The 144,179-nt window shown below is 36.4% G+C and overlaps 2 protein-coding genes across 3 annotated transcripts; both read right to left on the bottom strand.

The window, feature by feature from the left end:
• Positions 1 to 66,703: 66,703 nt before the first annotated feature.
• On the bottom strand, positions 66,704 to 85,638 carry LOC149782668 (N-acetylglucosamine transporter UNC93A-like). 2 transcript variants are annotated; one of them, XM_089934159.1, is made up of 7 exons: positions 83,352 to 85,638; positions 81,726 to 81,880; positions 79,816 to 80,070; positions 77,635 to 77,770; positions 76,500 to 76,631; positions 74,079 to 74,170; positions 66,704 to 67,805 (listed from the first exon to the last, which is right to left on the bottom strand). In XM_089934159.1, the coding sequence occupies exons 1-7, from the start codon at positions 83,899 to 83,901 to the stop codon at positions 67,659 to 67,661; spliced, it is 1,467 nt and encodes a 488-aa protein (XP_089790285.1). In that variant the 5' UTR covers positions 83,902 to 85,638; the 3' UTR covers positions 66,704 to 67,658. The 2 variants fall into 2 exon arrangements, with proteins under 2 accessions (XP_089790285.1, XP_089790286.1); XM_089934160.1 differs by lacking the exon at positions 74,079 to 74,170 and having other exon boundaries at positions 83,352 to 84,686.
• Positions 85,639 to 97,451: 11,813 nt separating this feature from the next.
• On the bottom strand, positions 97,452 to 134,184 carry LOC149782667 (uncharacterized). The gene is made up of 17 exons (XM_089935164.1): positions 133,316 to 134,184; positions 131,855 to 132,430; positions 131,333 to 131,493; positions 130,141 to 130,454; positions 123,577 to 123,649; positions 115,171 to 115,306; positions 114,684 to 114,815; positions 114,079 to 114,271; positions 111,514 to 111,731; positions 110,157 to 110,308; positions 108,079 to 108,145; positions 107,159 to 107,205; positions 104,297 to 104,410; positions 103,784 to 103,906; positions 101,761 to 101,903; positions 101,076 to 101,213; positions 97,452 to 99,184 (listed from the first exon to the last, which is right to left on the bottom strand). Exons 1-17 carry the CDS (start codon positions 133,320 to 133,322, stop codon positions 99,139 to 99,141), a joined length of 2,640 nt encoding a protein of 879 aa, XP_089791290.1. The 5' UTR covers positions 133,323 to 134,184; the 3' UTR covers positions 97,452 to 99,138.
• Between the last annotated feature and the right edge of the window lie 9,995 nt (positions 134,185 to 144,179).

Raw genomic sequence — 144,179 nt, 5'->3', positions numbered from 1 at the left:
TTTGTCGTTGAGCATTTCCTTGATTATAGCTATTTATAGCATCATTACAATTATGCAAATTTTTGAACACGCAGCAAGATTTCAGGTCTTGGTAATGCTTTATATATAAATCTCACGCTTGTACTAGTGTATGTATGTCTCTGTCTCTGTTGTGTTTGACCCTCTACCATCATTGTCCCTAGACAGTCCCACCATGTTCAATTCCCCTTGACGCTATACAGACCTACCAAGTTCAATTTCCATATGTTAAATTCCCCTTGAGGCTAGAGTTTCCCAAGACTTTTTCCCATGTTCAATTTCCTTTGAGGCTAGAGTGGCCCAAGACTTTTTCCCATGTTAAATTCCCCTTGAGGCTAGGTTTGCCCACGATTTTTCCCCATGTTAAATTTCCACTGAGGCTAGGTTTGCCCAAGGGGTCCTGTAATGCTAATTCCCATTGAGGCTAGCGTGCCCCCATTCACTACTGTTGTCTACATTGTTATATAATATTTCGTACACTGGTATGTTGAAAAAGGATAAACATTACTCCTGATATAATTTATATTTCTCTGAGGTGATGCTAATTTTGAAAACAATTTTTTCATAGTGGCACCCTCCATCTTCAGATTTATTAATGCCAACATTGTGAAACACACACACACACACACAGATATATATATATATATATATATATATATATATATATATATATATATATATATATATATATATATATATATATATATATCATGTCACGTGTTTAGGCTCCAATAAACAGCGACACAAGAAAGAACGAAAACAACAAGCTTGAAAAAATTATCAACTTAATTTTATATCACATATAAATTAAATCAAATATACATAACACTTCCCCCATAAAGAAAAACAAAGATTAATATGATAAAGCTTTTTTTGTACCACAGACTGATTCTAAACGAGGTTAAAAAACCTCATATAAATTAAACACAGTGTTTATGAAATAATACATTTTTATACACGGGAAAGTGCATCTGTTATTGAATGACCCTTTCGCTTGATGTACATGATGTCAAGATCATATTCCTGTAACAACTAACTCTACCTTAGTAGTCTTTGAATTTTATTTTTCATCTTACCGATGAAAGTAAGAGGGTTTTGGTCACTAAATACAATACTTGAAGAAGGAGCTGAACTAAGGTAAACTTCAAAATGTTGTAATTATAATATCAAACCCAAATATTCCTTCTCGTTTGTTGAATACTTCCTTTGGTACTTATTTAATTTTGTTAGAAAATTAGCACACTGGATGATAACATTTTCTTCTTCTTGAATCAAAACTGCTCTTACCCCAACATCACTTTTATCAAAAACAATGATTGGCTGAAATGTGGAGCTGTAAGAACTGGCGCGCTTTTAAGCACGTCTTTTAACTTGTCAAAAGCCTCGTGACATTTTCAGTCCAAAGGAACTTGTTTTTCTTACTCAATAAATTTGTCAGGGTTTCGGCAATTATAGAAAAATTGGAACAAAATTTCCGATATTATCCAGCCATACCTAAAACTCGCATCAGTTGCTTTTTATTTACAAGCAAGGGAAATTCAGAGATAGCCTTGACCATAACAGCTATTGGTTTAACTTGTCCACGTTCCACAATATGTCCTAGAAAAGTTACACTATCACGGCACAACTCACATTTTGATATATTAATTGTTAAACATGCATCGGTGAGTCTATCAAAGAGTTTCCGAATTGTTGCTAAATGTTCTTTCCAGGTGTCATTGTAGATGATGACATCACCAATGTAAGCATCACAATTGTCTAGACCAGAGGTAATTCTATTCATGAGACGTTGAAACGTACTTGGTGACCCTTTCATCCCAAACGGTATTACTTTATATTGGTAAAGTCGATCAGGAGTCACGAATGCCGAAATTTCCTTTGCTCTTTCCGTTAGTGGAATTTGCGAGAATCCTCTCAGAGGTCAAATTTAGTGACATACTTGGCATTCCCGATCTTATCAATAGAGTCATCGATTCTTGGTAATGGGAATGAATCTGTTTTTTTTTTTGGTCACACTTTTCACCTTCCTATAATCAGTACACATACGAACACTTTTCTCTGGTTTTGTAACCAGTGTACATGGTGACCTCCAATCACTTTTTACTGGGATCTATAAAATAATACTCAAGCAAATACTGAATTTCTTGTTTCAAGTATTCCTGTTTGAGATGGTTCATCCTGTACGGGTGTTGTTTCACAGATTTGAAATTTCCGATCCCAACGTCATAGAAAATGTTGTTGATTAATGTAGAAGCATCTCGAAATAAGTGCTCATATTAAAATTATAATTATATATTCATTTATTCCTTGCTCTGGCAAATGTGAAAGTTTCTGGTCCAGATCTTTCATAGTGTCTGAATTCCGAAGATTTCTCACTCTATTATCAGTATAATCCGATGATATTCCTTCACTTGGATCTTCAGTGAGTGGGATAGGTACAACTCAGATAACTGCATCTTTAACCTGGCTATCTCTTTCAATATACTGGTACTCCTATAAATTTTTTTGATTCTCTGAGCAATAATGTTATAATTGAACTCCTTCATTTTATTGTTAACTTCGTAAGGGCCCTAATATCTAATCTGAAGAAAATTTTGAAGAATGATCAAGGCAGACAGAACACCAGTATTACCAAACTCAACAGTTATCTCCATTGTAGTTCTGACAAGCCACAATTTAACTTTTGACTTGAATTGTTAAATGCCAAATTCAAGCATAATAGGCTGGAAAGTTCCAGACCTAAAATTTGACCCTTGACCCGATTGGACAAATTTGGGAAGGCCAAATTGAATAAAACTTTATCAAAACTTATACTATTGTTTTAGCTTTTATTTTCCTCAAAATAACTGCCTCTGAAAATTTTGTTGATGCACATCTACTGGCCAACAGGCATTGGTTACCTGACTTGGTTTCAGGTAAGGGACCAACACTATCTACCATAATTCTACGAAATAGTTCGTCAAAAGCAGGAATAGGTTGTAGACGAGCCTTGAGTATTTTCTGATTGAGTTTTCCTACCATTTGACAAGACTGATAAGATCTACAATATTTATCTACATCACTTTTGATTTTTGGCCAATAGAAGTTAGTCAAGATCTTGTGATAAGTTTTATTTATCCCTAAATGACCTGCCAAAGGAATTGCATATGCCAGTCTAAGTATTTCCTGTCTGTAAGGTTATGGAACTAAAATTTTATAGTTCACTGACCATTCATCACCAGCAGGTACCTCGGGAGTTCTCCATTTTCTGATAAGAATTCCATGTTTAATGAAATAACAGACAGGAACGTCAGTAGCTTCAGCTTCACTAACGGCCCTTTGAAAAAAGCAGGAGATCTCATAATCTTTTTCCTGTTCAACGGCAAGTGATTGTCATTTGTCACCCTGATTAGAATAAAGAGAATGAGTCGAAAACAGAATCACTGTGATCAGTACCCTTTGATTGATCTAAACAAGGAGTGAAAGTGACCTCATCAAATGCCTGACCAATACATGTGCCAGCTAAAGGAATACTTTCCTTATCAACATAATTGTCGTGAGCTTTCTTTGCCATAGCTCTGGTAACTGCACAAGCTGGGAATAAATAAGGGAATTTTTTTGTCTCTAGTTAGGTCGTTGCTCAGTTATTAAATGAACACCATCAACGGGTTAAACCTACGCTGTGCCGACCGTCATGGGTCCTGAGACTAAATCTGATTAAATATTTACACAATGGAGAGGAACATTAACAAAGCATTAGTCTCTTTCTGAAACTGCATTCGTCTTACTTCCATCTCTCTTTCCATTTGTATCTTTTCGATCTGAAACTAAACCTGTCTTATCTCTAATTCCAACATTTTAGCTGTACATCCACTTTCAAACTTTCCAACTCCTGAGTAAAATTCAAAATTACTGTTGATGATATTTTAGGAAACGCTTGCCGATTTAACGACATATTTCAAAAACTAGGATAATTCAAATTTTAAAAAGCAAAGTTTCATGAAATATTCTGGCCAAATTCAAAATAACCCCTAAGACGAGCGCCCATTTCTTATGTTATGTGTTTAGGCTGGAATAAACAGCAACACGAGAAGAAGTGAAAACAACAAGCTTTGAAAAATTATTTAAAAAATTATTTATTTCCCTGGAAAAATACTGGCAAAATGAAGAAAAAAATAAGAACTTACGGTTTTAAGAATGAAATTAAAAATTAAAAAATGATCCAAGAATAATCCACGAATAAAATGTAAGAAGTCCTAGTATTAAAATGTTTTCATGAATTCAAGTTCGAATACCGACGAAGACTCCAAGATGGAAGGCGATGAGTATGATGTATCCTGTAATGTGTTGAAGTCTACAGTTCCTTGTAGAAACTCAAGAAATAACACTCCGGTTTTGGAAATCCCAATAAAAATTTCAAGAAATATCTTTGTTAAGGAATTCTGCTTAAGCACTTAAAATATTTCCATGGAAACGAATTATTCTTTTAGAAACCAAATAATTCGAACAAACATTAAAATGTGATTCCCAAAGTGACACAGCAAAAGAAACACCTTTACATCCCAATGTTTAGAAGTCCAACTCTGATATCTCTCTCTCTCTCTCTCTCTCTCTCTCTCTCTCTCTCTCTCTCTCTCTCTCATTCTCAGCAATGGTTTAAAACTTGAATATCTCGCAAAACAAATACCCGGATAAGGGTCACGTGATCATGTTTACATCACATACTCTCAGCATGGCCATGACAAGAACTAATCATTTTACTCAAAGAATAAAATAAAATAGTTGTTTACTTCAATAAAGCTATTTACGAACATTGGGTCACGTATTCAATACAGCCTCGATCTCACTCTTACTATTTCCACAATATAAATAAATATTTTAAAAAAACATGATTACGTGACTGATACTAATTTTGAATTACGGTCGGGAACTAGGTCAGCTTTAAGTGTTTACAAAATGAACAGTCAAGGGCAAATGTTTATATTTTGACATATAATGAAATTATATATAAAATACAATTTTCTTATTCATGAGATGTTTCGTGCACGTTTACATTCATGTTAAATTTCCAAATTTCCTTTATTTCCTACTGAGTATCTTTCGAACAAACAATTATGTTTGTATAAATTGTATTCTGAGTATGTTTATGTCATGATCTGGAGTATTTAGCACTGATTCATTGAGTGGAACTTTAAAAGAAAACTATTGAATCTAATTGACCATTTTCTGAACCAAATTCTCGAACTTTTCTAATGATGATCTTCTTCAAGCATGATTCAAATTGTTTTTAAAATCATTCAAAAACTTCCTATTAGCGGCGTAAAATCCATGCCCATTTGCACTGCAGTTATACGATTCTATGGACTTTCCGGTTATAGTTCATACGTTCAAATTATTTTCAATTTTTTTTAAGGCGTATTAAAAGGAGTCTGTATCACCTTGTTACATGGTTTGGTACTGAATCATCATTTATCATGCATTTTCTCAGTCCAGATTTATTTATTGGAAAACCTTTCTTATAAATTCAACTAGTATCTTTCTATGTGTAGGAAATGTAATGTTTGACATTTGAATTATACCTCAGTGTCTTGCTAAGCTTATTAGTTCTCCCAAGTCCGTCTATGATTGGAGGCATATCTCAGGTACAGTACTAGTTGTAAAGCTAAGTCGATTTCCAGATTGGACAGGTGTCCGGTATGAAAGGTGAAATGTAATAAACGTATAGGATGTATTGGTAGGTGAATGACGGTAATATTGCTGGAGAACATAATTAAGCTTGTACCGATATAGATTTAAGCAATCTCTACAACCACTACTATTACAAATACTACTACAGCTAGGAAGAGGACGTACACAACTCTACTACGACTACATGTGGGGACTACCACTAGCCGGGCATCTATATACTACCACTAGCCGGAGACTTATAATACCAATAGCCGGGGACCAAAATCCCACCACTAGGCGGAGACCTATATACTACCGCTAGTAGGAGACTATATAATACCACTAGCCGGAGACCTATATAATACTACTAGCCGGAGACCTATATAATACCACTAGCCGGGAATCTATAACCTAACACTAGCCGGATACCTATATAATACCACTAGTACTGTTACTACATGTTCATGCATTTGTTTATGCAATTTGTTATTGATTAAATCTTACGCAGAATGAAGAAAAACGGGTGAATAGAAACTTCCCTCAAGTCGAACACTTCTTCCGATTGTGTTGACACATGCATACGCTTTTGTGAAGGCATTGGCTTTATTTGTAATTTTCATGCAAGAGTTGGGAATACTTACTTTTATTTATTTACTGTGTTACGAATCTATGTTTTAAATTAAGTACCAGAAAGATGTGAAACTTACAAATTAAGTTAAATAAACAAACAATTTATTTCTCCGAGTTACAAAATGAAAATGTAAGATACGGAGTATTATGAATTAAATCCCAAATAATTAAAATGTCGTCTCACAAGTCCAAAAATATAGAATCTTCATAATGACTTCCAACAGTTTCGACTGTCCTGGTGTACCACCATGATGCAATCCATATTGTCTTTGAATGAGTTCACAATAAATACAAAGTATGTTAATCCAAAGTTAATGAACACTTAGTATTTGGCATGAATAATTTAAATAAATAATTAATCTCGAATTACATTTGAGCAACACTGTAAAATTTTAAAACAAATGAATTCCAGATACTGATCTAAGATAGGAACGAATTATTTGTTTATCAAGCTCCTATTTATGCACATTTTCACGTGACCTATATGATAATATAATTCCAAAGGGAAAAAATCTTTGTCTAACATAACAAGATTGACTTTGAAATCTTGTTACGTAAACACTTTATATTTATCTTAAAGTCCAACCTGCAATCATGTGCATAAGATAATTATACAATATATGTATCGATACATAGTTACCTATTAGTTTCTATTCTACACTAATTTCCTTGCGCCGGTACTTGAATGACTGAGCGTTCAGGGATCAAAAAGTAAACCATGGTTTTGTTGTGCTCTACTTTCTTCATTACAACCATCTGTCATGTTTAAATCATAAATGAATTTGCACTGATTTAATCAATGTAAATAAAAAATAGAAACTCAAAAAAGTATACAATCAACGTATCAACTTGCAAAGGTGATTGTGAATAGCCACTAAAGGCACAGAACTACATTTTGTAACGGACACATTCGGCAGGGCTATGAGGAGTTCATTCACGCGGTCTCTGTTGCCTGTAGTCAGTCTCAACTCTATTTACATACCAAAGAATCAAACGGAAAAAAAGTAAGAAAAGAATAAGATTGCTCGACCTGAATGACTCTTCGGATTGACCTACCCGTAGAATATTGATAAGGGGTCCCGAGTGACCGAGCGGTCTAAAGCGCTCACCGTCCCGGATCACTGCCATCTCACCTCTGTCTGCGAGGGTTCAAGTCTCATGCTCGGCTAACGTGGGTAAATAAGAAAGCTTCTCGTGGGTCGGTGGTTCTTCTGGGGTTTTCCTCCACCATTTATACTGGCCGCCATGTATAGCCTAGCTTGTGCTGAAAATGGCGTTAAACCCTACAACAACAACATAATATTGACAGGCAAACTAGTCCACTCAAAAATAAGGCAATACAACATAGTCATCGTGCTGGCACGATGTGGCAGAATTCTCACATAAATCATACAAAATGTATTACATCCATACACCTCTTTCGCATCTGAGCCAAGTTCTAAATAGCCATTAGAATGAAATGTCAAAACGGAACGTTATGTACGTCGATCTATGATATCGCATTTGGAATAGTACGTGTTCATCAATTACAATTAGTGCAGCAGTTGAGCAAAATCGTCAGAGAAATCCAGGTAAATAATTATATGTACATTTGCATGGGTGTTTCGTCCCAGTTATACACACGAATTTTACGTCCTGGTTTTTATCGCTATAGTTATGTTAGGTATTTCAACGTAACGTTTAAACAAAAACAAAATGCAATGTGAGCTGAGAGCTGACATGATTACTGTGGTGACAAGGAAATTGTCCTCGTAAAAACTGGCGGAGCATATGCATTCTTTGTTATGACCAGAAAGTTCTGGATCAATTTGCACCCTTTTCTTTCTTTTAAATCGTCATTTTTTTTCTAAAGTCGTATAAATTCATTACATTTATCAGTACCATAGCTAAATGATCCACATGAACGTTTCTTTTGTGGAAAAGGCCTGCAACTAAAGCCATTTAAGATTGCATCACCATCTGCCTCAGAATAACTATACTGATTCGCGGCCCATTGCCTAATGATGTTAATCTGCCTCATAAACAACTGGATACCAGACAATCCAGAAATTCCAGCGTCACGAATGGGCATGGTCTCAGTCAAAATCAGCTATCAAAACGTCAAGCATGGTATGTGTGTGACCCAGTTATTTCGTTCTCATGAGTAATAATAGTGTTTTTGTATAGGCTCATAATACAGAAAAATAATGAACGGGTCATCCTATGACATCACATAAATAGGGCATATCATTAGTTTGGAACGAACCGTTAATTAAGAGTAATGTCGCCGTCTCGTTGAGTTCTAAAGCCGAGTTTCATGGTAGATGTATTATCCACTACACGACACATGGTGCAAGGTACATGTTTTTGCACAAATTGAATACCACATACACCTGGCTAATATTAAAAAAGTCATACAAAATTAAAATACACGAGTGAGGTACGAAAATGTCCATAATTTTGGATAGGTTTATAATGCAAAATATAAGAATAGCATTCCTTGACCTGACAAGTCAACGGAAGGTCATAGAATATGAAATGTTTTATGCACCCCAATCCAAAAATTATACCTCTAATTTTCACGCTCGAATGTCATTTTTTTATACAGAAAGTGGTGATCGAAGTACACTTCAAAGTAGTGAAGGGGGATACATTACGTACAATGGAAATTAGCATTACAGACCCCCTTGGGAACATATACGTACAATGGAAATTTAACATGGCGAAAAATCGTGGGAACATATACGTACAAGGGGAATTAACATGGGAATAAATCGTGGGATACTATACGTACAAGGGGAATTAACATGGGAATAAATCGTGGGATACTATACGTACAAGGGGAATTTAACATGGGAATAAATCGTGGGTCACTTTACGTACAAGGGGAATTTAACATGGGATTTTTTTTTAAAATTTTAACAAAAAGGGGTAGGCAATTCAAAGGCTATCTCTTTTCGAGAAATATGGGGGCCCTGAAAAGGGCCTTTGGGTTTTTTCTTCTTCTTCTTTTAACTTCTTAACTTCTTCCACCATCCTCTTATTTTGTCCATCATTCCTTTCTTCTTTTTCTTTTCTGTTTCCGGCAACCAGTCCGGGTGGCCCATGGCCCGGAACTTCTCTTGGATTTTCATCCAGTTTGTGTTCAGTTTTTCTAATTCATCCCTTTTTTTTCTATTTTCTTCTTCTTTTCTTTCCTTTGACCACTTTTCTTTGATCTTCTTGACCTCTTCGGTCAGCACATTCCTCATTAGTTCTTCAGCTTTCTTAAGTTTTTCTAACCCCCACTTCGCGAAACACCAATCTGTCCATTCTACAATGTCTTCTAGAAAGCACCTTGCACTCGTCACATGATCTATCGCTTCTTTTAACTTACCCACTTTGACATAGGGTGGGTTAATTAAACCTCTGATTCTCTTCTCCTCATCCTCTATCATTTCTTTTACAATATTTACGGATAAGTGGAGGCTGGTTACTTGTCTTGAGACGAAGTCTTTTGTCACTGCATACCTCCATTCCTGTTCAACCCTTTCTACTACACTCAATCCATCTACCATCCAATACCAACTTCCCATAAGATCGTTGTATAAAGCTGAAGCTGATGGCATCTTCTTGTTTGCTTATTCCGTAGAATGGGTTCCAATGGCCAACACTGTTAGTTTTATACTCAAAGCGCGAACGTGAAGGAAAACATCCCCTAAAAACATAAAATTGATCTTACCTAGATCATGACCCAACAACGCGCGGACGTGAAGGAAAACATCCCCACTTTTCTCATTTCATATAATATAACCCAAACTATACTCTCCACTTACGCTAAGAAACAATAAATAAACCCATAATCTACTATTCACACTAACTTACTTTATTAGTTACAAACACAAACACAAACACACAAACACACAAACACATACACTTCCACTATTAATAAAGAGTTAGTGTTTATTTTCACACTACTCTACTTACACACATTGGCAAATTGATCATTATTTCTTTTCTAGAGTATTGGGTAGCCCTGAAAAGGGCTGTTTTGTTTGGAACTTCATGGACACCTGGTTAATGGTGGCACCTTCCAGGCCTGGCGCCACATACACATCTTATCCCCCAGTTACTTTTTACCTTTTGGGGGGAGAGAGCAGAGGCAGGATATGTCGCTTCAGAATCCCAATTTTCGCTCTCTGGGATTCTGAAATTTTTTCTTCTCTCCTTTTCCTCCTCCTCTTCTTTGTATCTTCTCTCCTCCTCTTTGTATCTTCTTTCCTCTTCTTCTTTATATCTTCTCTCCTCCTCTTCTTTGTTTCTTCTTTCCTCCTCTCTTATCCTTCCCTCCTCGACAATGGCTTCCGCGGCCAGTTCATTTAATATGCGCCTGGCATATTCCAGATGCACATGCAGTTCCAACAGTTTCTCCAGTCTCGTGTTCATTTTTGGTGTTGATCAATCAACAAGGGTAGCTGGACTGCCGAACGAGTTTCAATTTATACTGAAAGCGCGGACGTGAAGGAAAACATCCCCTAAAAACATAAAATTCATCTTACCTAGATCATGACCAAAAAAACAACAACGCGCGGACCTAAAAGAAACACTCACTCACTTTTTTATGCTACCCATCACTATTGTAAAATTTTTTATAAATCACTTCAATAGACTATCCACATAAGCAAAACAATCCAATCTAACTCCAAATATACACCTCAAAAACCCAAAAAACATTATTTTAATCTACTATCCTCACCAACTTACGTTAGCTCTTACAAACACAAACACACAAACACATACCCTCACATTTTTTTATAAAAGAGTTAGTGTTTATTTTCACACTACTCTACCTACTCACATTGGCAAATTAATAGTTATTTCTTTTCTAGAGTATTGGGTAGCCCTGAAAAGGGCTGTTTTTTTGTTTTGCTATGGCATTCTTTTTTAGTTTCTAAGAATGCGATGTCCTCTGAGGATAGACTTTCTGGCAATAGGTCTGCTTCTTCGGAAAGAGAAGAAGAACTCTTTGGTGTCGATACGGCAATCGACAAAGCCTCTGTCAGGTTCAGGTTGCTGCTGCTGCTGCTGTTGTTGTTGTTGTTGTTGCTGTTGCTGCTGTTTTTGAAGTCTGTACTTCTCTGTCCATTCTTCTTTTTCCCTGTTCACTTCTTTCTGAAGAGCTCTTCTATTAGGTCTTCAGTGATTTTTAACATTCTCACATTCTCTATTTCTTCTGGCTTCGGTATCAGACTGTGTCTGACCCTATGCAAATTCACGTAGGCTTCGTTGAGTTTAGCTAGTTTGGAGCACATCTTCTTAAGAGGATGAGTCGACAATGGATGGTTAGACTGGGAACAAACCGGTTCTTAAAGTCAAAGCGCGGACGTGAAGGAAAACATCCCCACACGGTTTTCGAGTCGCAACGTTTAGTGAGTGTCATGGGAGGGATAGTAAGAAATCAAAGAGCATCAATCCAACATTCTTATAGCTAAACAAAAGACAAAAGCACTTTTTCAAAACACAACATTTTTTATTCAAAAATCACTTAACACTAAACAACAACTCTAACATTTTTAACAATAATCCAACAATATAACATCAAACAATTTTTTCAAATCACAAACATTTTTATCTCAATGGACAATCTACTTTAAACAGGGCTGACAACGTTGTGAATGAAATTGTGATTTCCACTGTTGGAAATCATTAGGCCATTGATGGACACTACGTTTCCTAGCTTGAGACAAAAGATAAGCATAATGGTCACAAAACCATCGATCTACTTTCACATCGTTTCTAGCAGAAGAACGAGAATCGAAATGAGTCACTAAATGTTCTAAGGAATAGCCCAGGCTGCGATGATGCAGAAAATACACACAGTACTGTCCACACACCAAGGAATCTGTGCCTTGTAATTTCACATTATTGAATCGGGTGGTTTGAGCATTTCTTCTCATAAAGTCAATGATATCGTCTTCCAAAGGGGGCAATCCGTACGAATCGAAATATTCCACACATCCTTCTTGAGGAAAGTAGACGGCTACCCAGTGGGTTCCTGGGAGATGACTGTCGTCCGTGTTGATCACGTAAGCTTGATGGTCTTTAGGTTTGCGATGAGGGAGTTCATCTTTAGCACAGACGACAGGATTCCAAGAAGCCGTATACGAACTGTGGTTCAAAAGGTAATAAAGTTCCCAGGTATCCATTGTTTTGTGTTTTCTTCTTCACAGGTAATAATAAGTTGTCAATTCGATCCTGACTTTTTGCTTAAAAATGTCTGACGAATAAACGGTTATTCGTTCTGTTTCCTCACTCTGATTCAGGAGAGCTTCGATACGATGGATCTCTTGAGTGGTTAATGGTGGACAAGAATGTTCACGCAAGTCTTTATACCACTGGTGCAACACGTCTTTGTTCGAGATGAGACTCCAAGCTTCGTCCAGATACTCGTCCAATTTTTCTTCTTGACTTAACATCAGGCATTTATCGTGTTGAATTTGACTGGGATGATCGTTTTGACATCCATAGCAGTTTTTCTTGATCAATTCTGTTATTTTGTCGACCAAGTGTTTGGCAAAACAGGAGACTAAATGGGCTTCTTGTTCTGGCCATCTTGACTTCATCATGATCACTTCTTCTTCCACAGTCTCCTCACATTTCATGTCCAAAGTTTCTTCACTAGGTAAAGAGGGATAACAGTCTTCCATGGCTTCTAATAGTCTAGAATGACTTCTCTCAAACTGTTGATTTCTATCGTATTATCGAATTCTGCATACAGGAGGACGTTCACCGTCTCTGGTAGAGCACTCGAAAACTGAAGTTCCACACGAATCTGGCCAGATTTTATAGGGTGGAAATGTCCCTCATCGCTGCCTTGGTCTGGAGTGAAATCAAAAGCCCACAAAGCATAACCTCCTGCATAATCGTCGTACGTAATACCGTGACTGGTGTTGGTTCCTAACTGGCCGGTGGCTTCGTACAGGGACAAGTACGATCTCAAATAATTCTTTGCGGCACCAAAGTTAGGCTCGAAAGGTCGGGTACACAAGGTCTTGCCGTCGCGACTGACTTCGATCTTGGATACATTGTAATGTTGAAACTCAAAAGGATTTTGATCGTGAACTCCATTGAAGGCTGAATTCCTGACGATACCAATAATCAAACGTTTGGGTAACTGTCCTTGGAACAGATGATCTTCGATCATAGATCGCTGTCCAGTGGGAATGGTGAACGTTTTCACTTCTACACGTCGTATCGGGTACTTGGCGGTCGTTCTGCTTAACGTCTGACTGATGTCGTTACCTACTTTAGGTAACACTTCCACACGACGCACGTAAAGTCGGGCTTCTTGAATGATAGTTTTGTATTCATTGGCATGGGCCATCAAATGGAAAGCGGCACTGCTACGATTCAGTCTCAGACGGATATCCACCCCGTTCAGCAAATACTTTTCTTGTAACCACATGTCCAAATGCAAACGATCCATCAGTTCTAAACTTCGCCCTTGCAGAATTTTCTGTCGTCGAGCCATATATCCCGCATTGTGAGGATTGTCATCTTCTGGTGCAATAGCTAGGTCGGTAAACGTGGTTGTACCCGCTGTGTCAGGTTTCCATACCACGCAAGCATCCAGATGAGTGTTCTTGGCTTCTTTTCCGTACGTCAAGAGATTTTCCAGGTAGGCGCGATAAGGGTAAGTATCCATGCTGCTGCTGACCAGTTTGTTATTCAAGTACAAGTCCACTTCGCTGAACAAGGAATGCATGAAATTGTTGACAGGAGCTACTCTAGCAACGTCTGCAGGATTAATGTTGTCCGTTTTGCTCACTTTCACTTTCAAATACAGGTAACTGCTATTCAGATCGATGTAATCTTCGGGTTGTCCTTTGATTTCAAACTCGATGGGAGCTGATTCCGTCAAAGAGGAGACGGGATGAAATTCCACCCACTGAGATTCTTGCATCGTCATCATGGTAGGGGGCATGGCAAACAGATCCAGTTCCGTCTTGGAACAAGCGCAAGATTCTCGGTGCATCATTTTTTTCTGTGTCTCAATAATCGAAAACGTCTAAGTCTCGAACGGTTCTTCTTTTCTTGGCCTTTCTAGCTTGAAGTCTAGTGAAAGGGTGTTTTCTTCGTCGTCTCTTTCTGCCTTGTCCTTGCTGAATGCCTGACTCGGTAGCGTGCAGGGCATTTATAGGTGTGTCTCGTCGGCCTAAAATGTCTTTGCCCGTTTGCAGCAAGACATTTTTGCCTGCCCTCATGAAGGCTTCTTTAGGGTTTTGTTTGTCGATGATGACATTTTGGAGAAATTCTTTGCCTTGCGTCAGTGCCGCATCTTTCAAGGCGTGCAATCCGCGTGTCACCATCGGTTTCAACACCGGGGCCACCGAACGAAAGGCCGATTTTAACATATCTCCTAAACCGTGTCCTCGCTGTCGTGCAACCCCTCGGTACACTGGATACATGACTTACTTACGAGTCGTGAGAAAACCGTTTTCGAAAATGGAGTTTCACTGTGACTTTTCCTTTGGTGAATGGAATATTTTGTCCCAAATCTCCTTTTATAGTAATGTTGACCGTGTCCAAATACGACTTGCTGACCGGCAAATAGTGAGGATGGACAAATTCGCGGTGGACGTGGTAAGTGTTTCCACCTTCCTCGTCAGCGTTTGCGGCAGAATCCACTTTGAAAGGAATGACACGCAGTAACGGCACGGAGGTGTGTCCCACCACGTTGTATTCCACCACATCGGAATACACGAACATCAAATTCAATCCTTGGTTCAGTTCTACCGGGGTACGAAAATACTTGGCAAAAGAATTGTTGTCAGAAATGACTGATAATTCGGGTTTTGTTTTTTGTTCTCCTCTCTTCCTCAGCTCCATGTCACCGCCCAACATGTCAAACAATTCAGGACAAAATAAGAAAGACATGATTTTATCCCCCTCAGGAAATTTTATCAGGAAGCGACGAGCTGTTTTGTGGTACTCCAGGGTGACACTTTTTTGGGCAGCCACCAAAGCTTTCAGAAACACGCCATTAAACTTGGTGGCTATGGTGTTGACCAAATGTTGACCACTAAAATAATAACCTGGGGGAATGAACAAGTGATAGTCGGTCCACTTTGGATTTTCTTTGTTAGGGTTTTTCATGTTATATTTGCTATGGGTATCCATCCACTTTTGCACTTGATCGTCATGAACTTGAACCGTAAAATAATTTTGATTGGGAAGGACATTGAGGACTTGGGTCGGGTGAATCATTTCTACTAAAGCCACTTCCCAATGGGCTTCGTGATCTAAGGGGATGGCTTGAGGTAATTTGGCCGTGTAACAGCACAACGTGTTGTGGGGAAACACCTCCATGGAACTGTCACTGGGTAAGGTTAAGTAAAATTGGTTTTGGTGACTCATAATTCCAGAGTTCTGTGGCTGTCCTAGGGGATATTACTGGACGTCAGAGGCGTGTCTCCGCCCAAAATGGGGTTCTGGTTGTGGTTGTTGTTGTTGGAGTGGTGACTGGCACTGGCACTGGACACAACGTTCCCGTTCGAGGAGAATTTCAGGGAGGGATTGGGAAGCAGGTAACCGATACAACTGCTCAATAAAATGGTCCACAATTGTTTGTCTCCTTGTTGCAAACTCAAATTGGCGATGGCTGCCCCGATGACACAATACACCACGAAGATTTGGCAGAAAAAGACGATTTGCGTTTTAGGCACACGTTCTCCACACCACACCCACAAGGGTTGTTTTTGTAAATCTTGCACAGAAGAACTAGGGGAAGAAGGAGTGGTCGACGTAGCTGCGTCTGCTGAGTGAAAGGGCATGATAGTCACTTCTTCTTTTTATAGTCGATGACTTGCGAAGCGTCGATCCAAGAATCGAAACTGGGTGGATATCCTTTCCAACGTACTTTGACTTCTTTGACACGTCGTTTGCCCACTTTACGGGTTCTGCGTTCGAGAATGCTTTCGATGTCGTACACGTCGTCTTCTTTTTTGGTGACACGTTGTAATTCGGGTAAATAAAACGTTCCTTTGAGCACTTCTCCGTTCATGTCTTCCAATTTATAGACGATAGGATGACGGCCATGCACTCGTCCAGTGACGCGAAACAATTCGGTCGTCCAGTTAGGTAAGTAACCTTTGTCGAAAGTGCGTTTGGTTTTGCCAATGCGCACCCAATCTCCTACGGTCAACTCTCCACTTTTCTCGGGGACAGCCCTCGTCGGGGACGTACCAAACAGACGCTCAAACACCAGCACTTCGTTGTCGGGAGTCACGTCTTGCGGGGCACGTCCGATGCTTCGATGGTAAGATTGGTTGTACGCTTGCACCAGGTGCGGTAAGATGTCGATGTACTTCAGAGTGTGGTGATGCGTAAAATATTTCCACATGCGTTCTTTCAAAGTACGTTGAAAACGTTCCACGATGCTGGCTTTGGTTTCGGGATTCTCGGTGGTAAAAAAATGAATGTCACGTTTCTTTATTTCTTTTTGGAAAGCTTGGTTCAGAAATTCGGTGCCTTTGTCCGTTTGCCATCGAAGAGGGTGACGACCGCTTTGTTTCAACACCCGTTGCAGGGCTCGCACTAACTCGCTGCTCGATTTGGAAGTCAAGGGCACGACCCAGGCAAATTTGGAAAAGACGTCGATGACACAAAACAAATATTTGTAGCCACGATTGTAGCTGGCCAAATGAGAGACATCGGCTAAATCGGCTTGCCATTGATGATCGATGCCTTCCACTCGGGTGCGACTTCTGGCAAACTTGCGTCGAATGGGTTTGTGTAAAGTGTAGGTAGCTTGTTCTTGTAACCATCGTTGCACTTGAGGTAAACGGAGACTTTTCAGTCGAGTTTTGGCAGCACGATACAATTTTTGAACTCCTGCGTAACCTGCAGGATGCGAGGGATCGTAGTAAATGCTGGCTAAGACTTTTTCCATTTTTTTTGTGTTGGTTGGTGTGTTAATAAGGCACCCACTCTTGGAAGAGGCTACTCTTTTTCTCTTGGGGTATTTTCTTGGATTGCAATGCTTTGCGTGTGCGACCAGCAATAGGTGTCGAAGAGAAGGAGGATGTCTCAGCGGGGGATATCGGTTCTTGTTTCACTTCTGTCTTCACTTCTGTCTTCACTTTCTTTTTCTCTTGTGATGAAGAAGGGGTGGCCATCATCTTTTTAATCCATCCAATTCTGGAGGTAGGTGGTGTTGTTAACTTGCGTACTTTTTCTGGTGGAGTTTGAAACCCTTCCTCTTCTTCTCCTTTTTCTGTCTTGACCACTGGTACTGGTACTGGTACTGGTGATGGTGCTGGACTTTTCATCAAGGTCTTAAAATCTTTCAGAGTGGGTAGAGCTGTTTCGTCTAAAGCTTTCTGGTGAAAGAGTTGCAGTCGTTGCAAGAGTTGACCGTACTTTTGCGATTTTTCTGTTTCGGACAAATCTTGGCGATCCATCAAGGACTGCAATTCGTGTTGTAACTGGGACATCTCGCTCAAATTGGGATTGGGAGGTAAATGCGGGGTGCGTTGTTCTTGCCACCGATGGTATTCCATCCATCGTTTGTAAGGCACTAAAGCTAGTTTTCGTCCTTCCATGGGGTTGTCAGGGGTCGATTCTGAGATCTTGGGACTTTCGAGGGCCTTTTTATCTTGCTCCCACCAGTCCTCCCAACATGGTTCCCAAGACTCCTTTCAGTATGGGACCTAACAAGAGAGGCAAAATGCCTCCACGTTGGACCAACATCTTCTTTTTTTGACGAATGGGAATTTTCTTTTGAACCATTTGGCGAAGAACGTGACGATGTTTGCCTAAGCATTGTTTCTGGTGTTTGGACAAAGGGATCGTGCCTTTCAAAACGTTCAAACAACATTCGCACACGGTATCGATGACCTCTTTGGAGGCCGTTTGAATGAGGTTTTTCGTAGGGGTGGAGAAGCTTTGGACAGGACAGATAACAGGTCCCCATGTTTGGCTAAACGTGGTGGCAGTCCTTTCCTTTTCTTTCCTTGGGGTTTTCTGGAGGGTGACATTTTTGCTTGTGGGTTCCGGGACATTCACCGAACAGACACTAACGTCGATGACTTAACGCACACCCTTTTATCTTTTTTTCTGGGACTATCGCTTTGTCATAAAGGTGACAATGTTTTTCCCAAAATCGCCAAGGAATCCTCCCCTTTGTTGACGCCTCCTTTTCTTGGAACGACTGTGTCTTTTCTTAGGGTAACGTCGATGCTTGGCTAAGCGCTTTGTCGGATGACGCGTCTGCCTTTGTCTCTTTCTTTTGTGGCTTCTTGGAGGTGACATCTTTTTTACAAGTTCACTGATACCCCGACTTGGTCACAGGTCTTTTTATACTGGAACGCGTCGCCACTGATTGTCTTTACGTTTTATCAGTTTGAGGACAGGCATGACACGTCGTGCAGGGGTACGTAACGGACTAAATCGAGCCAGTTCTTGCTTGGACAAATCCAGTAAACTTTGTAACATGCCCGATCTTTCATGGACTTTGATTTTGGGAGAAGGTACTTTGTGAGCAGCAGCCACTGCTGCTAAATTGGAGGGTCCTGCCACTGGGGAAGTTCTTTTGGGGGTCATCAACGGAGAAGTTCTTGGTGTGATCAACGTCTCCAAGTACTCTTCAGTTCTGGGTGTCATCAACGGAGAAGTGGGTGAACGTGAGGATGCCGGAGACGCAGTCACTGCCGTGGCAGGTCGTGGTTTGCGAGTGTAAGGTTGCGTCCTGGCCGAAGTGCCTCTCTTGCGACTAGTTTTCTTCTTCTGTGGACTTTTCTTTTTCTGGGGACTTTTTCTCTGTTTCTTTTTCTTGGGGCTTCTTTTCTTTTTCCGGGGTGGTGTCTGGTAAGAGGAGGGTCCCGCCACTGGAGAAGTTCTTCTCTTTGGGGACCTGGTCTTTTTCTTTTTCTTCTTGGGGCTTCGTTGGACTTTTGTCTTAGGGATAACTTTGGGGGCATTAGGATCCCATCTTAAGAGTGAGCGAATGATGACACCTCCTAGAGTACCGCTCCCTCCAGGTTTCAAAATGATTTGTTTTTTGGTTTGAGTGTCGATGCGGGGATCGGCCAGTTGGACCAAAGCGACTTTGTTTCGATCGAAAAAGCGTTGGGTTTGATGAGGAATCTGAATGATTCCTTGGAGTAATTGACGTGCCGTCACCGTAAACCATCGTAAGACTTCTTTGAGACTAGCTTCTAAGACACGAGCTCGTGTTTGTGGATCTTTTTCTCGACTGATGCCATACAAGGCACGAATCAATTTGACGGGAAGATGCGACTGAAGGGACGTCATGTTCGCACTAAGTGTGAGACAGACGAAAAAGGGTCTGAGGTTTTTATAGATTTTTTGATGGGGAGTGAAATGAAGTCGAGGACGGAGACGTGTACAGGACAGGCCCTCCGTCTTGGCACCAGTGGTGAAACAAGTGGGTACGAAATCGCAAATCCTCGGGAGTGGTAGATTTCAAATCGACGAGTAAATAGGCGTGTGGCGTTTGAGTGGCATCGTCGTACGCCTGAGTCAGCCAAGGCGTTCCTAACTGTTTGGCTAAGACTTGCACTTGCGATTTATCTCGAGGGCTTTTAAACAAGACCACGTAATGTGCATTGAGACTGATGGTGCGATGGGCTTTACTTTGTTGAAACAAATTTTGGGTGATGTAAACGACACTGGCATTACGGTGATGCCCTTTGCGCGTGAACCACAATTTAATTTCTTCTTCGTCTTCTCCTAACATGTCGTCGAAAATGACCAAATGGGTTTGACGGGAGTCAGAGACGATGCCGTCGTCTTCTTTAGGAATGCCTTCCACAAACACGATGGAATCGCCTTGACTTTCTCGCAAGAGGCTGTACGCCGATTGCCACTCTTTCTAACACCACACGATCCGTTGAGGGGGTCGATCGATCAAATGATGTTTATGTTCGATCAAACGTTTGACGAATTCGGTTTTGCCTGAACCGCTAGGTCCAGCAATGAGCATGTTAAAGGGATGGCGAAGATACAAAGCCTCCCAACTGGCACGATCTAAGTGTTCGTCGATGACTTTGACAGTAGAGGAAGAGGGAGCAGAGACAGCAGAGGTAGCCATGGTGTGAGAAATGTCACTTGTGACACGAAAAACAAACAAGACAAGAGTTTATATACTTTTTCAGAACACGTTTATTGAATGTTTTTTTCAAACATGAATACGAAAGACAAAAATACATAAAAGCCAAAGGCTTAAGTACAAGGATAAAAGGCACATGATAACTATGAACGTGGAATAAACACAAGTGTCTGTACAACAACATGTTTTGGGTAATGTTCTAACCAGTTCTATAGTAGGGGGTAAGGTCACACAAGTGTCCTCCCGAAAGGGTCTTTCAGGCCTGTCCACGACAGTCCTGTCCTGGGTGACGGGTTCTTCTGGCACCGTCACTAACACGGGTTGAAAAGTAACTTTTTTCCTTGAACAACTCTCGTGCATACTGGGCCACTTCTTGGGTCCAAGCCTCAAAACCCCATTCTTTCCAGGCACGGACATCTGTCCAATGGGGATGTAAGTCACAAGCTACACACACATCGTCATACACGTCTTGGGTAGCTAAAAGTTGACGAATCTTTTTTTCCTGTTGAGGTCGAGAAGTATCCAGATGAAACCGCAAGGCTTTGAGCAAAAGGAGTTTTTCGTGACCATTTAAGGCCATGGAGGTGGTAAGTACTGATCGTAAAGAGTCCACAAAGAATCGGCTGGTAAACGAAATCCTAGAAAACAAGTCACTAAGACACACACCACTTGTCGTCCCAAATTGAATGGATACAGTTCTTGTAATAATCGATGGTAATGATCTACGGTTTGAATATGGTCATTGAGTTCCTTCCACGGAATCTGTTGGATGACATGTGACATAAGTCGTGGCATGGCAGCCTGTTTTTATAGTCTCTTTGTTTCGGAAACAAAACACGTACTTTCTAGCCAGAGATCTTCGTTCTCCAGTAGGGAATCTAAATCTTGCATACTGTAACCGAAACTTCAGAGTTCGTTTAGAAGTTTCCTCTTCCTCTAAGTAGATTCCACGTAAAATATGTTGATAATCCTTTACCTCGTCTTCCTCAATGTATTGCTGTAGGTGAATCTCGAAGTAACCAAAATCATGAACATTTCGATCATTCACTAACTCAAAGTGTTGAACAAGGTCTGACCACTGAAACAATTTCTGACGAATCAGTTCTCTTATACCCTTCAGGTACCAGTGGTTAAAGATCTGGTGACGTAACGGATGCAATTGTTCTTTACGTTTCACTTGTATTTTGACCAGCTCTCGGTATATCCTTTCTCTCAACTCCACAGGCAAAGCACGAATGTTCTCTAGCAAAGTATCCATGAATAGGTCATACTAAATCCTCTTTGGTCTGACACAAGAAATGTACTGTTTGCACAAACATGGTTTTAATTCATTGTCGAATCTAAATCGTTTCACCACTAATCTACACATTACAATTCGTTCAGAAGTTTCCTCTTTTACCAAGTTGACATTGCGTGAAAGATGTTGGTAATTCGTTAACTCTTCCTCTGGAATTCGATGCAGTACGTTTACAATGTAGTAGATAGAATCGTCAATACCAAACCATTCCTTTTTATAACCAGGAGGTCGTTGATCAATGTCTGTCCAATGGAACAGTTTCAACTCAATCAGTCCTTGTATAGCATTCAGGTACCAGTGGGTCAAACACCGGTGACGTAACGGATGCAATTGTTCTTTACGTTTCACTTGTATTTTAACTAGTTCTCGGTAAATGCGTTCTCTCAACTCCACAGGCAAAGCACAAATGTTCTCTTGTAAAGTATCCATGAACAGATTATTATGGTAAGAAGTTACTTCAATGTCTCGGTCCCACTAAGGGTAAGTAATGACAATTCGGTGACCATCGAGCATGTTCTACGTAGGCCGAATCTTGCGGTTCCCAGTGGTGAAGTGACACACCGCAACTGAAGCACTTGACTTTATCTCCTTCACCCAAGTAGAAAAATCCGGCTCTGGCTAATTCTTCGGGGGTCGGTCCTCCCAGATACTTTGGCCATTTTCCTTTGAACGATTGAAGACGATTTTCAAAGTCGCAGTATTCCGACAAACGCACAGGGAACGAATATTCGTCTTTCACAGGTTCGTTTCGATGAGGATTGAGTGACATAGGTAGGAGTTTGCTCAGGGCTGGATGACATCCGTAAGGGGGTAGACGTGAAGGTGAACATTCCCCTTTAAAACGAAACCCAGTAAAATGTCCAAGAGGACGAGCGGCATCACTTTCGCATCCCACAGGTTTGACACGCACAGCATCGCTTTCCATGATAGGGGTAGGGACACTAAAGTTCCCATGATGCTTTACGGCATCGCTCAGGTCACAACGTACAGCATCGTACACATCGCAAGGCTCACAATCGCACTCGTCTGCAAACTCAGTTACGCAATTACAATGGTAACCACATGGACAATCGCAGTTTCCTTCTGGACATTTTCCGTCGCAATGCCTGGGTCTTATCCATTCAGTATTAGTCACACTAGAGGAAGATACAACTTTTTTACAATCCCCAAACTGGAACGATGTCTCTTTCAAAGTATTCATCTTGTTCGCTCGGTCTTGGTAGTCCCAATGAACTATCGATCTTGCCTAGGGTTCCTTTTTATATACAGACCAATACCAACGTGACCGTACGGTAAGGTGAAATGATTGGGAAGTCGCACTCGCTTCTGGTACACGATTTGATAGACTTTTTCCAAGGGTCGACTGACGATGTGGTGAGTGGGTAAACGTACAATCTTGTTCGGTTGATAGGTGGTCACTTTAAAGTTTCCATCCTCTCCCGATTGCAAGGCTTCTTTCAATACCCCAAAGTTGACCACTCGACTGGTACGATAATTCAGAGTCAGTCCTTTCACTTTGCACGTCGTGTGCACTTCTCCTTGTGGGTCCCGGTATTCGTAGCCGTAATTTTTGGGACCACCACTGACGAAACTTAGAATCTTGTCGTCGGGATGCTCGTCTGTCCAGGCTCCTAAACGGTCTTCTTCGATATTAGGATGATGTTGAATCGGGTGATGGATGTAAATGCAACTGTCCGTGTCAAAGTACAGGACGCGTTCTTCTAACAGTTCTAAAGCTTCGTACAATTTTAAGCGAGCATGGGCTGTCACGTAAGCCGCAATGATGACATTTCCAAAAGGGTCGTCTTGTACAAAGTCCAGATCTTCTTCGTAATTGACCAAGATCAAATTCTCTCGAACGACGTCCACGTGTTTCATGTATTTGGTTTTGTCGTGAATCATCTGGAAGTAGCGGGAAGGTTCTGTCAAATATTCCGTCTTGGGTAAACACGGTCGTTGTGCCATTTTACCCCACAAGCAATTTAACATCACTTTGGCAAACGATCGCCTGCCTTCGTTTTTTTCGATGTGGTCTAAAGTGATGCCTTCTTGTTCGTAGTATTTCTCTTTGAATTTTATTTGGTCTTCGGGAGTGTGACACCAGGACGGATAGCCGCTGGCTTCTTGCTTCAGTTTCAAAAAGGCATCCACGTAGTCTGCGAAAATGCCTTTCTGAGTAGGGTCACCCTTGTGGTATTGTTGTGTCTTGGGAAAGTGGCAAATTTCGTACACTTCTAACAGTTGGTATCCCATGTCCAGAGCTTTGAACAATTCTACGCTGACCCAGGTTCCCGTCAAGGCACGTTCTTCCTGGCTGTCCTGACAAGGTTGGTCTTGGTTGCACGTTTCGGCACAAGTACGGCACAAGGGAAACATCAGTTTGCCTTGACAATGGTGAGGTAAGACGGGATGGTATAGGTTCGTGGGAGGCAAAACTTTACACTTGATCAAGCCTTCGTATTGTCGAATGTTTTTCAGGTCGATGTGTTCCGTGAACAATTGCGGGTGCCCTACAGGAAAGCGACAATGTTTGCACACGTAGGGATACAGCGAACACACGTCCAAGTATTTGATTTCTTCTCCTTTCTCTTCGTCGGCTTGGTACAGCAAACAGGTGGCATTGGTCCTTCCTCCGTACAAACTATCCCTCGGGTTCAGCGGGTCCATGAACTGGTAACTTTCCACGAGGCGTTTAAACTCGGGATCGGTTTTCATACGGTGATCGTACTCGTGTTCCCACATTTCCACCACTTGGTATCCTTCCTGTTCTAACTTTAGGCGCCGCTGACAAGTGTCCTGGTACAAGTCTTCCATGGTTCGTTGCAAAAACTGATTTTTAGTGCCACGGTCAGGGTAACAGACGGGACATCCGTGAAATAAGCAACCGTTAAACTCGTACACGATCTTGGGGTTTTCTAAGTCCCAGCCATCGACCGAATACGTTCCGATGGTCTTTTCGCCCCCTCCGTTGCGGGCATGTTGAATCCACTTGTCTTCCTTGTCGCACAAGTAATGTAACCAACGTAGGGCTTTGACCGAGTATTGACGTTTGACAAAGTGGGTCGTTTGAGGACTGATGACAGCCACGGTGTTTTGAGGCATGAATCGTTGTCGATACACTAAGGAACACGCTTTGGCAATGGTGCAAGCTTCTTTCAAAGGATCGACCCCTCCGTGTTCCATGAACAGTTCTCGAAATTTTCCACAGCAACGCCGTAAAATGTCCACGTCGGAACGACAATACTTTAGCATTTCTTCCTGAAAGTCGAAAGGGTCCGAGGCGTGAATCTGGTACCAAGCGTAGAAAGCTTCTCGTTGTTCGGTACGCATGTTGTCGGGGTCGTAATAGTGAGCCTCAGGCAAATGGGGTAGAACGGCATGTTGATTGGCTTCCGTATTGAAAAAGTGTGGAAAGTACCCTTTAGCCATTTCTGTCATTCCAAACGTTTTAGGCATTCGACTCAAAGGCATGGCCAAGTAACTCATCGAATCTTTAAACTGTACTTGTCCCACTTGCATGAAAATGATTTTGGCTCCGTTCAAAGTCACTTTAGGACGCTCGGTGCCTTGTTCCGTATAGTACCTCAAAAGAAACTGTCCATCGTATCCGGAAAAATTGTGAGCCATCACCGTGGCATGACGATGACAATCTCCGTAACGTTCGATGTCCTCTTGGCTCCACGTCTTGTCGACGGGGTCTAAGACCCATTGGGCAAAATCGGCTAACGTGTTTGGTCCCCGAAAGATTTTTTCACGTCCTCCAGGAATCTTGCTGCAGTGAGCGCAATGACTGAAGATAGGTTCTTGAATGCACTTCTCGCACGCTCGATGAGCCACGCAGAAATTAGGAATGTGAATGCCAGTCTCTTGCATGCATTCGAAATCGAAAAAGATGAAATTGCCTTTCTTCTTGTGACCGTCCTCTTTCTCTGTTTGGGGTTGGTATTTTTGCACGTAGCATTGGTGTTCCAAGTCCACGATGTGGTGACAAATGTGACATTTTTTCTTTCCTGAACATACGTGTGCCTTGGTATTATTGGTACGTATGACTTGTTCACACGTAGAGCACAATCTCAGGAGTTGACAAGCTCATTTTTTCTGTGAACCTTGCGTCTTCAAATGTTGTTGGTAACAGGTAGGGCTGACAAACATGCGCAGACAAGTTGAACAAGGCACTGGTTCTTCGCTCAGACAGGGTGAAGAGGCCAAACATCCTGTGCATTTCGATCCACAATGCTTGTGTTGCTCTCGATTGTTATAACCATGGTCACATTTCTCACAGTAATAACCGTATCCCAGGAATCCGGGGATACTGGTAATGGTATCAAAATGGTCATCGTGATGATAAACATGAATGTATTTTCCGTCCTTAAAATCTTGGCCTCGAAACAATAGAGGCCCGCGCATTTCTTGAGGGTGCACTTTCAAGGTGTATCGTGGAGCTAGGACATCTTGCAATTTTTGCATCTCAGGAATGCCACAGGGTGTGTCTTTGGACAGTCCGGCTTGTTGTAACAGGAGTTCTGCTTCGTTTCGTTGTTTGGCTCGGTCGGAACGTTGAATAGTGTTCCAGGTTCTTTTCCATTCTACCGTGTCGTTCTTGTTGGCATAGGTTCGTCCCACCACGATGGCACGGGCTAAACACATCTGGTCATGAGGGTTGTTAATTCGGACGAGACTCTTTTTGGTGTTGCGAAGGTCGTCCACCAATAACATCTTTTTGCGTCCAGTCCCTTGAGGAGGAGAGACGTGGGTCATGTCCAGTGTGGCTTTACCATCGGTGATGTCAAACTGATCATTAGATTGTTGTACGTGTTGAATCTTGTCCATGACTTTGGAAGCAGTCAATTCTGCAGGGGTGCTAAACTCGATCCAAACAGGGGATTTCAAACCGTCGTGTTGTATGGAAAGTCTCAAGCGATCGTCTTCTTTGGGTTGACATTGTCGCTTGAGTGCAGTGAGCAGAGAATCCCACACCTCAGTGATGAACACTTCTGCTTTCTCTAACGGCACTTCAGCCTTGAAATCTTTAAACTTCACTGTGTATTTGTAAGCCGTGGTTCTAAATTTTCTAGAGGAGCGCTTTTCCGTCTCTCGAATGGAATAGTACTTTTCAGGGTTGACTAAGGGTGGTGAACTTGGTTTAGAGGGTTCGGATTCTGGTTCACTCATGTCCTCTTCAAAATCACTGGCATGAATTTGTGCCAAGATTTCAGCCCTGGTACGAGGCGATAGATCACGTTTCTGCCTCTTACTTTCTTCTTCTTCTTTCTTCTCGAATGAATGGGATCGTTTCATCTTGAAAGCAAAAAGTCAAATGACTCAAGTTCAAACACCATGAGCTACTTTATAGTCATAGCAGACCAGCGTATATAAAAGGGTGTGTGTCTTGTCCTTTCACTATTCATTTCACTCTCAAGCCGAGCACAACGATGGAAGAGACTAACCAGATGGAACGTTTCGTCAGAGCTTTGCGAAGGGTCATTAGAAAATTCTCTTCAGACCAGCCTACGGACTACTCTCCTTCCTTTAGAGATAAAAGTCAAGATACTTGCTATATCTGTCAGAAGAAAGGGCATTGGTCTTCAGAGTGTCCAGACCGTCAAAAAAGAAAAAAAACAGGGGATAAAAAAGACAAAAGTCAAGATACCTGTTATTATTGTAAAGAAAAAGGACATTGGTCTCCAGATTGCCCAAAAAAGAAACAAGAGGAGTCAGAAGAAAAGAGGAATTCTTCAGAAGAAGAGAGGGATTCTTCAGAGGAAGAGAGGGATTCTTCTGAGGAAGAAAGAAGACAGGTGAAGAAAAAGAAACAGGAGAAAAAAAGAAGAAGGGAAGAAAGCGAGGAGGAAGAAGAGGAAAAGAGTGTGACGGTGAAGAAATTCAAAAAACAGAGAGACTAAACAAGGAGAAAAGAAGAAATCAATGAACTTTTCATTAAAGTGTTATGTTGTGAATTGTGAATTGGATTGTAACAATGGATAAAAGAATAAATTAATGATAAAAGGTAAGTGTCTTTGAGTTTTGATTTTAAAATAAGAACGTACACTCACGCACTCATACACAGACACGTACTATAAGGGTAAAATGGGTGGGTTTTTTATTGAGTTATTGGCAAATTGAAATTGCATTTCTTTTCGAGAAATGTGGGTGGCCCTGAAAAGGGCCTTTTTCTTCATGGTGAAGGGGTGAGTTTAAGCAATCAACTTTAACTGCCTTATGCCTTTGCCACCGCCAAGGCCTACTTCTGGACTGCGTAATGTTGATGATGATAATGATTGGGTTGAAATCACTAAGGGTGGTACGGTAGGCTTAGTCACAGGGTTGACGTGTTTAGCTCGGGAAGGTCGTATTCTCTTCGGTCGTGATAAAGAAGTCTGATACATTTGTTTCAGACTTCTTAACTCCGCTAAAATGTCTAACAGTACCGTGACCGTTTGATTCTCACCCTCTATTTTCTTTGCTGTAACTTCTTCTTGCTGTTGCTGCTGTTGTTTTTTTCTTACCTCTTCTTCTTGTTGCTGTTGCTGTAGGAGAAAAGCCTGTTCTGCTTCCTTTTGTCGTTGTATAAATTTCTCCAATTCTTCTTTCTGTCTCTGTCTAAAATTCTCCACTTGCGGTAATGAAGAAGGTAACGAAGGTTCCGGAACAAATTCTTGCGAGGAGAGAAAATCCACAAAATCCCAATTCACCTCTTCTGAAAGTAAGTCCGGGTTCCCTTGGGCAGTCTCCCCTGTTGGTGCAGCCCAATGGATCGTTTTCTGAGTTTCCGTCATGTTGAGTCACTGTCGCATAGATTGACTGCACACAAGCGCTAGCGAATCTATATAGACTACGTGACGTCACAGACTGCTCTCTTCGGATTGGATGCGGGCTGACTGAATTCTGTAACGCGTGTTCGGATTGGTGAATGAACTCAATCCGTTTCAATCCTTTCTGTCCCTATAAATAAGCGCAGTTCACTGCATTGATTCACCTATTCTCGGAGCCTCAACATGTGGACAGACGTTGAATCTTCAACCCTTGTGTCAACAATGATGTTCAGGACGGACATGCTCATGTATGTGCGATCCAAGTGGACCGTTGTCCACAAGACCAACAGCAGCCTGTGGATAAGAAGAGTCTATATAGAGAGACAAGGTTGCCTCAAGCGGACTCTGATGTATGGCCCTGCTGTAAGACGAAGTTTGAGGACAAGAAGATGTCGCAAATGCCCTTTATGTTAAGGGCATATTAACATAAACCAAAGGCCCTTTTCAGGGCCAGCCATATATCTCGAAAAGAGATAGCCTTTGAATTGCCTACCCCTTTTTTTAAAATTTAAAAAGAAAATCCCATGTTAAATTCCCCTTGTACGTAAAGTGACCCACGATTTATTCCCATGTTAAATTCCCCTTGTACGTATAGTATCCCACGATTTATTCCCATGTTAATTCCCCTTGTACGTATAGTATCCCACGATTTATTCCCATGTTAATTCCCCTTGTACGTATATGTTCCCACGATTTTTCGCCATGTTAAATTTCCAGTGTACGTATATGTTCCCAAGGGGGTCTGTAATGCTAATTTCCATTGTACGTAATGTATCCCCCTTCACTACTCTTCAAGCCCAATCCCTGGTTGATAATTTTGAAAAAGATTGTGTAATTAACACCTGGATGCGGTTTAAAATAGTTGTCATGCACGCATATTTTGAGATATTCTATTTGCATTGACCCACGTGACTACTGCTAATGGGGGCATGCTCTGCCACCAACTTGACTATTGGTACATCCTGGCTACGTACTGTGAAGTGACTAAGGGGTGTTTGTGTGTGTACATACCTCACATCAATTTCAAGAACAACACGAGCCTGAAACACCTAAGTCAAAAATATGTCCATATCTTTAATTATTGAACACAAATACTCAAATGTCACGTCATAGCCTTAAGTTAAGAAATTTACGAGCAAATTTAGGAACCTGTCCCCTACCACCACAATAAACTACAAGCAGTTAATATTAAATACTGACAGTAAATATTTCAAACTCAGCCTGGTATCTTTAAATTTTCAACGATATTGAACTTAATTATTCATCAATTTATTTGCACTGCCCTAAGACCTTTGATCTAAATGTAATGTACAAACTCATGGAAACGTTTTAACTGGTCAGACTGAGACAGACCCATCCACATGGTGAAGAAATTACACACCAAAATAATCGTAATATTTCGACGTTTTTGTTTTCAACTTTTATTTTGGCAGTAAATATTATAAAACGATACAGTCATGCAAAGTTTTGAAACATTCACACGCTTTTGGTGTTAATTGTTGAGTTTTGTTGCGTCTTCTGTGATTGCCCTTGATAAATGGATCGTAGGTCATGAAAACGCTGGACCCCTCCCTCCCACTGTCTCGACCAGGCAGCTAGCTACCCAACGGAATCTCGGTCCAGTCACCTACAACCCTCATCCCCTAGCTTTCCTAACTAAATCAGCCTTGCATGCTGACTGGAACGACCAACCAGAACCAGCCATGCCTTTGAACCCTCATTGCACATTTCCCCCCAATAATAGTTCCGGAAACAATCTGTGGAAAGTTAGTCAGGAATGTTTTCACCCTACCCCTTCACACGTTCGACCTAGAATGCTAGCTCCATGAGTCCCCCTCTCACTCACAGGCAGGTAGCCCATTTTGACAAAGTTGGACTTTGTCATTATTCGGCTAGCTGCTCCTACGTCTTGTATATGCCATTGAAAAAGATAGTGTGGGTCATGAAAACACTAAGTCTAGTATACTCCCTCTAAAGCATTACCTTTATCTTTCCTCTTTGACTTTGCTGACTAACTGTTGACACTTATTTTTTAATGTTGACACTTATTTTTAAATGTTGATACTTATTTTTAATGGATATGTTCATAATTTTCTTCCATGTAATTTTTTTTATATTTACGTATTCGGAACGTAAGTTTTAATAGTCATTGTATAGCTAATATTGTGCTGAGGTGGCGTTAAATACTGTACATTCATATATTTTACCCATTGTACTTTATTAGTTTGTTTGACATATTTTCTTTCTGGGGGAAAAAATCGATCTCTAGAGAATCAGTGTGTGTGTGTGTGTGTGTGTGTGTGTGTGATTACATTGTTTGTTTTGGGGTCTTTTTGTTGTTCATGAATTTGAAGACATATTGTGGACGTCCATTAATCATTGATGCTAGATTGGTTTCCTGCTTCAGCAATAACTACACTTTGGCTTTAAAAGAAAAAAATGATGCTTCATTACTGTGGCAAGGAACCAGATCTTCTCAACTACCAGATACTGGCGATCAAAGAACGAACAGTTGACGTTAAACCAATTACAAAAATACAAAAGAAAAACCCCAAAACCCACATGTTATACGAGATTTTATTATATATATATATATATATATATATATATATATATATATATATATATATATATATATGGTTTTGTGTAACAATAGCATTTATATTTATATCGTTTAGCAGTATAATGCAATATATTTCTTCCTGAAGATTTACAGAGTCGACAAAAGGTGCATTGTGACGTATCAGCAATATTAGTTCTCGGAGTTGATGCAATATATTAGCCCATATGTTTTCACACGCCCTTTCTAGAACTTTGATATTGATGTTTTCTCCAGCTAAAGAAATTATGCTGCAGTAAATAGATTTATTTTCAACCTATAATTAGAATTCGTGTAAGTGCAGATAAATACTATTAGATTTTGAAATATATCTAACCTACTGTCAAGCACCTGAGTGAACATAGTAGTAGTAGTAGCTGTAGTAGTAGTAGCACTACTACTACTACTGCTACTACTACTACTAATAAGTATAAGTATAAAAAGTATAAGTTGACGTAGTAGTAGTAGCAGTAATAGTTGATATTGGTGTTCTTAATATTACTATACTATTCTTTTTGAAGTTATTCACTTACATATGCAATAGGTTTAAGCTGTAAGATGGAGAATGGCTTGCTAACTATTCAGCTGGCATCAAGTAAGGACGTTATTTGTACTTCTACAAATGATGCAAATTTGAGGAAGTGTGTCTATTGTCAAGGCCAATTTTGTTTCAGCCCGGGCGCCAGGCGATGAAACATTCCACCCGTATTCCGATAATCTGCACGTGCGCTGCAGACGACAAAATGCCCATCATTCCGATAAGCACGTTCTGCGATCAGAAAGAGCGCGAAGTTTTTGCTCCGCTTGTCGTGGGAAAGCTTTGCAACTGCGGACCTATCTACCGTAGTCGTGTATGCAAGTATGCAGAAGGGAGTGCCTGCACAAATTATCTGTTATATTTGCAACCGGTATATGGTTCTTGTTTACCTTTTGACTAAATGTTTAATGAATGACTCAAAGAATTATCGAACCAACGGATGAAAAAGTGAGAGAATTCGTGAAAACTGAAATTGATGCAAAGAGAACGAACACCTAATTGATGTGCCCTTTCTAAGAAATAAAGGAATGAAGAAAGAAAGAAGAACGAAAAGACCTGTCCATCTATATCTGTCCTGATCTGTAGTAAAATATCTAATCTATTGACTAACTGCCTACATACAAAGCTCACTATTTGGATGTCAAGCTACAAAGTTCGATAGCAACTATCCTCCTCCACGTAATCCCCTCAGAGAAAAGGTAGCTGATGAATCAGCTTTTAATGATGCAACCTTGATATTTTGGATATAAAAAATGGATGTTAAGCCAGGGCTTTTGCAACTGCTTGAAGTCTCAGACATAATCTAGTACCCTTGGCCACCATATTATATTCAGCACAATGAGCCTGGAAACCAGACAAACTTAGAAACAGCAGCTTGCTCTCTCTGTCTCTCTCTGTCTCTCTCGATATAAGAGTGGAGTGGTATTTTCTCACAGTCTTGCCATGTCACTGACCACGGAAAATTAATTACACAAGTTACCTTAAAGGCAGGGTTAATTTGGGCGGGGGTCACAGTACAGATAATGGTGAGAAAGTAACTCATCACTATTTACTGGAGACTGATAACCCGCCACTGGTGTGGCCACTTGACTGACTAAACGCTGAGCTGCTATGTCGGTATTCAGAAACAAATTCATTCTTTATTGCCAAAAAATAAACGTCTGGGAGTAACTTCAGAATTAAACGATACATTTTTATTTATTGCAACAGGTAGTATTGGGAGGTAAGGTGTGTTAAGTAAAGTTAAGGTTAGTAACTAGTGACCTAAGTAAAAAATATGTTCAGAACAGCAATAAACTCTGGAATTATACTTTTCTTCATTTTTATTATACGTTAAAAACATCCATTACATAAAACTTGAAAGATCAACATCAAGACACACATTTGTCTTCATCATCGGAGAATCATTCAGTCTTTATTTTTCAATCATTTCTGTGATCTCGTAGTTCCTCACCGTAACAATAAATTTATACGATGGTCATTTTCCATTGATTTTATGTCATTTTTACACTTGCTTTTGAGATATTTTCATCTCTTACAGCATATACAAAATCTCGTGTCACCCTGCTGTTTTGACTTGGTGTCTTCATAATTATTAATATCTATGCGAAATGATCTTCGATATGTTCACGTCTCCAAAACCAGGAAATCATACCCTTTTGTAGCGTGTCGTACCTCTTCGTACCCTTCTCAACATTTCTATGATACTGGCTCAGATTCACACTGTTTTCTTACCGTGTCGTGTCATTTGTTTATGTACCGTCTTCCTATCATTTCCCAATGTTGCAAACGACGTTGAATGTACTGTACCATAGCTTTGGATATATTTGTATCAGACTCCAGAGTTACGTGTCTGCTCGCAACCTCAGTGTCTGCCGAGTCATATGAACTGAAATTATATATGATACGTTAAATGGTTTTTGCTTCTATACCATTGATTCGATATCACAAGACATGCACACAGAAGTAATACCGAACAACGCCGACAACTTTTGGAAAATTCAGAATTTTTAAAAAATGTTTTTATCTCTTACTACAGAACTGACATCTGGCCACCACAATTGGGTTATTCAAACTGACGTTACCATCTTGTACACAATTATCTACATTGCAACGCGCGATCACCTTGCGCAGTCATTTTGCTTCTCTAACAAACCGTTGTCAGCATCAGTCATCACGTATTTTCAAGATAAAAACTGATATAATCGTCAATAAGGATCATTTCTTTATCGAAATGATACATATATTATACTTGAAAGTAAGTACCCCTATAGCAAATACAAACATAAAGCTGAAGTTCCCTGGACTATTTTGAAAGACGAAATAGTGAAGTGGAACCGCAATAATGCATCTAACTATCACACTAAAATAGTTATTTCTGACAGAGAGACATCAATTGTGTGTTCATTGGTACTTTCAAGACTGGACTATTGTAACTCTATTCGGTCTGGTTCATCTCAATATCTACTCCAGAAACTTCAAAAAGTTCAAAACACTGCTGCTCGGATCATACTTAGAGTACCACGATCAGAGCACACCTGCCCGCTGCTCTGTACCCTACACTGGCTATCCATTCGATCCAGAATCAAACACAACATTTGTTCTCTGTGCTACATTTCACTGACGGACTCAGTCCAACATACATATCCGACCTCACCCATGTGTACACACCAGCAAGATACGTACGCTCCTCCTCTGACAATCGTATACTCATTATTCGCACTATGAAAACGAAGTCATATGGACAACGTTCTTTTGCATACCAGAGCCAGTAACGTGGAATGAATTGCCGACTTGTTGCTGTTGTTGTTGTTGTGGGGTTTAACGCCATTTTTCAGCACACGATAGGCTATACATGGCGGCCAGTATTAATGGTGGAGGAAGAACTCGGGGAAAACCCCAGAAAGAACCACCGACCCACGAAAAGCTACTGGCAAGCTTTCTCACATACCAACATTGGCCGAATCCGAGACTCGAACCCACGCAGACAGAGGTGAGATGGCAGTGATCCGTAACAGAGAGCGCTTTAGACCACTCGGCCACTCGGGGCCCCGAATTGCCCACTGAACTTAGACATAAAAACACAGTGATCCCATTAAAGAATGCTCTTAAAACTCACTTATTTCGACTGCAAGAACAAACTTAAAGACCTAATAATGTTTCCTACCTTAAATATTTTCAGCATGTTTTTTATGTTTCCTAATTTCATGGTGTTTGTTTTTCGTAATCATATCATGTATGTTTTTATGTTATAGCTGTTGTCTAATGTTGTAAAGCGCTTAGAGCTTCTAACGATTAGGCGCTATACAACGTCCTCATTACTATTATTATTATTATTATTATTGTGATTGGTTTTCTTAATTTATTTTGCTGGTTTTCTTAATTTATTTTGCTGGATGTTCCTAAGATTGTCATCTTGAACGAGTATTTCCGGACAATGATCTTCGGGACACAATTCAATTATGGAATTAAAATTTCATAGCATGTGTACTATGCCAGAACCTTTATGTACAAATACTTTTCCTGAAAGCAATAGTATGTGCTGAAGATAGATGACAAAGCAAATTTATTTAGTACTGTCAAATATTGTTTCATCTTCATTGTGTTGAAATGAAATTTGTTGTTCTTTAAATAGATGTGAGGCATGTACACCTCCCATAGTTACTTTACAGTATGTAGACAGTGCAATCCCAAGAGTCGGTTAGGAAAAAATAGTTAGCCAATCATTGCAGCAAACACGCGAGTTCATGGCAAGTAGAAAATCTACAAAATCTCTTGGAAGGCAATTATTTTTAATTTCATGAACCTATTTATTTAGTAAACAATGTTTTGCAGAAATACCACCTATGATAAAGACGTGTTTGAACTGTGAGCATCATTTGATGACAAATATGACCTTCGTACGTTAAAAATGCATTTATAATTTTTGGGTTAGCGTGCATACACGTCTTTTGCTATGAACTGCCATTGACTTCTCTGATCAAATGAATAATGTTCTGATGCTTTATTTTAATATAGCTATCCAAACACATAGATCTTTTTGACCTCACTTATGTATTTTTAATTATTTTTTTATACTATGCAGGTGAATGAGGCATTCAATTTGTGCATAAAACCGTCCCTTGTACACAAGGTGCCAGTTTGCGTGGCTAGGGAGCAAAATGGCGGATATGAAAGTGCACAAGTTTTGTGACGTCACGTGAAAACAACGGATACAACAAATGCTACTAAAAATTCAGCAACATGTTTCTTAAAATAAGAACGTACGGAATTAACTTTTAAAAAGTGGCGTGACAAAACTGTCTGTCGCGATAAACTGTTGCATACAGCTGTTTCTTGCACGATAGGGTCTGTAAATTCGCTGCCCTGAATTGTTCCGCGTCGAAGAGCCTGGCAGCATTTTTGGTTCGGACTGGAGTTCTGATAAGGCTGCTGAAATCTAATTGCCGCGGCCTGACATTGATAGTACTAGTAGAAAGGCGATAAAACACTGGACAGACTGTGTTTCGACATCTGCAAAACATGTCATATTCGACGATAAGTAATCACACAAAACAGTCTAGTTGCTCCAAGCGCTGATCTATGCTCTCTAATTTCCAGTTTTTCTTGTTTTATTGAGTTGTCTTTTTATTTGCGTTTGGCATGGTCTCTAGTACGCATTGTATCTATATCAGATATTTACTGTTTCAGTACAACAGCGTAGCTGTTTCACTAATTTCAACCAATAAAATCGCAATAGCTTTCAAAAGCAGACAGAACACGTCGTTTTCTCTTATGTTTGATTAATTGCTGTTTACGTTGATGAAGAATGCCATGAATTGAAAAATGAAACGCATCAAACAAGCTGAATTCTCTTTCTCAAAACGTTCCATATTTATTCACGGTGAATGTGTGCCCTCGTAAATATAACAATAATCCAACTGTAACATAAATCCTTAAAAGGAAAAACAAAACTAAGAACATTGATATCCAAAATAGGCCCTGTCCGTATTTTCGTCCTTAGCTAGGTTTGGATATAATTAGTCATTATTTTGCCCTGATACATCGAAGTCACTAGGACCGTACTGGAACATGCTGAGGACGTGGCACCATATATTTGGACAGGACCTAATCCTAGTTTCAAACAGCAGGCTTCATTAATTGTACAGATCACGTATTTTTCAGGGAACATTGATTTCCACAAATTATATTAATTGAAACAGTACTGATGGAACCTAATTTAGCATTCTAGTCTTTTATATCAAAACCTTATTCGATCCGGATATTTCCTAAATGGGAATTCGTCCAAAGACAATGTAGGCATAAAGAAAATAAACTTTTAAAATTTTAACGATTGCTAATACCTCATCTTGCCACATTTATAATAGGACACGGTATCATTCGTCTCTTGCCCGATATTTTAATTTTAATTTTTCAACTATTTTTTTCCTTCAGAAAAGAACTTTCCCAATAGACATACTTCAGACAGACGAATAAGATATTTAAGCGCTGTGTGAATGATGCTAACCCGCTATAATACATTTTCTCATTGAAAATTAAGTTACTAAATAACAAATAGCAAAAAGGCTTCTTCCCAAAAATCAATCACCGTAAAACAAAAATACAAAAACAATCATTGCATTAAGATATATCAAAATTATGCAAGAGATGCCAGTCTGCCGGCATACAACGCAGCCGTTTAAAAAGTTATTATAAGGACGTTTGTCTTGATTACTTGATGGAGGCCAAAGCAAAGTTTGGTTATTGGTCCGGTGAATAACTCAACACATTCGAAGACGATCCAGAAAGGAAATGAACCATTATCATTTAAATTCGCCAATTTATTAAGTTATCCAGTTGCAAGAGTCACTCACTCTGTAATTTAGCACATTTTCTCCATACAATATGACCAGATATGTCCTGACTTTATCCTAATAGGAAACAAAGTAAAAAGCATGATAACAATCTGTGAGAACATAAAACTAATTTGAAGAACACACACACACACACACGCACACACACACACACACAAAAGCATGCACGCACGCACACACACTTGATAAAGCTAATGCCATTCAATGATTTCAATTTGTTCTGGGATTTGTGTCGGAGATATGCTGTTCTGCTCTTATCGTGTTTATACGTTTTGAATATATTCCTTCTCCATGGATTGGTTTGTGGGGTTTACTGTCTTTTTTTAGTGTGTGTGTGTGTGTGTGTGTGTGTGTGTGAGAGAGAGAGAGAGAGAGAGAGAGAGAGAGAGAGAGAGAGAGCGAGAGAGGGGTATATTAGGGCATGAGGGGATTACACTAGACAAGGAGAAACCCCAGTGTTATTTTGTAGTACAGAAAATGTTACTGAGTGTACATTCGATTCATATCTATCATTCAATGTGTGGAGCAAACTCTGGTCTCGGCCTTTATTCGATTCATGTCTATCATTCAATGTGCGGAGTAAACTCTGGTCTCGGCCTTTGACTTTTCTTGACAGGCAGAACTAGTATCTTCCAAGCTCCTGATGGTGCACTTGACAAGCCTAGTTAACGAGGCCTTTGTCTTCATGGATGAAGAATTCGCGCAGTTGATCACCATGCAGAAATAAGACAGAACATTCGGCACACGTAGAAAGCAGTGATAATAATAACTACAACAGCAAAAAAATTTCAAAACCTCTAACGACAATGTGATAACAGCAGTGCCGGATTAAGGCCGTCCAGGGCCCTAAGTACTGAAAATACTATGGTGTCCCCCCTCTTACCATTCCTACAAGCCTACCCCCAATATTCAGAGCTAAAGAGGTGTGAAAATACCGATGTTGCCATCATTCCAAATCCAAATGCTCGTAAGTACAGATCTAAATGGTCATACATAATTCATTCAATTTTATCATCAGCAATTAGTTCTATTTGTTTATGGTGCTTAGTGTGCCAGATGGGTAATCCGGCACTGGATAACAGCACTGAAAAAAGGCTGTAATGTCTGTCGGCACCAGTATTTAAAACATTAATACACATGGAGAGTTTTGACCAATACTTCGAACTGAAACTAATGGCCTCTACCATGTATACTAGCTAGCCCAGTCATTTGTTGTTGTTGTTGTTGTGGGGTTTAACGCCATTTCTCAGCACACGATAGGCTATACATAACGGCCAGTAGTAATGGTGGAGGAAGAACCCGGGAAAACACCTGAAAGAACCACCAACCCACGAGAAGCTACTGGCTAACTTTCTCACATACCCATATAGGCTGAATCCGAGACTCGAACCGACTCAGACAGAGATGAGATGGCAGTGATCCGTAACGGAGAGCGCTTTAGACCACTCGGCCACTCGCACCACCCCCCACCACCCCACACACAGTTATTTATACAGATGAACCTGAGATTCTGATTTCTTTGTTTGGTTATTATAATTAGCTTTTTTACGAATCAGGGAATGACGATACAGGGATGAACAATAACGAAAGCATCATTACACTTAAAAGTGATGGTTGAATGTGTATCAAGTACGGTCAGATAGATTATATATGAGGTTAGTAAACCAATGATAAAATTAACAGATACGGAAACAATCGTCCATGTTGTACGTATCATTTAATTACAATTGCTTTTGGGAATCATGTATGTCACGTCACGTCACGTTAAGTCACGTCACGTCACGTCATATCACGTCACTGTTATTTTCGTACTTCATGCATAGGACAAAATAAAAAGAAGAAATAGGATGAGGAGGAGATAACACAATCTATAAAGACGATGCCAACACGAAAGAAGATTAAGAAGACAACAAAGACTAAGAAGAAGAAGAAATTAAGTTTACATAATTTATTCAGTGTTGAGAAACGTAGGAACAACTGACCGGTACACATAATAGTCAGTTTTCTGAGATACAGATATTTAGATATTAACTATTTCTAAGACTAAGAAGAAGAAAAAAAATTGCCATTCCAATGTAACACCTCGTAGAAACATGCCCATATCCTTTTAATGATGTGTCGTTTTAGTTTGTTGATAATACAGCTTAATAAGTGTGCGAAAATCCCTTTACATAAATGCCATCCTGTTATGCTGCACCATGGGAAACAAGATAAAGTGCCAATTATTGTATATTTAAACAAGATAAATGGACTATTATGATATATTTTGTACTAGGGAAATAGTTAATTTTAGATTGAAGATACTATTATCTCAATTATTTAAGAGAGGAGATAATTATTAATTCGATCAGTATTCGTGTTATTTAGAATCGCTGTGTAAGTTCGATGACAGTAAACACATTGTCTGCCAGTTTAATCATGCCTTTTGCATTCGGCTACAGATGGGAGTACAGAGAACTTGGAAATGTTGATGGGCACACGTACTTTTAGTTATTACTAGTTTAAATCGATCAATAAATTATGGTTTGCTTCCTGTCTTTTGTTATTTTTTCTCTTCTTCTTTTCCCATAATTAAACAAATCTGTAAAAAAATCTGTTTAACACTTTTCCATTTTAATTCCTCTCTTACTCTAGTTTATTAAGAAATCGTCATGGCCTGGGCCATTTTTAAAATACAGACTTGGGTCATTCAAAATTACAGCCTGGGCCATTTTTAAAATAAATCCTCGGGCCAATCAAAAATGCAGCCTGTGGACATTTGTAAAGTTCAGCCTGAGGCCAGTTTTAACATGCAGCATGGGTCCATTTTTAAAAACAGCATAGGGACGTTTATAAAATACCGTATGGGTTCGTTTTTAAAAATACAGCCTGGGGATATTTTTAAAATATAGCATTGGGACATTGCTAAAATACAGTCTGGGGACATTTTTTAAAAAAAACAACCTGGGGACATTTGTAAAATGCATATGTTAAGTTTTATGTTCAGTTTCTTGATATCAGTGTGAGGTTTACCAATTTTAACGAGGCCGGTGTGATAATTTTTCCTATTAACATAATTACAAAAATTTGTAAATTATATGACAATGTTATTTTGTTACGACAAAATTGAACTCAAATTATTTTATACGAATACTACCTGTTATAATTTGGAAGTAAGAAGGACAGCATTTGAATTTAACTTTCAACATGTACAATCCAATTAATGCAAATAAATTTAGTACATAATATCTTGAAGTTAATTATAATATTAATTACTATTTTGGGAGCAAAAAGTGCATGTTTACAAAAATTAAATGTGATGACACTTTAATATATCAAATAAAATACATTTTTATCCTTCAAAAATCTGTTTGGAGATTTCGAAGTTTTTATTAGAAAAGACGGATTTTGGTCACACCGCAAATGGAACGATGGAAAATAGTATTTAAGTCAAGCGTGATACCAGTAAAGATAACGATAAAAAGATATAGTTTACTTGTTTTTCAATCTCCATATACCAACAATACAGTAGAGATGTACATCTATACATTTCCTGAAGATTACTGATAAATTCTCTTTTATGAAACAATAACAATAACTACTTCTAAAACAGTAGTAGCAGCAGTAGTAGCAGTAGTAGTAGCAGTATTATTAGTAGTAGATATTTGAATGTATGATTTAATGTACGTATTTAAAGTAAGTATATATGATTGGAAACAGTTCTTAAAGTATGTATAATTTACTATTTTAACGTATTCAATAAAGTATATACATATTTTAATGTAAGACGGACATAGTTTGAGGTGTGTTGGATATGCAATGACATTATACACTTGGTCTACTTTTAATGCTTCAATGACTTTGCATACCTTTTGTATTTAGGTCAGTTCTTCGGACACTCGCTAATTAAAATTTGTTAAAGTACGCTTCTTCAGTACAATTACGCTATTCATGAAGGTCAGGTTGACTAACCACACTTCACTTTTCAGTTCTAATGTATAGCAACTGTTTTCTCTCCTTTACACGGTCACCTTTGTTTGTGCAATAATGAAATGTTGTATCTGCACGTATTTGTAACAGTTCTAAAGCCCTCTACCGTATGTAGGTCACTGTGCTATACTTATTATGCTTTAGTTACTCTACCACTCATAAATGAGACATATTTTGGATACTGTCGCCAGTGCAGCTATACAACTAGGTATATGCATGCATTATGAGGAGTGATCATCATATTTTGTAGGTCACAATGACATATATCTACCACACGGTTTGCCTTCATCAACCTGTCTGATTAGTATTTACATAAATATGTGCATTATAGTTGTCGTCTGGCAAATCCATTTTTGTCATCTTTTTTCCTTCTTTTTTAATGACACGATGTCCTTACTTACGAATTAGAAATATTATACAAATGTTTAAAGTTAATTATTACATGTATTTGATTGACAAGTAGTTGTAATCACAATCCCACTCAGCGCTAGACAATTTATCGTCATGTAGGACTTTACGAGTATCAAGGTATACAGGATTTCTTTTTCGAGAAAGTGGAATACACAAACATAAACATTTCTGTGACAAAGAGAGTGGTTACTTTAAGTTTCTTTTTCACGTATTCTGTGTAGAAATATCGATATTGTACCGTCAATATAAAATTTGTCACTCATAGTCTATACATATTTAAAGATTTATAAATAAAAGGCATAAAAGAAATGAGCCAGATAAATATATCGATTACCGTTCCACTTCACCAATATCATTCATCCCTAAAGAAACTTTGAGAGTAAGACAATTAAAAATAAATATCTAAACTTTCATCAATAAACCGAATGGATTGCTCCCCCCCCCCCCCTTTGCAAAACGAAGTAGTACTATGTTAGAGCAATCTTAAACGCTAAGCTCGCCTTGATATATTGCTAATTTCGCTGACACAACAAATTTATAAACGTTGTTATCGTGCTACTTGCCGCTTTATCAGTCGTAATTATCGTGGTGATGTTTTATTTCATCACCGAATTCTCGGTGCCATTAGATTCTCACCATCTCCAAAATATCTTAATAAATGCACTAACCCACAGCAGAGTAGCACAAAACAAATTCCAAAACCTATAAATTATGTAAAATAAAAAGAACATGTAAAATTGTGTTTCAGCTCTTGATGCAGGCTGTTAGTATGAAACATGGCAATACCACTTTTAAAAAGTTAACAACAATATCAATGTGGTTTCCGTCTAGCACTTATCCACGTGGTACGCGTAGGCGTACTTGGGCGTGTTGTCAAACTATTTCAGAGACATAGCTTTAATTAAATTAAGGAAAAGGTGGCACCATGTTGCTGGGATCAATTAGAATCAGCACCACTGGTGGAACTATTATTGCTGCCGCTAATACTACAAGCTTGACAACGGTGAAAATTACTACTACTGTCGTGCTACTTCTACCAAAAATCATTACTAATAATATACTCCGACCAACACAGTATTGCTGCAACTAGCCCGAAAACAGTTGCACAGCATGATAAGAAAATTAAGAAAGTAAAAATATATCAATTCAACTTAACACAAATTTGCCATCTTTCGAGCGAAAGAACGGGTATTGTACTTCCTACTGATATAACTGTGTCAAAACGACTGAAGTCAACATTTGCTTGTTTGAGCGCCAATACGAAAATAAAAAACTTTTAAAATCTATCTTTGCGCAGTGTATATATATATATATATATATATATATATATATATATATATATATATATATATATGCATGCATGCGTACGTGCACGTGCGTGTGTGCGTGCGTGCATGCATATATACATACATACATACATACATACATACATAGGCGTGTTTTATCGATCGTAACTTCAATTAAAAAATAACTTCGTGGTTTTTAAGGGACTATCATTACGAACTATTATATATGACTGTCATAATATAATTTATTTGAAAGGTAATTAAATATACTTAATTTTTCTCTGTTTCTTGTCATATGGACCTAATTTTAAAACGTGTATTTTGATCAATGGCATGCAGTGAGCATTGGCAGGATGTTCTACCATATTAACATGAACTTTTATCTAGTATACCATTGTCAGATTATGCATTACTGCATTAAAATAGTCAAAAGTCTCCAGTAATTATGTTTTTGTTTCCTTGAAAAGGTAAATACCTAATTAAAATTTGCATGCCAGTAAGACAAGGTCGAAAATAGTGTTTGGTTGAACGCGCATTAAATTTAGTGAACTTGTAAACAGGGCGTCACTGCATGTACATTGAAGACTTTAATTTTAAATAAAATGCATGGCTTGGTTTCGAATCCTAGACACCACTGCAATAAGCCTTATTAATAGTCATAAATACGACAAAGACATTTCAGAAATAATGCCTTAAAATAATTACAATACCGTACAATCTCATTGGTACTTAGCTTTGATGTAACCGACCTTAAAAAGGTACCTGTTTACGCATCTACGGTTATCGTGCTAATATTATAAAGTAAAAGGCAATTACACATCAGAGAACTACACCAGTGATGGATACTAATTCCGTACATGATAAAGAATGTAAGAATTTTTTTATATTAATTTAGTACCGCTATTATGCACGGTACTTTGGCATATTTCATTACGAAATGAGTTTATGGTTGCGAAATGTTTAAAAGTCACAGCTCATCAACTAAATATAATGGACCCAGATGTTAGTATTGTTCCAACATTAATAAAATTTGATACCTATTTCAGTAACATTAATACCAAAGAATCCCTTATAATCATCTTCGCAAGCCAAGATTCTGACAAGTTACCCTATCTGTAGATAGTGTAAGTTATCGGAACCTTGGCTAGCTAAGATGCATTATAATATTAAATGTATACAAATCTAATGATATTTTTTGATAACATGTAACAAGACTTATTTTGGCCAAACCCATTAACAACGAGTATCTAAACGCATGAACAAATAATGATATTTATTTGATAACATGTAACAAGACTTATTTTGGACAAACTTATTAACAACAAGTATCTAAACAAATAATGATCTGACGTAATAACTGTATTGATCAATCTTTTTAATCCCATGTCTCCACACACCTTAATGACGGCTTCCATCATTTACAGTTTTCTTTTAAATTAAATGATATTGTTAATTTGGAAATGGAACGACTGTCAAAAGAAACGTACTGGATTCACCGTTTATATACTATCGAATCTGACTAAAATCAGATCTCCACTGTAGAGGTCTGATTTGAATCAGACTAGATACTACCTACCTACCTATCTATATATCTGTCTATATACCTATCTACCTATCTATCTATCTGTATATATGTCTATCTGTCTGCCTGTCTGTCTGTCCGTCCGTCCGCCCGCTTATCTATTTTCTATATATCTATCTATCTATCTATCTATCTATCTATCTATCTATCTATCTATCTATCTATCTATCTGTCTGTCTGTCTGTCTGTCTGTCTGTCTGTCTGCCTATCTATCTATATATTTATATATTTATCTATCTGACTATATATCGATCTATATGTCTATATATCTATCTATCTAACTGTAATCCGATTGTCTTAATTGACAAGTGTACTGTATTTGGTCATTTCTATCGCTATTGTTTAGGGTCAGAGACACCACATTCTCAGTACCTGGTTTGGTTGGCTGAACCGTATTAAAATATGTATCCTACAATAGTTTGGGTATTTCTACTTCTCAACAGGAACATGCTAACACATCTGTGTTTTTTTCTTCTTTTATTAACAATATAAAATGTACAAACATGTATTCACAATAATATGTACATTCATTTTAAAGTATTTTGATTAAAATGAGAACTTGTTATCTGCCTACAACGTGTCTGTTGGTGGGTATAAATTCCTTTCACAAGAACGAAATGCATATACTATATACCCGTTTTATCTGTCAGATGACTGTCATTCTTTTACTGGAGTAACCCGCCGCATATAAGAAGCGGTCAAAAGGTCTCATGATTTAGAAAACGGTTAAAGAAAACAAACATTTCATATGTTCCACATCGGTTTGATTTTATATACAACCTACGCAAACTACAAAATCCCATTATCTGGTAAAACAAACTCCCTACGGAGCCGTTTCTGTAACTTCCACTTATCGCACTAAACCAGATAACCACTTTACTTGAAACAAACATGGCGGAATGACACTCATTCGGAAAGAATCTGTTTTATTTCTTGGATCAAAAGGAAGCGAGAGTGTACTTGTTTGTACAGAAAATTTATATTACCGTTCTTCTCTCAACGCACTTCGCTTCATCATCGTCTACTCAAAATTGAAAAAATAATTGTAATCATAAATGTTTCACATGCCAAATGTAAAGAGCTGGGTTATAACCCCACCAAAATATGTTCTGCATTTTATGTATGGAGAAATAGGAAAATTATATTACTATGTGACCGAAATCTGAAAACTATTCTAGCTTTTCAAGTTACGAGTATAGTCTAACAGTGGAATGCTGTTATAGAAGTTAATACTGTTACTAAAATAGTTATTAACAATATTTACAACATGATTTTTAAATATCCTATAGTTTTGTTGATATACGAATTCTTGAAAGTTTCTCGGTGTAGCATCTGTGTGCATTATTTCTACAAATGGCAATGATTGGTTGTCTTGTCTTCTATATAGTTTATACCAATGTAACTATGAAAACTTCTCTGTGCTGTCTGAAATATTACAGTTGCATCTGAGAGCCGTAGCTGTCATATTTAGGAAACAAAATGCTATTCGAACTTGATCAATGTTTATCGGCAACTTTTTATATAGATGAAATTATATTTTATTCTTTTCTTATAAAAAATTTACATTAGTCTATGGTATGATTTCAAATTCATGCCTGATATACCACTTAACATATCAGTTAATAACCAAAAATAGACAATATAACAATAAGTCGACTTTCATTTACTGACTCCTGTCTGTCGGTACCAACGGTTATATATGCGCATTGCTTGCTACATAGGGTTTCCCCGATGACTCTATGCTACAAGAAATTTCTTTAGCAAGAATCATTGTTAGTTAATTGAATTTTGTTTTTGTTTTAAACATTGCTTAACAAATGTATATACGAGATACCTAACCGTCTATAATTGTCTCTTTGGTATAATGAAATAAAATACATTTTGAACTATTGCATGAGAAAAATAAAATCAGATTTTCAAGCTTTCGGAGAGTCAAACCCAAGAACATCACGATTGGATTATTATTATTCTGCCGAAGAATCAATTATCTTATTCATTGCTCCAAAATCAATGTCTGTAACATATAGGTACCTAGCCGCCATTGTTTTTCTCCCTTTTTGTGAAGACGTGAATGCCATTTCGTTGAACCGAGTCTGTTTTGCGACCCTCCTCATTCCTTGCACACACATGGTGCCCATAGAAGGGTCTCCGAAAAAAATCGGTTATCAATTAACGCACACAGATGTCGGCTCAAATGTTAACAAATGCCTGTTAGGAGGTCTATACGCCAGTAACAATATTGGCCCTTTATCATAAAACGCAAACTTCACTAACATTAAGTTAAAGACAACGTTGTTCATCGTAAACAGATGTCTTTAGATTATCTTTTAAACAATAGACCAATAAATGTGTCTCGACGTTTCTGATTGGAGATTACGACCACCTCTCTCTTGTGTACTACGTAAAGCATTTCTCTTGTTTCACGTGCAAGAAAAAACACAGATACAATATTATCTAGCTAACACAAGGTAAATGGCCCCCTTGTGCAAAGAAAAAAACGATGCGATAAATGGCATTCTGTGGATAAAGTCTGCATTGTTGTTGTGGGTTTAACACTATTTTTCAGCACATGATAGTTTATAAAAAGCCAATATAAATGGTGGAGGAAGAACCCGGGAACATCCCGGCAAGATCCACTGATTGACGAGAAGCCACGAGCAAACTTTCTCATATACCCACGTTGGACGAGCTTGAGACTCGAACCCGCGCGGGGAGATGTGATAAAACAGTAATCGGTAAAGGAGTGCTTTAGATCTCTCGGCCACTAAAATTAATAAGAACTGAGAAAAGGGTAATAAGAACGAGAAACGTTTTGAATTTGTTTCTTGGTTTCAGTCAGTTGTGTACAAGTTATCCCTCGAAAATACATTTCTGCTCACGCGGTCGATGCAGGACACACGGTACTAATTGTATGGGGAAAAATAGGAATCAGACTGGATATGGGTGAACATAAAATAGAGCATATATGGGTTGGGCTGGCCAGGATTGGTTAATAATGTCAGTTATGTTTTATGGAAAAGAAATCTTTTGAAAGCTTATCCTAGTTGTAAGTGAAAATAATAATAATAGCGACATCGTTTTATTGATGGAATTTCAGTCCTTTAACAATTTTGAGTTCGGAACACTCATTATTAAAATTAGCACCTGATTCTTTGGTGCGGAACTGAAAGCACATGTTTCAAACACATGAAGGTACAGAAAATGCTGCGGCTCAAATCCTTTGTTCTACACAGAAGCTGACATCCAGGTTTAATCTATACTGATAAATATAGGTTTGATCATAAACACTCAAAAATTGTAAGTTATTGAATTTTAATGTCATGGCGTTTGCATAGGAATACTATAGGAACTGAATTAGTAAAATGAGTCCTATAGATCTAGCATGTATAATTATCATGTCTATATTATTGATCTTTGAGGGTGATTTCAATCCAGTTTGATCAGTCTGATACAAAATATTGAATATATTACCAAAGTTATTATTTCTGAGTTTCAATTGTCATCTCTCAAAAACAAATAAATAAATAAAACCTTCGTTGATATTTTCATACCCGTACAATTGCATCAGATGTGACTGTTCATTCCATAACGGGATCGGCTAAAAATTCGTATCTTAGTATGCTTCACACATTTTATTATATGCATTACGCGTTATTTATAATATACATACCGACACACACATACTCGCACACGCACTTGAAACTCAAACGCTATATTTTATCAAAATCACCCATGTTTTATCTAAAGAACTTGTCACCTGCTGTAACTTTAAATTCATTCCCCGATAATCAAAGAGGTTTTCCAATCGTCTGCATTCTTTCGTTTTCCATGAGAAATATCAATGGAGTTAGGTTTCTCCAAATTTAGAATATTCGAAAAATATGCAGTGACGGTAAAGCAATTCAATATCTAACCACCGGTTGGACTATATGGTTCAAGTGCAGATTAGAGTATAGTGTTGTGAATTTGAAATAATTTCACCGACTTTCTAAATATATGCTAAAATTGAGATTTCAAATAATTTTCTTACATGACTACTGATAAAATTGGAATATTTGTAGAATAAAAAAATAAAAAGATTCAAACTAAACAAAATTGGCCTGCGTTTATTCTTAAAAAATAACACTGAAATAAATTGTTGCATATTTATAGATTTTCCTCTTTTAAAAGTTAGATTCCTTCGGAGGATATTTTAGTATACTGTTAATATGTTTTTATTTCGTTTGGTCAGCTGAATGGTCAATGAATAAAACATTTATTTGTAAAACAAGCAATTAGGAAAATGTGAAAGTCTCACTTTTCATGAAGAAAATTAGTGACTTAGCTATTGATAATTTCAATCTACTTTTACCGGTTTTTGATTTTTTAACGTTTGAACTGGTAGTTACACTCGCTGTAATATCAGCACTAACAGCAAAACTATTAGTAGTACTAGCAGCTGCTGTAGTAGTAGCTGCAGTAGTAACAGTAGTAGTAGTAGTAGCAGCAGCAGTAGTGTTAGCAGCAGCGGTGGCAGTATGAGTTTAACCAGTAGCAGCAGCAACAACAGTAGTAGTAGTAGTTGTAATAGTAGTAGTAGTAATTCAGTATGTTGAAAAAATCGGTAGAAATCTAACCTTGAATCAGGGTTTCTTGTTAGAATTACTATCACTCCTCTTCGTGTTTGTATCTAATTACATAAGAAGTACAAAACTCCCACTTTGTCTGGCAAATGCATCTGCAAGAGTAGGCTAACAAGAAAGTTATTGTTGACAGTTACTGTTTCTTTAGATAAACCACATGTTGTCAACTATACCGTATTTACCCGAGCAAAATCTACAGCTAAATATACTACAGCTTTTATTCTACCACTTTATCACTATGTCCATAAATATGACCAGATCGTATTTGATACATATAATACGTACGACTTACGCTGAAATGTATGCACCTGTATACAGAATATTGTTTATATGAGTATATGTTTCCCAGTTTAGTCACACATAGTCATTCTTGTTAAATATGTATTAATAAGTGTGCGACGATACCTGATTATTTTTGTATGATCTTGTAGATTTTTTTCTTTTTTTAACATCGACAAATACAAAACGTGAGGACCACATGAGAGATTGGTCAGTTATGACAAACTGTGCCATCCTCGTTAAAGAAAGATTATTATTATTATTATTATTATTATTATTATTATTATTTACTATTATTATTATTATTATTATTATTATTATTAAATACAGTGTGGACCAGATCTGTAATCGCATAAGACATCAGCATGTCAGGGTTTTCATCTTGCTGTTCTTTTTTACTTCACAAGTACGAAATATATATATATATATATATATATATATATATATATATATATATATATATATATATATATATATATATATATATATATATATATATATATATATATATATATATGTATATATATATATATATGTATATATATATATATATGTATATATATATATATATATATATATATATATATATATATATATATATATATATATATATATATATATATATATAACGAAAAATATAAATAAATATATATATCTTTTCAAAAATTAATAGTGACTTAGACGCAGAGAATTAGTGCGACTTGGTTTTGCTAACCTTAAGAACAATGGGGTCAAATCTTATAGTTAGCTTGAGTGACTAAGTTCTTCAACTGATAATACTAACTGTTTGTGTTATTAGCCGCTGTTTATCGGGTCAATTTTGTAGCGATATTCATACATCCGAATCATCACTGAAATAAGATAATAAAAAAGAAAGAAAGAAAAGAAAGGAAAGGAAAGAAAAGAAAAGAATGACAAAAGACAGGCTGTCCACGATTGACTGATACTCTGACCGTCTCTCTGCAACAGACTGGTTGAAAAAAATTGCCGCACGTATATATATATTATCAGCATCACTGGAAGCAACGGTTGGACGGGCGCCATTTACTTAAGTTTACACGAACTGTGTTTATTTTACATGTAAACATCCAGTAGAACTGAGATAATAAAGCCTGCAAATAAACAGATGATTCAGTTTTTTGTAGCCCCTGTTTTCACATAAAATAACCTTTTCCGTATAGTGTGTACAGTGTTTCGATACTTTGTGTATAACGCTCTGGCACTTATTGTCAGTGATATGTTTAAATCCCATCTTGGCGTACATCTGGTCATGATTTGCGACAATGAAATGTTCTTGAACTAACCTGATCAGGCAAGGCTTGATACATGCGTCACAAACTGGAACCATGTTTATTTGTCCGGACCGGTATTACATTTAGCCGTACAGAGCGAAATCTTTAGTTCATATGAGACTTTACTGACGCATGGTTTTGACCAGAAATAAACACAGTTCACTGTAATTAACTTGATAGTATAAACCATAGTGCACCTGGTTGTGAACATTCAAACTTCGTAGTCAGCAACAGTGCACCTAAAAGTGAACTTCTAATGTATATTGTATTAACTTGATAGTATAAACCATAGTGCACCTGGTTGTGAACATTCAAACTTCGTAGTCAGCAACATTGCACCTAAAAGTGAACTTCTAATGTATATTGTATTAACTTGATAGTATAAACCATAGTACACCTGGTTGTGAACATTCAAACTTCGTAGTCAGCAACAGTGCACCTAAAAGTGAACTTCTAATGTATATTGTATTAACTTGATAGTATAAACCATAGTGCACCTGGTTGTGAACTTTCAGTTTACATTTATCAACACATGAATAGCTTGCCAACATGAAGTAATTCATTAGAACCCCTGGTCTAGTCTAATTATTTGATATATCTGATAGTGGCAACATTTAAATTACCAATTCAAATGCACTCTGTGTTCAAACTTTTATTTATTTGTGCAGTCATTGATCTTTCTTTTCTTTCACTGCCATTTTATTTGATCAATATGAAATAAATGCTAAACTGATTCGTTCGCTTGTTTCATATTGTCAGATATTGCTTTTTTTGTTTTCTTGCTAATTATTTCTTTATTCAATCATTAATAATTTTGATTCCTTCATTCCTTCGTTCGTACAAAACAAGTAGTAAAACTAACAGAGTTCAATTAAATATAGTGAGAAGTCTACTAAATGTGTGGTTGTTGAATTTATAATACAAAGAATATTTCAAGTTATTCTGAAACACAATAAAACTATCAGCGGTTGAGCCAGATATATTGGGGGTGGGGGTGGGGAGCATAAACAGTTAGGCAAGATGTTTGAGGTACTCCCCATAAGCTGGTACATTTTAAGACTTTTCAGGGCATAATTTTAACCATCTCTCTATCTGTAGAGGAAACTTGCTCTTGAAAACGCTTCGGTTGTTTTGCGCACATTGGGGGTGGGTACGTTGTGTACCCACTCCATCCTTCCCTGACCCAAATACATCAGAAAAATACGTGGATTAGTGCAAATCTATGTATATGCAATTTCTGATTATGTCCGCATACTCTTCCAGGTTGTAAGGTACATACCTGAATATGTATCAATACATTCTTAAAAGTTGGATATGACATAAATTAATGTGTTCTGCATTGGTCTTGGATATGAATAACGACATTCTTACAGCATTGATCTTGGATATGTCTAAATACATTCTTACAGCATTGGTCTTGGATATGAATAACTACATTCTTACAGCATTGGTCTTGGACATGAAAAGCTACATTCTTACAGCATTGGTCTTTGATATGAATAACTACATTCTTACAGCATTGGTCTTCGATATGAATAACTACATTCTTACAGAATTGGTCTTGGATATGTCTAAATACATTCTTACAGCATTGGTCTTGGATATGTCTAAATACATTCTTACAGCATAGGTCTTGGACACGAATAGCTATATTCTTAGAGCATTGTTATTCTTGGGTATGAATAACTACATTCTTACAGCATTGGTCTTGGATATGAATAACTACATTCTTATAGCATTGGTCTTGGACATGAATAACTACATTCTTACAGGATTGGTCTTGGATATGAATAACTACATTCTTACATCATTGGTCTTGGATATGTCTAAATACATTATTACAACATTGGTCTTGGATATGAATAACTACATTCTTACAGCATTGGTCTTGGACATGAAAAACTACATTCTTACAGCATTGTTATTCTTGGATGTGAATAACTACATTCTCACAGCATTGTTATTCTTGGATATGAATAACTACATTCTGACATCATTGGTCTTGGATATGAATAACTACATTCTTACAGGATTGGTCTTGGATATGAATAACTACATTCTTACATCATTGGTCATGGATATGTCTAAATACATTATTACAACATTGGTCTTGGATATGAATAACTACATTCTTACAGCATTGGTCTTGGACATGAAAAACTACATTCTTACAGCATTGTTATTCTTGGATGTGAATAACTACATTCTTGCAGCATTGGTCTTGGACATGAAAAACTACATTCTTACAGCATTGTTATTCTTGGATGTGAATAACTACATTCTTACAGCATTGGTCTTGGGCATGAATAACTACATTCTTACAGCATTGTTATTCTTGGATATGAATAACTTCATTCTTACAGCATTGGTCTTGGATATGAATAACTACATTCTGACGTCATTGGTCTTGGATATGTCTAAATACATTCTTACAGCATTGGTCTTGGACATGAATAACTACATTCTTACAGCATTGTTTTTCTTGGATATGAATAACTTCATTCTTACAGCATTGTTATTCTTGGATATGAATAACTTCATTCTTACAGCATCGGTCATGGATATAAATAACTACATTCTTACAACATTGGTCTTGGGTATGTCTAAATACATTCTTACAACATTGGTCTTGGATATGAATAACTACATTCTTACAGCATTGGTCTTGGACATGAATAACTACATTATTACAGCATTGGTTTTAGGTATGAATAACTACATTCTTACAACATTGGTCTTGGGTATGTCTAGATACATTCTTACAACATTGGTCTTGGATATGAATAACTACATTTTTACAGCATTGGTCTTGGGCATGAATAACTACATTCTTACAGCATTGGTCTTGGACATGAATAACTACAAGCTTACAACATTGGTCTTGGACATGAATAACTACATTCTTACAACATTGGTCTTGGGTATGTCTAGATATATTCTTACAGCATTGGTCTAGGATATGAATACCTACATTCTGACATAATTTGTCTTGGTTATGAATAACTACATTCTTACAGCATTGGTCTTGGATATGTCTAAATACATTCTTACAACATTGGTCTTGGACATGAATAACTACATTCTTACAACATTGGTCTTGGATATGTCTAAATACATTCTTACAACATTGGTCTTGGGTATGTCTAGATATATTCTTACAGCATTGGTCTAGGATATGAATACCTACATTCTGACATAATTTGTCTTGGATATGTCTAAATACATTCTTACAGCATTAGTCTTGGATATGAATAACTACATTCTTACAACATTGATCTTGGATATGTCTAAATACATTCTTACAACATTGGTCTTGGATATGAATGACTACATTCTTACAGCTTTGGTTCTATATATATCATATATGATGATGATCTTGCACAAGTTGAAAGCTTTACAAATTATAGATCATGATTGAAATTGCTAATTCTAATTTAACTATGGTAATTACAGAAACATTATACAGTACTATCCTTTTATTTCGGAACTAAGTCATTGAGAGAAAACTTAATAGTGGACATTGTACTGTTATCGAATTTCTTCAATGCAGGGGTGGGCAAACTACGGCCCGCGGGCCGCATGCGGCTTTCATGCGGCCCGTCAAGGGTTTTCATGCGGCCTAGGAACAAATCATCATCCGCACTGACTCTGTTTATGTTACTCTGTTTATCAAATAAATGTGCTTCTTTTGATTTAAGTTTAAGTTTTCAAATATTAACAACATATTAACAACTGAAAATTAATTAGATGTTATTTAGAAAAACCTTTTGTTTTTGCTATTTCAAATATTAATTATTTTACTTAATGAACTATGCGGCCCGCGACAAGGTGTAAATTTGTGTATGCGGCACTTGCACTGGAAAGTTTGCCCACCTCTGTTCCAGTGCATATAAGAAGCACGGAGTGACCTCACCCTTGATATTTCCCTGTTAATAGTGCGACCCGTTGCCAAAAGTCAACAAACGCAGTTACTTGTATACACGGAATGAAAAGAATGAAAGACTGAATCCATATGGCATATGGATATTGATAGATAATGAAAATACTTGTATGAACGGAATAAAAGACTGAATTCATTTGGTATATATATACACACACACACACATACACAGAGTATATTTATATATATAAATATTCACCGGCAGAACGGAAAGTGCTATCTCTGGATTCTAAAGGAGAATGCTTGATAATACAAGGCAGAGTTAACATTTAATCCAAATAATGCTATCATACAGATTAGATAATTTTTTATTCGTTCTCTATGGAGATTCGAACCTAGGTCGGTGGGTAAACGGCACCCATTACCTTGTGTGTGTGTATATATATATATATATATATATATATATATATATATATATATATATATATATATATATATATATATATATATATATATATATATTATAATAATGATTTTATATCAGGATTCATTTTTTTTCCCATTGTCAAAAAACATAGTGAAAGGTCAGGATAAGTAATCCACTGATGTCCAGAACGAACTATACAGATTATCTGCTGGCGTGAATGATACTCCATGCCAAAGATAAGTATTCCTGAATAATTTTTAGTTGTGATTCAAAAATGGAAAATAAAGCTGATGATCATGATTTTGCCTTGTGTTTGCAGACAATAAAATGTCTACAGCCAGGCAAATTGTAATTTAAAAATATTTTAAAAAGAAATCAAACAGTACAGTAGTGGTCATCACGTATATCAGCACGTTTGCATGCATGACCTTTTGACCCATCCCTCCTCACCACATGGGAGCCATTCAAGATCCGTTATCATTTACCCATCGTACTGAAACATAGTAACGAATCGTGATTGCTCTTTCTTAATCGGTGTAGACGGGAAGTTAGGGTCACAAGTTTACGTTGTCTGTTTATCATATTTCATTTTGTTATAACAACCTACCCTATATCACTGTCAAGCTTCTGTTCATCTTGTTCTTTATATGTACTACCTACCCGCCCCACCCCCAATGCCATCCCCGTACAACACACCCTTTTACAAAATTAGTAAGAGTAAATTTAATATATTTCAAAAGCTTTAGAGATGACAAGGTGGGCGGGGGGGGGGGTGGGTAAGAAAGGACTTGGGGAGGGATGGTATTCTGTACTTGCTAACAATGAAATAAAATATAACAGTATAAATTAATCAAAATAAAGTAAAATTAGCACATCTAAACAATTGAAAATGAGAGCTTATTGTCATTCAGCTATAGATAAAACCCTCATGAAAACGATTACAATGATTGTCATGTTCTCGTCACGCTATAGATACAACTGTCATCACAATGAGAACTAGACAGTATCGTGCTCTACTCGCGTTATAGATACAGCTGTCATCAAAAAGAGAACTAGATATTGTCATGTTCTCGTCACGCTAAAACTACATCTGTCATCAAGATGAAAACTAGACATTGTCATGTTCCCATCACGCTATATATAGAACTGTCAGCAAAATGAGAACCAGACATTGCAATGTTCTCATCACGCAATAGATTCATCGGTCATCAAAATGAGACCTGGACATTATCATATTCTTATGACGCTATAGATACAACTGGCATCAATATGGAACTATAGTCACTCTATAGATATAACTGTCATCAAAACAGCCAATCTAGATGCAACGACTGAAATAAGTGAAAGATAGATAATCTTCGTTTTAACACCTTTAAGGAACTTCTAGGTCTGGCAAACACTATGGCTTAATCTCTTTTACTTCACCTGTTGTAATAAGGGATTAACAATAGGGCAATGCCACACCAGTCCTTGGATTGCAATGGATCATGCAAACGCTGATTATGTAGTTCTCAATGATACTCTGTATGTGTGTGTGTGTGTGTGTGTGTGTGTGTGTGTGTGTGTGTGTGTGTGTTTGATTTAGATTTTAACATAGCTTTAACAAGTGTTCAGTCATATCACTACGATGTCTGCAGGGTAGCAGTTTATAGTGATGTCTAGCACTGGGGCATCATGCTGCAGACATGTAGCGTTCACATTATCTTGACACTAGGCCAGGCAGTCCTAACACTATCCCCTTGATGTTTAGCGCCCAGCGAGGTAGCTGTTAGTATCATTTTTATAAGTCTTTGGCATGACTCGGCCAGGGTTCGAACCTCCCGCACCCGAGACGGACGTTCAAACCACTAGGCAACCGGAGCGTTCCAATGATGCTATGACGTATTGGTTAATATCGTGTTCTTAAAGAGGCATATGATACCGATCAAATGATTCCGGTAGAGGGCGTGGGTCGGTTGAGAGACCACTACGTAACATCAGAATCTAAATTTAATTTCCTTATATGTCTTTCTTCTATTTTCTATTCTCAACCATTTTATTATTGCATTATCCGAAAACTTCAGCAATTGTGTGTGCATTAACTGAGATACAATGTGGTTTAATGGCTAAAATTGGTCTGCGTCACACTTGGGACCAAAATATATAAGACGCATGGTCCTTGGTCAAACAACCAAGGTGTCAGACCAAGGGAAATTTAACCAATGTTCTTAAAGGAGACAGATACAGTTCAAGTACGGATTTCATAAGAAATGCTTTTTTAAAAATTCTTCCTTTGTTTCTTTGCATGACCTAATCATAAGTATGGCTTGCGTAAAATGGTAAAAGTAATGCATATTAGAACAGAGAAGAAAACTACTAGGGCAAAGTTATATTTCTCCTTTTAGGTGCTTTAAAGTCAGCGTGGATATAATTTTCTTCTTTTGGGGCAGTAGCGCCAAGTAGATTGCCATACGTACGAAAACGTAAAAGCAAAAGAAATACACCCAAAGTTAAAAGATTGCTAATACAATCAACAATAACATGTTTACAAAGATAATATTAAGCTTTTTAGTATTCTCTACACAGGAGTGAACGATATTTTGAATCCGCCCCTGTTGTTTACAAACAAGCATAAAGTTAGCTATAACTTAGATTAATAACATTGATGTTATAAACTGCAAGGCACTTTCAGATGAAGTGCCTTGTACACACTTGTTCACTATTTTTGTTGACTATTACTGCAAAAAAGTTTTAAGCGTAGTGAAAGAGGGGTGCACGCTTGCGTCCATTTTAGTTCCATTGTACATCAAGTATTTCTTCGTAAGTTGCACATTTTCGTTTCGTGCTAACTGTTGGCTCAATGGTTTAGACAGATTTTGCAATAAAGGAATGGAAGTCGAAATGTTTTTTAATATTTAAATGGATATATATGTTGTGTCCTAACAGCAGTACCTCATTTGTTACATACCATCTCTTATCAAATTATTTGACAAAACCAGACTCATTATTATCTAAATGTTATTTACCTTCATTGGTGGATAAAATCTTTGCCATCTGATATCAGTTTATCATTGTTTCCGACGTTTCCATGAAAGGGGTTGAGAAAATAATGGTATAGGGGTCAGTAATCAAAGCCTCCCAGATACTTGCTATCTCTGGGACAAAAAGAAGATTCCGATCATTTTCCCTGTATAAGTATAATTTTTCAAAGTTCATTCTCAGCTTCAAGCACTCTTCTGTTTTCTGCATCAATGCTACTATTTTATTAGTTTAATGGAGCTGCTTATAACCACAAAACATAACCCTAAAATAAAACCGTTTTTGTTCTACACAGCCGCTTCAATATTATTAATAAAACAATGAACAAGAAATCTGAGCCAGTAATAACTATGTTAGGAATTTCTATGAAATTCCAAAATTATCTGGAACAGACAAGATCTAAGGGTTTCTGGAATGATACGCTAACATTTACATTATTTGGTTTCTGCATCCTTTGACCATGGACGTACGACGTAAACTGTGTAAGCCTGGTTACTATCAAGGCCCCAAACATCATATCAGTCCATCATACTGCTTTATACCACTTAGCGAAAATTCTGTCTACATTCACCTGGCTTCATCACATAAATCTTTGATGAGTCTTTATTCCAAAGTCGGGCCATTCTGTGTGTGTGTATGTGTGTGCGTGTGTTTGTGTGTGCGCGTGTGCGTGTGTGAAAGAGTGTGTGTGTGTGTTTGTTTATGATTTGATATTTAACGTAGCTTTAATTTTTTTCTCAGTCATATCGCTACGATATCTGCAGTGTGGCAGTTTATAATGATGTCTAGCACTGGGGAATCATGCAGCAGACATGTAACATGATATACCACCCAGTCACATTATCCTGACACCAGGCCGACCAGTCCTAACACTAACCTCTTAATGCTGAGCGCCCAGCGAGGCAGCTGTAAGTACCATTTTTATGTCTTTGGCGTGACTCAGTCGGGGTTCGAACCCGCTACCTCCCGCATCCGAGGCGGACGCTCTAACCACTACGCCACTGGAGTGGTGAGAGAGAGAGAGAGAGAGAGAGAGAGAGAGAGAGAGAGAGAGAGAGAGATTTTAACTATTGAAGCTGCTTAAATCAAGGACATTTCCTTGTCCATGGTGGCAATTTGTCTTCAAGGTTTCAGGTTATGTTGCTCAGGAACAATGGATCTCTAGTTCAGCTTCCAACTCACTTTCTTCTGGCAATAAAATGCATGAGAGAAATAACAAACACACTTCTATTCATATAACCAATTTATCAGTTATAAATAAAGGAATACATACAAAGATATGAAATATGGTCATATCTCTGATGTACAACAAGGCTTTCTCCATTATTTCCCCGCCAAGAGGCAACAAGAATCGATTTATTTAGCGAGCTATCCATTCTAGTACTGTCTAGATATGGCATACAGAGGTCCTATAACATCCGAATATTTCGCTTATCTCACTTTGCACAGGCCATCTGTCGTGGCTTCAAAGTCAGCATGCAAATGGGAATACTTGGCTTATAAAGATGACATTGTATTCCTCGTTATTGGATCACTATGACATTAGTCTATCATTTTAGTTATCAGATAAACATGCAACGTTATATTACCTACGTGCATCAAATGGCCATTGTGAATTACAATGCATCGCATTGACGAGGATTCAATATGGGTACTACTGTTTATGAAGACACTCTTTATTCCAACCAACTCGTATTTCTTATTTTTCAAGTTTGGTTGTTTATTTTACTTTAATATAAGTATAAAGTACAACTTGTACGTATGACTTGCAAAATATATCAATATACCAGATTTTGTTATATGTTAAAATATCGTGTACCTTAGGTTGTAAGTGGTGATGGTGTTATACCTTTTCCTTTTGACCAGGTAGATACAATGAGAACTTCTGATACAAATTCATGTCAGAATCAGTTTTCACTGAAGATGAGTAGATTTTCAAAAAGATCACATGTTAGATGACGTCAGATCAGCACCATCTTAATATAGATACCAACAAATCATTTCAGAATGTCTATTTATAAAACATCAGCCTGCTGTGAATATGCATTAAGGAAAAGTAGAAAATAAGATTACATCGCAATTATACATTACGAGAAGCCATTTGGTAAAACTTCCACGTCAATGTGATTTTCCATTCAGGTGAAGTAGCGATAGCAAGATGGCTGCTTTGTGTCTCCTATGTTGGGCACCGTTTACATTTAGAAGCAACTAGATGCCATCCGAAGTCTTGTAGTGAAAACATCATGTTGATACGATCATCCAGTCAGGAGGAGTATCGATAACAAGATTTTCAAGGTAGCAGCGATACCAAACACAAAATTGGCGCCATTTTGATTTATGACCAACTGGATGGGCAACATAAGAACTCGTTTGATAAAGATCCCACATCATTGTGACTTTCTGTTCAGAAGCAGTTGTTGTTGTTGTCATGGTGTTTAACGCCATTTTTCAGCACAAAATAGACTATACATGGCGGCCAGTAAGACTGGTTGAGGAAGAACCCGGGAAATGACAAGAAAGAACCACCGACCCACGGGAAGATACTGGCAAGCTTTCTCACGTACCTACATTGGCCGAGTCTTATACTCGAACCCATTCATACAGAGGCGAGATGGCAGTGATCAGTAACGTCGAAAGCTTTAGACAACTTGTCCACTCGGGACCCACTCAGGAGCAGTTCCCACAGCAATATTTTCAAGATGGCTGATTTGGCGACCATATTGGACATTATATCGGCACCATTTATATTTAAGACGAACCAGTCTGATTAAAATCAGATCTCCGCTGTCCTACGTAAAGGTCCTGTTCCGTTAACATTTGAACTAGGCAATGAAAATGCAGCTTTCAAAAACTAAACGTGAATCAAATCGTTCGGTACACATTCATGCTCTTCATCCACACTGCCCAGTATCCAAACGTGAAGATATAAGACTTCATCTGTTTGATTGATAAAAGTAGCGATTATGGTAACAATATAGGTTAAGAAAACATGACCCCTATGCAGTCGCTGTCATATCTTTGTGTATAACAGTGGAGATCTGATTTTATTCAGATTGAAAACTAACTATATATCAAACGAGGTATTTTAATGATAAATATTGCTGATATGACCATTTATTTAGAGATACGATTTGCAAAATGGCTGCCATGGTGGCCATATTGGGGGTTCGATACAAGATTGTCATCTAGCACCATATGGACCATAGAATTAATGTGTGTGTAAAGTTTATTGGAGAATTATTTACGGTAGTTTAGAATGAGTAGCGATAACAAATTTGTGCTCACGGATGGACTAAGGACGACGGACGACGGACGAAAGACCATCCCATAAGCTTTTATAATAGTCGACCTGAGGAGCTAATACAACTGTCACATATCATCAGCAGAAGACAAACGTTCATACAAACGTATTTTCTCTAAATGTCATATTTTGCAATCAGTTTAACATTCGTTCAAGTTTAGATTAGTTTTAATATTACAATCATTTTGACCGCTCCGATGGTCTAGTGGTTAGAGCGTCCGCCTTGGATGCGGGAGGTCGTGGGTTCGATTCCCGGCCGAGTCATACCAAAGAATTACAAAAATGGTACTAACAGCTGCCTCGCTTGGCGCTCAGCATTAAGAGTTAGTGTTAGGACTGGTCGGCTTGGTGTCAGGATACTGTGACTGAGTGGGACATCATGCTACATGTCTGCTGCATGATGCTCCAGTGCTAGACATCACTATAAACTGCCACACTGCAGACATCGTAGCGATATGACTGAACAATTGTTAAAGCTACGTTAAAAATCCAAATCACACACTCACACGATCATTTTGTAGTAAATGAACTGATGGTTACCTCAGTAAAAAGTTGGTCTATTTTTTAGGGGTACATTACGCTGTTATCAGCAAAAGCACATCTTGTATTTGGACTTTCGAAATTTAAAAACAGATTTGTTAAAAGTAGTTTGAGTTTAAAGTTGCGTATGCGACCAGTTTCCATTACATTACTGTCCTATATTTGTTTGGATAATTGTATTTACTTATTTTCTGGGCCGTATTAAGGTCATTGTGGACTCGAGTCACTTCTTTAACACAACGATCTGGATTTTGAGAACGATACCAACAGTTCAACATTCTCATGTTGACGTACTTCCGCGCAGCTCTTTACATTTTCTACATTGTTATTCACTATTGTAGAATTGATATGACCACACCCTATCCAATAATGCTGCTTTTTTATATCACGTATTTCAACAATGGCATGTTTGTGTTATTTGGATTTTTAACGTAGCTTTAATCATTTTTCAGTCATACTACAATGTCTGCAGTGTGGTAGTTTATAGTGATGTCTAACACTGAGGCATCATGCCGCAGACACGTATAATGATGCCCCACCATGTCACATTATCTTGACACTAGGCCGACTAGTCCTAACACTAACCTCTATAGCTGAGCACTTAGCGAGGCAGCTGCAAATATCATTTTTATGAGTCTTTGGTATGACATGGCCGGGGTTCGAACCCGCGAACTCTTGCATCCGAGGCGGACGCTATAAAAACTAGGCAACCGAAGCTGTCATCTATGATGGTAAAAGTAAGTCGTTAAAGAGGTGATTCACGTTCTTATACTCGGCATTCACATGGCGTCCAAACTGCTGTAAATAGAACTTATATGGAAGGAACAGTAGTAGCTTTCGTGTGTATCTTTATTAAACAACTTATCTAATATGTTTATGAGGATTTTACATGACGATAATTTAACATGATTTGTACAACATGTCTAACTTTTACTAGTCTTGGTCAGCAATATTTAGAAATTACTCAACGAGTTTATTAAATTTAATTGCAAATGAGTAGAAAGATAACATCAGATTTATCACATGAAATTACTCAGCGAGTTTATTAAATTTAATTGCAAATGAGTATAAAGATAACATTAGATTTATCACCTGAAATTACTCAACGAGTTTATTAAATTTAATTACAAATGAGTACAGAGATAACATTAGATTCATCACATGACACTACTGATTTCATCATTCAATAAAATCTGAAATTAATGCAGTGAATATAACTTGGAGATGCATTCAGATTTCTTGAATATTAGGCCCCAGCCTTCTAAGAAGTGACGCGTCGTATGAAGCGTCATAACACAACGTGATATTACGTGTGATAAATATATAAAGAGACCGGTTTATGAAGCGTCATATCAGTGGTACAAGTATGGTGTGAAGAAATATTGGTACGAGTCTGGTGTACAGAAATATTAGCACATGTTTGGTGTGACGAAATATTGGTGCAAGTATGGTGTGAAGAAATATTGGTACAAGTATGGTGTGAAGAAATATTAGTACAAGTCTAGTGTCAAGAAATATTAGTACATGTTTGGTGTAATGAAATACTAGTACAAGTATGGCGTGAAGAAATATTGGTACAAGTTTGGTGTAAAGATATATTAGTACAAGTATGGTGTGAAGGAACATTGCAGTTTTATATTTGATCGGGAACTTTATCAAAATGCTTTTTCTAAAAGCTTTTTTCCCCAGGTCCATAATTATACCGTCCAGTGGTCTCCAATTGTCAACCCGTTTGGTTCGATCATCTGGAAATATTAATTTGGTTTCACGTGATTTTTATGGCGCGAATCAATATGACCTATTTATCAAGTCGTCATGTTTGTCACAACTGTCTATAATGTTGCTACAATCTTCACAACCCTTTTTGTTGAGAAATCTACGTAATCCCATTTGCATGAAAAGTCATTTCCAAAAATGTCTCCCCTCCCACCGGAAAAAAATGGTTTTGCACCATCCACCCACCCCTACAACTATATTCCTGCGGAGGCCCAGATGGTCTCTTATTCCAGATCATCACATCATCGCATGATATAACACTTTCCATGTTTTATGCTAATTGGATAGCATCAAAATTATAGTCTTTCTAATCGGGTTTTACAATAGTAGTAGTAGTATTGGTGGTGGTGTAAAAGAAACGTGCAGTTAGAGGGGGCAAATAACGAAATAAGCTGTCCTGATTTATGTACATTAGTAAGCATTTAGTGTGTGATGTGTACTGGGTAGTTGGCGCTGGCAATCACGGACGAATTTTTTTATTGAGTTGGAGAGCTAGGTACAACTTATCCGTTCTTTCATGACTAGCCACCTGTTACTGGCGTGTTCTGACGGAGATAACTAGTACGTGTGTTAATTGATATAGATGCACTTGAGCTACTTTGGTTATGTATCAGGCAAAGCAGAATATGGGAAGGATTAATTAAACAAATCAGGCACGTAACACTCAGGTCATTTCACTGATTTATGTGAACCACCGAGATTTCAGTTGCTTATATCAGCTGGAGAGAGAGAGAGAAGAGAGAGAGAGAGAGAGAGAGAGAGAGAGAGAGAGAGAGAGAGAGAACCTATATGCAGCTTTGTAATTTAAAATATACATGCAATCTCACATTACCGTCAACTTGACCAAAGTTAGAGCATTGGACAGATACTACTGAACTATGTTGCCCAATAACTATCATCGGGATTCTCGGAAATGTCGCTTTTTCCGAAACTTGTAACCTGACTTTATAGGTAAGTACATAGGACAAAGAGGTAAATAACGATTGGCTGTGAAATATTTATATAAAAAAAGACAACGAGATAAATAGCGATTGGCTGTGAAATATTTATATAAAAAAAGTTGAGGTTTTAGCCAAAATTGATATGCTTGTCGCCCCTTCCATACCGGCACGGGCGTATTAACCATTAAGCAGACTAAGCACGTGCTTAGGGCACCAGGGCCAAAGTGGGCACCACAAAGTTGAGAAAAGGGTGAAAAGAAAAAAAACGAATGAAGATTTGTAAAAAACAATTGATAAAACTAGTGCAAATTGATCATAATGTTCTGTTTCTTGATCACGGTGCACCCTAGGGTTATCTTCCCAGGTGTACGTGGAAAGGAGGTGGTCACCAAGATTTGTCAGTGCTTAGGGCACCAGTGAGCCTTAATCCGCCCCTGCGTACCGGTGACATTTAACACATGTTCGCATAGTTTTAAAACTGAATGATCATGTAAATGCAAGACTTCGCGAGAGAGACTGTGCATTTTCTGCTTGAATTATCAACGTTGCTTTTCTTTTCTTTGATTATGATAGATCTCATGTTAAAAGTAAAAAAGACGTATTTCATCCATGTTAACAGTGATGGTGAAAGCAATGTTATTTCATCTACATCTCGTTAGTGACCTGAACGTTTAACTTATTGCCCTTACATATGTGAACACGCACGGAAACACGGTTTTATACAAATTAACCTGTTGAGGACGTATGTGGATTTAAAAAAACAAAAAACAAAAAAAACCCCAAACATATTTTCTTTATCTGTCGTTGACGATCAACCAATGTTCAAATAACGTGAAATAGGAGAAGTAGCTGTGACAAATCTTTAATTTTAAACACTGCCCAGCACTAGTCGAGGTTCATTTTCACAATAATGAGGAACACTTTGTAGCATGTTGAGTTGCGTCACTAAGATATTGGCACCTTAAGAGTGCAAAATACATTTCTCCCAATGTATTGTTCATTAACGGCGTTTATAAAAAAAAATATAATTTAACAGAATGTTACTATGTTCCTTCCATACAAATCATGCAAAAAGAATGAGACATAAAATTATATTTGACATTTTTGAGGCTACCTTTTTATTGTCTTTGCACGAAATGTACTTTGATGCCTTACTTGTGTCAAAATATAGTGACTTATTAGTAAAGCTTTTATGTACAAAGAACATAATTTACCATCCAAACTCTTAATGAAATGCATTTGAACTTCAGTTGTATGGAATTGTTTCCACTTCTATGTGCAGAAATCGAACATTTAAAATCTATTTATTAATCACCGTCAAAAGAATATCACATATTTCATTCTATCCCTACTCGACTTTTATTGTACAATGATGGTATTATTAGGATATATCGGAATTTCAGTAATGTAAGACCATTGCTCGATTATATAAGGGAACATACTCTTGCCAGATATATTTCTTTATCCACTTCCAGTTTTGTCCCTTGTTGCTCTTTGTGGAACAGATGATTTTGTTTTAAACATTGTTTTCTTCTCCATGATCATCACTATCAAGGTAAGACCAAAGCAGTGCCATTCTCGTTTGTTTTTATCTGGTTTCTATTGTTTGAGACAAAATATCTTCAGACGTAACCCAACTGCCTCCCAACCCGTTACAATAGTTTTCGCCAGAGACATGGAAGACGGACAGAAAAATAAATGCTTCTGTTACTGCTAATACAAAAATAAAGTCAGCAAGTTATATTGATCAACAGACACAGAGCGACAGACGTATTGACTGACTGCTGCTTTTTATATATCTCATTCCTATGCATTCGTAACCAATTGACTGATACACAAGAACAACTTTATCACTGTACAATACACATATCAGGTAAACACATCAAAAAGCCTACAAAAATATTGCATAATACGTTTATTATAAATTTCTTATGATCTAACGAAGCATATACATTTGCGGATAAATAATGCAATAAAATCATGATTGTTTTTCTCACAATTGATATAAGCGGCTCTCTGATATATTTATTGTCCATTCGTCATCTTCAGGTGCAAGTTTAAAATTACAGGGACAAGGAAGCACCATATATGAATGTATATCTTATGGAAAAATTATCAAGCTTCAAATTTCTGTTAGGTTTATTTTGAAATTAAGGGAATAACTCTGTCAACTATATATTAAAATTTTGCCAGCGACAAAGAACCTAAATCAGATAATTTTATTTTGCTTTTGTTTTAAAGAATGATGTCGTCCTCTTACATAAGAATACTAAATACCAAACTCGTGCACAGAGTAGCATCATGGTCAGATATATTATTAGAGACAAGTCTAGATAATAATCGGGTATGGGTAGGATGGGAGTGGTCATGACTTTTTCTTTCTGAAGTCCGATTTTCTACAACCCAAACTTTAATATGGACGCAGTGTTTCTCCTTGTTATTCTCCTTCACATAGCAGGATCCCACTTGCTGTGGGAAAAAGAATGATGCTTCATATCAATGGAGACAGATCTAGAAGATAACTTGAGTCTCTTGGTTCGTTTCTTTCCGATTTCCTCTTTTCTTCAACCCAAAAGGCAATACATTCGCAGTGTTCCCCTTTTCCTTTGTTCTTACATACCAGGGATAGCAATTGCTATAAAAACAAACTAATGCTACGATAACGTCAGATAAAGGTAAAATGTAACAATGGGGGTGGGGTGGGGGTGGGTGGGTCTAGAAAGACCAGCCAGCCAACTCGAGATGAATACACCAAGAAACCTTCCTCTTACGACTGCGTGTTTCGACGTACTGCTCTTATGTCTGATCGCCTGTTTGATATCTCCACTACAGCATACTGTACCATTCCAACCACTAGAAAGGCGAGGCAGATATAGATCTTGATGTCCGTGCATAGGAAACTGCTGTAACCAAACGACAAAATGAAACCTGCGGACTCGAAGATGCGGTAACTGGCGAACGCTGCCTCGGGTTTCTCCGTGAACAAGTACCCATAAAATGCTGGAATTTAAAGAGGAAATGTTTTGTCTTCGTTGTAATGATTTCTTATGTCACTCAATATACTGTATGGATTATTGTAATATAATGTCGTTAGTGAACGCAGTGGTTTGACAACATAATTATACTTTGTTATGCCCTGACTTCACAGTCGAGGAATACTGAAATCTTACTAGAAGTGGATATAATGTGAATCATTCATATAAAATACAGCTGATGTATTTATGAGACAGTATATATATGTTTAAGAACAACTTAAAAGTAATGCTTCAAAAACATTAGTCTGTTGTGCAGTTTTAGCACGACTTTCACCTGTCGAATATTTGCTTCGAAAAGACATACATTCACGATTATTTGAAGTTCTGAAAACATAGAGCAAGTACTATTGTCAATGCCCACATGAATATATCTTTTCTCGGCCAGCCCTATCACAACTTTCATCATTAAAGTGATGCAATATGGGCTGGCGTGTGGAGAAAAGGCGATGACCTGGGTTCAAATCACCGTAGAGTACGAATTAAAAATTCTCTAACATGTATTGTGTGATGGATTTTGTTCATGATTTTATCTTATATATATTTAATTTGTATTGTGTGATTGACCGTAATCCATAACTGTGGCTAAAGTTGGGAATCCATGTCTAATGACACATATGATAAACGTGTTTACTAGGTAGGTGCTGAGTTATCGATACAGCCTTAATTTTTACATTATACTTTTGTAGAAACCTGATTTTTTATAGTTTGATGGAACTTTCCTTTCAGATGACAAGTAGTAGAGATCTTTGTAACATTGTTTATAACTTGTCATTTTATGGGATTGCACATTTGGCCATCAATTTCGTGATCAAAGTGTGTCTTAGGTTTTTATATAAAGGTTGATTTTATTGGAAGTCTTCATTCATACCCTAACATCTTAAGTAGGAACAGCGTTTTTGTTGGGGTCAATTTAAATTTGAGAAGATTTATTTATTTATTGAACTTATTTATTGCAATTGCAAAGTGCTCATTAATACTTCTTCACCACTAAAACACCATTTTGTAACTTATATGAATTCATCCAAGGACATTTTGTATTATATCATCGTGATACATCAAGAGTTAACACATGACATAATAAAAGCACAATAAGCAGGTAAAAACTTTATCAAACATGAGCAATAAACATAAAAGTAATATTATGTGGTATTGCGAGGAAATTGAACAAATTTTTAAGTTTCGAAAGCTCACAAACTGTATTATATGCAGTGGATGCCGGTAATGTTCTCTAGCTACTGAAGTCTAACAACTGACAGCTGAAGGAGGTTATATGCTCTGCCTCTCTATTGGATGGAGTGACGAGAGTGTTTTAAATTTGAGGCACTCGTACAATTGAAGGTTATAGAAATACAGAATTCAATCTGATTTAATAAAATGTGTTGTCTTTGAGTTCATTGTTGAAATTGTACTAACGAGCAACAAAATCTATTCTCTGTAATGAAATAAATATTTTATCACCCCGTTATCGATAGGAGTTATAAAATAGATTCTGATAATTAGGTTGTTCTTCAATCGTAGCATAGCATTGAATATATGTAGCTTATACAGAAAAAGCTTCGAGTCATTGATGTCCCATTTACATCGGTTATCATAATGGAACTATGTTTGTTGTAAGCTTATGGTTTGTTTTCCTTCCATTGTCTAAAGATATTCAGTCCGTACATAACTGACCATTTGTGTTGCTTATTGTCTTCCTGTATGCATTATGTATGTTTTTGAAGCTGTTATATTCATTAACTATCAAATTTGAAATATATCGCCGTTTCCGTTTACTGAATATTTTAAAATATGAATTAAAGTTGCATTCCAAGTTTAACTCTATGTGAAACTTTCTGCTTCTGGGGAAAATATCTTTTCTGGTGACTTTTTAAATATAGATGTTAGTTTAGATTGTTATGCCACCGCCCATTTCTTTACAAGAAACTTTGTATGGACAATGCAAACATGATCTTCAGCTTACCTGTGGTAAAATCTATACCATGTCACCTAACCCTGAGGTCCATTTAAACTCGTCTTACAATTACGTTGAAAGGAACAGCAGTATATATTTGTATAGCTCACAAAGTCATTTTTAGAAATGTAAAAATGCAGAAAGTCATGAAGATACATGTGGGTATTGTAAGTAATGTCTGAAGGAGTACCATATAATTTGGGAACAATAAACCAAAAGTATATTGTATGTTGTCATTCGATACGATTAGATTTGAGATATCATGTGGTTTTTATCGACGCGTTATCTTTGTTGCAGGCATTCATTATAATACTCATTCATTTGTACCATTGATTCGTAAGCTACATTAGTTTAGGCGGTATATGTCGAACTCGTTATTTAAGGGTTCCATAAGCATTCATACCAAGCCGGGCAGTCTTGGTGTGCTTTTGGGAAAATCAGTTAGCTCCAATTTCCTTGACTTGCTAAAGACAATAATGCAATAAAAGTGCATTTAAAAACAAAAAAAAAAACGAATCCAAGATTCATTGGCTTATTATGGCACTGCTTCATTTGACGTAATATCGGATACGATACTAGAATATTGGCTTATCCGTCTGCTGCCTTTATATCGCAGATGGTTAAATTCTGCCAAACACGCGTATGTGAAAGATAATGATCTTGAAAAAGATTTCGCCCTATGACCTTTCTGATCCTGAGACGCAGGTTATGTATCCACTGTAGTAACACATGTTATATGATTTCAAGTCATATATAAAAGTTTCTAAAGGCAAATGTTATTATTGAGGATCTTTTTAATAAGATGTTTTATTCCGGCCTGTCTTTTCTCAGTATTTCTTTGATGATGTAACTTTGTAATCGAGACACAATCCAGTAAAAACAGTAGTTGTTATATTAGATTGTCGTCAAGGAGACAAATTATTCGAGTACAAAGTATAGGATACGCGTTTATTAACATTATGTTTGCTTCTGATTCTTCTTGATGTTTTCCTCTGCAGATCCTTTGCAATCAACGTGTTTCAATGTTAGCAAGCTAACAAGTAGCCCTGGTAGAGGTAATCCTAGTTTGAATGACACCAATCCAGTAACGTATCTAATACCATCTGATGATATGTTATCTTTACTTTCCTGTCAGCAATTTATTTAAATCATCAACTAGCATAAACTTACTCATTGAATTTTTTACTGATATGATAACAACATCTGACAATGACTAGGTTATTTAGGCCGATTTTGTATTATCAAAAATTGTATAGTTTTTCTAAATTTGTTTTTCGAACATTTTTTCCAACTTTTTGTGCTTAAGTCTTACCAGTTACCACTTTTTATGTTCCATTTGCAATTCTAAGTTTCAGTCATTGCTTGCATTCCTCCATTTGAATATAATTGATTCTACTATTATATTTCTTTAGTACATAGCGAAATTATTGTTGAAGTTGAGCATCTATAATTTCAATATTATGAAAATGGGAGAAGTCGGTAGAAGCTTTTTACATCACACGATTGCAAATCCTGTCTGCCATGAAGACGACTACCAGCATCAAACTGAGGACGTAATTATTGAAAATCCCATCCAATTGGTGTTAATAATTTATGTACTGAGAGATTCGAAAGATCTAAACAAACTTTAGATTTAATACAGGAATAAAAGAATAATGTATATAATGAGAGATTCGAAACACTTGAACAAACACTTGATTTGAAAAAGGAAACAAAGAATATGTTAATTAAGGTTTTTACATTGTAGATACTCCATGCTGACGAATTAAGCCTCCTGAGCAAATTATGTGTGAAGCTACCAAGAAAAAGGCGAGAAAGAAATCCCAAATTTCTAAAAGGAGTAAATAACATGTTAGTGCCTAACACTGCACCTACTAATGGTCGATGTTGCGTACTTAATGTTTTTAGGCTGCACAAAATAATGTCATAAATGGATACCACCAAACGGCAACCTTCACAATCTTACAATGTTATTTAGAACCCTTTACTGTACAAAGAGAACCAACATGAGTTCACTAGGAAATAGAGATGAAAATAATTTTAATGCCAATGCAAAAATTGTGCCAGCAGATAAAATAATCAGAAACTAGCATAAGTGATTACACGAAAGAAATAAAAGTAGATTAAGTCCACCTGCAGAGCGAAGATAGTCTACTCCTCAAGAAGAAACAGAATTAGATGTTGTGTAAATGTGTAAATGCTGCTGATTCTGTGACAGAACGTATCAAATCTGACGATGAAACCCACGATAAACAGATGGAGGATATTAAAAGGTTACCACCATAGACACAGATGGAGGATATAAAAAGGGTACCACCTTAGACACAGATGGATGATATAAAAAGGGTACCACCATAGACACAGATGGAGGATATAAAAAGGGTACCACCATAGATAAAGATGGCGGATATACAAAGGGTACCACCATAGACACAGCTGGAGGCCATAAAAAGGGTACCACCATAGATAAAAATGGAGGATATAAAAAGGGTACCACCATAGACACAGATGGAGGATATAAAAAGGGTACCACCATCGACACAGGTAGAGGATATACAAAGGGTACGACCATAGACACAGATGCAATGAAATATAGTTAAACTGCAAAAAGATGTTGTAAAGTAGAATAACATACACAGATACAAATTAATCAGAGTTATAGCTTAACTTTTGAATAAAATCAAAGATGTTAGATGAATATTTACCATTAGATGAATATTTACCATCATATGAATATCTACTATGGATGGATATTTACCATGAATGAATGTTTACCATTAGATGAATATTTACCATTAGATGAATATTTACCATGGATGAATATTTAACATTAGATGACTATTTACCATGGATGAATATTTACCATGGATGAATATTTATCATTACATGAATATTTACTATTAGATGAATATTTACCATGAATGAATGTTTACCATTAGATGAATATTTACCATTAGATGAATATTTACCATGGATGAATATTTAACATTAGATGACTATTTACCATGGGTGAATATTTACCATTAGATGAATATTTACCATGGATGAATATTTACCGTGGATGAATATTTATCATTAGATGAATCTTTACCATTGATAAATATTTACCATTACATGAATATTTACTATTAGATGAATATTTACCATGGATGAATATTTACCATTAGATGAATATTTACCATCAGATTAATATTTACCATTGATAAATATTTACCATTTATGAATATTTATCATTAGATTAATATTTATCATTAGATGAATATTTACCATGGATGAATATTTACAATGGATGAATATTTACCATTAGATGAATATTTACCATGGATGAATATTCACCATTTATGAATATTTATCATTAGATGAATATTTATCATTAGATGAATATTTACCATGGATGAATATTTACCACAGATGAATATTGGCCATGGCTGAATATTTATCATTAGATGAATATTTACCATGGATGAATATTTACCATTAGATAAATATTTCCCATGGATGAATATTTACCATTAGATGAATATTTACCATGGATGAATATTTGCCATGGATGAATATTTACCATGGATGAATATTTGCCATGGATGAATATTTAGCATTGGATGAATATTTACCATGGATGAACATTTACCATTAGATGAATATTTACCATGGATGAATATTTACCATGGATGAATATTTATTATTAGATGAATATTTACCATGGATGAACATTTACCATGGATAAATATTTACTATTAGATGAATATTTACCATTGTATCATTTATCACAATTGATACAACAATTTTTGTGTGAACAATGAAAGTTTCCGGCTCCTTTCTATTCCTGCTCATACATATACTCCTAATCCAAGTGACTCATTTGCTATTTTGTACAGAATGAAAAAAGCTGGACAAATATTGCCAATCATTTATATGATGTCGACCACTTTTAAAACGTACCCTATTTAACGCCTGCAACCATTAGTACCAACAACATGGAGTTTTGTGTATATCATGATATTTCTATTTAAATCATGTGCGTTGCAATTACAAGACTGTTATAACCTCTTTTATTTATATAGGATGTACACAGTTGTTTCTTTGTTTCTATTGTCTATGTTTTTATGAACGGTCACAGACTATTTATTTGCTGTTGGTATCCTATACTTTACACTGTCTGTATTTGTAGAATTATTCAGTATGCGTTTGACGCTACCAATGCTACCCATTTTCATAGCAATATATCACAGTTCAATACAAATATAACATCACCACCATCAACATAATTAGGTCTAACTTTGAAACCTGAAAAATATTGCTTCCATCTGCATCACAGTCTTGCTCTCTCAAAATCAGTGTTTCAAATAAACTTTGAACAGTGTCTTGAAGAGTGGGATCTGAAGGTATAACAAATATTTTATTTTTAAGCTGAACTACCAACAACGCATATCACATACAATCTTATCACTGAATTTAAACTAATATTCAGAAACAATGGCGCACACCCATCCTGTCTTTTTATCTTTGTTACGTGTGTTTTAAAGTCTTTTATCATTTTAATATTAATTTCTTTTTTCCACTGATGTATATCCAGCCATGATTAGATCGAATGCTAAAGAAAGAGGTATACCCATGCTGTCCAGCCATGACTAGATCGAATGCTAAAGAATGAGGTATAACCATGCTGTCCAGCCATGACTAGATCGAATGCTAAAGAAAGAGGTATACCCATGCTATCTTGTCATTACTATTTAATACTGAAGTAATTTTATTAGCTGACATTTTTTTCCACTATTCACCAATACCTACTGAAGAGTTGTAATAACTTTCCTAAGTTAACAAAACACCACAGGTGTAAGCTCCCCGCAACCATAATGCAGTTCCTTCTTAATTAAGTATTTGTTTATTCCAATAATGTATCTCCAGTCATAATTTGGTCAAATGTCAAAGTTATTGCAGATCATGTTAATTTGCCTCATATTTATGCTTTGTGTTCTTGTGCGAACACGTGTTCTTCTGATAACGGTTTTAAACTTTCAGATATCACTTGCTGCATTTGAAAGTAGGCATAAAACCTGTATACTGAATTTGCTAACTGTGGTAAAATGTGATCCGTTAAAACCAAGCATCCAGCATTATATATAAATAAATAAATATATATATATATATATATATATATATATATATATATATATATATATATATATATATATATATATATATATATATATATATATATATATATATATATAAAGTTAAAGATGACATAATTTCTAATCACTCTGTGTCCTTTTTCTGTTAACATCATCGTCACTGTCAAATCCTAAACTGAAGTTATCAAAAATGTTTAATGGTTTATATGCGCAAATAATTGTTTCAATGTTGATCAATTTCATCTCGTTAGTTGCTTTTAGCCCCACATTTATCGAATTCTGATTTGCCTGTTATATATGTTTTTTTAAAACGATTTTTTGGTAGAAAATGCCATGATGGTGACCAGGAAAGTTTGTGGCATCATCATAAATGTTTAATGCCTCGATGATGTGTTTAAACGCATACTGAACGTATTATCTTTCTGAACAATTAAACAAACATGCTATGGTCAAGTACAAAACATCATTCGGATAATCTGTTAGTAACAATTAACTCTCCAAACATGATATGGAAGGCTTTATCTGACGAACTGCTCAGGCCCGGCCCAAGGATGTGCGGGGCCCAAGGCAGAATGTGGGGCCCAAGGCAGAATGCAGGGCCCAAGGCAGCAAGCGATGAGCGCAGGTCCCCAAGCAAGAAAATTGCATCGCCTGAAAGCGCGGAGCCCAAGGCGGTTGCCTCGTTCGTCTTGCCCTAGGGCCGGCCTGGAACTACTACCAAGTGTGCCTATGAAATTCCAAAGATCACCAGAATGGAAAGGTTTATCGTTAGATTTACACCTTATCAGAGATCTCGTTTCTAATTAAATTGACATATCATGTCCCCTCCTCCTCCAACAAAGGAAGAAAACTAAATAGCAACAACAAGACAGACATTTGCTGGATATATGCTGATGAAATTGGAACGAGACAGCTGTAGGGTGTTGATCGTTATTTTAGGTTTTGTTCTCTAAATGATCAAGAAATACGTGTTGATTACAAGAAATACGCGCTTAGCGTTATATCGACTGGAAATTGTGTCAAAAAGTAGTTTCCGAATGTTTCCTTTTAGGCATAGCTAATTTTAAGATGGCATGATATGTGTTAATAACTACTCTTTCTGGATTCATAATCGGACGGAATTTATTACATGAGACTGTGCGAAATTCTAAGTATTCTGTGTTAGTGGGATGAAACATTAAGAGAAGTTTTATAATCTTATAACTAGTATCATATAGAATATAATTCATATCATATACAATGTCATTCATATCATATATAATATCATTCGTATCATATACACTATCATTCGTACTTGGCTAACCCTGCCATCTAACCTATTCATAAATACGCTTTTCATAGGTGAGAAAATTTCATGACGAAATGAATAACAAAGTATAGCACATGCTCTTCTGCCTTGGGTCTTTAGAGGAACATGTGCAAGAGTTGCTATGTATACAATGTCAGTGAATATGTAAAGACACCATGTAATAATTTGTAGTTAATGGTGAGATTGTATCGCAATCTGTATAATTCATTGCAGCTGTATTAAATGCTATCTATGTACAGGTTTATTATTATTTCCAATACTTACCATTTATCTGCGTTTGGATGACAGCATCCCCAATCCCCCATAGACATGCCAGAATATAGAATATAAGCGTCATTTCCGGATCCGGTTTCCAAACCAATAGTGTGATTTGTGTGCCACCATGAACTATCAAGGCTGTAGATAAAGGAACAATGGTTAATTAATATACACTGTATTGAAGAATTAATATTTCAAAGTCATTTTAAGAGGAACGAACATACGTGTCTCAGTGTTCTAGAACTATCTTGTTCTAGATCTCACAATGTAAATATAATTTAATCCAACTGATTTGTGTTAATGGTTCTTTGAAATGTCTATATTGAAAGATACATATAAAGTCACGCATGTGCCGTTTGAAACTCAGTGATAAACAAAGTATTTAGATCAAAATGATACATTATCTTTTATGAAGATGCGGCCTTTTGTAAACCTCGAATTTCTCGAGCTTCAATACACGTATTAATACCACACATTGCAAATGTAAATGCTGCCGTGGACAAGTGGTCAAGGCGCTGGACTCATAACTAGAAGGATGTGGATTTAATCCTCACCATCGAAATAGCCCGGAATGGCTTCTGTGGTGTGCCCTTACGCGAGAAACTTTATCCTACTAGACTCAGCTAGAGATAACCTTAATGTATTAATATGCCTTAATGAACAAAACGAAGCAACGAACCTATTGTTTCTTAGAATAACAGTGTAAGAATGGTGCTGTAATGATGGTTCTGATTAACAATTTTTGTTATATTTTTTTTATATATTTTGTGGGCAAAACTAAAGAATTTATGAAGCCGAGTTTCACTTGTCAGCATTGTATCTCTAAAAGATATAACTTAGTTAAAAATAAGGTTAGAATGACTCCTGAAAAAAGTGAAAAGGGACTGTGAACACAACATACATCTAATGCGAAATAAATGGAGAGGCTGATGCTGATGAAGAAAATAGCTTCGATTCATCCATTTGTCTCAACCGTCTCTTAAACAAGTTACAGTCAAACTTAAAAGTTACAGTGAGAACTTCCCAGGTAAATGATAAAACAAAGACACATACTGACGTTCAAGGAAATGGACTTGAATGGAACATTAGCTCGGCACTGTGTGTTAACGTTTCTCTTGAGAAGGCGATAAAACATACTGACCCAAAACAAAGAAAGGCACGTGTCCAACATATTGCACCAGGCGCCCAAACAACAGGGAACAAGAAGCATTCGCTACCCCGTACGCAATCATGACGTAACCAACGTTCCATATCCCTATCGTACAGCTGACGAAGGACTGCAAAATTAATGATACAATTTAAATCATTCACAAATATAACAAGTTTTATATAAACTCAATATGTATTGCTTAAAAGCTTAGATCACTAGACAATAGCTATAGTATTGAGGCAATAATGGGCAATAACTCTGTAAAATATGGTCCAAATATGTATTGAAGTTGCTATATTCTTTAATCTTGCTAATATCAAACGTCATAGCTAATATAATTTAAATTAAACGGAATCCTAATACAAGTTTCCGCCAGTCATTCAAGTGCCAGAAGTGTTGTTAAATATGGTCAAATCATGCTAGTAATCAAACGTATTTTCGATCTTTGAAAAATTAAGCGTTTCTAAAATTTTGTTGAGATCAGATAAAAGATGTGGATGCTTGAGTATGACAAAGTATTTTGGGATGCTGTGCTATTCTTAGGCGATTAAGAGCGACAACTCTGTACAATGTGATCAAATCTAGTTATCATCGAACACCATGGCGAACTCGTTGAGGACAACCGTTAGCAAATCAGGTTTGAAATTAAACAAGAAATGTGAATGTTTCATTATTTAGAAACCAATAGGATCCCCAGTCTAAGATTTTCGAGAGGCACAAGTGTGTGACATTCGTCGAAATCTCATCACCATCAACTTGTCAAAATGTAGCAAAACATTAAATTTTGTTCAGCTCAAATACAAATTGTGAATGCTAGCGTGTTCATTTTGCATGTGGGATAATTATCTGAATTTAATCAAGGGACATAACTATGCAAAAGTGCGCCAAAATTTGGGCATCATTGAACTCGTTTTTGATGCTGTCATATTTAAACCAGTATGATGCTTAGTCTAAATTGAAAAAGGGCCATAACTCTGTAAGGAATATCACAAACTTATGAAGAACTCTTCTGAGTCCTTGTTAAAGTGTAGCTACGCAGTAAGTTTGGCTGAAATAAAATAAGAATGAATGCTAGTATTCACAAGTCAATTTGATCTCTATTCTCAATCGAACCAGGGAATCTGCAAAATTTGGTCAGAATCAGGTCATCATAGAACTTATTGGAGCTCTTGTGGAGATAAAGCTCCAAAAGATGAGAATACTGAGGTGCCATTGGTAATACAACAAGGGGGAAAATTCTTAGAAACAAGATATAAATCTGCTCATCACTGAAATCATCCGAGCCATTGTTTTATGATGGAGTTTCTCGGAGAATTTGGTTGAAAGAAAATTAAATTGAAGGATGCTGGATTTACTCACAAGTTTGTGCTGAGACGGACGGACATGCGAGCACTGACTATTTCATTGTCCCTTTGCCTTCGCTTTGGATGACAATAAACTAATATGAAAAGTCCGTGCTTTGTTAATAATTTGCGCCATTATACATTCCCCAGATTACTTATATATAAATTTAAATCCGTCTTCGTTTGCAATGGCCGTCAATCACTTCGTTCCTCATTAACAACGAAGTCGATCGCTGATCCTTGGCAACTGACGATCGCATAGCTAAGGTGGATTGCGTTTGGAAATGTGAGAGTTGTTCTGACGTTACACTGATTTTGATTGAATGATGGTGATAATGCTGATGATGATTATGATAATTTTGACGGCGATGATAATAACGACAGTATGATGTGAACTTGCATCGACGACAACGATCGTGATGATAATGCCATGAGAACGATAAGGAATGCGATGCCGTCATATCAAAAGCTAAGAAAGAGAAGGAAGAAGACGATGATACATGGTGTATTGATGACAACGAAAAAATGACGATTTGGAAGTCGAGGACGATAATGACGATACATGTTCTTTGGATGAATAATCAGTGTTATGTCATTAATGTGTATGTCGTTCGCCAGTTATCAATAATGAAGAAAAACACAAATAAGGTAGTTAAAATTAAAGATACTGACATCGCTGCTGATCAATGAGGAGTAGAAGAAAGATCAGAATTCAAGACAATGTTTGAGGATTATGAGGATGAGGACGATGTCCATGAAAAATAATAAGAAATATTAAAAAAACGACGATGGTGTTGTTGTTGGTGGTGTTTGTGGTGGTGGTGATAACCTTGGTAAAGTCGCCGGCGAAGAAAGCTTGCTCGATTCCGCTGTACACCGTAAGTGGGATCAGTAGTTTCTGGTATCGGGAGTCTTTCCAGTGCTTGACGATCTCCCACAGCAGATGCACAGAATCTCCCCCATGCCTTCCAGGTTTCCTGTCTCTATTCTTATTTTGGTCCAGAGCTATCTGGTCTAGGAAGAAAACAATTGTGAGACATCCGATAACAGCCGAGGCCAGGTACACTCCACATACAGTGTAAATCTATAGGCAAAAGGAAATTCATATTCAAAACAAGATATACATGTATATACATTTTTGCATCTCTGTCTCTGTCTCTCTCTCTCTGTCTCTCTCTCTCTCTCTCTCTCTCTCTCTCTCTCTCTATATATATATATATATATATATATATACATGTATGTATATATATATATATATATATATATATATATATATATATATATATATATATCTATATATATATATATATATATATATAGAGAGAGAGAGAGAGAGAGAGATGCAAAAATGTCCGAAACATTAAAATCTTTGTGAAGGTACTTTTTTCAGATATACAGCTAAAAAAATGACATGTACGCCAGTTTCAAGTTTTCCACAAGTTAGGATAAAGGAAATATAGTATTATCAGGAAAATAAAGTGGGTTGTTTTGTTTTATAATTTTTTTTTTATTTGTCACCGTTGGATCTTTGAGTTTAGCAACAGAACAGCAATTAAACAAAACTCCCAAATATTGGTTGGTTTTAGATATATTTAAATCAGTACATTCTTCTCATGAGGATACGGGGGGGGGGGTACAATCTTATTACAGTTTGCACGAGAAGGCTGGCAATATACGACTCTCTACTGGTATAAAATGAATGGGAGGTGTTCCAGGTTAGATACCATAACTCGTTATTTATTTATTTATTTTTTTTTTGAATTTGTTACATATGAGTAACTACCGCCATCTTTCATGGTTTCGACATTATTCATTGAGGAATGTTCTATGATTCGATTTTCTCTATTTTCTGTTTAAACTAAGTATATAGCATTCGCTTATGGGAGACAAGGTACTGAATGTATGGAAAAATGGGATCCAGCCTGGAAATGGATGAACATAAAATAGAGTATATATGGGTTTGCCTGGCCAGGATTGGTTCATAATGTAGGTTATGTTTTTAGGAAAAAGAATCTTTTGAGAGCTTATCCTAGTTGTAAGTGAAAAATTTTATAGACATTGTTGTATTAATGGAATTTCAGTCCCTTAACAATCTTGAGTTTGGAACACTCATTACTAAAATTAGCACCTGCCTCTTTGGTGCGGAATTGAAAGCACATGTTTCAAACAAATGCAGGTCAAGAACATGCCACGGCTCCTATTCTTTTATCTACACAGAAGCTGACATCCAGGTTGCATCTATACTGATAAATATAGGTTTGATCATGAGCACTGAAAAATTTTAAGTTACTGAAATTTGAATATCATGGTGTTTGTATATGTTTAATATTGGAACTGAAATAGTACTGTGAGTCCTTTAGGATTGATCATGAATCGCAGAATTAAAGTGGTAGACACGGTATCTCTGCTCGCATTTTACAGAAACTAATATCACATAACTTTGAAACAGGTACGTGCTAATTTTGTCTAAAGCACTAAGCTATGCTTTAAAATTTATACGTTTTGCCACACTATTTTGAAAGAGTATGACAAACATGCACTACTTTCAGAATTTGTAAGCACTTCAATTTATTTTGTTGGTAGGATAATATTTTTATAGTAATGCTCCTCTCTTCCAGCCGTCATGAAATATTGACAGGGGAACGGTGATTCGCTGTGTGTGTGTGTGTGTGTGTGTGTGTGTGTGTGTGTGTGTGTGTGAGAGAGAGAGAGAGAGAGAGAGAGAGAGAGGGAGAGAACCTTGTCCAGATCAGGCCGGTCTAGGTTTGTGTTGTTATCGTTCTCAGTTGGGCAGTACTTGGCCCCACAGTTACTAATAACGGTCTCATCCACAGTTGTGTTGTCCTTCCTCAAACTGAATACACTGGAAGATACCAAGTTACCCCAGATCTGGCCTAGTAAGTGATTAACAGTGAATTATTTTGTGTTATAACGATGCTATTTAGATCATATTTCAATTATGTAAAATATAAAAAGTAAATACTTCAAGTGGATATGTTCGTACTTTATGGTATGAAACGTAAACGTGTAGTATTCGTAGTTTTGTTATACAATTTATGAGCATGAAAAGGATACAAAATATTTAGCACACTTTCTAATGCATACCAACGTTACAAATTATTTTCAGAGCAACTTAATAACCAATATTTAGATTTCTTTCATCATCTGAGCCGGGCCACTAAAAAATACCAGCAGCAAGTTTCTGTTCTTGTATGTAATACAGAAACATAACAGGAAGACACAGTGATGAATTGATCCTCTTAGTAACATCTAACCCTTCGGATATGCTGAATTAACCATGTGTCTCAAAGCATGTTACATAAATGATACACACGCGTAATGGGATCAACAGCTGCTGATTATCTGCATCATTTCCTGACAGAGAATGATTTTGATTTGGTTTGGAATTGTTTCTTCTTCGTAGCTTTAACAAGTTTTCAGTCATATCACTACGATGTCTGCAGTGTGACAGTTTATAGTGATGTCTAGCACTGGGGTATCATGCCGCAGACACATATAATGATGTCCCACCTAGTCACATTATCCTGACACCAGGCCGACCAGTCCTAACACTAACCTCTTAATGCTGAGCGCCAAGCGAGGCAGCTGTTAGTACCATTTTTATAAGTCTTAGATATGACTCAGCCGGGGATCTAACCCACGAACTCCCGCATCCGAGGCGGACGCTCGAACCACTAGGCCACCCAGGCGGTATAGAATGATTTAAGTCTTCGTCAAAATTTTACCCGACAGACTATTTGTATTTCATTTTGATTGACACGGATATTAAATGGGATAGAAAAGATGCAAACCTTTGAAAGCTGCTTGCACGTATTATTTGGGTGTGCATGAATCATTTGGGATAGAACCTGCCTATCATTCTAAATACGTGCTAAATAAATCCCAATACTATATTACATTCTATATATGTTATTTTTTTGTTTGTCGTAATTTTAAGTTATGCGTTCAAATGCACAACGGTTATCTTAAACATGGTAAGCACTAACTTAAATATAATATATCTATCAGCGTAAACTTTGACCTTTACAAAACTGGCAACGACTACTTACATTGTTATCGTACACAAAACCCTAGAGTCTGGGCTCAATAAACATGTTATTTTCTGTTTATACCTTTAACGCAGCTTTATGTTGTGTGCAGACACATTCTTCACCGCTTAGCAATTCTCCTGGATAAAGGAAAACATTTCATACATTTCTAAGTGAATATAATACGATGCAAAAATGGATAACTTACTCAAACATCTATAGTAATATCGTTAGTAATTTTAAGTTATTATTTTATGTCGTTTAATGATGCGCTCCATGCATTCAAATTCAATAACGTTAGGAAAATATCACATACTTGTCTGAAACGTCATGAAGAATACGCCAAAGAATCGATTGATTGCATCATCCCTGTCTGTGTTTGTCAACTTGGCGTACCACGTCCCAATCTGCGTCAAATACGTACACTTGGCCGCCCACAGGGGAGCCGCCCCAACCCCTAATAAAATTGAAGCTGGGAGCATGGTACCCCAAACAGGGTAAAAATTTGCCGCCATGTACAGGATATAGCACGGCATGCTGAGAACCAGACTCCATTTGCATCCAAGATGGCGGATGACTAGAGGCGGAAGTAGAAGTCCCGATAACACGCTGGCAGCGTACACCGTGGATAAAGTCACCGTTCCCAGTCCCTCGGCCTTGTTTAGACTGCTCTGGAGATTTTGGCTGGACTGGAATGCAGTGAACAGGAAGAGAAACGATGTACTTAAAGTTATTAAATTTTTCAATATTTTTCTTTTGTTCATTGGAGGACCTGTGGTGGTTTCGGTATCATTTTGTTCTGACATTAGAACATTGTCCATCTTGAAAGCGCCTTCTTCGTCACTGACGGTCAACTTTGGCTCCATACTATGTTGCTGAAACGTTTATTTTTCCTCACACCTTTTGACAAAGTGCTATAATGAGTGGTCAGAAGTCTGAATATTTATGTACTTCCTCGTGCTTTAATTATGTCCGATCTCCCATACAGTTTCGAAAACCCTCTTCTGAAAACACTTGACCAGATGCTGCCTTTAGACCCTTAGATCTCTCAGCATAAATCTATGTCTTGGTTAAAGATTATAAACAAAAATAGGACATATCTATGTTTAGTCATAGAGGTAGAATAGGAAACATGCAAAACTGGAATCTCTATGAATTTTATGAAGTATGTACGCGTACAAGTGTTTTCGTGACTAAAGACGTATCATTGATACCGACGACCATTTCTTGAAACTAGTCATTGTATAAGAAGTGCATTTATGTACAATTTTAACCATCTGGAGTACTTGGAAGAGAAATATGACAAGGACAAGAAATCATGCGCGAAAACAAATAACAGCCATATGAACTTTACGCCGTTTAGAGAAACATTCATAAACTTGCAAATTATTATCATCATAGAACGCAATATCGTAAGCTCACATTTAGGCCGTCCAAGTTGATCAAAATGTGGCAGTATGATAAGTTCCTATCCCTCCCACACCACTCCGGGTCACATGCACTCGTAGTGCAAGCGTAACAAATTGAAATGATCCGTACATATTTCCTAGGTGTTAGTGCTGGCAATCTGTTACATATCAGTTAAAGATAACGCTTATTTCATGGCCATGACCTAGTTTCGTGCTCCTTAAATTTCAAGTCCATCACTGGGAGGTTATAATTGAGAGAAATGCGCGCATTAATACAGTCCTAGCAGGGGTTACCAATTAGTGACCAGGGCATTTTGTTTCTTTTGACAGGACTCATTATTAGTTTCACACATCTGCCATTTTCTAACAGTTGTACCTTAAGTTTTCTTTGCTGGTTATACATGTATGACAGATCCAAAAAATCTATATAGTTTATTTATTTGGTAATATGACACCCAAGTTGAATGGCCCCCTGCTATCAAACAGGACTCCTTAAGCCTGACGGATTCTTGCTGGTATAAACCACTGTATACCTCCGGTTATTAGTCCGCATAATGACCTTTCGCTTCTCTGTTGTTTTGTTTAACACGTTAGAGTTGTAACACATCACACAAACCCAAACTTAAAATAGCAAGAAATGCTAATTGTTAATTCAGGTTCCATGTTTATTTTTGGGATCTGTTTGAAGATGTTGACTATTTGTCGTTTAATATAGGACACACGGTACTAATGGTATGGAAAAATGGGAACCAGCCTGGAAATGGGTTAACGTAAAATTAAGTATATATGGGTTTGGCTGGTCAGGATTGGTTAATAATGTAAGATATGTTGTAGGAAAAAGAACCTTTTGAGAGCCTATCCTTGCTGTAAGTGAAAAATAAATAAATAGAGACATCGTTTATTGATGGAATTTCAGTCCTTTAACAGTCTTGAGTTTGGAACACTCATTACTAAAATTAGCACCTGACTCTTTGGTGTGGAATTGAAAGCAAATGTTTCAAACACACACAGGTCCAGAAAATGCCACGGCTCATATCCTTTCTTCTACACAGAAGCTGATATCCAAGTTTTCTTTAGGATTGATCATGAGTGGCATAATTAAAGTGGTGGACACCATGCTTAAGTGCTCATCTCGTGACACTTTACAAATGAAGAAGTCATAATAGCGATGAAAGAAAGACGGCAATGGAACCAATTTCTTTTCTTCTGTCTGTGTTATCCCAGCATGGTGTCTCTGTAATTCTTGCAAAATATTTTCTGTCTACACAAATTTTCTTGTCATGAATCACATGTTCTGATTTAAGGAACTTGACAAAAGCATGTATGACTATGAAAGTTCCATCTTCATTGTTTAAATGTAGACACTCCAGAAATGCTATGCAGATGGAACTCAGTTGAACAATGAAATTATTTAACTACCTGACAATAATTCAGTCAAACTAGATATTCATACAGAATAATAAATTCTTATTATAGTGCTAGGTTTTATATATTGGAATATAAAAGAATGCAATTATGGCTGATATTGAAAATCAGATATGGATAGAAATGTAAACAACAAAAAGGTAATTTGACCATTATGCCAATTTCTTCAACTTGTTGCACGAATGCTGTTTGCACAAGGCTAGTTTCAATTTTCACAATATTGATCTTATTTGTGAGATATTGCAATTGTTTACCGATCATACACTTTTAATATACTCAAACACAATATCATGTCTTAAGGTACCTTTTCCTTGATATACTTTGACCAACATATGAGAAATATAGCGACATATACACTGCGTTGCTTGATGTTCAGAGGCGTGTGAGACTGACGAGATTAAACTTCTGGAGATAGCGCTGTTATTGGATGATCTAAAAGTGTCAGTAGTGAAAATTAGAAGTTACCATGATATAGAACTATTTCTGTTTCTGAAATTTCAGAAATGTATATCATTATATAAAAAGAAGCTCTCAACAGAAGGTATATATATATATATATATATATATATATATATATATATATATATATATATATATATATATATATATACATACAGAGAGATGATGATATTCTTTTATTCCTCCATTTTCTGAAGATTTTAAGACAAAGTATAGAAATGCAATGAAATACATAGAATCACAAAAATAGTGGATTCGTTACTTATAAAGTCCTCTGAATTATTTCCAAATAGCAAACGAATAAATAAATTAATATCATTAATAAATAAATAAATATATATATATATATATATATATATATATATATATATATATATATATATATATATATATATATATATATATATATATATATATATATATATATATATATTTATAAATGATAGAACATTTGAAAATGTATCCTCACAACAAAAATAGTTAGTTTCCTAATGGCTTTGCAATCCAGTGCAAGTATTACTTTCCTTATATTCTGTGTGAGTTCTCTATTGAATCGAATATATAATATCCTTTGTCTTAATGAAATACTTGGTAGATAGTCTGATCACATTTATCCATGCCTCAAGTTCTAAACTTTCTGATATGTCATTTAAAGGAGACTAGAAATCAAAATTTTCCTTTTACGTATGTAATTCTCTACAGATTTTAATTCGACTGACATGTTTGTAAATTAAATATCGTAAGCGGGTAGTGATTTTATTGCATGGAAGATACCACGATTCCGTAAATTGCCGAGTTTTTCCGAGTTTTGATGAGACGACAGATCACGTGGTACCGTGACGCAATACTAGCCAGTCCTCGAATACAAACATAAACATTGGTGAGCGAGGCAGACGGAAGGAGACCACATCTGGGTTGCACATTGAAAACTTGAATCTGCAGTCTGATATAATAGTTTGTGTACTGTACTGGTCAGTGCTAAAATAAATGTTTTAGGCACAGGCCCCGGGCTGGTGACTTAAATAAACTCAAGCCCTGACTGAAATTCCACAAGCCCGGACAGTTCATACCTGTCAACTCTCAAGCCGGGAGAAAAACCTCCCGATTTTGGGGGTATTTCCTCATCTACATCCCGATCTCGTAATATCTCTAAATTTTTCGCAGTGAAGTCCCGATTATTACATTATGTCTCTCAATTTTCATTTGTCAGAAGAAAAAACCCCAACCCCAAAACATTTATAAATAGATGTAACGTATGCAATCCACAGTCTAAACTGCCACACTGCAGACATCGTAGTGATATGACTGAAAAATTGTTAAAGCTACGTTAAAAATTCAAATCACACGCACACACGTCTAAATCCGGCACTGGACGAAATAATTAATATCACACAACAGTTTTTTTTTTTCGTTTTTTTTCTTCTTCAGTAAACAGAACGTGAAAATTAAACTTTATTCAAGTAAATTTCAGATGTATTTAAACAACTACAACAGTACTATAGTATACAAAAATTAAAAGAATAAAATTGTCACCAATTAGCTTAAATGAATGATCACTGTGAAATTTTCTCTGCAAACAAAATCGCATCTCAATTTCCGCCAAAGAAACTCGGCCAGTTAACACCTGACATTCCTCTACCGTATATGTAAAATTTAATTACCATGATTAAATTACAAGGAATAAAACAAACCATACCATGCAGTATATGTGGCCCTAAAGAACTAATTCTGAATAAATATTTTGTTCAGCAAACAGTGTTACATGCATTAAAACTTAAACCTAAAGTCCATGGCATCGTAAGTAACAACAAAATAGGCATCGTTTATTTGGCAAGCAATTGCTGGTGCTTACACATACACACACTCTCGAACATGGTTTCTTTGAAGTATGTTAGAAGGGCAGTCCTTTTCACAAGATCAGTGCAAGGATAAGGAGTATGTTCATTAGTCACACCGGCTTTATTGTTTGCGTACTTAAATCAAAACTTTAGCTATTTTGCAATTTAGCCAGAGCTGACCAGAATATGCAAAATGGGCTTGTCCTGGGGGAATAATAAGGCGTATCACATGGAGAAAAGGTGCGTCCCATGGGCGCTCGCACATTGGGGCAAGGGGTTGGGGGTTTGGTCAATAGTCTCCCCCCCCCCCCCCAAGTTTCTATTTTCAGCCATTTAATGTGAAACTTTGACCTCTTTTCTTTTAATCGCTGCTATTTAAACTGCCCAAGGAATAGTTTTATATCAGTTCCAATCATTACAGATTACCGTTTATACATACTACATGTATACAATGATTTTTTTTTTAAATTTGTAATTTTTATAAGATTACTGAAAATTGTGTTTTCTCGAAACACGACAGGTTTAGAATCTTATTTTTGGCAAAGCCTCCATTTGATCAAAATCAAATCTAAATTTCACCTTGGACAGTAGAGATTTGATTTAGGTTGTGCCGTGTTAAGGCATGTATGTCAACATCTTGAAAATACATTTACTCATTTCAAAAGTTTCCTCAGGCAAACAATTTTTGTTTCGACAAGCCTGACGGGCACCTCACTTTGAATAAAGGATGGGTCGGAACTAAAACCAGAGGGGCCCAGGGTGTCGGGCTATCAGATTTATTTTTAGCACTGCTGGTGTAGATAAAAGATCTGTGAGTTGATTGTTGTATTTTGTGGTCACTTACTCGGCCTTCTGCCTATTTTCGTAACTCGCACGTTTAACACTTTTCCCAGTATTTAAAATATTCAACGTTATGTCTGGAACAGCGCCAACTTTTAGTCTAGGCCTAGCATTTGCGTATCCTTGAACTGCCATTTTTTCAGAATCCCTCTCGTAACAGTCCTTTGAGAAATGTAACGAGCACAGAGTGCTGTATGGTGTTGCTTTGAAATCGACTCGTTTGTAATAATGTTATTCATTCTTTCATTATGCCTTTATCTTTCGAAAAAGAAAAAAAAAATGTTGTCCACAGGCTTTTCTTAATGTTCTATTACACCAGTAAGCAACGCAAAACGGTATTGTCTTTTACTCTGGCAACTCCCACTTGGGCTGCTGGAGTCGCTACTATGACGTCACATCCCGAAAGTAACCGAATAGGCGCGGAAATTTTGCATACGAGGTCACGGAAATTCAGCTCCTAGAAGATAGGCCAATATTTTAATATCGGCATTACGGTCGCAGATGATACTTTAGAATAAGGTTTTCTGCTACAGTACTTTTATTATTATGCTATATTTCCATTGGTTTCTGGTCTCCTTTAAACCACCAAGTAGTATAATCAGTATAACATCATCGATCTGATCACAGAAATCACGGTAAATTACTGGAGGCATATATGAAAATAGACTTTCCATCAAGTGGTTTCTGTCGTCTACGGTTAAGGCACAATTCATCGAAATGTGCAAAATACGGTCATGACTCATTTTGCCACATAGGGGACACAGTCCAGGTCTTGCTTGCACTCCTCCAATACGAATTCATGTCCGATATTCCATTTTTCTGCTTGAGTCAGTGTAAGTTATTTTCCATAGATGATGCATTTTTAGTCCTGGATTAATTTTTAAAAATCTACCGAATCCCTCTGATGGATTTTTTATACTTATTTCATGTTTTCTCTCCTCTAATATCTGTATTCGTGTCCCAATTAAGTTTTTCCATGTTATTTTGTCTGCAAATTTTCAAGTGAAAATAAAGTCGTTGAGATATTCTTCTAAAGCATACTTTTTAAGTACAGTATTTATATCATATATAAAAGAGTTGTACCTATGTTGGGGGTCAACAATCAAATTTCCAACAGCCCAGAGGAAAACCTTTTTATTAGTTAAGTTAGCAGTTAAGTTGTTTGATATTCTGCACATGCGACCAAGGAATACGAGGTTTTGCTTATCTATACGAGCTTCCATTGATATCATCCCCAATCACGATGTTGTAGATCCAATAGGCTGTCTATGAGGGAAACCTTGTACTCTCCGGGCGAAATATCGTATTTTCTCCATTGCTTCAAAGCCCTGATATGACAAACTAAGCCATACAAAGCAGACGGTAATATAACTCTTTCCCAGACTTTCACAGAAACTATAGGATTCTTCCCATTTGCATTTAATCCAATTTAGTACAGTGAGTTTGTTACACGTTTAGCTTTATCGTAGGAATAGACTATACGATCATTAGTTTTCATTGGTTGTGAAAAGGTAATTCCTTCATATTTCACTGTTTTTGCTCTTCTTTGGAATGATTGTCCAACACATTGGAACAACAGTAATCGAGTCTCATTTGGTACAAGATATAGACCAACAGTCTAGTAAGCTGTAATACAGTATAACATCCCAAATTTAAAGGCTGGATTGTATACACAGGGAACTCAAAATAGGGGCTTTATAACTGGACAGTCAGCTGGCAGTCTAGTATCAATTGAAATTTACATGAATAAAATTTTCACTTCCTGATTAAAAGCAAGACTGTTGGCAGATAAAACAAACACTGGCATCTACTTCATTGCTTTTGGTAATTTCTTACACCTGACTGAGATTTTCTTATTGTCACTGATTTTTAATTTGACGATGATATAATCGAGAATTCCAAGATGCAGAAATGACTTTAATACTATGTTATTTGTAGTGAAAGCTTTAATCTAAGTAGCTGCTTTGTAACATCACTTGACAGTCAAAGTAATCAGATATTACACAATGGATTAGAACTGATACACACCAACAGCTGGTTTATATTATACATTCGCTAGGTTTATGTTCCATGGGAAAAATACTTTCAGGGCAGACTTTAATCCCCTTCCTAGTTATATTGATGTCTTGTATTTAATAAATAGTATAGAACGCCTTCTGCAATTAATCTTCATTTACAAATACCATTACAGTGGAATACAGCGAAGATGACTTTCAATATATACTGGGCTGAGTTATTCTATATGCGTTCACAGCAAATACTGTAAAACATCATTGATAAAAGTTTACATGTTATAGGTATTTCCTTCTTTTGTTTCGGCAGGAGGGGGGGGGTCCTTTATAGAGTTTGAGCTCCAATGACAGTGTTATAATCGTAGGTTCAGACATAAACACATGCAAATGCCAACAAACATTTGTAATTTCGTCTAGATTAATACAGCCGAGACACCAGATTCCAGACTCCACTCCAGACTCCACTCCAACACTCCACTCTACATTTTAAACTATGCCCAAATTATCAAATTGAATTGGGTAAAAGAGAACCAGTCAGTCAATCGACCAAATGTTTAACAGAAATAAGTAGAAGCCATTCTATACTGATGGAATTTCAGTTCTTCTGCAAACATCATTTGGAAATAGTCATTACTGAAATTAGCACGTGATCCTTTAGATGCTGAATTAAAAACACATGTTTAAAACAAGGGTACAAACAACAAATATCCCAGCTCATGGTTTTCTCCACGCAGAAGCTTACATTAAGGATGGGACTATACTGATTGGTTTGAGGAAGAGTTGATAGAAACTATCAAGCTGGTGAACTTTTAATATGATGGTGTTCTGACATGTTTGGTATGTGGGTTTAATTAGTAATTAAAGTGTGTGGAACACATTAGGTCATATATCAATGTATGTAATATAATATGTCCTATATCAATGCATAAGGAAAAGATATGCCCTACATCAATGTATATAGAACTGTCTTGGAGATTTTAAACTCCCGTTATACATCCGTGCCTTTTCAGCGGCACTAAAATATTCATTTTTAAACAAGGTGGAATTGAATCTTTAGAAGGTTTATTATTCGTTCACTTTTTAAAATGGGATCCTAATGCCGAAATTAATAAGAGCCACAATACCTCAAAGACAGTACGAAAAGAAGAGAAGAAAATCCCAAAGAAGAAACATCTGCATGAAAGACAGATAATTTTTCAAGTAAGTACAAGTACTCATTATCATGTTGATGATGACCATATCTCCTTCCACTTTGATATTTTTCACTAAATGATAATGCCTGCAAAACTTGATTTATGAACCGTATTTCCCAATTTGAAAACCCATTTCTAAAGAAACTTCTACTTCATCTAAATCTTATATTGCTCTAGGTACCGCTGCTGCAGTACAAAGTGCAATCTCCTAAGGAATAGGTACAAGAAAGAACACGCATGTTACAGAGTTTACTGGCTTTGTCCAAACAAAAACTGGCAAGATATAGTCCGTTAGGAAAACCATATTACCTACATTTAAGCTGATACTGCCTCCAGACAATCAGTAGAGACGAAATCCGCTATAGAAAAGACGATGGGTTGGATAAGATTCACCTCTTGAAACTAAGATGTCACAAAATTCACACCATCATCCACACAAGCATTCTTCCCAAAAAAATGAAACACAAGGGACTCCCTCCTCGTTTAGCTAAGCATTGGGATATTTTGTCATTACTGACCAGTAGACACCTTTACCTACTCCCAGAGGAGATATAACTGAAATCTTAGATAAAAAGGATAATGTCGACATCTTCGTCAGAAGACGAAACAAGAGAGTGTATGAGACAGAAGTGAAAAATAAATTATGTATTTTCTTGCACATTCGTTGCTTTGTTACCTTTACCTTTTTCACGTACATATTCATACGTGTCGCTTTGTTACCTCTACCTTTTTTACGTATATATTCATACGTGTTTTGCAACATCTTTTGTTGAACTCAGTAATGTATTTCAATTTTGTTGTATATAAGGCATGCCTTTTTCTCTTTATGAAATTAATTGTTTACATCTATTTCTTTTGAAGCTTCTCATTTTGCTAACGCAATTTTCAAACAAGATTAAAAGATATTCATGTTCAAAAATAGTTTAGTTGAAACATGATATAAATATCTTACCACTAATAGTAAAATCATATTTATAGTAATCTGTAATTATGTAACGCAATAAATAAAATTGCTGGTAGCAGCAAAGTGCGCAATAACAAAAAGCAAATAAATTAGTTTAAAAAAGGGAAGATACTACTAGACGTGGTGCGAAAGAGAAGTTAACAAACTCTTTAATCAGGAGAGAAGATAACATCACAAAAGTAGAAAGTTCACGTAGGGTTGAGGTTGAAAAAGGACAAAGACAAAGCAGAAAAGTTAGAAGCAAGATCCAGAAGGAAAGCAAGGATATGATGAAACAGTATTTGTGAAAGATAAACAAGGAATAAGCTACAAAACATACACGAGGTAAATGTACTACTTCACAGATGCTACAATTACTTTCTTAGGATGGGGAATGCTGTATCCAATATCAGACCGACTGAGCTCTGCTTTTATTACTGCTATACATTATACGTTTACTGAGTAAGTAGCTTATTTAGTAATCGGCAAATCCATTGCCAGAACTAATGTAATCATGGAGAAAAAATATTTGAACATTCAAGAAATTCGTGAATTTGATGGTAATATATAGTGAGACCTACAATATCATTAACTCTATTTATCATGTGTCACTAAATTTTACAGTTAGCTACAGTGTGCTTTTAAAGAAGCTAACATATCAATAGATTCACTAGAAGAGTGGATTTTGAAGTTGTTACTAAGATGATAATTATGTTTTCATTTAGTCAATTTACGACTGGTTAGCAGGGAGCACAAGGGATATTACCGGACAAAATAATTTTTAAAAGAATCAATCATAGTGGACCAAAGGTTAATACACATAATTTACTGTTGAAAAGCAAAGAAAGAAAACAAAGAGAACCAATAACAACAAGTTTATGATAAAATGTAAGCAAACAAATCAGGATAAATCTGATACAACTGATGGTTGTGCATGCAATGACTCTATTTCATACATTGAATGGGTCAGCCACCAGATCCAGTATTTAAATGCGATCGCCATTGCATCCAATAATATTTACGATACCTACAGACATTGGAATTCTCTTTAGTTGGATCAAAATCAACTCAGAATGACTTGGCAAAAAAAATAATCGAATATTACAACTGTATCAGAAAAGTACTGAGCAGCATATAAGCTTTTTGGTAAATTTAAAAAGACCACGTGACACTATCCTATGCTTTTTGATGCTATTGATAATATATTGTAAGTATTTCTATGGTAAGTATTGATATGGTAAGTATTGCTATTGTAAGTATTGACATAGTAAGTAAAGCTACTAACAAGAATGAAATAAGTCACGATGCATTTAATTTGATAGCTACCAAGTACAACAGTTATAATGATATATTGACTTGGATTCGTGCGTAATGGACATACTACTGCTAGCTTTATTCAATTGGGGTTTATTGAGACAATCTCAAAGAATTTCCTTTTCATTCCTGACAAATATGTTGTACTTTACTAATTTAAAGCAGTGATCGAAAAGCGACAACATTTTCTAGTATGGGTGATGGTCGAAATGTTAATGTTTGTAGGTCGTTACTTCTATAACATTATCTAGCAACTTTAACAACATCTATCCAGAAACCCGACAGATTCAATACTTCAATCTGTCTTATTGCATTGCACCCTTCTCCTTCGGCTCAAGGTGAACAAGGATCATATAGTTTGGAAATTCGTACACGCCCTGCTGAAACACCGTTTACGTTTTGCCTGAGGTAAGTTCGCTTAAAACATTCTCGCCTTTATTCGTAACAATTTCGCTTGTGAATAATCGAAACTAATTCACTAGTACATTATCTATCTATTGCCTTAGTTGATTCTCTCACTGATCATCCATACAACTGTACTGACAGTTTTTTTTTCTCGACCTTAAGAAGACAGAGATGAGAATTAGTTTCTTAAATAATTTATAATTAGCATCATATATGCCAACTTGCCTTTATGGTCAAGGGGATAGCTTGTTTGCTGTGCTCTCTCATTAGTTCCGTAATCTCAGTCATTTATAAATTATTCAGTATGATTTACGCTGGAAGCATGTACAAAGTATACATTATTGTCTGTAACCCGTATAATAATAGAGGCATATTAACAAAATACTGTAATATGTCGAGATGTCAATACTGTTATAGATACTCATACGTTTCTACGAAGATAATGTTACAATAATTCAGTTAATTTTAAATCACGGTGAAAAGTGACACGGTTCATACATGTTTACTGCTAAAGCATTTATGGCTTATGGCTGGTTACTTTAATTACGTACAGTGAAGCAAGGTCGAGATCTGGCATATTTCGTATCAGCTGTGGAAGATAGAGCCAGAGCACAGCTAGATTTGTTTCTAGGCCAACATCCACTATAATTGTACTGACTAATCAAATAAAAATTTAGTCTGGGGGAGAAAAACAAATATGTAAACAACGTTAAAAGGCGCGTGTCAATTCATCGCCATCACGTTTAGAAATGTGTGAATGTTCTTTTCTTCGTATAGTTTTTATTTCTTCTCATTATTTAGATTTTTGCTCGATTCTCACTTCTATTTTCAGTGATACTCGCTTTGTATAACCCTTAGACGTTTTACTTGATTGAACTTTGATTTTCTCCGTTCTATACGTGCTACTAGAATGTAATAAACTCTCAGTCAATCATAATGTTATTGTTTCTGGTGAGCACCTGACTTGTAGCCATGTACCGTTTTTGTGCAAAATACAATATATATATATATATATATATATATATATATATATATATATATATATATATATATATATGCGATAATTAGTAAAATCTCTACATTTATGATAATAGTCCCGCTTACGTTGTGCTTCAACTAAGGTAGTTCGTTTTGATCGCTTGATTCTTTCAATTTATATGGGACCGTAAGAATGATAAGAAAATAGTGTATCCAGATAGGTATGTCATAATCTGGTGCTGTTTTTCTTTAGGATTGTGAAATGTTCTTTTTCACACTCTGCTGTTTACAACTTTTATGAAATGGGTTAGTGATGACTAATAGAGATCAGTTGATTAGTTAAGTAACGTCGTTCAGTTGTATAAGCGATTAGGTGTACAAAAATATTGAAAACAAAATCAATATTACAGTTTCACTTGGTGATAACTTCATTGTTAAAAGTAAAGCGGTCTGTAGTTCGAGTTAAAATTATCTGTTGTGTATTATGTGTGTGTGTGTGTGTGTGTGTGTGTGTGTGTGAGAGAGAGAGAAAGAGAGAGAGAGAGAGAGAGGAGGTAAGTAAACGGAGTATATATCGGTAGATTTTGGCATTCAGAAAATTTACTTTGACCCATATTGATTATTCAGTGGTTATTTCAAAATTAGTTTGTTTTGTTTTTTTTAAAATATATATATGATATCTTGTTTGAAACATACATGACTCTCCCTCCAAGCTTTTACTCATTTCTATGTTGTTTTTCCAAAAAATAAGATTTAAAAATAAAATAAAAATAGTACATTCAAGCATATTGCAATCAAGACACGTTTCATATAGTCCATTTTATTAAATATTCACTTCAGTTTGTATCGTAAATCTTAGTTGATCGATGTTTGGTAAGATGTGTCTAACAGTAATGCTGATAATTTGCAAACGTTCCAACTTAAACCTGAGGGTGTACAGTGCATTTGTTTTCCAGTAGGAATATAATGGAATAGATGTATATTTTCTAGGTACAAGTTAACGATAGAGACATAAAAACTAGACAAGACACAAACGGTTTTGATGTCAACACAAATCTTTTTGTTATTCACAGAATTACAGCATCTACAAGTTACCATGTAGATAAGAAACAACATACATCATCACCTTAGAATAATGTGGACATATTCGATTGTTTATACATGTATAATTGTAATGTGGGCCAGTGACCTAGATTGTCCAATGAATAATTTTGAATCTAGAATCTAATTAACATAAATTGTTGACGATGCTGTGCACAAATACTAATAATTGCTTTCTAAAGTTGGAACTGTTGTATGTATGGGGTTTAATATTCAGCAACTTTTCATATTTAGATGATGACCAACGACTAAGGTTGTCGTTCAGAGTCTGGTGATAGTTTTGCTTAAATAAATGGATATAAATTTGTGGAGTTAAAATGTATATTTAAATAATCGTATTTGGGTATTTCACGAAGTATGAAGTATGAAGTATGAAATATGAAACATGCTTGTCAATATGCTATTCCATGAGGTGGTTGTTGATATACCTTAAATTAAATACACATGCTTTAACATTTGTTTAAGAACATAACATAGGTCATTAGATGCGGTAGACACAGAAAGTAAAACAAATATTACGGCTTTATACTTGTATTTTATTCCAGATCACGACAGGAGAGTGACTGTTACACTTCATGTAATAACAAAATATTAATGTAAAACACAATTAGCTATCATATGCCGTATTCGACGTAATGGTTTGAAGTGCCTCAGTAAGAGTTGAACCCACTGCTTTGTAAAAACTCTCAAACAAACACCATACATTCTGAAAGCATGTGTCTCAATCCCCGCGTGATATTCTTGGAAGTTATTGGCATGCATGCATGCACGGAGGCTCCTTACACCATACCTTTGCTGATTTGATCAACATCAGAAATGGATCTTGCAAATGGGTTAGGGTTAGAGGGTTAGGGTTATAAAGCACGATCATGTCAGGAGAGAGATAATACCTCCAAAATTGAAGAGTGTTCAAAATTATGTACGAGGGAGTTAGTTCTTCTAGTATATACAGCTGATACTAACATCGTTTTTGACATTGCCGGCGTGCACGTTTGACAATGTTGTGGTTTGGGGTGCGTTTGGTATAATGCTCTTCAGTTTCACAAAATTTACCAGCATAATTTAGTTTTGACCCATGGTATTATGTTGAATATTGTACTTGGTGAAATTAATTCGGTTCGTCTTTAACATTATTTAGAACAAAGTTTTCAAGGTAAGATTATCATAGGTACATGTATTTTAAAGCAAACAAGTTATGAATGTATATTAGTACTGGATATTGGTAAACATATTTGATATTAAATACAAAGTAGACAACAATGACTGTTTCTATTGAGAATCGGATTGGCTTTGATACAGGGCAATCACTTAACGGAAATATCCCGCTTTTAATTATAATAGCATTGGTTTGAATTTAAAGCTGAAGAGAAAAAAGCACATAGACATTAGATAAATCTTACGAACAGTCATGTAAAAAGGTTAGAAGTAGCGGCCATCTCATATGTATGTCAGTATAATGCTAAACGCGGGGGAGGGGTGCTCACTACAGAGCGAATAAATCACCTCATTGTGTTCCATTATTTCCTTTATTTCAAGGACCTTAAGACAACTGCCTTTGTCAACTGAAGTTTTCATTTGCATGTTTTCCCTGTTTCACATTTGCACGACTCATCAGCAAGACGTTCAAAGCCGAATATTGATACTTTACACCATGCATCAAGAAACACTACCCAAACACCAAATACAAAGAATCCTACGACTTCCTTATGTTAAGAAATTAGGGAGGGTTCATATTACGAACCAAACTGATTCTATCATAAAGCCTCTTTAATACTGTACGTTATGACGTCTGCTCCTCCATACTGGCTAATTACTCGGTCTGAGACATATCTTCCTAACACTGAATTCCCGTAATCAACAAATAATCACGAAAATCAATCAAAGCTATATACAGAGACGAAAATACAAATAGCACATGCGCCCAGTTATTACAGCAAGATCCTAAGGCTTTGTATCCCAATAATTAAAGTGTATATTATTCCAGTATATTTTTGAATTAAAACATATTTACAAATTTAAAGATAATACAGAAAGAGTACAGGGATATACATAAAAACGCAGGAGGGAAATATTAAAACACTTTTTACACATTTATCTTCTTATGATAGCATCAGTTAAAATGGGCATATGTACATGGTTGCAATCCTATAGCTGTGTTCCATTGACGTTTTCTTTTCCCTCGAGATTCAGAATGAACAGTCTTGCAGCATCATGCAAAAGCCTGAACTTCTCCTAGAATGTAAAGATAATCTTTTTTTTTTTTGAGTATTTCATATTGTATGCATAAAAGTGTGTTTGTGTATGTATGGATGTGTTATGAATGCGTGTATTATGCACACTATCTCCCTTGCCTCGTTTAATACAAAAATAATGCACTTAGCAAATGCTGTATCAAGTTCGAAGATAATTAAATGGTGACAACGTCATGTTGTATATTAACAAAGGTAATTAACATCCTGTTGTGTATTAACAAGGGTAATTTAACTCTTTGCACCCTTGTCATGTCCTACAAGGTTACAGCGTCCTCCTCGGATGCGGGAAGTCGCGGGTTCGAACCCCGGCCATGTCATACCAAAAGCTTTTAAAATGGTACTGACAACTGCCCCGCTTGGCGCTCAGCACTTAAGAGGTTAGTGATAAGACTGATCGGCCTGGCATGAAGATAACGTGATTGGGTGGGACATGATGCCACATGACTGCGGCATGATTCCGCAATGCTAGACATCACTATAAACTGTCACGCTGCAGACATCGTAACGATATGACTGAACATTTGTTAAAGCTACGTTAAAAATCCAACACACACACACACACACACACACACACACGTGTTTACATTGCATAGCATAACATTTTCCTACAGGTAAATAAAGCTCAGTCGGATGTTATGGATATTTTTCTGGCTTTAAATGTCAATACGCTTACGTACCTTGTGTGGCCGAGTAATCTAAGTTGCTCGCCTTTATGGATCACGAACATCTCACCTCTGTTATCCTGAGTTCGAGTCTCAGGCTTGTCCAACGTCGGTATGTGAGAACGCTTGCCAGTAGCTACCCGTGGGTCGGTGATTGTTCCTTAAGTTTTTCCCCCACATTCTTACTCCACCAGATACCAGCTTCTAATACCATTTTTAAAAGTATTTGATATGACTCGGCCGGGGTTCGAACCCGAGACCATCTGCATCCGGGGCAATGCAAATACATTTTCCGTTTATGGTCATATGTATAAATCCTTTTCAATACAAAGCTATAAAACTGGTCAGAGATTCCCTAAAGTGAATGTTTAAACTCCGTTTATTAATATTCTCTCTCCAGTATTGTTTCTTTTCTTGTTGGTATCGTATAAATGTTTGAAACGTCGCGAGAAAAGTACGCCAATACTATATTAACAATCCTATTTAATTTGAGGTAAATTTAGGCCTGATCGCGAAGCTTTTATCTATCTCTCCAAAATAACTTCCACACCTATTTAACTGTATTCCTGACCAGAGACTACAGAAAAAAGCAGACGAGTTTGCAGATACAATATGTGACATGTGTCATCTTTTTCAAACGCCTTGTGCTGTAAATATTAAACACGAAATTCTTTTCATTATTTTTCATTATTTCATTTCTTTATTCAGCTTTGTTTCCATATAACATTTACTGGAAACTAAACTGTAGGGTTTAGAGAGGATATTGGTAACGAGGAGTGGATTTAACTATACTTATATGCATTTTCATACGACACGGACGATTTCCAATTTGACACATATGGCATATATAGCTACTCAATACAACACTCTCCAAACCATCGTTGTTAGGTACACAAGTGCCTACCACCACCCCACCACCCCAGGTAGGAAAACATAGTTTTACATGTATCTGTAGGATACATAGTGTAGTGCGTGCAGGTTTGTGTGTACTAATATGTATGTGTATATACTTACATGTATGTAATGTTTATATACATACATAGTACACATATGTACTTATTTGTATATATGCTTACATGAATATGGAGTTTTATATCACTGAAACAGTTCGTCCTTTCATAAGAAACGTAAATTGTTCTTACTTTCCTGTTTTACTTTACTGTTTTAATGGAAATGTAGGTACTGTATATGATGAAAGCTTTTTCTTACGAATGTATCAACTTCAAAAATGATTTTTCTCTTGTGTGTTTCAGCGATTCGTCCAGGTCAAAAAATCCCGTCTCATCCAGATGATGCAGAACAGAAAATACGCCGTAAACTATTCCATGTTGGCCTGAACTGGTCGCCCTGCAACACGATAACAGTTACAATATGCAACAGGAAAGTGTTCAGACGTTTCACAATTTTAATTTTAACTTTGACGAGACCGGCTTATGGTACTTTTCGTCAAAATATTCCCAGATATTTTGTTTCACTTAAACAGTTAACAGTTGCTTCCCTTTTATTTCAGCTGCAATGTAGAAGTAAGAACATAGATGCATAACATACCTTAAAAAAAGAAATGAGTAGAAAATTCCAACACACATCTCTCTCGAAAAAAGCAAATGTAGAAAGCTTAAATTAGATTGTATTTTACCGAATATCATTGTAAACTTCTGCAATATCTTTCCTATTTAATGTTTACCATGCTTTGTTTTTTTTTTTGGGGGGGGAGCTTTTTTAAAAATAAAATTATTGCCAAGCTTAGCATTGACTGAAGTGCGTCGAAACTCGCAGTAATAATCATCATTGTAATATAATTTAATGTTTTACTTCGTGTTTGTTAAATATTTTTGAAAAATGACAAAACTTTCAACTTTATAAAAATTAAGTTAGCATTGCAGTGAGTAATTACTTGATGTGAATCATGACATTTTGTTCGGCACTTTCAGAAGTGGCCTTGACACCGTGGATATAAATTATTGCCAGCTTCTTAGCATTGACCAGTAATTCCTCATCCAGCTTAAATGTTGCTGCAATATACAATACAGAGCGTTCCTGAAAAGAAGAATATATATATATATATATATATATATATATATATATATATATATATATATATATATATATATATATATATATATATATATATATAAATAAATTTAATATATTTAATATTTATCAATATGAAACGAAAATCATTATTCTGTTATGTCACTCCTCCCGTTAACAAACAATTTATAACACACATGCCCAATACAAACATTTACATTGTCGTTGTCTCTGTAATTTAGACCACCTTCTTCTACTTTCAGGACCTGTAAAGTTGTTTTTCATATAATTTTGCGAATAATCCAGCTGGTTAAATCGGGAATTTTGCTTCCCTTTTTGGAATGCCTGTACTACTAGTAAGTCACAAATTGTGCTAGAGCACTCTATTATTTGGAATGTGCGTAGCTTTTATGGGACACACCTTGTGCTAGATCACTCTAATATTTGAAATATGTTTAGAATATGTAGGCCTCACCTTGTGCTAGATCAGTCTAATATTTGGAATGTGTTTGGAATTGATAGGCCACACCGTGTGCTAGATCACTCTAATATTTGGAATGTGTTTGGAATTTATAGGCCACACCATGTGCTAGATCACTCTAATATTTGGAATGTGTTTGGAATTTATAGGCCACACCGTGTGCTAGATCACTCTAATATTTGGAATGTGTTTGGAATTTATAGGCCACACCGTGTGCTAGATCACTCTAATATTTGGAATGTGTTTGGAATTTATAGGCCACAACATGTGCTAGATCACTCTAATATTTGGAATGTGTTTGGAATTGATAGGCCACACCGTGTGCTAGATCACTCTAATATTTGGAATGTGTTTGGAATTTATAGGCCACACCATGTGCTAGATCACTCTAATATTTGGAATGTGTTTGGAATTTATAGGCCACACCGTGTGCTAGATCACTCTAATATTTGGAATGTGTTTGGAATTTATAGGCCACACCGTGTGCTAGATCACTCTAATATTTGGAATGTGTTTGGAATTTATAGGCCACAACATGTGCTAGATCACTCTAATATTTGGAATGTGTTTGGAATTGATAGGCCACACCGTGTGCTAGATCACTCTAATATTTGGAATGTGTTTGGAATTTATAGGCCACAACATGTGCTTAATCACTATAATATTTGGAATGTGTTTGGAATTTATAGGCCACACAATGTGCTAGATCACTCTAATATTTGGAATGTGTTTGGAATTACTAGGCCATACCTTGTGCTAGATCACTCTAATATTTGGAATGTGTTTGGAATGTATAGGCCACACCATGTGCTAGATCACTCTAATATTTGGAATGTGTTTAGAATTTATTTTCCATACCTTGTGCCATGCCACTCTAATATTTGTACAACTTTGAAGATAAGTCACCTTAGTAGGTAAATATTATATTTGTAATTTATAAACAAGCTTCAATACCGTGCATGTTAGTAGGATGTTGTAGAATTTTTAATTTTCATTAAAAGCATTCGATGGATGGTGGATCCCACAGACCAGATGGACTAGTGTGGGGATTTACATTTCAACTTGCCCAGCTCCCGGGACAAGCTCAAATCCGGCTCGGGCAAGCTCAGATTTCCAAGTAACTTGCCCACAGGCAAGTCCAAACAATTGAGAGAGAGAGAGAGAGAGAGAGAGAGAGAGAGAGAGAGTATTTTGGTTACAGCCAGTGCTTGAAATGATTTATTATGATATTTCCTATTATGCAAAGTATATTTCCCAAGGAAGGTTTCAAGACTGCGTTAATTTCCAAACGATATTGTTTTCTAGTCTGTATTCATTGTGTGTAAACTGTTGAATATATAAATATATTTTAGACTTGCAGCAATACAGCAATGCAAGGAATGGATCAGTAAAATTGGGTACATACTTTGTTACCAGATATTAACTGAAGTTTCACAACACGTATTCCCGACAAGTATTTCTCATTAACTCCTTGAACTTGAACATGTATGAACGAAATGTTGGTACTCTTATTCAGATCCACATCTCCCTGAAATAATGTAGAGATCAACGTAAGTGGACAACTTTCTAACCCCAGAAAGGTTATAGGAAACAAGTAACGGATATTAGATCTTCGCATGGGACTTTATCCAATTTTCAAAAGATATGAATCTGTTCCATTCACACAACAACACAAAAAGACGAAAAAATATAGATACATGTTTGTTTTTTTAAGACTGAAATAACTAGTTCAGTTTTTACATAAACTGCTGTCTATCTTTAGAAATGAATAAATCGGTTATGTTAAAATATCACCTTGTATATACGTGTACAGTGCAAATAGCACACATAATTGTTGGTAATTGTCGTAGTATAAACAAAACTAATAAAGAGTTGTCTTTAAACAGAATTAACATATTATGAAACGTCAAACATTTACCTCCACATCAAGGTCCACGATGGTCGTAATATTATTATCCACAACGTTATTCCAGAAGTTTGAAGTCATAACCGACGTTGCTGTTACCATGCAGACTCTTCCTTTCTCGCCAAGCTAGAAATTTAGCAAATATTGTTAGGTAACGTTCGAAGTTAAATTAAGGTTAAGGGTCAATTAGGCACAAAATCTTCAAAGTGTCAAGTTCTAATTTTTGTTTTTTGATAGAACAAAATGTGCAGATTAAGCATGCATTTTCCGGTGAAATTTATTCCAAACCAATTCCAGAACATACTCTTAAATTTAATGACGAGTTAGGTTATCTAAACTTACCGACTGCATTACTTCTCTTGACGGGGCCCCGAGTGGCCGAGTGGTCTAACGCACTCTCCGTTACGGATCACTGCCATCTTACCTCTGTCTGCGTGGGTTCGAGTCTCGGATTCAGCTAAAGCTTGCCAGCAGCTTCTCGTGGGTCGGTGGTTCTAACCGGGGTTTTCCCGGGTTCTTCCTCCACCATTAATATTGGCCGCCATGTATAGCCTATCATGTGCTGAAACATGGTGTTAAACCCTAATACAACAACAACATCAACTTCTCTTGACTAAGTCTCGGTTTGCTGTTACGCGTGACGTCATTGCAGACAAGCCACTAATGTAGAAATGTATTAATCACAAGTTTTTTCCAAGTGAACATTACGTATTTTGTGCAGTATGCTGTAACAAATTAGGGGCTATTATTTTCCTTTGTCTTAAATTTTAGCGATCAACCGATTGTATTGTCTCATTGCGAGAAGTATTATGAAGAAGTGTCAGAGAATGTCCTACTGCTATTTGTTTGTTCCAAGCATTTTACAAGCGACCAAATCGTCACAAATTCTTTTACAAATATCGACAAAAAGGATTGGGCAAGAATCTAAGGACAATGAACATTCGATCGATCGATCGAGAGAGAGAGAGAGAGAGAGAGAAGACACACATGTAACTCAAACCTTTAATTTATAGATTTATGATGGAGAAATAAGGCCGGAAACACCAAGTAAAACAGAGCAAAATATTATGTAGCGAGAGACGGTATAATTTTGGAGATGGAGGAAAGTCATTGTCTTTTATAAAGACTAAAGATATCGATCGATGTATTTATTTTCTCAATGTCTTACATAATATACAAGTTAGGTACTACGCTGAGATCACGCTTCCCTGTTCAAATACAGAGTATTTTCCTAATTAATCTCCATAATTAGGGCATACCCAAGCTCCTCCACCTACCGATCACCAGATGTCGGTAAAGCGTTATTTAATAGGTATTCCAACGGACCGATGTCGGTTCTTCTACCAGGTTAAGTTTGATTCATTATGTGATAACATCTGTTGTACAAAGCTTGGCGTGTTACAAAGAGGCCTACCTAAGCTTAAATTGGTAAGTTTGGCCAGTTGTGCTATATGATATGAACAGATTCATACCGATGTTATTCAAAATCTTTTCGCTAACTTTTTCGAAATGATCAATATGAAAGCAAAAGTCACATAGCAATAAAGTGATTAATGTTCTAAGGAGTTAAATTATTTTCTAAATTTCATTTTTAAAGATTAGAGCTAATTAGTAGACGTGGGTAAATTTGATTTGCCAGATTTTCGTATTTCTAATTTGACCGTAGTTATAGTATTAATCCTTCAATTTCCCAAATTTCAACAAAATCACTGTTCATAGCTTAGTACAAGTTTCCTGCGCTATAATTTTTTAACATTAACTCGTTCTTTGTTCTAATGCTATGTCACCTCCGCATTCATATCACAGAGGTCTACAATATTGATTTATATTAAAGTCAAATACATGGTTATCAGGCAAGGGACAACACAACAATGAGTTTGGACAGAAACCCACATATTTGACCTTTACTACTACCATTCAAATTATTAGTGTTCTTGGAAATGTTGCAATGTATTTCTAAACTTACTTGTTTTTCTCTGGCACATATTTCAATTACACAAAATGCAATATATAACATTATTCGTGCACCAGCAACAAAACTGTTCTTGCAATCAAAACAGGAACACATAAGTGCAGTTAGTTGTGAAACAAAACATCTGTGAAGGTATTTCAAAGTTTTAGCTTAATTGTGAATCTTAGAAAATATACCCGCTTTTAAATAATCGTTTAAGGATATGTTCCGCAAATGCTAACTCTTCCATGTCACTGTATACATTATTGATTTATATGGCATACACATACAAAATTAAATTAAAAAAGATGGAACAAAATGTCACAGTGTGTATTTATAGAAGTACATATCGTATTCTACGTTTGTATTAAGGCAAGATAAAAATCATTTCAACAACTTACTATTAAAATCAAATATTCCAAAATGGCTTGGATATTATCAAATCTTCATTATTTACATAAAAATTAATTATGTTAGACTAGGTTAAATGTAGCATCATTATTAATTCCCTCACATCTTTTCATTGAACAGTCTTTTATTTCCTTTTTAAATTTTCCTTGCAACGTACACATTTTATTGTTTTATCTTTCATATATGCAGCTACCGAAGAATGTACCTAACACAAACATATATATAAGCAAGCATTTATTAATGTTTCTGTCATTAATCTGATTTCCTTATATTGCAATGTTATGACCGTCTACCTTTCAATTTTCTTTGTCTTTGTCAATGTTGTGTAATACCCTAAGCGTATCGTGGTTTCCTTTATCCAAATGTCCATCCTAACTTGTTGAAGCTTTTCCTTTCCTTTTAATGAATTTTGTTATAGTTACTGTTTGACATGGATGATAATTTTGGGAATATAACACATTTCTGATAATCGCATTGACAAAATAAATGTGTGGAATAATGTAATAGCTCACGTGATATATGTCCATAGCACCTGCACCATCCTTGGATAATGGTTCATCTGTTTGAAGTTAGAACAGTAATTTTAAATTCATCCAAATTAAAATTAAAATAAACAAATTATTCTAGAAGCACCATCATCTTTGTGCCACCGCTTTGTTATTTGTTTCGTACATAAACCAATGCGTTTGTACGTGTATAATATAGACCAACGATTTCTTATGACCATTTCATTTTCCTCACTAAGAAAAGTTTCGTACACAGGTTTGACATTTGATTGCACACATATACACAAGCAGTGTGTGTGTGTGTGAGAGAGAGAGAGAGAGAGAGAGAGAGAGAGAGAGAGAGAGAGATAATGTTGCTAAACCGAGTGCCCAACGTCATGTTATTTTTTAATGTATAAACTAATAAACTATACCAAACTATGGATCAAATAACCGAATATAAAATTCTAACATGTTGATATCGGTCTTTTCATAAGATCGTTAGCAAAATAATGTTTTCTTTTATACAGGCTTCGAACAACTTTAACAAAAATAATATACGTGAATGAATTTTCTGAAATCCTATCACTCATTTTCTGAAAAGCGTTCTTGATCTGATATATACATTCACTTAAGTATATATGACCCAACAAAATTTGCAAAATCATTATTATAAAAATTGTACAAGCAGCTGCCTCGCTTGGCACATAACATTAAGAGGTTAGTGTTAGGACTCGTCGGCCTGGTGTCAGGATAATGTGACTGGGTGGGACATCGTGCTACATGTCTGCGGCATGATGCCCCAGTGCTAGACATTGCTATAACCTGCCACACTGCAAACATCTTAGTGATATGACTGAAAATTTTGTAAAGCTACGTTAAAAATGCAAATCACACACACACACACACACACACACACACACACACACACACACATTATATTTTACCTGAAATAAAGATTGGATAGTCGTATTGACTGGAGGTTTGGTCTCGATTCATCCTTGTCAAATAATCCTAAAAGGCAAATTATATTATTTCTGTATACTAAAGTAATATATTTGAATATGTGAAAGGAAAATGAGTCTAAATTGTTGCAAATGACCGCAGCCATCATTGTAAAATGCGATTGGCAGAAAATAAGAACAGTGTTAATATCAGCATCGCTGATGAGTGAGATTGGTTGACTCTATTATAATCAAATAAACCAAAAGGCTAGAGATCATCCTTTCCGCAAAGTCCAGTCATCAGTATCTTAATGACGCTTGCAAAGCAAAATAATGTGTCTTTAAATTCGTTCTTGTTCCAAACAGTAAATAATATGTTAATGTTGCCTCAGTTTGGTTTTATAATGTTCGAAGGGGGTGCTATCTTTTAAAAGCGATGTTGGCATTATGATTGATTCTTTGTCCATTAATCTGTAAAACGAATAAAGATTGATCATAATCAGATGTCGGCATTCGAATAAAGCGTGCTTGCTCCTAAATCAGATGTCGGCATCTAAATAATTTAATGTCAATTATTCTGTAAAACTAATAAAGCGTGATTATAATCCGATGTCGGCATTCGAATAAAGCGTGATTATAATCAGATATCGGCATTCGAATAAAGCGTGATTATAATCCGATGTCGGCATTTGAATAAAGCGTGATTATAATCAGATATCGGCATTCGAATAAAGCGTGATTATAATCCGATGTCGGCATTTGAATAAAGCGTGATTATAATCAGATATCGGCATTCGAATAAAGCGTGATTATAATCCGATGTCGGCATTTGAATAAAGCGTGATTATAATCAGATATCGGCATTCGAATAAAGCGTGATTATAATCAGGTATCGGCATTCTAATAAAGCGTGATTATAATCAGATGTCGGCATTCGAATAAAGCGTGATTATAATCAGATATCGGCATTCGAATAACGCCTGCTTGTTCCTAATAAGATGTCGGCATCTGAGTAATTTAATGTCAATTATTCTATAGGACGAATAGAGAGTGATCACAATCAGATGTCGGCTTCCCAATAATGCACGCTAATAATCAGAAGTCAGCATTTGAATTTGGCTTAAGATGATTATTCATGTTGAACATGTTACTTATCAAACTTCTTTACATCCATTTCTAAAACATTTTATAATTTTTTTTAAATGGACTTCAAACGGACGCTCACGTGTTAGGAAAGACAAAAACATCCTTTGTTTGCTGGATTATACAGAGTGAGACCATTATTACATACCATGTGGATTTTTTTTCTTAAATTGTTTTATTTCTTACCATTTTAAAGTTTTTTTTTAAATTGGTTTGCAACCATTCATGAATTATCAAGCTCTTTTGTCCCTTACAACAATCCAGATCACATTTTGTCTTCCAGTACAGATTCATAAATATATTTATCACATATATACTACTACATAAAGAAATGTAAACGTCTGAACAATTAACAAATTTATAACTAAAAATAAACTAGTAACTGTGAGGTAACAGTTTCCTTCTCCACACAATTAAAATTCCAAAATACATATCGTGCGGGACCATTGACATATATAGATCATATCCCATTTATTTGCCTGCTCGTTTGTCTGCATTTATAGCGTATACCTACCTACTTTTATGTACATTAACTTCCTACCCACCTACATTCATGCATCTATTAACCCATCTTATCCATCGGTCCATCCATCCACACTTCTTGCAAAAATGTTCTTTAACTGCATGTGTCTTCCTCGGGTGTCTTTTGATATATCTTTTTGTTCACTGTAATACACTTTGGAGGTTCTGTGGACAGATATGGTGTTGCTACTTTATTTTGTACCGACGATTCTAAAATTGTTTTTAATGTGATTTTCCCCCGGTTTGGCAATGATGGTTGTTTTAAGCATGCTTCGTGTGCAAGTAAAGAATCAACATTTAATTGATGGAAAAAGTATGAGATAGAACAAGGAGTTCAAATTTTGGACACTGTTGATGGATCCTAAACGCGTTATGTGGCGAGAATAGGATGTTATAAAAGCTATGCTGCAATTTACCTCAAAACTATGCAAAATATTCAATTTCCCACTGCTTAAATTGGCCTCCATAAGTGTTTCATAAAACTGAAGATAATGTCCAATAGCAATGCAGTGTTTTTCAGGAGTTCGTTCTGTATTTGGTTGGCTCTCTAATGGAATGTCCTCAGCACCTTATAAAATAAAATTACAGTTAGAACAAAAACTCTGCACAGTCGAAATCTTATGAGGTCTACCTGCTTCTAAACATTTTTACCAGCTGTATTAATCCTAAAATACGTTGATTCTTCCGCACAGCCTTATAACTGTTTTTTTTTTTTTATTATTCAGGTATTGTTAGTTTAACTTTGAGAAAAATTTAAGACAACTACTAGTAATGTTGTGCGACTGTTACTACTCCTATTATTACTTTGTTACTATTATTATTAGCACTATTCCTACTATCACAAGACTGTTCTTGTAAGTAGCAATCGTTGTAGTAGAAACAATAGTAGTTGTGGTGGTGGTGGTGGCAGCGGTTGTTGCAGTAGCTGTGGTAGCAATAATTGTGGTGGTTGTAGTACCTGCAATAGCGTTAGTATTAACAATGGTGGTACCTGTAAAACTGAAGTAATGATAGTATTAAAATATTTTTTGAATAGCGACAATAGTTTTTATAATAGAAATGGAAGAAGTAGAAGTAACACTAGTTTAGTAGCTCTTGCTATCGTTGTTGACGTGTCTGAAACAGTAACAGCATAAATGGTCATCATTGTTTTCGTAGTTTTCTTCACAAAACACTCTTTGACTAACATTTGAATTCATCGTTTTAAATTTATGTCGCCAGATAGTTTTTAAAATTATTTTTCTATCATAGGCATCAAATAACATGGGTTTCGTATTTTTTTCTTATTTTAATTATCCGTGTCCATCTATGATGCACCAAATTAACGAGATTCGCAATGCATTGCACGAAGTATTCTAAAATTAGTGACACAAATAAATAAAGACATTATTATAACCCGAACAGATGTCAGATGGCTTATGTTTAAGGAAGTGGACCTCGCTGCAGATATTATTTTAGCTTTGTTTCACTAATTCAGCCAAACAGTAGAGATCTAAATGACGGAGGATTTGAGTGAAGCACGACTGTTCACGACAGTGTGGAGGTTGTGTGGTTGTGGTGTTTTCTCTTCGCTGTCGCAGTCGTTGTCGAAGTAAGCGGTTATAGCATCTCACCCAGAAAATATGGTAAATTAGTTTCGTGTTTAAGGAAACATAGCATAAAACTAGCATAGAAGACTGCAAGTTAATAATGCATAATGCATTTCCCTCAACCTCAGTAATATTTACTTTTACAGCATAAGTACGCCTTTAATGTTAGCTCGTTTACGCTTACCATTAATCTTAGAATAATTTTCATCTGTCCGGCCTCTCGCTTGAAGATCTTCATAGGTTTTATCACGGTGACAATTTATCCTAGAATAATTTTCATCTGTGTGGCCTCTTGCTTGAAGATCGTCATAGGTTTTATCGTGGTTACCATTTATCCCAGAATAATTTTCATCTGTGTGGCCTCTTGCTTGAAGATCGTCAAAGTGTTTATCAACAGCCGATCTATTAATTATTAAAAGCAGGCGTCAGTGCATTATGTTGTAAAATCATACTTATTTAATGAGCAAATTAAGACAAGAAAACATTGATAACTCGATCAGTTATTGCAGAATTTACATCTTCCATGACTTTGAAGATGCAAATTACTTCATCTTTACTTCCTGGTCATGTAAATACTAAAGTCAGTCTTCTGTGACAATACTCTCGCGTTTTTAAACGAATCCGATTCTTTAAAGACACAAAAATGAATGGGGTGTGTGTGTATATCTTCTAAGCACAGGATTTAGGGTAATGCTCATATACTTTTCCTAAATTGTCACACACACACACACACACACACACACACACACATATATATATATATATATATATATATATATATATATATATATATATATATATACTTCAAGCTGGCTCAGTCTCCAACCAAACCAAACCGGAGTTTGAGTGAGTTCTTCTAACATTCGCCAAACAATGCTAATATGCGTCAATCAAAATAAGTTCAGCATAAAGTGAGACAAACTGCATTGCAGATAAAATTCCATAAAGCAGCCTCAGCCCAACCCAAATAAACATTGCTTGTTTGTTTCTGCTGCACAGCAATAATTAATCCAAAAGTGTTGACATTTTTGTTTCTAGAGTCTACTGAAAAAGAATCAAATGATTATGTAACACGTTGATATTCGGAATACTTGTCACAGTACGTCATAATAATATATATGTGTCATTGCTTGTGAAAAAGGTAATCATTCTATAAGGTACAATTCTATTTCCTCATGGGGCATCTACAACATTAAAGGAAAAGGTCTAGCTTTATTGGGCATTTGCCTCAAAGATGTCGATTTTTGAAACAACTATATTAAATTATAATCGGTATTTGCACTATTGTTTCCAAAGTCTATAAAGTTACACAAAACAGTGAGATTGCAGCACGAATATAAATCTGAGTAAAACATCAAACAAGAGACTTAGTTCAATTTGCAAAATCTGTTTCTTCAAAGACATTTATAATAAAATGACATAAGTTTATCGACACGTTTCGGAGGCTGTTACGAGGTACGGGGTACAAATGTTGCGAACAATAACATCGAACACAAAGAAGATTTCTAACCAATTATTAATGTTCACCCAAGCTAGGGCTCAACACGACTGCACTTTACACAGAACACACTGTTAGTTTAAAACAGGCCAATAGTTTATCAAAGCTACAAAATAGAGACAAAGTCAGGGTTCATTAACATTATAAATTCTTGCTTTTAAAGTGGTGACAAACACAGACTCCAAGTCCTATGGACCAGAATTTTGATCAGTATCAGATGTGTGAACTATGTAGAATTTGTTTCTAACATTACCATATCTGACCGCTTAAAAATCATTTAAACTAAAACTACCATATACACCCATGTCTCTTGTCTTAATGATAATCAATATTTATACAATAAATTGAAGGGAAATTTTAAGCATTAATATGACGGCAACAGCGGAACTCTGATGTTTATTTAACGTTAAATATATCATTAAATTGAAATATGTTTTGAAACCTACAGTGCTTTGTGCTCTGAGATCCCACATGCCACTCGAAATGATGCGCTTTGGATATCTCAGTGCTTAACGTGCAAATCCAGTATATTGAGATCGAAACCCACAGTAGTTAATTTTCTTGTGGACCGCCCTTGCGCGACCTATAGGACCCTGTAGACAGCTTTTCATAATTATAATACGACGAAGCAGATATTGATAATAAGTTGGTTGCAGTTTCCAATTTGGAAAATTTTATGATGGACTCTATTGGTACCACTCATCCAGATGTCTACGATTTATAATTTGTTACAAAACATTGAACAACACTTTTTGTTCATATCCAGCTATTATTGTGACTTTCTGTTTTTGCATTTCTATTAAAATAATACGACTACTATGTTTGACAAAGGTAAAGATCACTTTAATTTTTCTTTCTTTTACAATAATCACAAAGCCTTATTTAGGTGTAAATCTGAAAATAGCCCATTCTTTGCCATCAAGTACATAATAACACCGTAAGTAGCTGTAGAAGTACATGTACATTTGATGCGTTTTTGTGCAGCCTCCGTCGGAGTGTACCACATATGTTACTAAAGCAGATGCCGAGGAAGTTCATTTTGTCTGCTTTCGCCGCCATATTGTGCTCATAATATATTTCTCAATGGCAGCTAAAAACATCTCATGTTTCTATCTCGACGGAAAAAGCACAGGATGTTTTGATCACAGCAATGAAATGAATACGTGTTTAAGGAGCACTGCGTTCAATTGCTCCATAAACTGGCACTGTGGAAATTATATGGTAGTAAATTATTCATAACTTTTTTCATACCCTCTGTATGCGACTTCAATGACTCCATAGAAGAACATCCCTACACACAGGAATACAAGACAGACGTATAGCTTCATTCTGCTAACCAGATAACCGCTGTAGCCAAATGCAATGATAAACCCCATGGATTCCCACAGCCGATAATTGGCGAATGCAGCTTCGGTATTCTTCGTAAATAAGAAGCCATATAGTGCTGAAAGCCAAGACAGGCAAGCATTTCAGGCATTATTCACTTTTAATGATGATAGTTACAACGTTATTGCTTCAAAAATATCATGTATGCTGTTTTCTTACGACAGGTATCTTATATGTTGGCTGTACAAGCAGTAAAATTAGTCAACACCTTGACTACTGAATTGGCTTGGAATAAGAAAAACATAATCAAAGCAAGAAGTGTTATCATTATTTTTCTTTAAAAAAAGAAAACGTAATAATCATCTTTAAAGAAAGTGATCTTGTTTTGAATGAAATAATAATAATAATAATAATAATAATAATAATAATAATAATATGACTTGATCTTAAAAGTATTGGAATTGTTAATTTTGTCAAAATTAGATTATTGTTCGATAAAATAACTGCATGACGTAGATTTGGAAACCCACCGTTTATCTGTGTCTGGATGACAGCGTCACCCACCCCCCATAGGGCTGCCACGATGTAAAATTCATACACAGCATCTGGGTCTGGTAGCCATTGCAACATGATGATCTGGCATCCTCCGTGAACGATAAATGCTATAAAGAAGAATAAAAGGAATTATGAGCCTATTCAATTTTATTAATATATGCTTACTTTTTTCGAAAGGTGGTATTTAAAAAGGCAGTTGAATGTCTTTTCTAGCTACCAGAAGCAAATCAAGAAATATCGTTTAGTAGTGTGTGATCGAACATAAGCTTCATGGTTTCATGGATCGTGTAAAATATAAAACCGTAAAGTTCAATTCGTATCATTGTCTGGACAAGGATACACAAAGTTAATGAACAGGCTCTAAATTGCTAAAATAATGCAAACACAAACATAATCTGACACTATTGGAATGATTTTTTGTATGGCTGACATTGTATTGATGGGATTGACTGAGCTTCTTACCCAGAACGAAGAATGGAATATGTCCCGCGTACTGCACGAGACGAACAAAAATAAATGAACATGCGGCGTCAACCACTCCATAACAGATCATGACGAAGCCAACGTTCCAGACGCCCGATGCACAGCTGACGTAGGACTAGAAAGGAATGAAAGAGATCAAAGAATAAAATCGTGAGATGAATTTTTCATTTCTTTTTGGTCTTTTGCAATCTTCACCTATCAACCTATTTGTCTTCTTCAATCTATATTTATATATCCAACCATTATGTTATCTATTATTTTGTCTTTAGTTCTGATAATATGTACTACCTCATTCTTTGTTTCTCTGACTCATTGCTTATGTGTCTGTCCCTCTATTAAAACATCTGCCTCTCCGTATGTCTGACAATATGAATCTCTCTTTCTTTCTCTATTGATAAAATTGCTTAACAATTATTGTGATCACCTCCGTACTGATTTTAAATCAGATAAAACAAAAAGTTTGGTTTCGATATGTTTCAGGGCAATGTGTGTTTACATGATTTAGTCTAAAAAATATTGAACCACCTTCTGGTAAGCGAACAGTTGTATTGTGATTTCCGCTAATGAAGGCTTAATCATCCTTTTTCCCATCCTCTGAGTCATGCGTGTAAAAGTTTCAGAAGTTATTAAATTTGGAGAGAGTTATGAAAGAGTTATGAAACGTAGAAGGATTTTCTTTACATGACGTTTTTTTCCGTTGCTGAGCTTAAAAAGCACGTTGGGCTGTTTAAGTATCCAGGGAAAACGAAAGACGTTTGATTTTCGAAAGGTTAATGTCTGTACTGTCAACGTTGGAAGATATTCTAATGCCATATATAGGTATGACACTTGGTTTATTTTGGTATAACGTTATTTATATTGGTCGGAAAACAGACGCAAAACCAGGATTCGAAAGGTTTGATCTTAAGTTTAGGACATATTGCACATATAATGGTTCTCTGCGATGTGATACAAATTTGCTCATTCGATTCATGGAAAAGGCTTTCACATAGGGATGACCCAAATGCTCACAACTCGGGTCGTAATGATTGTTTGTGAATTGGGTCCAGAATAGTCAAGTACGACTTTTGACTGAACAATAAGCAACACAACCATAGTCCAGTTTGGATCTTAAAAAGGTTCTATATGGGTTAATAACGACTTTTCTATCAGCAACCCAGTCGGTGCGCGCTGCTACTTTGGTATCACAGGATAGTTTCGTATTTGTAGACCTCTCTAACTTTTAAGGTAAAGGTCATGAACCTAATTATCACAAGCCTAGCATTTATAAATTCACACAGAAGCTAAATATGTAATGTGGTTGAGATTTACTTTGAGTTAGGCTTCGAAATCAATTGGCTTGTTGGTGACTACCTGTCACAGTTAGACGAGCATTGGAGATCAAATGCGTAACTTAGGCTGCAAATGAGCAGCCGACTTGGCTTACGTATTTACGTGTGTCTGCTACAGAGGTAAATATCTAAAAATCTAGATGGCTGAGGGGTGATGAAAGTATGCTAATTTGTTATAGTACTAGTGAACTTTATTCATGCCTAAGGCACATACTGATTCTTCTAGTTGCATTGTCACAGGAGAATATTCAAAACAGCCTTTTTGCTGTCAAAATGAATGTAAAATTCAGGGGTTGGTGGCAGTGTTGGTTCAGTATAAAAGCCACCAGTTGTATCAGGAATTAACCTGATTGCCGGAGTCAAAATCTCATATGCCTGCTAGAAAAATCATTAGTTTGTTTTTATTTGTATCTTCAGTTTAAAATTATTCTCATTTTTCTGAAATAAGTCATTGTAGGATGAAAATTCATCAGATAAACTCTCCAGTGAGACCTCTGAGTAAATGAATGGCCCTCAATCATTTAGCTTTCAAATTTTTAATGCGTGGAATGAACGCACGTTTTGTCAAGCCAATACCTAAACACCATGTTTCCTCAACAATCAGTAAATGTCTTCCGTCCAGAGTGAATTACGGATCATCATGTTTTCTTCGTAGCTGACATAAATGCATATATGTGATTTTGAGAATTTAAAACCATTGAGAGTGGCCCAATGTTCAATCATGTTGCAGTTGTCTTTCTTTATGCCTCATTGATAACATATTGGAAAATCATCAGCCTATAGGGAGCAATCCGCACCATGAGCCAAGAGCTTGGTATTGCTATTAATTTTGATGTCAAAAACCTAGTAATAATAATAATGAGGACTTTGTATAGCGCCCAATCTTTAGAAGTTCTAAGCGCTTTACAGCATTAGACAACACCTATGAGATAAAAAACATTATATAATGATATTGTTACAAACACAAACACCGTGAAATTAGAAAACATAAAAAACATGCTGAGAATAATTAAGGTAGGAAACATTATTAGGTCTTTATGTTTGTTCTTGTAGTCGAAATGAGTGAGTTTTGAGAGCACTCTTGAATGTGATCACCGTGTCTTTGTATCTAAGTTCAGTGGGCAATTCATTCCACATTGCTGGACCCTGGTATGCAAAAGAACTCTGTCCATATGACTTTGTTTTCATAGTGGGAATAATGAGTATACGATTGTCAGAAGAGGAGCGTAAGTGTCTTGCTGGTGTGTACACATGGGTTAAGTCGGATAGGTATGTTCGACTAGAGTCCGACAGTGAAACGGTGCACAGAGAACATATTTTGTGTTTGATTCTGGATCGAATGGATAGCCAGTGTAGGGTATAGAGCAGCGGGGAGGTGTGCTCTGATCGTGGTACTCTAAGTATGATCCGAGCAGCTGTGTTTTTTGAAGTTTTTGGAGTAGATATTGAGATGAACCAGACAGAACTGAATTACAATAATCCAGTCTTGAAAGTACTCATGAACACACAAGTGTTTTAGTGGCATCAACTGAAAGATATTTGCGAATGGAGCTGATGCGTCTCAGCTCAAGATATGCAGTCTTACATGTTGGTCACTGTGAGAGTACTGTCTAGAGTAACACCTAGGTTTCGTACTGATTGTGTGAATTTAATGTTGGTCTTGCTGATATTTATTGTTTGATGTAAAGGATGTGAATGAGAAAGTCTTTGTGTTGTAATTAGAATGGCCTCAGTTTTATCATCATTCATCTGCAGCTTGTTACATGTCATCCATGATTTCACATCAGAAATGCACCTCTCTACACCTTGGATGGTAGCATCAACTTCAGTTGGGTGGCTAGATTTGTATATTTGGGTGTCATCAGCGTACAATTGGTGCGACACTGGATGATGGTCTATGACACCTGAGAGCGGCTGAGTGTATAGAATGAACGACCGCTGTTGAACACCACAACATAGATCAACTGGGCTGGAGTGTATTCCATTTGCAGACACAATTTGTGTCCTGTTGACAAAGTAGGACTTGAACCACAGTAAGGCTGTATCACGAATGCCAAATACATGCTGGAGACGGTGAAGTAATATATCATGGTCTATTGTGTCAAATGCTGCAGACAAAGCAAGGAGGGCGATGACTGTAATCTTTCCGCTATCCAAAGCAGAGAGAATGTCATTAACTACTTTTAGAAGAGTAGTTTCAGTACTGTGGCAAGGGCGATATGCAGATTGTATATTACTAAAAAGACTGTTTGAATTCAGATGAGATACAAGCTGGCATAGAACAACCTTTTCTATGATTTTTTATATGACTGGAAGATTAGAAGCTGGGCGGTAGTTCTTTAAATCGTTATGGTCTAGTGTTGGTTTCTTCATCAGAGGCTTTACAATGGCAGTTTTGAAAAATGATAGGGATTCCCCTGATGAGAGATAGGTATTAATAACATCAGTTAGTGAAGGATACTGGATCTTTGCACTCATGCAGCAGTGATGTTGGAATTGGATCAAGTTCACAGATAAGATATTGAAAACAATTACTAAATGTTATTTCTTGGTACTAACAGCTGCCTCGCTCGGCGTTCAGCATTAAGAATTAGTGTTAGGACTGGTCGGCCTCGTGTCAGGATAATGTGACTGGGTGGGACATCATACTACATGTATAAGGCATGATGCCTCAGTGCTAGACATCACTATAAACTGCCACACTGCAGACATCGTAGCGATATGAATGACAAATTGTTAAAGCAACGTTAAAAACACACACACACACACACACACACACACGAGTATTATTAGTACTACGGCCATATAGGAAGCAACGTTGGAAAAGAGATATTAAATTATTAGTCTCCAAGTACCAAACAAGCATTTCATTGACCATGCGTGCTATTGCTTTACACAAGCAGCTCGTCAAAGCAATGGGATAGTACATGATAGGATATGTGCTATCCTTTCATTTTTTGGGAACAGGTATTACTGTATGATCTTTCTAAATTTTTGTAATCTACCAGTGGTCTATGAATCATTGAAAAGTTTCAAAAGAGGTATAATTGCTGGTTCTGGTATTTGTTTCAAATCTTCAGGTCTAGCGGATGTATGATAAGATCCAAAAGTGAAAGTGGTAGATTATAACTTTCTGACTTATTTGAATTGAATTTCTAATGTATCCTTCCATTTTGACTTTTCAGCTTTCGAAACTCTGGTAAATATTTAGATGACACTTGTAACTGCCGGGAAGAACTGATGTTTGCCGTACCACAGGGGGAGCGAGAGTTTAAAGTAGATGATGCTCTTTGGATTCGTTAATTGCGCAGCATGCTTTAGTCTGAAATATGGGGTACCTATTTAAATTTTCGGGCGTCCTGACGAATGAAAATTTTTCTGGCTGCCTCTGTGCATTGTTTAATAGTTTCATTACATTATTTAGTGAATGGGCTCTTTCAGAGTTAATTGCGGATTTTGGAATGTATTTTTCTGCAATTCCGAATAAAATAGACGCAAAATGTTTAATTATTGACGTTAAAAAATAAATCTCTGTTAAGTCTATTTTTAAAAAGGGTTTCAGTGTGGAATTGGCGCTTCGATAGTAGAGTATTTAATGTTCTTTAGAGAAACTTGTAAGAGGTAATTGCTATGAATGTCATCAGCGACCTTCCAATAATAATCCTCAAGCAAAGAAATAGTTGTCAGAACTATGAAGGTATATGTATTTATTCCCAGATGTAAACATGTCGGTGATTTTGTGTTATATAGACATAAATCATGTTTGGAAATGAAATGAAAACATTTACCCTTTTGTGTCTGTCATTTATTTACATCGATCGCCATAAAATGTTACGGGCATTGCAATCCCAGAATAGAAGAATGGGGTAGGCAACTGTTGAAAGAAGTTGTTTAACTCATTAGGTAGAAAGTTGGAATTTGGTAGTATATAACTGGAACAAAACGTGATCACTCTATGTAGAATGACGCTTTTAGTAATGCCTTGTAAAGTTGTGCTTCTTTTGGTATCATTGGACTGGTCTTTACTATGTTTTAGAAGGTTGAACCATGCAGAGAGATTTGGGATTTTACCGTCTTTTTTGCCACTGAAAAGGATACATTGGAGGTGAACTTCATCCTTTAAAATTCTTTGTCATGTTGTCAAGTTACCACAGATAATATAATGTGGGATTCCTTTTCAAGTATCTCTCTTTGTGATAACCGTACTTCTGAAACTTCAAACATGGTAGTGAAAATGAAATGTAAAAATCAACCTTGAAGGTAAGGATGATTTTTTTGTGTCATGCAAAGTTCCACCACGTCCGATACAGATTCGTCGAATTGTAGTGACACCTTGGTTCTTAATGCCTGCGATGAATTCAGGTCGCGACAACGAATCATGCCCTTCAACAAATTCAGTGAAGAGTGGGAGAAAAAGGTACTGAAATATCAAAGAATGTCTTAATTTACTGGCTGTTTTGTCCTCTTCGCTCACTCTGCACTAACAAGCTACCCGTTTTAATGTTTTGAAATTTCTTTACAGTGCCGAATAAACCAAGTTTAGTCTTTTCGACTATACATGACATTAGAGCGGTCAGTGCTCGTTAAAGTCTTTGGTTTGAATGACCATGAAGGGTGGGAATGACTGCACTCTATATCGTTCATATCGTCCGCCGACAAAGATTTGCTTCACTTTAGCTGATGTTTGTCTTTATTTTTCATTATGTATTGTGAACAATTAATGATATAAAGAATAATAAAGGGAATTATGAGCCTATTCAATTTTATTAATATGTTTAGTTTATTTGTGGATGCCAACAATGACACCATCGCTCGTTGAGACACAACGGCTGCTTTCTGACATGTGCAGCGGTGATAAGTCAACGCTGTCGTGGTTGTCGATAACAACAGACAGCGTCCAGAGTAACGTTGCTGGGGTATTCACATGGCAGGTTGCATCATAATAGCGAGTTTCAGCGCTAGAACATAAATTCATAGCGATTCAGGAAAACATCAAAGTAGACTCACAAGTGCAAAACCCAATGGTGTTTGACCTGCTTGGAGTTTCTGAAGCCTCTCTGAGAATAAATGGTCATACAGAACCATCTGAAGAAGTGTTATTGAATTTTGAGAATAATCAATTTGCACGTTTGTATCATCGTTTGATGACATTTATGGGTCGGAATCAGGATATTGATTCTGGTTTGCAGATATCTCAGCGAGATTTTACCTCATTGTATTCGATCTATTAATTCCCGCTCGAACACCTAAATTTGTTTAGGCAATCAGTCGTTGATATACATGTTCCGGCTCATGCAGCACCAGGTGCTATTGCTAAATCCAGAGCAATCGCTGTTATTCTGTCAGGCAAAACAATGTTACTTGAAGGCCTTGGTGGACGAATGAGAGTCATTGACGCGCCCGTTGAAAAACAAGCAAATGTTAATTAGATCATTCATGATGTTATATTGTTATATCATCACGTCAATGTTACTCTGACACCTGGTCAGGTTAACAAACTTCAATCCGCATGAAGAAGAATTATGTGACAAAATAACTCCGAAATCAGCGGTGTTGCAGGGCCCAAATGAATATATCGTTGACTGAAATTCAGCTCAAACATTACAATAACGGCAAGAAATCAAAACCTGCCGCTCTACGTGATCTTTCTGCGGATGCGATCAGCGATACAACAAAAAACGCGGTATATTTCCGTTTCTGGCAGTGTTGCCATCGCCAATTGAATCAGCGGCTCCAGCTTGTGCAAAGCATCTGCACTTGGTGCTATAGAAACAGCTGCCAGTATGGCATTGGAAAAAAAAAAAACGGCTGGACACGGCGTTTCTCGACATGGTCTAAACGCTTCAAAAAAAGACGGGGTCTAATGTTACCAGGAACGCGGAATGTTCTACGTCTGCAACTGCCGGGGACGCTTCGTTAAAGATTTCCATGTCCAATTTTGCTTTACTTCAGAGTTTTTTTTTCATGCGTGATCAATTACCGGTAAAACCAAACCCTGTTGAAACCGGTATCATTAATCTCGATGTGCGTTCTAGTCCAGCTACTCACTGGATTTGATACGCATTTGACCCACGTAGCGTTGTAACTTTTTTTATTCGTACGGATTGACGCCACCATAAGAATGTTTATGTTATATCAGCAGTAGAATGTATATTATTCCACCAATCTGGTATTCAACATTACCAACACATGCAAAAACGGATCCACCAATATGCGGTCCAGACGTACTTGTTGTACTTAATAATGTGTCAAGGTCATTATGCCGCCTCATATAGATATGCATGAGTATACCATCAGACGGCAATGTTTAAATCAAGTTTATATTTTATAATGATAGATATTTAAGGAGGATCTGCTAAAGGCAAGCCCCAGGGTGATATTGATTTATCCAAATATGCAACACGAGATGAACTTGCTGATCGCCGATATTGACACAAATGAAGTTGTTGTTTTCCAGGATCAGTGAGGACGGTTAAAGACGAGCAATATTCCATTTACAGATATTATTTTGCGAGATCCGGGGGCTTCCAAAGATAACTTAGTGGTATTTACTAAAACCGGTAAAATTAAAAACTCAAAGGAATCACTTCTAAGAATCACTGGAGAGATTGCTGGACGTATTAGAAGAAGTAGAGATTTATTGTGTGGCGATCTCAACATGAGCAGAAATACAATTATCAATGTGAGAGAAAAAATCAGAGGATGAGGTGGCAACAAACAAATACGTGAACAACAACCAGGCCACGATCAGAATTGAGATCAGTAAATGCGTTACTAAAGCCGGTGATACAATGATTGGCGATCTGAACATGAGCGAAAATAGCAAAGCTCATTTGAGAGAACCAACATCAAAAGATGACGCTGAATCGACGAAATACATGGTCAACAGCAACATCCCGATGGTGACCTCATTAATAACAACCAATGATGGACTGACCACATTCAGACCTGAATATGTTAATGACATAAACATGTTTTAGGATTTTCGTAGACACATAAATAGAACCATAGATAATTTCTTTGGAAATACAAGAGTCGTCAACATTAAGCTCACTGAAATCGTTGAAAACTCAAAACCATTCAAGATAGCGCAATTCACACGACTCCGTTCATCAGCACGGCATACACTGGAACAACAACATGGTCACAACGAAAAACTTTATCAAACATACCGCTGAGATCACTGGGGTGTACAGTCACTCCGTGTTTATTGCCGCTAAATTTAGGATATTTAAGACATATCAATGTCGTCATTCCACCGGTCGTTTTCCGGAACTTTGACAGTCGTGTTAAATTAAAATACCGAGGAAACATTAATACTGGATCAGGAAGACACAACCCTAACCGCAACGACGTATTGGTGGTGTCTGGAATTCGTCGCGAAATCACCTCACCTGGTAACTTAGTATAACGCATAATCAAGCACACGCAATCCTTTCGGTATAATCGAGCAGGTGCGTAGAAGGCGCCGCTGAAAGAAATCGTCGACGAGCAGATGATAAACAAAAAATATCGTATACGGTTCCTCGCCATCAACAATATTATTAACGCGGTCTCCTTGTTATAACAACGACATTAATCAGAAAGTTATCAGCGAAGCACGGGATATCGCACGCGGGTGGAATCAGTGTCATTGTTCTTGTCTGTGTTGCTGTTATCCTCAATATTATCACGAACAAATTATCTACATGTGCCAGCAAGAAATTGCACGAGCACACAGAAATAACGTACGCGGCGACATATGCGTGCAAAAATATATCATCGATACTGTCAGCGGAGTTAAACGATGGTGTAACATCGGACAATGAATTTGATGCAATTAGTGATATTTATTGTCTGTATCACAAAAACGTAAACATACCTTTGCCGACGTTGACAGGGCCACATTTAGAATCCACCGTATAGATAACCATGACTGGAACAGATCATCGCCAACACAACGTCACCGACGACCGCAATGATAACAGCGACTTCAACACGGCCGGAAAACGATGTTGGTTTTCCAACTCCGATAAAAGCTCCTTATAGTCGGTCACTTGAAATCGCACTGGCACAATTACGACTTCATTATAGTTGGCCACATATCAGAGAATAATCATTTGGTGGATTAGACGCCAACAATACACTGGTATTATCGCATAAAACCAAGATTGATGAGAATGGCAGCCACTCTCGGATTGGAAATTCATCAACGCACCAGCAGAATAAATCAAATCGAACAAATCAATGATGAACTTCAGCGTAGAATTAAATCAATAACACGAAAAGAATCAAGGATCGCTATGAAAGTGGGCGAGCCAAAGTTGAGCACCGGTATTGAAATTACAGCGGGGGATTCTGCGACTTCAAATTACGCCGTTCACATATATAAGTCAACGATCAGAACAGTGCTGGTATGACCGTTCATAACACCAGTTGTTGTTGAACAAAAACCAGGACCACACAAATCTGATTTTGTTCCGAAGAAAATAATAATAATAAAAGACAACGGTCTTTAACCACACTGGACAACAAATTTTTACAAAAGTCATGTTACTGAAATAAAATTAGTCAATTCTTATCAATTTTTATGTGCTGAACACGAATATGACAGTCAAATTGCAAAATTGGCTCTAGTTTTTTTGTAATCTGCAAGAAATTAATGTTTACATAACGAAATGCATTCCAATAGTAAAAGGTCAACTGTAATAGCCTACCTATAAAAAATCAAGTCATTGACTACATCTTAGATTTCTTCGCCTGTCTCTTGTACAGCTGTTCGGGAGCATCTCTGAGGAGTGTCCAGCAGTAGTCAGCCAGCATTGTAGTGGACCATTTTCCCTGGTATCTTTGTTCCATTGTTGCGATATCTTGATGAAAACGTTCGCTGTGTTCATCACTAACAATACCACAGTTGCTAGGAAAGAAATCCGAATGGGAATGAAGAAAGTGAATCTTTAGAGTCATATTGCAGCCAAGTTTCTTATACTTCATCAACATGTCTTCTACTAGTTCCTTATAGTTTTCTGCCCTAACGTTTCCGAGGAAGTTTGTAGAAACTAGGCGAAAAGCATTCCATGCTTGTTTCGCGTCACCTTCCAGCAAGTTGTTGAACCGGTCATCTTTGAAAAGCTCTCGAATCTGAGGACCCACAAAAACTCCCTCTTTAATCTTTGCTTCGCTGAGTCGAGGGAATTTTTCATGCAGGTATCGGAATGCTGGCAAAGTCCGGTCAATGGCTTTCACGAAGTTCTTCATCAAACCTAGTTTGATGTGAAGGGGTGGTAGCAAGATTTTCTGAGCCTCAACCAGAGCTGGGTGTTGGATATTCTTCTCTCCAATGGCTACATTCTGCCTGTGAGTCCATTCCTTCCTCATGTAGTGCATTTCCCTTGCTCGGCTATCCCACTCGCATAAGAAACACATGTATTTTGTATATCCTTGCTGCAGTCCCATTAAAAGGGCAACTACCTTCAAATCACCACAGAGGTGCCAGCTGTACTTGTTATACTCAATGGAATTCAGTAGCTGCCTTAAGTTATCGTATGTCTCTTTCATGTGGACAGCATACGCTACTGGAATAGATGGAAGAATGTTTCCATTGTGCAAAAGCACAGCCTTGAGACTCAGTTTCGAAGAGTCCACAAATAGTCTCCATTCTTGTGGGTCATGAGTGATTTTTAAAGCATTCATGAGGCCCTCAATATTGGAACAGAATATCAGATTACTTTCCTTTCTGAAGAAAGGCTCCAATTGCTGGTGGCGCTTTCGATATGCAGTAATTGTGACATCTTCTTCTAGAAGATTCCATTGTTGGAGTCTTGATCCTAGCAATTCTGCCTTGTTCTTTGATAAGTCCAAATCACGAATCAGGTCATTTAGTTCTTCCTGTGTTATTCTGTGTGGGGTTGATGATGCACCACAGTGAAAATCTGGATCACTGCATGCTGATGGACCAGGAGAAGAACAGGTCGACTCACCTTTGTCTTCGTCAGATGAATCAAGAGAATATTCTGCTGGAGGTTCTGGAATAGGAAGTCCCTCACCATGTGGAACTGGTCTCAATGCAGACGGAATGTTTGGGTAGACTATTCTCGACTTCTTTCGCTTTGTTATTCCGCCGGAAAGAGGAGGAACCAAGCAGAAGTAACAGTCATTTAGGTGGTTGCTTGGCTCTCTCCACACCATTGGGACTGCAAACGGCATTGATGACCTTTTGCAATTCAACCACTGTGAAAGCTGTGTTGTACATGTAGCACAGCATATATGCGGAGCCCAAGGCTTGTCTTGGTCACCAACCTTGCATCCGAAGTAAAGATGATATGCCTTCTTCACTTGAGAATTGATACTTTTCTTCTGGTTGGCAAATGTCACTTCCCCACAAATATAGCAAAAATTGTCCGCGGTATTAACACACTTTCGAGGCATTACTGTTCTTTATTGTACGTAAATGGATAAAATAATAAGTTTTATGTAACAGTAGCTTGAACTGTCTCGCACAACGTCTAAAATATTTTAAATGCTGAACCTATCTGATTGGGCTTTATATAGTACACTGCTTACGTCAGCTTCAGCAGCCGCCTGGCATTAGTATAATAGGCCTACACATGTATAGTACACTGCTGACGTCAACTTACTTCAGCAGCCGCATGGCATTAGTATTGCATTGCATCAGAAAATGATGCAATCAACTGTGGATGATGTGAGCATGATGGTATTATGCAATGTTACATCATTATTCCGGATGTTGCTGCAGTCCTACTGGAGAAATTTACACAGTGAAACATAGAAAATGAGGTATATGAATATCTTCAAAACGAGAGCCAATACAAATTTTTCACGGTTATATTCGTGTTCGGCACACCAAAATACTACAGATTAGGGCCTTTTTAAGTCAGTAATGATTTCACTGTTGACCAGTGCCATTAGTCATGTAATATTGTTTAGATGGGGACTTATTTCAAGTATAAATATTTAAATCAAGTATTTATCATGCACGATTGTCGTACCCTGGCAGATTTACCAGATGCCAGACTTGAATATTTTAGAAGACTAGTGGAATTACCTGTGGGTGAATTGAAATATTTTAGAGATCACGTATATAACATGGTTGTTTCATTTCGAAGATTAAAATATGACCTGATACGCCAAATTAATGAACATAGCAGTTATTTCCATAGAAGAATTGATATTCAATCGCTTAATTGAATAATAAAAGGAATTGTCAGAGAAATCATATGGGAGGAATTATATTTTGTTTTCCAAAGACCGCTAGACCAAATTCGACAAAAGATGATCGTGATACATCATCGAGAATTTTTTTGAGTAGGTCGCCATGAATTTTTTGTTCGCTTATATGCACAACAACAAACGACACCTTAAAAGAATATTTGAGTAATTCATCGTTGTCTATGTAGTATTTTAACAAAATATGTTTTATAGTATGTTGGAGCGGTTTGTTCATATAAATAACTCCATACTCAGAATCATCTCTATGAAATAACCAGACTGATACAGGATCATGCTTACTTATGTTGTAGATTTCTTCGTAAATGGCACCGTGGTAAAATCGTATTATTCTCTCTCTTGGAAATATTGTCAACGAGTCCGTCCGCGCATGCGAATTATGATCATGCAAAATTACTGGAGCACCCTTACTACAGTATTTACGAGAATTGTACAAATTGTTGTTTGAGATTGTTTTTATAATTATCGGAAATTTCAGTGTTTTTTCTAAAATGACCCCTTCATCCGTCTTAGCTCCGTTGATAAGAGAGTTTTCCCAGTGTGCTATATTTTATTCTTGATTCTCTAAGTCCATTTCCACGCTTGGGTTTACAAAATGCTGTCTGACACGTTTAGCAACGTAATTTCATCGAAGCAGAGCGGCTATGTCTCGTTCATTTAAACGACAAATTGCGTGAACAACTGCGGAACTTGTTAAGAGTTATTGTAGTATGGTTTGTATATTACACTGAAAATAACCGGTTTAGAATTTTTTCTTTTGAAACTACATTGCTATGTTGACGTGATTGTTTAACAGGGTCGAGTTTATCACAAATAATCCACCTGATCCATCTTGTATGATATGTTCTAGAATAATTTTTTGTTCTGAATATGTACTTGCAATTATCAACTAGATTATTAACAATAGTAAATGCTCGCTTGTCAGTCATTGTGGAACCAATTAAAATACCATCACCATCTATCCTAAATGTTGAAAAAAACATGAGACGCACGTTTGTTGATAAATTTGTTCTTTGCTTGTTTGATAAAATCACATAACTTTAACTCAGTTGGTCAAAATCATATATAGTGGTGTGTTGTGGTTCAATCTCCATTCTTTTTCGTTCTCGTTCAAAAAACTTATCTATTCTTCTCTGGTTCTATTTATGTTAATCTCTCAAATTCACTCGCAGTTAATAACGATTTCATCTCGTTTAGTGTTTTTCTTGTGCGATTTCCGACCTAAGGGAATCCAGTTTTTGTCCCGGTTAGATTAAACTTCTTTTCTTGCATTTGCTTTGCAACATTAGAATTAGTCATATATATAATTAGGAAAAGTATTATGTTCAATTGAACTTTATCCAATTATAAAATATGCATAAGGCAAAAGATAGTTGTTGGTGGGTCATGATCCGATTAGTCACACCTTGTAAATAAATTGTCATGGAAATTACTGTGGATATCACATGGCCAGTGTTCACCGTGGCAGTACTGGACCACAACCATGTCTGAAGTGTGGAGTGGTGTTAAGGGAAATACCCATTTATGTGTTTCTTGCGGCGGACAAGAATTTCGAGCGCTTAAACGATATTATGAGAAAAAAAATGCTTTTGATTACATCAGAATAAAAGACGCAAACGATTATTCCTCTGCTGAAAAATAAAGCTATATTAGAAGAAGATAAAATCATATAAATGGCGTAAAATGAAACAAATACCCGCGATGCAATGAAAATAGACGAAACATATAAAAGGCTAATTGTAAACTTAATAAAAATAAATCTAACCCAGCTGCACTAACGTGGGCCAATTCGAATCTAATTAAGAGTATTAATTCTAAAGCATCCATGTTTCACTTAAGGGGTGTGTGTGTGGTTGACTACAAATTAACAAACAAAAAAATCCTCTGAATCTCAAAATTTGCGCACTTGGTGATCCAACAATGGCAATGGGAAAAGAAAAATACAACAATTACCCAAGATTCAACAGATATCAAATGTCATTCAACCTGGTCGCAAGCACTTCCTTTTGCTAATTTGTTCTTAGGTCAGATTACAGTATGGTGGCTCTTTGAGTATAAATCTAGATCGTTCGGGATAAATGTTTTGTTTCTTGCTCATAATAGCATCTGATTCCACATTGAGACTTAATAGGTTGGGTAAATAAACTTTGTCGACGGCCATTTATTTTCTATCAGTCCCCACCCTCCTTGCTGCTGGAGTCTATGGCCAATTACGATCCTCATCTCTTCCATAGATTACTACATTTCGGTGGGCCTTGTAATTAATGCCACAGTAGAAAAATATACAAACAGGAAAGCGAAGGAAACAGGTTGACGAGGTAATCATTTCAATATTCCGATTCAGTAAACATGTTTTCATACATGGATTGTAATTATAGGTATTTCAGCGGACTATCTTGCAGTAACAGCATGTTCAATTAAAAAATAAGCATACTGAGTTGTTGGACTTAAATATACCACTGTAAAATCTCCAGCTATAAAGGCCTGTTCGATTCCGCTGTAAATGGTGAGGGGTACGATGAGCTTCTGATAATTGCTCCGCCAACAGTGTTTGAAGGTTTTCATCAACAGATGGGGGGAGATCTTCTTGGCTTCAACCGGTTCCTTTTCATCGTCCTTGTCCAACACGATCCGGTCGAGAAATATGATGATAATCAGGAAGCCTACGACTGCGCTTGCGATGTAAATACCACAGACTGTATAAATCTAAAGTTAAATATATTTGATAAAATAAATAAATGATTGCGATTGGAAAAATCAGGTAAATTAACCATACCCCCCCCCCCCCAGTAAAATTGGTTAATAGTATGCAATGTTATAGAAACCGCAAACATGGTGATTTTCGAGAAGAAAAACCAAACAGGGTCCGTGGCAGGGAAAGTTACATATATAAAGATACATTGCGCAAATTTAATTTGCTAAATCTCAGGTAGGATGTAAACATTACAAAATGTTATTCACACCGTTTATAATCTGAAACAGAACTACTGTTGATGGCTGGATGGATGCAATAGCATTGGCAGGGTTTTTCATTCCTACAAATAATATTTAAATTATCATTCTGATGTAAAACAGCGAAGTTTGAAATAGTGGATGAGACTGAGGAAAACAAATAAACATGATAGCATTGTGTAACGTGGTGAACTCTTACTCCAATTATCATATAAGGTATTATTAGAAATCTTACTTGTAAGATTCTTGGATCCGTTACTTGAATTACAAGGAAGTAAACAGATGCCATTGGGACTGACTTAAAAGTGATACCTGTCACATCCAAGCTATTATAAAATTTGCAATGGTAGGGAGATTCAAAATAAAGGCTCACATTTGAAGATGTAGGTTTACTTTTTGGCATTACTTTGTTCATAACTGGTTCATCCATGTGGGTATTATTTACGTGGCTAGTTGAACTGTTCCCACATTCAAACGACACGATAAGCGTGACGTTCACTGGTCTCTGGTTCCATCACGTGATGTACAAGGAAGGAGTCATCTGTCATATAGTAATAGTGATATATGACATATTAAGTTCATTCTAAAAAATATTGTAAAATGAAGACTCAGCATCTAGTCTTTGGTATTACCTTATCCATATCTGGTTTGTCAAGGTTGGCGTTCTTAACGATTATTGTTGGATCGTAATTAGCTCCACACTTTTGGAGATCTTCAGTCGACACTTTATTCGCGGAGTTCGCAGGTCTCTGACTGAACACCATGGAAGAAATCAAGTTGCCCCAGATCTGACCTGGAATCAGCAAACGAATCAATACAACAAAGAATTTATTGATTGATCAATTAAGCAAGCGATTTAAAAGCGATTCAATATTTAATGAATAATTTTGTTTCGTAGAAGCTTTAACGTGAAAAGAAGCTTTCTTAGCAAGAATATTTTGGTCATTTAAGGACTTCTTTAATTATATTATCACACGCATCCTTCACATTATGAACATATGCTATACCATTTCCTTCTTAGATCATACCGTATATAATTTTTGAGAATACGAAACTCTAATGGAGGATGATGCACAATGATTTTCTCCTTAGTCCGCATATCTTAATCTTAAATGCATGATATAATGCGACCACATAAAAGGTATGTTGCTTACTCGTCTGAAATATCATGAAGAATACTCCAAAGAATCGGTTGATGGTGTAATCTTCTCTTGTACCGGTCATTTTTGCGTACCAAACTCCGATCTGTGTAATATACGTGCACTTTGCGGACCGTAGTGGCGCTGCTCCAAGTCCGAGAATAATAGCAGCAGGGATGATTGTACCCCAGATGGCGTAAAAGTTGGCTGCCATATACGCGATATAGCACAGCATGGAAAATGCCACAGTCCATTTGCAACCAAGATGGGCGATTGTGACTGGCGGCAAAAGCATGCAAGAAACGACCAGAGCGACGTATATCACTGATAAACCAATGACTCCCAACCCGGCCTCCTTATTAAGACTGCTTTGAAGGTTGAACAAGGACTGGAAGGATGTGAACACAAACAGAAACACTAAGCTGACCACCAACACGTTCTTGATAATTTGAAACTTTGTCATTTTAAATGTGTTTCCTGACGTTATTTCCATTGAATTGTTCAGATTCCTCTCCGTGTTGTTATTTGACTTGGCTGCATTTTCTGCGGACCTCATTTTTTGTATAGTTTCTAGAGGCTTTTCGTAAATATCTGCAAGAGATCAAAAAGTCAACAATATATAAATTTCATATCTTTAGTTCATTGTGGTCAATAGAAGCACTAGTATTGTTCTGTTGTCTTAAGGAACAAATAGTTTAAAACATCGGCAGATGTCTCAACTTTCCGAATGTACCAAGATCTCTTATAAACAAGGCATTTTTATTATCACAATATTTCTGTATTTGTAAAACGTGTTACTCTTGTTTCATTTTTCTATGCATGATCGAGGATTTTGGCCTACTGCCAAACGAAGTTAAATAAACTGTTCGATTTGCCGGAAATTGTTTAACGACACACACACACACACACACACACACACACACACATATATATATATATATATATATATATATATATATATATATATATATATATATATATATATATATATATATAACGACGGGATGAGTCCTGAATTTCAAACCTGATTACGAGATTTACCAAATAGCTTCCACTTCAATAGGAAAATGGCGAAAGGAATAGTCCTTAAGTTTATACCTGGATAATATTTCGTTGATTCTGAACAAATATTTGATTCAATTGGTTTGAAAGAATTACAAGATGTTTTAAAATATAATGAAATGTAAGAAATGACATTGCACAGTTTTCTCTGACGATTAACATATAGAAAAAGAACGAAATACTTGTATTTCTTACTATTGTTCACTCCCTGGCCATGCAATCAAGTACTTACCCTCTACTGGGGAATAACACCAACATACCCAAATATATTACTGTTTATAACTGAACTTTAGCAGGAAGTAAAAATGTACCGATCATATCAATTTATGATCGAAGAAACAATTGATGGTAACATAGACATTTGAGATCCACATTCAAATAGTTGCAATTTATGTGAGATAATTTATTACCTACTTAACATTCAAACACCAATCTTCTGCACAATTGGTTAAGCTAGAAGACCCGGTACATTGCTGTCACTGAAAAGATATTACAAGTAGAACATGATATGACTCATAGACCAGGATCTTAGTCTTTGTCGTAAATGTTGCCTATCACAATTACTGACTTTCAAATCCATATTTTTCCGATATTCAATAGAATTGAGTTTCTGTGTGTAAATAATTTCGCAACAAGCAAAGCTGAAAAATATACAAATCAAGATAATGTATTTTTCTTGTAGGCTGTCGAAGCGTTTTAAGGTATACCAAGTATCAGACAAATGCCTGATAAAATAGTGTATTCGATGGAACCCTACTTTGACTCGCCGCCATAAGAATGTTAATTTTGAAAAATCTTACCAACTTAAAGAATATAAGGGTTCTATTCTAAAGTCTTGCCACACTATCCAGACGTACAATACAGCACGCATCGGCTCATCGTAGAGTTGTTTGTGACGAAGATACTATAAATGAAAAGACGTGCAAACTCAACGCCCTTGATAAGCAGGTTCAGCAAAATTTGGTATAAAGCTACTCTTGACGTTCGTCCACTTCTAGGACTACGCTGGGATGACACTTGTGTGGCAGATGGCATCGAATACTAGCAATGCCCGGCGAGAAAAGAAAATATCACATTATTATTTTGAGAAAATAAATTCAATATTGTAGTAGAAGGTGTCTTAAACGTGTTTATTCGTTGATCATAATGCCATTTTGACACATGGTGTAAAATCAAGTCATTCTGCATTAAAAATTACTTTGAATGAACTGGTCATATCATATTTTAATAATAATTAATATTTCATCTGCATCACTCTTCATAACACAACATACTATAAAATAACACAACATATTCTTAATTTCATATAATTTAAATGTCATGTCATCTCTTTAGATACCATATAATGATTTATTGAGAAGAAACTCCCTTAATCTCTAGGTAGTTTTGTCAATATTCATGGTATCAGTTGAAGACGGTGTAGAATTGAAATTAAACGACAGCTACTGCTGGTTTCTCCACGGCTAAAACAACACTTAAAAATGTATAATGTGTTCAGTATGTAATATATTTATTTGCAAGCTCAGGATTAACCTACGATTGATTTAAACAGATCACATGACATAAATATTGTACGATAGATATACTAACTAGATATGTCCGGGACTATATTCAAATGTAAGCCGTGCATTTTCAAGGTTGAAATGCTTAAGATAATCCATACATACTAAGTGAAATTACAGTGAGAGTTGTACACTTATATTATAGACATAAGAATACGATGTTGGCAAAGGTATATCATGATCATTATTTAACATTCAATCATCGACTTGGTGTCAAGGGTATAACGACACCGTTGAGTCAAGGCTTTAAAAAACAACGCTAATATTAAGCGAAACATGTAGTAATGTTTTCCAATTTAATGAAAAAATGGACATTCATCTCCAAAGAAACTAGTATTCCGTCGAAGTCTTCTTTTACTGACCTAGCTGCTGCTGCTGCTGCGACCAAAAAGGTGGCCTCTCTTAAAATAAAAGTACAGAACAGTCATGATACGTAGTTTACTGGATTTGTCCCGATAAGACTGGCAAGATTTAGTCAACTGAAAGCATCTAATTGTTGAGAGGCGCATATAGTTATTTTATTTTCATTAGCATCGAATAGCAGTGTGCACAAATAGAAAAATGACGCGGTATTAGATCATTGGAAAAATCTAGTCTGATTCGAAAATGTTGTAAACCCTTTAAATACGTTACTCGTTAATGCTTTTGGTACTTGTAAACGAAGAGTCAGAGACTAGCCCTAGTCCGTTCTCTTCATAACTGATGTTTCCGCGGGTGGGGCTTATGAAATAAACATGTGGATTTAGAAACAAAATGTTTTATTTGTATTTTCTAAAATAATTTGTGAACATGCATTGTCACATTCGTAAATAAAAAAGGAAGTCAAGAATGACCAGAGAAGCAGCAGAAAAAGCAACACCAGCAGCGGCAGGGCGATGAAGTGGAGGAATCTGCAGATGTAGATATACTAGATCAATTTCTACTTAAGAATGTGCTTACCTTTGTGCTGAAGTCAAGCGCGTGATGAGACCTATTCCTCATGGATATTGTCGTTAACATCTCAATGTTCCAGTACAACAATAAAAAGCCCTTTTGAGAGCCGTCCACGTCTCTTAAAAAAGAGACACTCTTCTATCAATACCAGGTTTTGCCAGTACGTGCTTATCTGTGCATGTCTGTTTTCTACAAAAGCACTTAAACACCCCATACCCCTGTGTAATGCTCAGTTTGGGTATGTATAAATACTACCTAACGCTTGAACGCTTGACTGATAACAGTAATCAGAAATATTTAATGGCCTGTCTGCACCAATAATTGTTTTGGAGTTGTACAGTTTTATCTCTTTAAATGTTATGAAGTGTATTACTTAACTACAGTATTAAACAGAGCTGCGGGGAAAGGATAAGGAGTACTTCATTTTAGTGGCTAAATCGAAAGTCCATTATGCAGATTTGAAAAAGTTTTACATTAAACAAATTAGAACATTTTACATTATAATAATTTGCACCTAAACATTTTGACTTTGTTCCAAGCCCAACCCCTTTTATTGATTTTTTATTAGCCTTTGATGTGTATTCCTTTTGAGCCTTCGATGTGTATGTTTTATTAGCCTTTGATGTGTATATTTTATTACCCTTCGATGCGCATCTTCTTACAAAAGATGTTTTTGGTAAAACGTTGCTATGATGGAAGCCTAGAAAATAAATAATATTACACAGTTTCATGTACTTATTCCTGTTTTCCGGCGTAATATTTTCCATAAATTATGGTTAAAAATAAAAGTAATTGATGATAATAGTGGACTAAAACAAATTGCTTTCAGCTGTTTCTAAAACATATTTTAAAAGTCATAAATTTATACTGCTTTGATGCTTACCTTGGTTGTGGGTTAGCTATGCAAAAGCATAACAAATGTATGATTGGTTTGAAACATTATATCATTGGCTATCAACATACAACTTACACGATGTTATCTAAAAGTACAAAACGTACATGAGGACTATCTTAAACACATTACGAAAGATTTATCTGGGTATATACCGAATGATATGGACAGGAAATTGTTTTGGTCAGAAGTACGTCAACTTTTAAAGGCGCGTGTCAGATCTAAGTCTTGTCGAGATCTCGTTTTTGTTTAATCTTACCGATCGGAAACCCACCCTGGAATATCAGCCCCTGGAAACTGACACACCCTGAACTAATACTGGTTTAAGTTGGAACGGGAGTGTATCGTACTGACAGTGAATTTGATTTTCGTACTCAAATTGTTTAAATAATTTGTGTTGCTTACAAATGAACCGATGGTTTCATCTCATATTGACTTACGGTTGCTTGAAAGCGGGAGTTAGGCAATGGATTATTACTTTATTTAACTTTTAATCATCAAAATTTAAACCCAATTTGGTACTGAGATATTGGAACATTTACCGGAACGTTCACTAAATACTGTGTACTAAAGTTTCTCTTGAGAAAATAATGCACTAAACAACAGGGAACAAGAGGCTTTTGCATACGCACTGATCACGCAACCAACGTTCCAGATTCCTATAGTACAACTAACGAAAGACTGGACATATAATGGCGTAACGCCTAAATTGTTCCAAGCCAAAGCGATGGTTATTGTAAACTGGACGAGGGCCATAACTCTATAAGAAATGTAAAAGACCACTCATCCAAGATCTTTTCTAGGACCTTCTTGAAGTCAAAGTACACAGTTATTTTACCTGAAATATGAAACAAAATTTAGAAATAAAAGAGAAACAACGAGTGTTGGTGCTCATAAGTCAATTTTTTTGTCTACTCTCAGTCTAACCAGGGCCATTACTCTGTAAAACATGGTTAACATCGGGCCATAAACGAACTTATTTATTGTAGCTTTTGTTTAGTTAAGGCTTCAATATGCGAATACAAAGGTGTTTATAAATAACTGGTATTTGATAAAGGGAATTAACTCTTAGAAACAAGAGAAATCTATGCTCATCATTTAATCAATCCTGGACATTTATGGATGGAAGTATTCTGTCCTGAGGACAAGAAGGAATACGACGAACCTAAAACCAAAGGAAACCAAGGGACGAAAAAAAGAAGTGATGACGAAAGTGGCAATGGTGACAACGACAACAACGACCATGCGGAAGTCGGAAAAAAGATGGTGAGTGCCCTTTTTATATCATTGAATCATATGTCATTCGCTCGTTTACAAACGTAAACAACAGATAAATATATAGTATAAAATTTGGAATTTTAAGAAATCTTAAGAATTTTAATTTTTTAGAAATTTTGTTGAAATCGTTGATGATAATGAGGATTAGGTGGAGAAAACGATTACAAGATCAAGACATAAGACGATGTTTTAGGAGCATCTTAATGATGAAGACGACGCCTACGAAGACAAAGAATAAGGTGATAATGACAGTGTTGTCCTTGGTGACGGTGTTGATAACCTTGGTAAAATCGCTGACAATGAAAGCTTGTTTGATTCCGTTGTACACCGTACGTGGGATATGTAGTTTCTGTTATCGAGAGTCTTGCCAGTGCTTGACGAACTCCCCAAGCAGATGTACAGGATCGCCCCCATATCTTCCTGGTTTCCTGTCGCTTTCCTTATCTTATACATAGCTATATAGTCCAGAAGGAAAATAACTGTAAGATATCATATCACAACCGAGGCCAGATACAATCCACACACAGTGAAGATCTTCTGTCAGATGGAAATGAGAGAGAGAGAGAGAGAGAGAGAGAGAGAGAGAGAGAGAGAGAGATATTGAACGATTGCTATGCTAACGGTTTTTCTAGGATCCGTCCTATCAGGCCGGTCTAGGTTTGTATTGTTTTCGTCCCCAGTAGGGCAGTATTTGGGTTAACAGTTAGACGTAACAGTTTTTTCAACAATAATGTTATACTTTTCAAAATGATTACAGCAGAATAGACCACGTTATCTCAGTAATTGATTAAAAAAGTATTGTAACAATGCTATATAGTTTATCTATCAATTACTTACAGTTTGTAAAAGTAAATACCTTAAGTGGATATGATCAGAGTTTGTGATTTATTCTGCAAAATTATGTCATTAGGACTATTGTATATAACATAAAAATGATCAAATATTTCTTTAGACCCAATTTTAATTTATATCAACATTCAAAACTATTTTCAGCAGGAACTTTATTAAATGATTTAGTTTCCTTTCATCATCTGATGCTGTGTCTCATAACATGTTATACATAATATACACAATGCTGAATTAACCAGGTATCTTGTAGAATGTTACACGTAGGATCTACAATACTGAAACAACTACGTGTCTCGCAGTATGTTACGCAAAGGATACACAATGTTCAAATGCACTCACTGAGAATTATGTTACTTATGTTTGGCACTAACTTTGACATACTATATCTTGAAGTCAGCTTAGATTATTATGGATATGGAAATAGTCAGATCTGAAAGAAAGTCCTGCAGTATTTATACAAGTGTCCTTTATAAAACTGACAGAATCATGACCATTGCCCATGATTAAAATACCTTCTTCATTCAAGACCACATTTCTTTGAACAATGCAGCTGTTGAAATGTTTAATCTACACTAAAACTTTGTGACTAATTGCTACACTGAGTGGTCAAGAGACGTGGGAAAATTTAGGAACTTCAAACATTGTCACACTCAATAGTTGCGTTCATTCTCCAATACAACATACATGTTTCGAAAGCTTCATCTGAAGAACATACACTAGGATACTTTCTTTATGACCCTTAGATCGTCAACATAAGTTGGTGCCTTAGTAATGTTTCAACAAAATATCAGTAATGAAGGGACTTGCCTATGTTTCGTCACAGAGTAAGAATAGCAAACTGTAAACTCTATGCATTTTATGAATAATGTACGCGAGCAAGTGTTCATCTTGACAAATGGCATAGCAATAATAATGATGCACATTTGTTGAAGCATCACTTTAGAAAAAGTTCATTTTTGTTTATTTTGCAGGTTTGATCACGGGTATTTAGAAATAGCAAGATATATATATATATATATATATATATATATATATATATATATATATAGAGAGAGAGAGAGAGAGAGAGAGAGAGAGAGACAGACAGACAGACAGACAGATATATAGAGACTCTGGAGGTTATCGTACATTGGATGAGTTTCTGACATAAAAAGTTCTCATAACTGAGTTGATAATGCGTTTAGAGTCCAGCTCAGTCATATTTTACTTTCAGAGCCTGATTGGAACAACAGGACTGAGATAAAACGAAACAAGGTTAGAAAATCAGCTAGATTTCTCTGTCTTGTGTGCAACAGGAAGTGATATAAATGAAAGAACTATTTTTTTATTTCCTATGGTTAATTTTGCATATTTCCCAGTCTTCGTCCATCTCTGGTTAAATTCTTAATAATCCATTATCTTGTTATGTTATCTCTGTTGTTTTCTTATCCAATTTGATTGTTTTTTGTGGGTTTTTTAAAAAAAAATTTTTATATCTGTCCTACAAAATAATTTCATAACTTTGTTAACTTGACTTAAGATTCGATACAACTCCGTCAGCCTCAACAGAAGACAAAAATCGTTGCTTCCCTTGAGAGGAGTTACTAGCGTGTTAACACCATGACTGCGACAAGCGGACCGAGATAAGAAACGTAGGGTTAGAAAATCAAAAAGATTTCTCTGTCACGTTGATGATAGGAAGTAATCAAATATAAGCCTGTGATAACTCTTGACTCAATATCTAATACACATTTATATTTAATTAATATTTTCTACTTTTATTGAGCTATGTGATATCATATATATATATATATATATATATATATATATATATATATATATATATATATATATATATATATATATATATATATATTCATTCATACCATTTGTTACTACATGAAATGTTTTCTTGCATGTACATTTCATTCACACAGATTCAAGCAGGTAATATATAATATTGACTTCTATATTGTATCCGTAATGTTTCTGTTCGTGAGTTTAAGGTCTTTGATGTCTGCAGATGCACTAATACAAGTACCAGAAGCGCTTGTTTCCTTGAAACGTTTGAAATATACATGGCTTATACTAAATTGTTCAAGGTCGTAAGTAACTTCCAGTTGGTTTATATAATGCTTTTAATATTGAATTTGTGCCGGGTAAATGATGATGACGATGGTGAATAAATCATAATATGAAAACTTTATGTGGAACGATCGAGGATCGCTACTATCCTTGCTAAGAATGGATGGCTTGATGACAAGCACCGATTGGAATGGTTATATATTAGACCAATACAAAGACTGCTAAGAATGGATCGATTGTCAACCAATACCGAATGGACAAAGAATGCATAGATCAATAACCAGAAGCGAATCCACAAAGAATGGATTGAACGAGGACCATTACCGACGCCTGTAAGAGCAGAAATAACTTCAGAGTTTTGTTTAGTACAAAACATTTCCAGTCACTGATGCTTGTATATTTATTTACCAACTTTAGATACGGTTGAATGTTCAACAGTAAAGTGTCTATTTTGTTATCTTTTTTACGTTCAAAGCTTATAGAAATAAAAAGTCATGAATATTGCGGTAAAACTCATACATACAATGTTAATTTTGATACATGGGCCTAAAGTCACTTTCAAGGAGAATGAACTCTTCTCTTAATAAGTAAGGACGCTGATTTAAGATGAACAAATTCAGTGTACTCAGATCTGTGGTTTTCAAAGTCAAGCAGAAAATGTCATAACCTTGCAGTAAAAGAAACGCTTAGCTTACCCCACATTCCGACTTGACTTGGCAGTGTGGTATACTCTCTCCTGTCCTCACCTACAGCGCCTTACCATCAGTAACATTTCTCCCAGCGTATTACATCTAGTCAAATAAAACACTGGTAACAAAATGAACGAAACTGATCCGTGAGTCTATAATATCTAGCGTGGCCAAACACAAACCGTACACAAAGTGAATACAGTACTGACATCCTAAAATTTTGCACAACCTTTTTCTGCCAGTGTGTATTAAAGGACAAGGGGTAGCAAATTAATGAGAGAATAGAATAATAAGAAAGAACACAGTATAACACATTGTAAATTGCTTGTATACATTGTATGTATTCAAGACGAAGCACTCCCTCTATTTTCTCTTACTTTGCTCCATGTCTTATCGTGCATACGTATGTTTGTATATATATATATATATATATATATATATATATATATATATATATATATATATATATATATATATAAGCACTTTGAAACTTTTTTCCCATTTCACTCTACGTATGATGGTACATAAGTATATTTACGTGCATATTCACTTCGGTGAAATTTTCTCATGGATTCTTAGGGTGGTAGGAAGATGTGTGTTTATAAAATGATGTAATATTGCACTCATCCTGTCTACATTTTTACCCCTAATGTTAAACGAATAGACAATTTTAACATTACATTTCACATTCTCATATCAATTTACCAACATGGAGGAACAATGTTAAATTCGCCTTGTTAAATACAGAGACAGATACCCATACCGATCCATGATATATATATAATGAAGACACAAAGTAATCTGACTCTACTACAAGACCGACGTACGATCTGAGTTTGGATGTAATCAGCATGAGCAAAAGTTGCCAAACATTTAATTCTGATGCAAAAGAACGAATATTATAATATTAAATGTTCTTTTCTCTTGGATCATACATACCAGATTCTGAACAAAATAAGTTTGATTGCAACGGCTTGACAAAAAGAGGGACCTTTTCTGCTTGATGTGATTACAAGGTCTTTTCAAATGTTGTTTAATCACGCACTTACACTCCCCATCAGAATAAGAAGCACCCAAACATTTCACTGTTTACAATGAACTCGCTTTTGCTACCGACGGCGTTGCATTCTGGCTATCACCCAATGTCATGTGACTGCTTCTCTTCCCAGTATCGAGGACATTTGAGAGTGTCAATAAAGTGAATGCAGTTTACCTAAGAAAAAATGTCATTACTTGTTTAACCTTAATACATAAACCATACAAGACACGTGAAGGTTGTGTGACTGAAAAATCTATGCAAATGGAACAGAAGATAAACACCAAAGTCCGATATCTTAGTCTTGCATCATGAGTACGCCATCACTGCATCCCCCTTTTGTAACAGAACACTTCCTATGGGGTTTAAACTTTATGGAATATTCAAAGTTGTAAATACGGTATGTATATTTTGCAATCAGATTTGCTTGCTTTCAATAGCTATGGACTGATCATTTAGTATTAGAATGATAGTTCATCTTACATCTAAAGCATCAATATCATTCTTCAGTTTCAATAGGTTCTTTATTTCATTTAATTAATGCCACATTATTACTGTAGACTGCAAATCGCTATGTCGTTTGAAGAATATTCGTGTGTGTGTCACGTGAAAAGGATTCCAGGATATAGTTAAACGATAACTGCAGTTGACTTCTCCGTAGTTAAAATACCATTTCCTAGTAACATATTGTGCTCAAAATTAATTCCGTTTCTTTTGAAAACCCAGCATTAAATCAAGTACAATTTCATCAGATCACGCAAACAAATATTGCACGAGGGACATTAAAGAGGTATGTCCAAGATCACATTTAAATGTGAATCGTGACCTTGTAAGGTCGATCGAAATGTTTAAAATACTCCGCCTACTTAAATAAAACTAAAGTTGTAAATTTGGCTGAGTCTAGTCTATTTATCGACGAAAGAATACGATGTTGGCAAAGGTTTATAAGAAACAGTCTTGAACATTTGGTCACATACGCGTTTTGTGGATTTAATGACACATCCGCATCTAGGTTTTCAAAACACATCCAGGATGAATGTTAGGCGACTGACTGTGCCTTTAGATACACAAACATGTTACACAGTCATGCTGGTAAATTTCCATCAGTCATTGGAACTACAAAGTTGTCATACATAAGACGCTGTGTCTCACAAAAATGAACGAACATTGAAACAAGTAGCAAAAAGGGATGAAAGCGAACTAAAATAAGTATGGAAAATACCTTATAGTATTACAATTATAAAAATACTTTTAAATATTGAAAGTAAGTAAGAGTTAATCTGCAAATATATTTAAAAAGGAACTTTAAATTTATCATACCTTTTCGTGTACGTTTCCTTTTATAGTTCTATATTTTCTTAACTGCTTCGATTGTGTCTACAGCAAAAAAAATGTATTTTTGAAGAGACTAGAGAATGCATTTGTACATCTCCCTCTAAATGCCTTTTTTTTTGCAATGTTTTACCTGCAATCTGATAGAAAAGTATCGTTGATTAGGTTACCTACCGCCAACGGCTCAAAGAGGGGCCCTAATTTTATAGAACATAAATTTATGTCTCTGATCAGACCCAAAAATGTGTAGATTTTTACATTTTCACAACAACAACAAAACAATAAGTCAGCAACCACGCACAGTCACCACGACGTCTAGAAAGGTTTTATTTTTACAAATTAAACATAATTACTATAATTAAACCTTTCGCCCGTCGACATGGTTACATTATTTTGAATAAAAGCAGTGTCTGCGGAAAAGTCCCATAAAACAACTAGTACTGAGATACCAGTTGCTCAAGTCCATACATGCGACAGTTTGTTGATTGAGACATTTTCGAGTTAAGTTGCACGCATAGAATGTTCCATCATATGTGGCACGGCTAAAATAGTTCTTGACCATATTAAAATCTAAAGTAGGGAACAAATATTTCTTTTCAACTTCGTACAGCAACTCTCACATGGAAAATCATAACTTTGGACA

The sequence above is a fragment of the Sinohyriopsis cumingii genome, chromosome 15 (assembly GCF_028554795.1).
Source record: "Sinohyriopsis cumingii isolate HCF-2022 chromosome 15, ASM2855479v2, whole genome shotgun sequence".
Lineage (NCBI taxonomy): Eukaryota > Metazoa > Mollusca > Bivalvia > Unionida > Unionidae > Sinohyriopsis > Sinohyriopsis cumingii.
This window is presented reverse-complemented; position numbering and strand designations above follow the sequence as displayed.

Excerpts from the sequence above, each read along its gene's own strand:
- LOC149782667 (XM_089935164.1), bottom strand. Across the intron at positions 131,494-131,854 it reads CTTCATGATATTTCAGACGA|GTCAGATCTGGGGCAACTTG; the intron begins GTAAGCAACATA and ends TGCTGATTCCAG. Across the intron at positions 111,732-114,078 it reads ATTGAAGTCGCATACAGAGG|ATCGGCTGTTGATAAACACT; the intron begins GTATGAAAAAAG and ends AATAATTAATAG.
- LOC149782668 (XM_089934159.1), bottom strand. The coding sequence starts at position 83,901 with ATGGAGCCAAAGTTGACCGTCAGTGACGAAGAAGGCGCTTTCAAGATG. Across the intron at positions 77,771-79,815 it reads TCGCCGGCGACTTTACCAAG|TCCTTCGTCAGCTGTACGAT; the intron begins GTTATCACCACC and ends TTAATTTTGCAG. Across the intron at positions 67,806-74,078 it reads ATGGAAGCAATATTTTTCAG|CATTTTATGGGTACTTGTTC; the intron begins GTTTCAAAGTTA and ends TTTAAATTCCAG.